The 121896-nt window shown below is 43.1% G+C and overlaps 1 protein-coding gene across 2 annotated transcripts; it reads left to right on the top strand.

Annotated features, from left to right (window-relative positions):
* The first annotated feature begins 288 nt into the window (after positions 1–288).
* Positions 289–57349, top strand: LOC142501883 (solute carrier family 2, facilitated glucose transporter member 9-like). Of its 2 annotated transcripts, XM_075612437.1 has the most exons (13): positions 312–474; positions 10200–10284; positions 11526–11624; positions 12605–12765; positions 14240–14364; positions 14761–14906; positions 15479–15611; positions 20673–20860; positions 41319–41429; positions 49108–49209; positions 50196–50271; positions 55200–55327; positions 56814–57349. In XM_075612437.1, the coding sequence occupies exons 3-13, from the start codon at positions 11580–11582 to the stop codon at positions 57060–57062; spliced, it is 1464 nt and encodes a 487-aa protein (XP_075468552.1). In that variant the 5' UTR covers positions 312–474; positions 10200–10284; positions 11526–11579; the 3' UTR covers positions 57063–57349. The 2 variants fall into 2 exon arrangements, with proteins under 2 accessions (XP_075468551.1, XP_075468552.1); XM_075612436.1 differs by lacking the exon at positions 10200–10284 and having other exon boundaries at positions 289–474.
* The last annotated feature ends 64547 nt before the right edge of the window (positions 57350–121896 follow it).

Raw genomic sequence — 121896 nt, 5'->3', positions numbered from 1 at the left:
TTTTCCCAGGCAAGTCGTCGGATACTGGTGGCTGCATCTGTATATGAAAATTGTGTACTGCATGAAGACATTGCCTGTACAAAGCTACGCCTGTATTTTATTTATGTGCACAAATATTTCTCGGATGGAATATTTTAGCTGGGTTAAACATGTAAGAACCCCTGTATTAAGTATCTAAGCTTTGGGTAGAACTCTAGTCTGGCAAATTAATGTTTCCCGTTTCCTTTAACAAAAAGTCAAATCATGTGACTCAAGTCATTCAAAGCTTTTCAATCAGATAAAGATTGATTACCGCAGAGTTGAATGCCTTTTCCTCCATAGACTGTGTTACCAGTCAGCTGCAAGCTTTAACTAGTCTTTGCAAAGCATAAAGAAAAGTATTTTCTTCATCCGGATTCTCTCTCTAATTGGTAGAGCCAGCTTTGTAAAATGGATAAGAGCAAGAATCCCTTTGTTGCCAAGCAAATCACAGGGGTAAGTGTCTTAAAGTAGCAATACTACATTCCCCCCTTTTCTTCTATGTGTAAAGCAAGTGACAATGTATGATTATACATTCTTACGTAAGCGGGCAATCGTTTGGTGCTCCTGTAAAACTTCTTATGGTGTTTCTAACATAGTGGCTGCTTTAATCAGTGTAACTCTGTAGCAACAATGTATTCTTATATTGCTAAGGTAACATTATCTATTGTTACAGTTTGCAGCTCAAACTGCTGGGAATATGGGCAAAAAGTTATTGCAAACCTGAAAGTGTTGCAAAGATCTTGCACTGCTGGGGAGGTGGGCTAAAACCCGCTTTAGACATCAAAGATGCATTAAAACTCATTACAAATGGCATTAAGAGTTGAATAATCATTTTTTACTGCAGTATTATCTAATACTACAGAACTGATTTCTTTTTTTTTAAAAACCCCATAAGATTTCACATGTTTTTTGCTGCTTTTAAATGTAAAAAAAATCACTGTTGAATTGTTGTAAGGTGCATTTTAGCTATGTACTGTTTTTTTTAAAAGGTTTTTTTCTTGTGCAGTTCCCATACAGTATTGTAGTGCCGGTTTTCAAGAGAGTTTCAGAAGTATCTTGCTATGTTAATTAACCCTTTACCTGGCAGAAGGGCCAGTCTGTCAGTGAACGGTTAATGCACTGTTGCTGTCTAATGCTTGTAGGTGGATATGACCACATTTGATGTGTTGAAGAGACTCTCTATAAAGCGCAGTCATATTTGGGCTCAAATTAAACCAGTGACCAGTGATGTGGTTAAAACAAAGTGAGCATCACCTTTTCTTTAAAGTGTTTTATTGGCCATGTGTGTATATTGGAACCCAGAGTATTAGGGTGGGCGTCGCTGCCCTCCAGTCTACTATATTTCTCCCCTATTCCATTGCCTGCCTTTGCATTGTTGATTATTAGACGTGCTGGGTGTGAATACATTTGACCATCTTATCGTTGAGGTGGAGCACAAGACTGACAACCCCTCGCAGATGTGAGAACAATTATTTCCAAATACCAGACATCCTTCACTTTATCAGAAGTGGTCAATTACAATCCTCAAGGTCCATCAACAGGTCAGGTTTTAAGGATAGCCGTGCTTCAGCACAGGTGGCTCTGTCAATGCTTGAGCCACCAGTGCTGCAGCAGGGATATCCTTAAAACCTAACCTGTGGGTGGCCCTTAAGGACTGAATTTGGCCTCTCCTGCCTTATATCAAGATGGTAATGCTATATATAACATTAGTTGTATTTGTTTTTTTCTACTGTACGGCTCCTTTAAAAGCTCATGCTAAACTACTGTGCAGTATTTCCTTATTAGTCCAATAGTAGGTGCCACGGCCCAAAAATAACACGTTTTTAAAGGGTTCTTGGCAATTGTCAAACATCTGAGATCAGATTTTTGTTCAACTATTCGTTTAATGCAGGGGTCTCAAACTCCGTCCTCAAGGGCAAACAAAAGGCAAGCTTTTATGGATATCCCTGCTTCAGCACAGGTGGCTCAGTTGAAGTCTGAACCACTAATTGAGCCGCCTGTGCTGAAGCAGGGCTATCCATAAAACCTGGTCTGTTGGTGGCCCTTGAGGGCTGAGTTTGAGACCTCTGGTTTAATGTAAAAATAAACTTGAAAACCAAGATCTGCTTATATTTTTGAACCTCGAGGACTATAATTAAACATTAGCCTACACCCTGCTTTAGAAATCACTGAGTTTTGTTAATACGTTTCAATGTGTGAGCGTATGGAGCTGTGGGACAATTAACATTGGCTAAACATTATCATTTTTGAGTCTCCCTCAGTCTCCTATGCAATATAGTTAGAAGACATGTCATGTACAGTTGATGCATGTGAAGCTATTGACTTTTTTTAACAAAAAGTATAGGATTTAGGCAGCACTCCAGATATCAGTCTATATAAGAAGTGGTAAAGATTGTGCAAAGGGAACAACGGAGGGATCCTAGACACTCCCAAATAACAAATAGAACACCCAACTGGGTTCCCAGCCCACAGCAGTAAAAAGGGATATGGACAAAAGGGATACGCCAAATATGTCTGTATTAATAAATAGAATCACCACAGGTTACACCGTAGTGTAGACAAAAAGGTGTAACAATGAGAATGGACGCAGAGTGAAAATGAAACACAATTCAGGAACGAGTGTACAGTATATACAAATGGCGAACAATTAAAAAAGTGAGAGGAAAGATGGGGAAATGGGGAAAAAAAAGCACAAGGGCAATAAGTGTGATGCTAAATAAGGGGGGCAACGTTTCGGGGTGTAAACCCCTTATTCTGGCCCATTCCCACAGACCAGGAGGATCAATGGTACTTCCCTTCAATATTCCACACAATAGTCCCTATGCAGAATAAAAATATATAATACACAATGTCTAGAGCAGTGTTTTTTTTCTTACCAGGGTTCCTAGGAAGCCGTGGGTTCCCCGGGCATCCCAGAAGTGTTCCCTGCAATTTTCTAGTCAATTGAACATTGTATCAAATACAGAAGAATTTAAAATGCATCTAATCAGATTTGATCATTTAGAGCAGGGGTGGGGAACGACAGGCCCGAGGGCCGTATAAGGCCCGAGGGCCGTATAAGGCCCGAGGGCCGTATAAGGCCCTCGAAATCATGTGGTCTGGCCCTGCTAAGGCAACTGCTTTAACCGGGGTTGCGCTAATTTTAAAAAAAATGGCCACCGCGCACCCGATTTGGAGGAGGTGGTGTGAGGCGCCAGCAGCCCTACACGATCCCCAGCAGCCACCGTACTTACCTCGCACTCCCCCCGCAGCAGTCCCTGCAGCATTCCCCACACTTCCCCAATGCTTCTCCAGCCGTTCCCCCGCACTTACCCCAGCATCCACCCTACACGATCCCCCCAGCAGCAGCAGCAATTAACAGAGGTAGGGGGGTGGGGTTCTGTGTGCCTGCATGCCTGCTGTGTGCGTGCCGTGTGCCTGCCTGTCTGTGTCTGTATGGCCTGCGAACAATGTTTTATAAATGGCCCTTGGCAGAAAAAAGGTTCCCCACCCCTGATTTAGAGGCTGGGGGGTTCCTCAGAATTTCCCTTGGGGTTTCTTAACAACAAAAAAGGTTGGCAGCCACTAGTCGAGTGTGATGTCGAGTTAATGTGTTGGAACAAAGACCAAATCTGAATAAATGCAAACAAAGATAAAGTCACTCTGACCTACACTGAAACAAAGCATGCTAACAACATCCTGTACCATAAAGGCTTAGGCAGAGAAAGCAGTCACAATATCCTATCTGTAAGACTCAACTCCCATAAGGGGTGACAGAGTGTACTGTATGTCTGACAGAATAAGTCAACAGAACCCAGTATAACGCAAGCCCTCCTGTATTTATGCATGGATACAGCAGTCATTGGGCGAATTACACATGGATCTGTCAGGGCACAGGAGTGTTGGCGTTAAATACACATGGACTCAGCAGGATCCACCGGTGTTCTTGTAAATTATGTAAGGATCGTGATGTGATTGGGTGTATTTTGCCTGCATTGAACAAGATCGGAGCATGTTTATGGGAATTATTCCTGGATCTGGCTGGATCCAGCAGTGTTTGTATGACTTTGGCATGGATCCAGCAAGGTCTGCTTTGATTATGTAAATTAAGCATGGATCCAGCTTGCATTTGTCATTGTGTGAATTTTACATGAATTGTGTGGATCCTGCTGTGATAATGTGAAGGACACATTTATTTATAAAATGTTTTACCATTGAGAGTTACCTCTCGTTTTCAAGTATGCCATGGCCACAGAGTAATGATGACAAATACATGGTTACAAATACATAGTTAGATTAAGTTAACAGGGTTATACATTATATACAAGACCTTGCATGCACAGTTAAAGATAATGTTATAGGCGTATGTAACAGTTACAGACCAGATACAAATGTGAGACAGCTTTAGTTTTGAAAGAACTTGGACTGGTGGCTGTGAGAGTCTCCGGTAGATTGTTCCAGTTGTGGGATGCACGGTAACAGGAGGAGCATCCGGATCCTTTTTCCGGGCAGTGTGTGTGAATGATGCATAGATCTGGTTTTGGTGACATTTTGAATTCTGAAATAAGCATGGAACCAGCACGTTCTGGTTATTGTTATCTGAATTACACATGTATTTAGAAGGCCCTGTATAGATTGTGTATGGATCTGGCAGTGTTTGGGTGAATTGTCCATAGATTTGGCAAGGTTTGTGTATATTATGTATGATTTAGGATCTGTGCGAATCACAAATGAACCTGGTATGATCTGGCAGTGTTTCTTTCAACTACATGGCTGCCAACAGTGGGAGAGAGCCAGGATCGACGTTCTGGGAATGGTAGATGAAGGGGCCCATTTAGGGCGGCTCCAATCAATTGTTATAAGGTTGGACCGGAAACCCAGTTTGGCCAATGTTAAAATACCCCACATCCCTTCAACAAATTGTCCACTGTCACACCACTTAACAACTTGGGCTGTCACCTCTCTAATCTCCCCTTGTCCTCCCCAATGCTCAACAATTTGTGTAAATTACATGGATTGGGTAGGATTTGTACAAAATGCACATGGATGCTGACAAGGTAGGACCCACAGCCAAGGAAAGAAAATGGAAGGAGATCAAAGCATTCATTTAAAAAAATAAATGTTGCTTTTGTTTTTACCATTGTAAAGTCTTGACTTTTGAACCTCTAAGTCAAGGCTACAAATGTTCCAAACACCACTGAAGAACCTTTGCATATTGAAAATAAGATAAACATACCCCATCTTGATGCACTAACAGAGGACCAACTATCCCAGGTCTCTGCTGCACGAACATATTCTATCACTGCACAGGGCATATCAATGCCCTCTCTAGACTGACTGGTAACATCAAAAATCCATTGCACACCTGATTACTATAATGCCTAATTAAGAAGCATACCTGCTTACTTGCAACATAAATATATTCCCACTAAAGGCCCCCAAGTCCCCAAAAGGAATGCTCTGCAGCTCCCCCGAGACCACAAGAAGAAACCACTCCAAATGTCAGATTTCCCACCAGTCCCTCTCCTGCCAAACTTTCTAGATTCAGCATACCACTCCCACCCTCTCTCTCTCCCCCCCCCCCCTAAAGTAAATAGCTCTATCTCGCTGTTATCACCGGCGATTGCCTCCACAAGGTCTACAAGTTATATTTCTTCAGAAAAACCTGTAAAACTCCTAAATCATCCCTCATGGCTTTGGGCAACTTTACAAAAGGTCTGGCCCATGGGCATTACTGTAGTTACAAAAAACTAGTGAACCAGGAAATATTTGACAATCCTTCAGTATTGCCTTGTTTAGCCCCATATCTCTCCACAATGTCCTGCAGCTTCTTGTGAGGAAGATGATACAGCATCTCAACAGCATCCATCTCAATCCCAAGAAAATTGAGAACCCTCCATGGTCTTCCAGACTGATTGCAAGCAAGAGGAACCCCAAACGCAGACTCTGTATTCTGAAACACCAACATCAGCCTCCAACGCACTTCGAATGCTGCCAATCCCATTAAAAAAAAATATCATCCAAATAATAGATTACTCCCAGATGCTGATAACGTTTAAAGCCCAGTCCAAAAAGGTAAATATGAACAAGATATGGAACATTCTATGGGTAGACACAAGTCCACAAATATATCCCCGTCCAGGTCAGACTATGCCAATCCCATCACTCGGAGATTGCCCTTCAGGATAAAAAAGGTGATGGATCATTCTGAATTAATCCTGATCCTTTTTACGTAAAGACCCCCCACATGAGGGATATCTACAGATTCTCAAATGGGAGAAAGTTAAATGGGTACGCCATCCTCCCCAAGGGCACCGCCATATACTACCATATCTATCTATGGTTACCAGACATTAAACCACCATTGGGTTCAAACGTATCCAAAAGCCCTTTGTAAAAACCATCTAAAGTAATATCGGTAGCGTGTGAGCCAAGCTTGCATCTTTTCTGGGCAAACCAGGATCTTTGCCATTTTCCAAAGCCGTTCCCATTGCTCCCTTTTCAATTGTGCCTCTTCCCTTCCTGAAACACCTGAGTGCCAAAAGAGCACCTCCCCCCATGAAGGATCTGCCTGCGGAGTACTTGCACCCACATCTGCTCGGAGTGTTGTTGGAATCCCAACAGATGTGGTGTAAAAAGGCTTCCTCTCCCTATGCTCACCTTTCGACTGTTCTTCTCTCAACCCCTTGCTATTGCCTCTTTATATTCTAGCAATAAGGATATAATCCACAAATTCTCCAACCTATATATCTTTCTTTACAGCTGACAAAAGATGCATAGTGGGCTCACTACACAAATATAGTTATTTTTCCAAACACATTTCGTCTGACACCATACCCATCACTTGCTCTTGATGCAGAACTAGGCAGGCGACTGAGGATTTCTTGGAGAACTTGACACTGATGTCCAAAGTTGCCCAACAGTTTGTTGGGGTTGTACTGGAACAAACCTGGATCATCTAATGCCCCAAAACATACCAACATATCCTGAATCACTGGTAATACATTCTATTTTTGGGCTCTGTCCCTCTTGCGTGACTTTGACCACATGACCCGGATGAAGTGTGCCGGGCAATAGCTGCACAGCAGCAGACCCACCAGCAGTTCCTTGGCCACCGATCTCTCTCCTGTGGCCCTTGCTGCTCCAGTCTCCACCACCTCCCCTTCTGCAACCTCTCTCAAGCTCCCTTGCTGGCAGGACACTCCACGGGATTACTCTGCTCCTACGTCTCTATTTTGGCTGCCATATTTAGCAATGCCACCAATTTTATTTCTATAGTTGCAGAGAGAGAATTTGCTAAACATTCGCTCACATGGAAAATGAAAATGTCTGCTGCTATTCGCACACATTGCTACAAAAGCTGCCAGGGGAACCACAAATGCTATTGAAATAATAAACAGGTGAAAACTCTACAAAAACAACGTTGTTTAAAAAAAATAATAATAAATAATGAAATGCAAGAAATATATCTACACAATGTAAACTTTTGAGTCGTGTTTTTTGGAAACTGCTGCTTAAAGTTGATAAAAATACAATGTGTTAACATTAGTCAATGGTGTTTAATTCACTGGTGGATCTTTCTGTCCTTAATTATTACGACGTGTTGCATCTGGACCAACAGTGTTCTGTGTATTAGAACAATTTAGACTTTTCAGAATAAAACTCCACTCTGGAGAGGACCGGTATGCAACTGTAGCACTTTCTTTGAAGTGGGAAATCCTAGTCCCCATTCTAAGGCTAAGCTCGTACACTCCGCTTGCTTGCGAGACTGCGAGCTCTTACCTTGCCGCTCGGTTGAAGCAGTAGTGATCCCTGCTCATAGTGCTGGGGGCATGGTGGACGCGTCACGAAGCTGGTTCACCCTCATTGGCTGAACCGGCTCACGTGACGTTGACGTCACGCGGCAGCCGTCTGAAAAGACAAAATAATTTGAAAACGCTGCCGTCTTTGCCTCTTCGCCTGCAGGCGCGCATGCAGCTTGATAACACATATGCCAATCAGCGAGAGATTGCTTGTCGTGCACACGCGTGTGCATGCAGCACCTCTTTCACTATAAGCTCGGCCTAACAATGTCCAATTGATCTCCCTGAGCCTCAGGCCCCATACCGCAAAATTTACAACAACTTAATTATGAGTGTGACTCGCTGTGCTGCAGTAATCGCAGTATTTCTGTATAGGGTTCTATCCCTGCATTGACACATAAGAAAATAGAATATTGTTTCACAGTCTTCCTGTAATTTTCTTTTCCAGAGAAATGTTCCATGGCAGTGGGTACCAAAGGGTTAAGTCTCACCTTTGGTGCCCACTGCCATGGGTATGCTCAGAAAATATTATTAATAGTAATAGCCAGGACTCAAGAAAGCCCAGGCAATGCATCAAATAACGTTAATCGGTATTCTCCCACATTTACTATTTTATCCCAGCGAGATTAGCATATTAATGGTTACAAGTCTATGTACTAACCTTCCATAGCTGTATTGTACAGGGCATTTCTTGTGTTGCCCCTTCATTGTTAAATAAATACTATGATCAATGTTCATTTAAATGAGGATTCTGTTTCACGTTCTCAAAAAGTCACAAGCTTCCCACAATTTGATCCAGACGAGACATTTCTTCACAAGGAGAATTTCACAAAAGCCTGTTAACATCTACCAAGAACTCTCGTTGGTCCAATAATAAACCTACAAAGACTAGTTCAGCTACTGAAACTTGAGGCAGCAGCGTGCTTCATAAAAGAGTAGCTGTCAGAGATATGGGGGGCACGCTGTATTTCTTGGATGGGGAGGATCAACACGGTGAAAATGAACATACTGCCCAGGTTTCTGTACCTTATTCAGAACATCCTAATAAGGTTTGCAAAACACTATGTATCCATGACACAAGGGCTGATTAATACATTCATATGGCAGGGGAAGCGTCTATGACTAAAAACTGCCCTTTAATATAAAAGTAAACAGGAAGGGGTGGGAGGTGGGGAATACCAGACCTGTACAACTACTATATGGCTAACCAGTTAACCTGCATCTTGGATTGGTCTGCAAATGTGGGGTCAAAGGCTTGGGTACAAATAGAGAAAGAAATAGGCCTAGAGAGACAGATTAAAAGGTGCTGGGTGGGCAAGGTGTACAGACGAGGGATTTGGAAAATCGCTCTCTGGGAGAGGCTTTTACAGGTCCGGGATAAAGTAGGAGTTACACGGGTTCTAATCACTTTTCTGTCCCCCTTAACACCCATCAGTGAGAGTCCTGAATTTCCCCCTTGCTATGACCCCCATGGTCATTTGAAGGCTGGAATAAGGCCAAAATCACCTGATTGGGTGACATCCTCTTGGTGGACAAAATATTGGCTTTGGGCACTTTGTGGATAGGCTCGATGGGCACAAGAAAGAAATCTGGCGATACAGACAATTATGCCATTATATCCAAAAACAGAGCCTCAATATTAAGACCACTCACAGTTTGAATCAATCTATCGTTGCCTGGGGGCTGCTGGGAACAACCTGTCAGCAATATACAGATTCTTCGGGAATGGCAGTATATAAGCTATTATATAGATGGTACTACACCCCAGACAAACAAAGTAATGTTTCCTAACACAACAGATAGGTGCTGGAGAGGTTGCGGGGACCGGGGGGAAATACTTCACATTTGGACTTGCCCCCACATTAAGCAATCATGGAAATGGGTTCTAGGAAAAATTAAGGAGATCAAGGGGATTAGAGTTCCAGAAGACCCATGGTTATTACTCCTACAGTAAATAGGGATATAATCCCCAAGTACAAACTGAAGAAGTCCCTGGTTTTACACATGATAAATGCGGCTGGAGTCGTGACTCTCCCTTTCTGGAAACAAACAACCCCACTGTAGAGGTATGAACAGCACAGGGCTGGGAACATCCACATTTTAGAGGCTCACACACCTGAGGATGGAGTCATTAGGCAAATATGAGAGAACTTGGGCATCATGGACCCAGGGAACAGGATACATTGACAAACTATATATCCTATCTGCATAATCAGCATAATCAGGTTACAGAGACCACGCAAAAATCCTCAGTGACAAGCAAACAGGGAAAACATTCTGGTGTAAAGTACCAAGTTACTAGGTGCTGAAAGATCTCATTTATTTACTTTTTGTATGGTGTATGCTATGTGTTCATTTGCTTATATATTATGTATAAATGTACGTCGTCCGCTACAGGCAATTAGAAGAAATGTAGAAATCGGCGCGATTTGGCTCCCTGAAGGGCAAGAATAATGAAGAACACGTAGCCTGGCTTTCCTGGGTAATATCAAATATCTAGAATTAAGTAGAGTACATTAGGTTATATCGGCTTGAAATGCAAATATGTCATTGTGAATATATTTACTGTTTGTATTATTATCAATGGAAATGAAGAAATAATGAATGTACAAAAAATAAGTACTGTAGTTGTCGCTGACCCTCCTGAGAAATGGATCGATGTCTTGTCCACATTCCCTACTTTCGGAACTCCTGTACGTTCACATTTTTCTTCTGCTTTGGTGGCATCTCAGGTTTTGGGAATGTTAATGCATACTTGAATGTTGTGAGTTGTATTTCAAGCTAATGTATTGCTGTTCTTTTTGTACAAATGAATAATTACTGAAAATTTGACCATTTAGGATGGCCTCATAAATGCTTCTCAAGGAGAACACGTTTTTTGTTTGTTTGTGAAAGCCCTACAAAGTATCTGGTTACCAAAGAAGTTTTAATTGGGATAGTTAGAACTGTACTTTTTGCTTTCTGACACTGATTATTTATGTAACTCTCCAGTGGAAAAAAAAAAAAGGATTACTGTAAACATGTGACATGGTTTAAAACACTGGAGAGTATTCTTCTGCTGAAAATACACAATGTGTTTGCTTGCGTTTTATGGACATGGAGGGAAATTAACCCTGTATGTATACAATTCAGAAATCAATACGAATATACTGTACTCCATAACTGGGCAAATTCATAAGTGTAGTTTAGTACTAATTACAGTCCCTGGAGAGGATTCGCCTTAGCTGTGAGGTACAGTATATTTTAAATTGAAATTGCCCGGTAGTTATGCCATTACCCCCAAGGGCAGCAGTGTTGGGGAAATCAAGAGGTATGAATGTTAGTGGGCAAGGGATGTAGAGCTAAAAACCAAAAAAGGCTAATCTTTCCCACACAGAAGGAAAACGCCGCTGGACATATTGTAAACTGCAAATCGCAGATACCCAGCAGACATCTAGAGCAGAGTGGCCAACTCCAGTCCTCAAGGGCAACCAACAGGTCAGGTTAAGGATATCCCTGCTTCAGCACAGGTGGCTCCTGTGCTGAAGCAGGGATATCCTGAAAGCCAGTCCTTTGGGCCCTTGAGGACTGGAGTTGTCAAAGCCTACTCTAGAATTAGCTTGTTATAGCAATTTATAGAGTTCGCGTGAACACCGCTTTACCCCTTAAATCTTTTATTTCTATTCAGAACTAATATATAATTTTAACATTTTAATTTGTTTTATATTTTTTGTGTTTTTTAAGCACCTGACATTTCCTCTGGTGGCTGTTTCCCTGCTTTCTTCTTTTGGGTCTTCTATGCTTTACGGCTACAACTTAGCAGTGGTCAACTCCCCATCAGAGGTAAGAAACTAAATCGCTGAATTATTTTCACTTCCTGCTGAAATTAGAACATATGCTTAAGGCAGGGCTCTCAACTCCAGTCCTCAAGACCGTCCCCAACAGTTCGGGTTTTTAGGATAACCCTTCTTCAGCATAGGGGGCTCAATCAGTCCCTGCATCAGCACAGGGGGCTCAATCCGGAACGGGACATTTGGCCACGGCAAAATTGCCACGGGCACCCAGCCGCAACGCAAGTCACCGCCGGGAATGCTGTCCGCAGGGCTCCTCACCGCCGAACATCTCGCCGCCAATCGGATCTCCCTGCCAACCGCCGACATCTTTAAATGTCCAGGTCTGCTCGGATCTCCCTGCCGGCCGCCGCCACCATCTTTAAAGGTATTCAGCCAGCCGCCGCTCCGACCCCATTTGTGAGCGTGTGTGCACGTGCGTGCAGCAGGACACTCGGCGTTGCCGCCAGCACCAGGACACCTTTTTTTTTTTTTCCTACGAGAAATCTTCTACTGGGCCACTGATTGAGCCAGCTGTGCTGAAGCAGGGAAATCCTGAAAACCTGACAGTGGCCATTGTGGACTGAAGTTGAGAACCCCTGGGCCTATGGTGTGGGTGTATAACAAGAGAAGTGCAGTTGCCGTTTAAAGTGAACAGGTCAATATTCCATGTTCTTAGCACTGCAAAAGTTCAAATCATAAAGGAGGCATTTTCATTGTTGCTATTGTGGGTATTAAAGATACATCTTGGATTTCTCTAAACAGACCATGTACTCAATGTCTGCACATTTATTCATTAACGTGTAATTAAGGACACCATTAGAAAGTGCAGCTGTTGAGTCAATGAATTAAAGTTCAACTCAAAGTTTTTTACTTTACTAAAAGGCTTATGTTAAAATGACATCCCAGGTAGGGCTAATTTATAACTATTACATTTCATCTGTCACTTTACGATTTTAAAATCTACACTACTTGCCTCTTTCATTTCCCCAGCACATCAAAGCATTTTACAATGCCACCTGGTACCAAAGATATGGGCAGCCACTTGCTCAAAGTTCATTGACCATCATGTATTCTTTGACGGTGTCTGTCTTTGCCCTTGGTGGAATGTTGGGATCTTTGCTAGTTGGAATTCTGGTCTCGAGATTTGGAAGGTGAGAGCCCGCACCAGATGCTTTGTTTTCTCGTGCGAGACATGCATTCATGGGGACTTTTTCCTACACCTTTTCAAACATCTTCTCAGTCTAAATATGCAGCCAAAGTAGGAACCTACTGTCTGTTTTTTTTTTTTTTTTGCTGATAATGTACTTGTTGAATGGGATAAGTATGCCATTTTTAAGAAGTTATTTAAGTGCTGAAATACAGTACATTGCCATTCCTGTTAATGTCTATTCTCTATGGCTGGCAACATGTACAGTTAGTTATGCTGTATATGGTTAGATGCCGTTTTTTAATATAATGCAATCTCCAGTATAAAAACAAGAGGGCCATAGTTTAAGTAACACAACCCATCTTAGAATTGAATCTTATACATGACTGCAGAGTAAATCAGATACCTGATATTTCTGCAATCTTCGTTTTCAGAATATTTAACTATAGTAGTTTTTCATCTGTGTCACTTTTCTATGTATTCTTTGTACAGTAAGTGCTGGGGCACATAGATCTAGTCAATAGATATCACTGGGCTAAAGAGTGAGAGAGAAGTGTGTGTGTGTGTGTGTGTGTGTGTGTGTGTGTATGTGTATATATATATATATATATATATATATATATATATATATATATATATATATTCACATTCCCAATGTATATGTATGTTTGCAACCTATTGTGACTAGCAGAGCAGAATACAGTTTACTTTAAACCTCATCCAAGACTGCCTGCTATCACACATCCCAGATTAACCACTTTCTCACTCTATTAACCCAGGCCTCTGATTTACATAATGTGTTTCCCTTAATGGCAAGAGGTTACAATTGGAGACAATAATGGTTTATACCGTTTTATCAGCCTGGGCCTTATGTTTGTCTTATACATTTGTTTACTTGTGATCCAAATGGGTTTTATATACAGCATGAAGCATTTTAGAAGTGTGCCAGTATTTACGTGATGTCTAAAGCAAAAAAAAAAACTGTTTATTGCTACTTGTATTGAAAGGCAAATCAAATATCGAATTTTAATTTTATTTGATAACATCTGCTAAGATAAAGTGTACGATACCTAAATCAGGAACAACCATTTTTTTTTTAATGCTACTGCTCACTGAGTTAGGGGATTAATGTAACACAAATTGAATACAAAGCCAGTTGAAGAATAACTTGTGCTCCTTCTATCATGGGGCCCAGGTAGGCTAAATCAGTTGTTGTGTTTGTGATGTTGACAAGGTGTGGTAAATCTGTTGGTGTCCAGGACCAAAATCTTTAAAACAGGATGTCCTGTGGGAAGTGCTAAAGCAATGGAGTTATTTTGGATGATAAGCCAGGGGTGGTGAACGCCAGTCCTCAAAGGCCGAGCCTTTCAGCCACCTGTGCTGAAGCTGGGATATCCCAAAAATCTGGCCTGTTGGGAGGGCTTGAGGACTGGAGTTGAGCAACCTCTGTATTAAGCCATCCGGATTGTGTCTTACAGGAAAGGTACAGTTATAAAAAGCACACCTTTGGTCTTCTTTGCCGGTATTTTGATGGGATTCAGTCGTGTCCTTGACTCTCCAGAGATGGTCATCATTGGAAGGTTCATTACTGGAATTCACTCCGGTAAGAGTTCCCAACCCCCATGAAACCACTGTAATAAGGCAGCAGAATCAGTCATTTGTTAGCCCATTGTGCTGTGCTCCAGGAGGCAGAAGTAAGAACGATTCATAACAAACGTAACTGCATTTCAGCAGCCGAGATTTTGTAACATATTAGAGATGGCTGCCTCTTGGTAACTGTAAATGGTGTAATACATGAATTCTGAGTTCTGCATCTACATCATGATACATTTGATAATGTACATTTTGAACAATATTGGCTTTTTTGTGTGTTGGGTTTGCAAAATTTTTCCTAAGTTACTGAATTCTGGCACATCGCTCCCTCTAGTATATTACCTACTCTTTGTTTACTTAATGCACTTTGATTGTGGTAACCTATGTTTTAATGCTTTGTTCGTAGGCATTTCCCTCAGTGTGGTTCCCATGTATTTGGGAGAAATTTCCCCAAAGAATTTACGTGGCTTTTTAGGTCTTGTGCCAAGTCTCTTCATCTGCCTCGGGGTGTTTTCTGCACAAGTTTTGGGTCTTCCTCAGCTGTTGGGTCAGGTAAGTGGCTTGTCGAACCACAGACGAAAAAGATTTGTTTTAGAATTTTTTTTTATATTGGCTCTTCCATGAAAGAGTATTTTTTTTGTGTGTCCCAACTAGTAATAATGACTTTAGTCTACTATTCATTCCAACCTTTCCTTTTCTTGTCCTCGTCCCCCTCCCCCCCATAATTTTACTTATTCATTAACTCATTGCCCCAAGATAGGTATCAAAGCTTCACTTATGCCGTGCATGCAGTTTTACTTACAGTCTTGCCATTGCATGCTTATAGTGTAGGGATGGCCAGCTCCAGTCCTCAAGGGCCACTAACAGATAAGATTTTAAAGATATCCCTGCATCAGCACAGGTGGCTCAGTCCTTGACTAAGCCACTGATTAAGCCACCTGTGCTGAAGCAGTGATATCCTTAAAACCTGACCTGTTTATGGACCTTGAAGATTGGAGTTTGCCACCCCTGTTGTAGTGTGAGCAAAATAGTTTATACAGTACCTCTTTGTAAATCTGGGTATACGAGTAAATAAGTAATTATTGCCAGGCCTAATTTCATAGAAAGTAACCTTTTCCAAACAGGATGAACATTGGCCCCTCTTTCTTGCCTTGGTTGTAGTACCCACCTTTGTGCAGCTCCTGCTCCTGCCATGGTTTCCAGAAAGCCCTCGTTACCTTCTCATTGATAAGAACAATGTACATGCCACAATCGATGGTAAGATAATGGAAAACAATTTGACATTTTGTTCCACATTAATGAGAGCATCACTGAGGCGGCTTTCTCAGCTCTCTGTTTCTCATGCACTCAAGGACACCGCAGACATACTTTGCCAAATGGAAAGCTTCCTTAACAGTAATGGAAATTCTGAGCGATTTTTAATGCCAGTCTAGTGCAGGGGTGGCAACTCTCAGTTCTCAAGGGCCACCAACAGGTCAGGTTTTAAGGATATTCCTGCTTCAGCACAGGTGGCTCAGTCATTGATTGACAGTTCCAAAGAGCGGGAAAATAGTTTCAGGCGAGGAGAATCCTGCCTGTGCAGCCAACACAACATAGACAAATTCTTCAAAATGCCGGTCTTCTCTAGGACAGAGGTACAGAGTAGAGCGTTCACCTGATGAAAGGTCCATATGGGATCTAAAACGTTGTTCCTCCTCTGTTCTTGGCTGTCACTATAAATGAAGAATTGCATTATGAACTTGTGAGTAGGGCTCTACTTTGTATCTGTCCTAGAGGAAACCAGCATTTTGAAGAATTTGTTTGTCAGTCATTGATTGAGCCACATGAGCTGAAGCAAGGATATCCTAAAGCCTGACCTGTTGGTGGACCTTGAGGACTGGAGTTGCACACCCCTGGTCTAGTGCAATGATAACCAGGGCAGCCAACAGGGGTGTACAGAGGGTACTGTCATCCCGGGCCCCGTGAGTCAGGGCCCCCTGAGCGGCCATTCCCGTTAAATTTAAAAAAAAAGTAATTTTTTTTCGAAATGGCGGCGATTCTCGCTTAAATATTAATAAGACTTAACAACTTATCAAATACAGAGAATCTTGTTCATTCCTCTCAACGCACTCATCTTGTGAAAGGTCTTCCCCTTCTATCTACTGTTCCCCCTTCCCATATTTTTGTTTCTAGGCATAATGCCACTTCCTCTTCCCCAAGATCACACTCCTTAGCATCTCGTTAGAATCCTCAATGATGGCAATGGGAAATGAACTAGTTGATCGTAAAGGCTCGCTCGCATTAAAGTCTGAACTTTTGCTATCTTGTGCGTTGACAGGGTTGGTGTTTTTTGCAGCCTTGCTGTAGCTCGCTCCAATAGCCTAGAAGCACTTCGAAAGATGAATGGGTGGTTTCCCTAGCAGTCTTGTCTTTCACTTTGATTGCCTCCCTCAGGGAAGGAAAGATACCTGTGATCGTCTTTACTCTCACTCTTCTTTCTGTCTGCTTGTTGGATTGCCCAGCACACACAAAGCAATGATCATTTGATATTGAGACAACACTGTGGCCCATTATAATGACTCATAATCAACAGACTGAGAGGAGGAAGGAAAACAGAATGGGGAGGGGTTATAGCCTCTTATCTTTTCTGTGATTATAAGGGCAAGTTCTGTTTTTCCAAATGCAATTAAAATTATTTCACAATGCATAGTTTAACACAGGGATTCTCAACTCTAAGCCTCCAGTAGGGGGAAGACGGCTTCACAGTGTATTGGGTAAAGGGCCAGTATGTTTTATAACTTTTTAGATTAATTACAGCTGACCTGTATTTAATAGTAATGTAACCCCTCTTTATTCCCTTGTAGCTGTGTGTACATATACTAGGACTGGGGCCTGAGTTCATCTCCCTGTTACAAATATATGAAATGGTCCGGGATATATCTATATCTATATATCCTCCCTGCGGGTAGTGAGTGGGAGCATCCAACCTACTAAGGGACAGTACTTGGGGAAAACAACACAGCAAAACTTCTCTCATCAATAACAGTGCTTTATATACAGCGTATTGAGAGCTGTGGTCCCCACTCTCAGATGGTCACACATCTATAGAGAATGGTTAAAATACAGTACATCAAAAGTGTTGCAGCTCAAATGTCCCAGAGAGCCCTAGTCTGTTCCTGTGGCCTCTGTACTAATGGGATTCAGCTGGTGCCGGCACAATGTTGTAGCTCATGTAACACAAAGAACTAGCAGGGGTTGTAGGCCTGGTGTTTCTCTGAATACAGCAGTCGCTTGGTCTTTAGTCAGACAGCCCTTGAGGGCTGAAGTTGATGCATAGTGTGTCGTTAGATGGATAAGATAAAGGATAACGGTGAGTTGTGGGAGCAATCTTCCAGGTGGTCTCTTGTCTTGCTACTCACAACTTTAAACCCTACTGGCATGGATCCTCTCTCTCTGATATAATACTGCTTCCAGTTCTTGTTCGCCATATCCCTGAACTGTCTAGTCCGGTTGAGCCTTGGAACACGGCAACCACACTGCCTTTCTTCTCCGGTCCCTCAGAAACCCATCCACTCTGCTCTCTCTCCTCGTGGGTCTGACTCACAACGCCACCCCTCCCTGATTGCCTAATTCCACAGAGCAGCTTTCATGATGTCACAGGTCCGCTGTGTCTAGATCTTTACAACTTTCCTATGTTCATAGCCTTGGCAATGGACTCTGTCTGTTACGGTACTCGGCACTGTACTGCTATCTGTTGGGCAGTTAGGTGCTTTGCATCTATCTTGGATATATGGAGATATATATTAGTTATTAGCATTTTAAGTATGAACACAGAGTGCACTAGGGTGAGTTTTCAGGTATTTATAAGCAATAAAAGAGCAGATTGATAACTGTACAATTTAAAAGAAGTACTTGGACAAAGCATAATCCACCGAAAATCACAAACAGATGGCAGTTTTCACTCCGGGGACCACGTCTTCAACATGAAGAAATTGGTATTTTTGGAACCAGATGCGGAAACAGAATGTCCTCCAACAATACCAACGTCTCCGGAAATAAACAGCATCTCAATAATGAGCCCAATGCGTTTCACGCATGTATTTCCCGCTGATGAAGCATGAGAACGCGGAGTGAATGCTACCATCTGTTTTGGATTTCCAGTGGATCATGCTTTGTCCAAGTACTGCTTTTAAATTGTAAGTTTGGCAAACAACTCTTTTATTACTTATAAATACCTGAAAACTTACCATAGTACACTCTGTCTTCATGTTGTTCGTTCTGGTCGGAAACTGTTGCTGACGGGGGACCCATTCCTGCTCCTCTCTCCTCTTCACTTTTGTCAAGGCAAGCTGCAAGAGGTCTCTTTATCTTCTATAGAATCCAACCGAGTATTTTGCACACTGGACTGTGTTTAATTATATGTGTAGCCGTGCCTGGTTTGGCTACCAGTCTGCCCTCCCTGACATGTAAGCCCTGGAAGAGCAGGCAGTGTCAGGACAATTATGGATTTTCCCCACAGAGGCAGCTTCTTGGAGTGACAGGGGAGGAGGTGGGACTAGGTCTGTGGTCTGCCCAATCCTGGGTTCAGACCTAGTACCTTCTCCCTACTGTACTTAGGGAGTTGCACCACCCACATTTAGCAGTTGTATATACCGTTGAGAGAGACAGGTAACATGCAGGGTAGCTGTGCACTGGCATACTCTGGTCCTCTGTAGGTTCAGGGACCATCCGAACGTTGGTGATCTACAGTGAATTGCATTGGGCAGAGGCCCACTTGTTACTATGTGAGCAGAACAATAAACCCGTTCCAGTCGAATATACCTCCGGCCTAGAGTGTGATTTTTCTGGGTGGGAGAAGTAACGGTTTCTACCATAGGAGATCGCCTTCATACATCTGGAGCCTGTGGCAGATGGAGGCGTTGTGTACCCAGAGATAAGCAACTATAATGTGCCTGTAACAGGGGACTTATCCCTGTTGAGTAATGTGCCTTTAATCTAGCAGTGTCGTGGTTAACTTCTGGTAGTTAATTACTAAACACCACCTGCCTGATTGAGATGGCTTACAAAAGCCTGTCTGTTCAAACAGGAAGTGAGAACTCTTTAGCTGACACCTGAGCTGAACTTGGAGACACACTTGTTTTGAGCTCTGCCAAAGTTAGCAGAGCTGCTTTCAAGACACAAGGCCCAAATAAGACTTCTAAACCTGGATGTTGATTTTCTGTGCACGCTCAGTGCGGTTCCAGGAGAGCAGAGAAGCTTACTCTACAGCTGATAAACAGATAAGACTTTCATTATTAAGAGACTGCTTATACTGTATCTGCTTATTTTCATGCTATGTTTGGGGCTGGGGAGAAATGCTTGACTAGGGAGATGTGAATTGGTTGCATAGTGTTTTCACTAGAATTACTCAAAAGTGAATGGAAGCTTTGTGTTTGGATAATTTTCCTGATGAAAAGGAACCGGCACAATAAAGCCTATTATAATTTCACGTTATAAAGCCTCCTAATTGCGTACCTCTGTGAACGTCCGTCCACAGTGCCCCAGAAACCAGTTTTGTACTCCCCAACAACATCGGCGGAGGCTCAGATCTACTGTGAGCCAGCCATGTAATGGCGACATCTCCCAGAGGGTGGGGGAAACAGCGTTGCATATGCATGAACACACAGCGGCTCACATCGCAGTGCATGAACACAAAGTGGCTTTCACACAAATACACGGACAAAATTGTTACTCATAAATACATGCTGAAACGCAATCACTTGCTTTCTTTTGCTCCATCTGAAGGGATGTTTATATAAGATACTAATTGGCTCGAGGCAACTTGACTTTATAACATTGCTCCTCGTAACATCTTTTTTTCATTGCTGGGATCAGCAGCGCATTAGAGAATTTTTAAACCTGGGCCCAGCAACATTTTAAAACAGTTGATCATGTCACCGCAGGATTGGACGAACAAATGACATTTAATCAACTTGAAGAGCCTATACTGCTTGTTGAGAACCCAGATGCTCCCTTTTTAATCTTAATTTGTACCTTCCTTTTGAAGAATTACATTCCCTAAAATGTTGTATCCATAAGTTATCTTACTAATACTTCTACAATGTCCGGAGTTTGGGACAGAATAATTTTGATGTGTTGACCAATTTTTCTTTTAGTGATTACTCTCTATTACTGTCTGTGGCTATGATAGATGTAGCTAATTTGTATGCATGTTTCAGTTGACTTAAATGCTGCATGCTGGGTAACCCCTTGTGTATAGGTGTAGTCCCATTTAAAACATATGTGAACCAAATGCTAAGATAAAGACATCCATAACTGCTTCTCTTTTCTTTCTCATAGCTCTTAGGTGTTTCCTGGGAGACTACGATGTCCAAGATGTCATTGAGGAGATGCAAGAGGAACAGCAATCTCTTTCTAGTGCGGAGACCGTTTCTGTGTGCCAGCTCTTGTTAGACCGCTCCCTGTTCTGGCAAATATTATCTGTTGTGGTGATCAATATGGGTATGCAGCTCTCTGGAATTGATGCAGTAAGTGATAAAAGGAAGGTTGGTTTTATGCCACAGTGTTCATGGTAGAGGTGACCTTGGGCCATATGTATTTGCTTCTGATCTTTATCATTTATGTGGCAAGAAAGTAATAGTTAACATTACATTGTAATTGTTGTGTGGTTCAGAAACTTAGAATCTTGCTTGTTTTAGGCCATTAGCTTCTGTGGTAATGAAAGGGTATTCTATTTAAACACATAGCCTTGGATAAGGAAACTACTTTTTATTTGAACTTTTCAGTTTGTGTGTATTATGGGAGGTGGCGGGGTAAAATAAATGGACTTTGTGCAAATATTAAGAAGTTCCCAAAGTGCCTATTGATGCACTATTCATGGAAGAAGGTATATGTTCTATGTGTAGCCAGGTTCCACCTCTGCACCCCAAATACCTCAGTTGGAGCTACCCGATGATCAAGGAGGCTACGGCTGCAGGTGCGCTTGTGCCGATAGTGTTGCGGGGGAGCTGCGAGCTGTAGACAGAGCTCCTGGCCATACAGGAAGGCAGGCAGAAGCCATGTTGGTTCTCGCGCATGCGCGGGACAACGGTTGCGCAGGCGCATTGCAGGAAGAATTGTGGTGGCCATTGCTTAGCTCTGCAGAGGATGGAAGGGGAACTACAACCCCCAGCAGCCTCAGGGGTTGATAGTCAGGCGTCGCGAAGCAGCCAATAGGGTGTCAGGGTCGCCTAGACCTCCTGTCTAGCCATAGCTTCTTTGTCCACTGGGTGTGCTGCTGCCTTCTGTTGGCTCTGGGTTCCTCTGTCTGTCTGTCTTCTTGTTGCTTCTCTCTCTGTCTTATAGTTCGGTTTCCAGTCTGTTTCCTTTGCCTTTGCTTCTAGTCAGACTCCTATGCACATGCCTCTGTCTTTGATTCCTGATCTGTTCCTGTACCTGTATTTGAGTCTGTTCACAGTAAAGGCCCTTGCTAGTAATCTGGCTTGTCCCTGTTTGTTCCTTGCTCCCCCGTCCTGGCAGTGATGTCATTACGTCAAGGGGGCGGGACCAACGCTCGTGATCGGAGCGTGTCCTGACCCAGAGTAACACTCTCTTACAGAGAGCTACATGTGAGCATTAGCTCGATATTGATTTGAATAGGCAGAAACCGCGGAGACCTGTGACACACCAGGCATCAGCAGAAGTGTGTATGTTTGATACAGTTTGGTCACGGTTTCTGCCATTTTTATGCTACCAGTACCTCGTGTTGTTTTTTATTTTTTCAAGTGTTAGTAGACACTACTTGTGATCTACATTTTTTCTATTCACGGGTCTGCAGCAAATCTTTTTTCTGCCATTAATATATACTACCCCCCCCCCCAGGAGACTGACGTGGGGGGAGTCTATAGCGAGTGTGTGTGACCTTACATTACTATGGCGTCTTGATACAAGAAGCACCACTCAGGGACTTAAGCAGCGATCTGCCCATCCCTACATTAACCTACTGTGGTATATACTCACTTGGTTCATGTAACTAAGTAGACAGGGGCTCTATCTGTTATTTATACACTATATACGCAGATACCTGTGGCTGTTTATAACATCTAACTTTACCCTGCACATATGATCAAGGGTAGAGCCAACACTTAACACACGAGTCTGGTGCCTTTTATTTTCGCTGCGCTTTTTTGGCCTACTAGCACATATCACCCTGGTACTTAGTGTTCGATATATTTTAATTGAGTTAAGACTCCAATAAATGATATTTTAATTCAGTCAATATACACATTGCATCCCACACTACCTCCTTCACTGTTTTTGTGCACTGTTGAGTGCTCTCCGCTGGGGTTCTTTTTCTCTACAAGTATTAGTTCAATATCCACCCCTGATTGTAGCACCACAGATTTATCTTCCAGCAGTTGCGAGTGTATATTCCTTCCCTTCCCCTTCCCCAGCCTTCCCCTGAGTTCGTGTCCCCGGTCTCAGTCCCTGCTCCCCGTTCTCAGTCCCTGCTCCCGGACCTGCCCTGCCTGTCCTGTTCCAGTCTCCTCGTTGCCGACCTCTGCTTGTTACCTGACTTCGCTACCTGCCGCCTGCCTCGGACCCCTGCTTGTTACCTCACTTCGCTACCTGCCGCCTGCCTCGGACCCCTGCTTGTTACCTGACTTCGCTACCTGCCGCGTTCCTCGGACCCCTGCTTGTGACCCCTACTTCGCTTTCTGCTGTTCCGGCCACCGAGATCCTACCCGCCACAGGAGTCTCCTGCGACAGAAAGCAAAGGCCGCTTCTGGACCTCGCTGGAACAGATTTTCTTCTGCCTGCACCCTTTCCTGCCTGCTGCAGCAGACCACATCCGCATGGTTGAAGATAAGTACTTTCGTCTCTTTTTTGGAAATCCCAGTTGGGAAGGTTTTTTTTTGCTGCTAAGTGTTCTGCAAGAATTATTGCGTTCATAACGAAAAAAACATTTTTGCTGAGACTAGAACTGTTGCTGCAGAGACTAGTGCACCTTTCTTTGAGATTTTTCTTTTGTGCAGTGCCTGGGTTAACCCTTGCAGTACCTGTTGCCACCTTTTAGACTCTGACTTTTCATTCCCTGGACAAGGCTTGTCTCTGCATCCCTGGTTGGACCACTGCTGTTCACAGGGTTCCCATTTCAAAAGACAAGAGTGCTTCCATTATTTTGTTACTGCATACTGTGATTTTTTCCTGCAATCTGTAGTTATTCCTATGATTGGTTCTAAGGTTTCAGGTTTACCTGCAAGTTCCCCTAAAGTTTGTTTCTCTGCAACATATGATATCCCTACGCCTGATATCAAAGGTTTCAGATTTAACTACAGGGTTCTCTGTCTGATATCCCTATGCCTGATATCTAAAGTTTCAGATTTAACTGCAAGTTTCTGTCTGATATTCCTATGTCTGATGTCAAAAGTTTCAGATCTAACTGCAAGTTTTCTCTGTATTAGTTTCCTGCTGTCTATGATATTTCTATGCCTGATATCTAAAGTTTCAGATTTAACTGCATGTTTCTCTGTATGATATCCCTACGCCTGATTTCTAAAGTTTCAGATTTAACTACAGGTTCTCTCTGTCTGTATGATATCCCTACGCCTGTGTCTAATATTTCTGTTGTTCATTCTAATGCGTCTGCTTTAAAAACACATTTCCTCTCTACTGGTTTCTTGGGAAGTGTGGTTTCCGCATGTCTGAAATTATGGCTCCCACTCAAACACTCTTGAGCAGTAAATGTGAACACTGTACCACTGATTCTTCAGAACTTCTCAAAGCAAGGAAGAAGAAGAAAAATAAGGGAGGTATTGCTGTGGAAGTTGAAACTAAGGATGAACCTTTAACCCCAGATTCTGCATTTGATGAAAGAGATATGCTGCAGCTTAAGGCAACTCACAGACGTATCCCAAGAATAGTGGAAGAAAAGAAAGATGCCCTAACTCAGACGCTTCAAGCTGCACAGAAAGCGATTGATTGTCTTTATGGACGTTTAGATAAGGAGCAAGAAGCCAAGGCTGCACTTCAGAGCTGTCTATCCTCAGCAATTGCTAAGTGTGTTCTCCAGGAAAAAGAAAAGCACCAGTTGGAGAGTGACCTGGATGTCATGTCAGGTGAGCTGGAGAAGGCATATGCTGATGCTGCTGAGAATCGGCGCCTCACTTCTAAAAGTAACGAATTCCTGGAAATCTCTATGAAGGAAATTGACAGGCTTAATATAGAGCTTAAAGTCTCCCAGGAGGAGATTTGCTACTTCAAAAAAGAGATGGAAGTCGTTCGGGAGGAGAGATGCTACTTGAAAACAGAGATACGTTCTATGAGAGACGCCTCCGAAGAGTTAAATAGTAGGTTTGAAACTATAAACCAAATGAGTAAGAACTTCTCTGTCCAAGCCAGTGAAGGAGATAAAAGACTCCATGAATCAGAAGAGGAGAAGAGACTATTGATAGAAGAAAAGTCAAGGATGCAATTAGCGCTGGAAAAAGCAGAGGGTGACTGGGAAAAAGAAAAATATCAGTTGGAGAATGACAGGGTGATCTTGTCAAGTAAGCTGGAGAAGGCCTACGCTGATTCTGCCCAGTACCAGACTTTCATGGCTCAAGTTGACACAGCACTGGAGCATCTCAGAAAGAGGTTCACAGACTTACTACAGAGCTGGAAGCCACTAAGGAGAAGAGTTGCCACTTCAACACAGAACTATGTTCATTGAGAGAAATCTTCGAAGGGTTAAATATCAGTTTTGAAACTGTAACCCAAGAGTGCAAGAATCTCTATGTCCAAGTCAGTGAAGGAGATAAGAAACTCCATGAATTAGGAGAGGAGAAGAAACAGTTGGCCCAGGAAAAGTTAGACGTGCAGACAGCACTGCAGAATGCAGAGAGGGTGCTGCAAGAAGAACGTGTCTCCCTGGAGCGGCGCACACAAGCAGAAAATATGCTGCAGAGTCAGCTGTGAGAACTGCGTACACATCTGCAGGACACCAAGGAGAAATGGGTGAATGCTGAAGAAAAGCAGTGAGTTCTGCAGGAAGAAAGTTTCCAGACTGCCTACAAAATAGAGATGCTGCAAGATTATTTGAGTATCCAGTGTGTCCCCAAAGAACAGCATGAGGAGCTGAAGACCACACTGAGCATAACCAGAGCCTCGCTGGAGGAAGAGCTAAAGCTAGCAGCTGAACACACATCTCAGCAACTCACAGCGCTGCAGGCGCAGATCGCTGAGCTCAAGACACAGCTTTCCAAAAAGGAGAGAGAGAAGGTGTCCGTCTGTCAAGTGGCTGGCCTGACACAGCGCTATGTGGTCAAAATGGCTGATGCCTGCAAATTATTGGACCACACAGCCCGTGATAAGGTCCGGCTGCAGTTGGAGCTGTACAATGCCCAGGAGGAGTACCGGCAGCTGCAGATCAGAAATGAAGAAGATGCAACATATCTAAGCTTTACTCTGAGTCAGCTGGGAGATATGGAGTCGCAACTCAACTCCAAAAAAGCTGAACTGACAACTGCTTTGAGTGGGAAAAGAAGTGCAGAAGGACAGCTTCAAGAGCTGAAAACTCGAATAGCTGGTTTTTCATTGGGTGATGCCACGAACCGGCAGTCGCAAGAGGAGACCATGGAGAGCGAACTCTGTGTCCCCAATGACTCATGTGGAAAGGCTGCAGCCGTCCTTGATGCCCACATTCCTGATGTCTCTGCCCCTGCTTTTGGGTTGAACGCACCCATTCGCAGGTTCCTTGCAGCAACCAATGCACCTGTGGAGTACCCTCTGCCCGCTGAAAAACCACCAGAGGTGGGTCACCTTGAGTCCACTTTTCATCAAGGCCTCCGGGAAGAGCCTGGAGGATCTTCCGGAGAACGCTCTCGAGAGGGGGGAGTAATGTCAGGGTCGCCTAGACCTCCTGCCTAGCCATAGCTTCTTTGTCCACTGGGTGTGCTGCTGCCTTCTGTTGGCTCTGGGTTCCTCTGTCTGTCTGTCTTCTTGTTGCTCCTCTCTCTGTCTTATAGTTCGGTTTCCTGTCTGTTTCCTTTGCCTTTGCTTCTAGTCAGACTCCTATGCACATGCCTCTGTCTTTGATTCCTGATCTGTTCCTGTACCTGTACCTGTATTTGAGTCTGTTCACAGTAAAGGCCCTTGCTAGTAATCTGGCTTGTCCCTGTTTGTTCCTTGCTCACCGGTCTCAGTCCCTGCTCCCCGGTCTCAGTCCCTGCTCCCCGTTCTCAGTCCCTGCTCCCGGACCTGTCCTGCTCCGCCTGTCCTGTTCCAGTCTCCTCGTTGCCGACCTCTGCTTGTTACCTGACTTCGCTACCTGCCGCCTGCCTCGGACCCCTGCTTGTTACCTGACTTCGCTACCTGCCACCTTCCTCGGACCCCTGCTTGTGACCCCTACTTCGCTTCCTGCTGTTCCGGCCACCGAGATCCTACCCGCCACAGGAGTTTCCCGTGACATAGGGCTACAGTATTCTCCCTGACAGAGAGAGATACAATTAGTGCTCTTGGACCACGGTAGTCAGTCACAGCTGGACAAGGAGAGGGTAGGGTTAGAGTGCAGGGAGTCTGCACTAAGCCAGATAACCCCCTTAGGCCAGGACAGGTAATGGTCCCAGTCCTCAGACACCTACTATGGTGGCTCCAATGAGCCCTCCTCTGGACCCCAGAAGTCCTTGCTTTATACCTCACAGAGACATTACAGAGAATGTAGTACTCCCGATGAGAGAGACTGAGCCTCAAGAGTACGATCACTACTCCCTAGAGAGAGTTGAAGAAGGGCTTCGCCGAAGCCAACGTGTTCGGTACCCTCCAAACCGGGTAACCTCTGATTCATTTGGGGCACCCCATTATGAACCTCAGCAGTGGTCTCGCAATAAAATCAAGTCTGTCATTGTGATTTTCATGGAAATGTATAACCTGATGTAGAGCTATGTCATGTGATAAGTTGTACATATTACAATGTATTTTTATTATATAATCTGTGTCGTTACGTGGACAATGTTCCCAAGCGGGATGTTGGGGTTTCCACAAGGGGGAGGAGGTAGCCAGGTTCCCCCTGGACTCCACATACCTACGTTGGAGCTGACGGCTGATCAGGGAGGCTACGGCTGCAGGTGCGCTGGTGTCGATAGTGTTGCGGGGGAGCTGCAAGCTGTAGACGGAGCTGTAGATGGAGCTCCAGGGCATACAGGGAGGCAGACGGCAGCCGCCATGTTGGTTCTCGTGCATGCGCGGGACAATGGTTGCGCATTTGCATTGCAGGAAGAGTTGCGGTGGCCATTGCTTGGCTACGCAGAAAATAGAAGGGGGGACTACAACCCCCAGCAGCCCCAGGGGTTGTTAATCAGGCAGCATAAAGCAGCCAATAGGGCTACAGTATTCTCCCTGAGATATATACAATTAGCGAGCTTGGACCACGTTAGTCAGTTGGAGCTAGGACAAGGAGAGGGTTGGTGTGTGTGCAGGGAGTCTGTGACCCCTGCACTAGGCCAAAGACCTCCCATTAGGCCCCAGCTAGGCCCCGACTCCCCTAAATTTGTTGTTGCTGCAGGGACAGGCCCGTTAGATAGGGACACTGACCCTGTAGTGCCAAGTGTGAGGGACACAGCCAGGATGCGGCGGCAAACTGGCAATTCGGTGGTCTGGGACCAAATCACCCCACAGATAAGAGATTCTCTTCATGGTGGGACCCTCCGTCTGGACACCACCCCATGTGGAGGCGACTCATCGCTGACGGCGTGGAAACGGACGGCTTCCCCTCGTCTTCAGTCGGCACTACCGGGTGCTGCAGTACCCGAAAGGTATCACACCTTCACTTACAAGTGCACCACTTTTAACACAGGTTGTTGGCAGTGTTGACACACACATTGGGTGGGTTGACTCTTGTGGATACCAGGGTGGTTGGGTGCCCTGGGGCACCTCAGTACTTTGGAGTATATCCCATCAGGGGGTGGACACGTGTTGGAGGGCACTGTGGGGTTTCAGCTGTGCGTGTGGGTGTTAATTGCTATATTGTTGTTCCCTTTTTCATATGCATGCAGTAAACTGTTATCTATATCAGAGTGTGTATTACTGCTGAACCCCGTTATAGCGCGATCCGCTACAAAGCATATCCGCTTATAAGGCGGTCTAAACGTGGCTCCCGGTTTTAAAAACATTTTTTTTTAAACATTCAATGCTTTATTGCTAACGGACACACGGACGGACACACGGACGGACACATGGATGGACACATGGACACTGACTGATACGCACACACGCGGACACGCACACATGGACACACACACACGGACACGCACACACGGACATACACACACACACACACACTGACACACACACACACACACACACACAAACACTGACACACACACACACACTGACACACACACTGACACACACATACTGACACACACACTGACACACACACACTGACACACACACACACACACACTGACACACACACACACACACACACACACACACACACACACACTGACACACACACACACACACACTGACACACACACACACACACACTGACACACACACACTGACACACACACACACACACTGACACACACACTGACTGACACACACACACTGACACACACACACACTGACACACACACACTGACTGACACACACACACTGACACACACACTGACTGACACACACACACTGACACACACACACACACTGACACACACACTGACTGACACACACACACTGACACACACACACACACTGACACACACACACTGACACACACACACACACACGGACACGGACACAGACAGACACACAGATGGACAAACACAGATGGACATGGACACACACGGCCACGGCCACACAGACACACACGGACATGGACACACAAGAACAAGAAAGGACACGGACAAACACGGACGGACACACGTTCATGGACGGACACACACGGATGGACACGGACACACATGGACACACATTCATGGACGGACTCACACGGACGGACACGGACACACACACGGACACCTTCATGGACATGGATGGACACACACACGGACACGGGGACACACACGGACACGGGGACACACACGGACACGGGGACACACACGGACACGGGGACACACACGGACACGGGGACACACACGAACACGGGGACACACACGAACATGGAGGGACACACGGACACACACGGACACGGGGACACACACGGACACGGGGACACACACGGACACGGGGACACACACGGACACGGGGACACAGACACAGGGACACGGGGACACACACGGACATAGACACACACACACACAGACACAGACACACACACGGACACACACAGTAGATCCCAAGCGATGTTGTCTCATTGTCTTGGACCCCATTGAAGGTATCTCCGCCATGTAAATGTCCCGGTCACGTGATAGGACATTTCAATGCATAGGAGATACCGGCACCCATAATGGGGCCTGTATTTCGGGAAGCAGGGGATCCCCGGACCTGAAACCAATGCGGTTCAGCTCAGAGACCCCTGCTACAATACACAGTAATAACATTTAAATGTAAAAATATTTTTATTTTCTTTGAGATCTTTCGCAGAGAGGTGGATCTCTCTCTGCAGAAGATAGAAATCGCCGGGTGAGCCCTTATCGGAAGGCAGGTCCTATTGCCGCCGGCAACTCGCAATGTTTGGAAATGTTGCTTTCACTGTTATTCTGACCTTTCTGCATACCGTGATAGCAACACGGCAAAAAAATAGCGATTTTAGATCATTTCTTTCAGACTTTACTTCATGAGCCCTTAAGTGAGGTTATTGTGAGTGTGTGTGTCATGTGACCGTCCTCTGCGCTCGAAAGTCTACAGCAGGGAGAGGAGAGACAGAGAGGAGAGAAATGCAGATGCTGGTAAGTCCTCGTGCAGTGAAATGTACTCGATCCCGGGTATAACGCGGTCTCATTCTGTGGACCCCAATTACCACTTTATAACGATGGATCAGGTACACCCCAGGTTCCCAGTAGCAGAGGTTCAGGCCCCGTGTGAGCCACAGGTAATGCACCACACACAGTAGCCACCATATCTCCCATAGGGTGGGGGAAAGTGCATTACATTGGAGGCGCTGCTGGGATCTCAGACCTGGGGTACCCGAAGCAGCAGCTAAATTAAGCAGAGCCAAAAACCATGTTTGTGCCCTCAAAACAGGTGGTCCCTGACTGGGCCTTGGGGCTTCACAAGAGCCCTCACCATGTGGTCGCTCTGGAGACATTCCCATCAATATGCCCCCATGCGAGATCTGTAAGCATCTCAACCATCTCCCCGGCTTAGCCCAGGCTCAAAGGCTGCAATGCAAGTATGACCCTATGCACCAGTGGAGTATAGTACTCACGGCCGTGGGCCATGAAGTATGTGAAAGTGTTCCCTGGCAATATATCCACCTGAAGCCCCGCCCAAGGGTTGTCCAGTGGTATAATTTGACTTACCTCCTCTACCAGTGACGTGTACCCCAGGGCCCTCAGCTAGTGCACCTTATCAAGCGGAGTTCTCCCACATCTCATACACCCCATGGAAAAGTACCACTCCAGTCACGTTCCTCAATCCTCCCAGAGTTTCCCACTTCTCAGGTAGCCCTCAGTCCAGGTCCCGCAGCAGAGGTGCAGCACAGATTGGAGACTTCACAGCCATCACCTACCCCTGGAAGGTATGAGAGTAGTCCTGTGCAAGTGCAGACTGTGCACCGGAAGCATGGATTTCGAGGATGTCATACAGTGGTTAGCCGACAAATTTGCGCAGTCTACACAAAGCAACCACTATCGTAAGCTGAAGGTTTTCTCTGGGGTCCGACCTACGCCCCTCGGAAAATAAGCATTTGAGGAATGGCACGACTTGGCAGTGCAGGTAGTGCTAGAATGGACATGCACAGACACTGTAAAGAAACAGCGACTTGTGGAGTCCTGCGGCCCCCTGCCACCAACATGGTACGGTTCTATTGCGAGTGTTACCCGGAGGTGGACGCTCAAACCATACTTCTGGCTCTGGCCAAAAGCCTATGGTGTCCCAGATGACGCCATCTCTCTGATGGCCTGGTTCCATGCCCTTACCCAGACAGAAGGGGAGGAAGTGTCGGAATTCCTTCGACGACTGCAGATGGCCCTGTGGACCCTGGTGGACAATCGAAGGCTGATTAGGTGGCAGAAGCTCCAATCTTGCTTTATCAAAAACATCATGAAAGTCAGTGTACTCCTCGGGAAAAGTTACCTTCTCTTCTCTTCTTTAGGAGCAGCAACCCTGAATATACTTTTGACGGGAACTGTGCAATTCTTAGAACATGAAGCGCTGCACCGAACAGGTTCCTTGTCAGTCCAATCAATAGATGGGTTGTGAAGTTGGAGCCATGGGAGACCAAGAATCACGTCGACCGATTGAGTATGGATGGCATCCAGCTGGATCTCTTCCATGTGATCTTCACCTGTACATAAACGAAAGAGATTGGTCTGTAAAGAGATAAATGCAGGTTGCATTGGTCGACCATCAATTGTTTCCAACTTTCTTGCGACGAGGGGAATGTTATTCCTCGCAGCGAAGCCCTGGTCAATGAAATTGTCTCCTGACCCAGAATCCACAAAGGCTAAAGCGGTTGTGTGGAAGTTCTCGCCGGTCAGCGTAATAGGTATAAGGATCCTGGTTGGCAATGGACTCTCTTTGAAAGGGGAGGTAGAAAGTGTTCCTAATGTGATTCCCCTGGACCTAATTTGGGAGTTGGCGTTTCCCGACTTGTGGGGGCAATAGAGTACCTGATGTCCAGGATTGCCACAGTAGAGGCAGAGACCGGCGTTGCGTCTGTGCTGTTTCTCACTGGACGACAACTTTTTGGCCCCAAGTTGCATGGGCTCAGGAATATCTGGCGGAAGAGGATCGGTTGTACCAGCATGGAAAGAAGGGCATCTCGGAGTGAGTTGCCGAAGACTGACTGGTTCTTTCGGACCTCCTCTCCTGTACTCGTTGATCAATGTGGATAAATATGGCGATGAGTTCTTCAAGATTAGTAGGGCATTCATGTGTGGCGTGCTCGTCTTTTAAAATCTCATAGAGACCTATTCCATCTGGTCTGCAATGATAGTGCGGAACTCCAGAGCGTATCTAGCCACAGAGCGATTTTCCTGGGAAATGTGGAAAAGGGAAGAAGCGGCAGTTACCTTGCGACCTTGCTAATGTTCAGGCAAGAAGCACGGTTTCCTGTAGATATACATCTGAGGGTATCTACCGACGGGTTACCCAACAGGATGCACTTCAGATACGTGCAGCGGCTTCAAGAAAGCCTGCAACAAGCCTACCAGCTAGCAGAGAAAGCTTCCGCTCATCTGAATGCCAATAACAAAATGCGCTACGACCATAAGGTCTGCCATCGGGGAAATTAGTCCTGGGGACACCGTACTCCCCCGTAACTTCAGAATCACCTGCAAACACAATTTGGCCAACCGTTGGCGCGACGGGGTATTCGAGGTCGAATCCCAGATGCTGGGCCTCTTGGTCTACCACATAAAAGACGCATATGGCAGGGTAAAGGTTTGGAACCGCAATCATCTTCTGCCTATCCCACAAGTGGGGGATGATGAGACAGAGGCTACACCATTCTACTGAATGTTGGTGGAGAACTCTGAAAACCAGCACACCAACCACCGCACACTCAAATGGCAAACATCATAAAGTTACAACTTGCAAACAACTACTCAAATTTCTTCTCATACTATTACTCTCTTTAGCAGGTGATATTAAACCTAATCCAGGCCCTCCCATTTCAACTCTGTCCCATACCTCAGAGAATATCCCCTTCAAATTTCAAAAAGGGCTATCGGTCGCCCATATAAATATCCGGAGCCTGCTGCCCAAACTGGATGAACTAAGAGCATGGTGCCTTATGCATAAACCCAAAGCCATCGTTCTTACAGAAACACAGCTAACCCCTAAAACCCCTGATGCACATATTGCCATTCAGGGATACTCCATTTCTAGGAGAGATAGGTCAAAGAGAGGAGGAGGGGTGTTATTTTTTTTATTGCAGACACCTTACAATTTACACTGCTAAGTTGCCCCACAAGCCCACCCTCTTTTGAAATCTTTGTTGGCAAAATCTGCCTCCCCTTTTCTAAGCCTATCTTGGTTGCTGGCATCTACCGCCCCCTGAAAGCCCCTCTACAGTCCCTCACTGATATCACCCAGTTTCGTGGCTCCATTTCCTCTCTATATGAGAAGAGTGAGATGCTAGTTCTTGGAGATTTCAACTTCAAATGGCTTGACCCTAAAAACCACAAAATCCAGATACAAATCAAATCGCTTAACCTATCGCAACTCATTTCCCAACCCACACGGACAAACTTGAAATCGCACAACCATTCCTTGCTAGACTGGATTCTCTCCTCAAATCCCAGCAGAATCCAATCCTCTGGCATCCTTCCTGACATTTTCAGTGATCATGCAATAGTGTACAGTACTGTGTAAGGAAAATTAAACTGCCCCATTCAAGCCCTAAAGTCCTCCTCACTAGAACATTTAGAAACTTTAACCCACAACAGTTTCTGGATGACCTTACCAACTGCCCCTGGCACAGAATCGATTGAATTCCCGACCCTGACTCTGCGCTCGACTATTTCCAGTCCAAGTTCTTAAAACTCTGTGATACCCATGCTCCACTATGCAGAATAAGGGTACGGGGTGCCCACCTTCCAGGGGTTACACCTGAGGAAGTGACGTCAGTCACGAAACGCGTAGGGTCAAAGGTCACGGTGCCTTGGAGTTACACTGGTTGTGAGAAGTGCCAGTCAAGTGAAGCAGGAAGCAGCATCATTGAAGCTGCAGTGCTGGCAAGCAGGAGAGTGTGGAGTTCCCTTACTCGGTGTCCATCTTGGAGAGTGTTTTGAAGCTAGAAGGAAAGATACTACACAGGGAGCCCCTGAGGACCCCCACTGCTGCAGGCATCTGCCCCACTTGGTTACACATGCTTGTTATTCCAGTCCTGCTGTAAGTAGGGTTTGGGGTTTTAACCCCTTCATGACCCGCTGCAACAGGCTCCGTTTGTTTTATTAAATAGTTATTTTTCTTTCAGCTTGATTGTTTTATGTTTGTCTTCTGTTAAGTGTTTTATGTTGTTTGTCCCATTTTAACATTATGTATTACACTATTATTTTTCTTTGTTTCTGTCCCTATGTCACGGACCCCCGGATTGGAGATTTTACAGTGATTGGAGCATTTGGATTATCTTCCCTTCCATCTGTTTGGACTCTATTAGGGACGTTGTATTCTTTTTGGGCGCTGGTCTGTATATGTTCTACACCTGACCTTATAACACTCTACCAGTTCAGGGATGCCTTGTGGAAAAGCTACAAAATAACTGGCACTACCAAGGATCTCAATCAATACAGATGCCTGCGGAACATGTGCACAAGGCAAACAAGATGCACAAAAGCACAATATTACTCTGACAATCTTCACCAGAATACATCAAACCCAGCTAACTTCTGGAAGGTTATCAACAATATATTCCAGCCTTCTAACCATCAACAGCCAAGTAATATCACTAAGGGGGATATTACTCTGACAAACCGCACTGACATTGCAAATGCATTCAATGAGTTCTTTGTGGGGTGTGCTACTAACTTATTAGTGAAACGCAACCCAAACCACAAACCTGAATCTCATCCTGGGAGTACCCATATAGCCCCAACCCCACCCAACACTGCCAACAATTTTCAATTTGGCCCAGTATCCGAAGAGGAGATTACACAAGCGCTCCTCAAATTAAAACTAAGCAGCCAATGTGGACCTGACTGACTACAATCTAGGTTCCTAAGAGTTGGTGCCCCAGCAATTGCCAAACCAATTGCTTCCGTAGTCAACTCTATCCTGTCTGTAGGCCATATCCCTAAGACCTGGAAAACTGCCAGAGTTGTCCCAATCTTCAAAAGGGGGGACAAAAACACTGTCTCAAACTACAGGCCAATCTCCCTTCTCCCAATCCTATCCAAAATCATGGAAAAATGTGTCCACTCCCATTTAAGCGATTACTATACCAAGACCAATTTCCCTAGCCAATTCCAATCTGGCTTTCACCCCAAACACTCTACCATAACAACCCTGCTAAAAGTTTGCAATGAAATCCAGTGTGGAATGGAACGGGGTCAACTCACTGGTGCAATATTCCTAGATTTTGCAAAGGCTTTTGATACTGTTGATCATGCTATCCTGCTTAACAAACTCCAGAGCTCTGGAATAGGGCAACATGCTTTAAACTGGTTTCAGTCCTACCTATCAGGTAGATCCCAACATGTGTCTATCTCAGGCTCTAACTCCAACCCCTTTGATATCACCTGTGGCGTCCCGCAAGCCTCTGTTCTGGGGCCCCTACTCTTCTCGGTGTTCATCAATGATCTTCCCACAGCTTGCAAGGAAGCTTCAATACACATGTATGCAGATGACACAATCCTATATGCGCACAGCCATAGATGACCTTGAACACATACTTCAGTCTGACTTTTTGAGACTCGAAAACTGGATTTCACAAAACAAACTGTTTTTAAACACTGACAAGACTGTAACAATGGTATTTGGGACCAAGACTAAATTTTTAAAGCTTCCAGTGACTGAGCTCCAGATCAGAACCAATGCTAACACCACCCTAACTCCTGTAACTAGTTTTAAATACCTGGGCATATGGTTTGACTCCCACTTAACATTCAGAATGCATATTGCCAAAACCTATGCCAAAGTAGGTGTACTTTACAGGAACAAATCCTCTCTAAGCCTGCTGGTCAGAAAGCGTATCGCACAGCAGATGCTAATGCCAATTAGCGACTATGGAGACATAGTATACAGTATGGCTCAGCACCCCAAACCCACTTTAGCAAACTTGACACCCTCTACAATTCAATTTGTCGTTTCATTCTCCAATGCAACTACAACACACATCACTGCGAAATGCTCAAAGTACTAGATTGGTCATCACTTGAGTCTAGGCGCAAAGTTCACCTTTCCTGTCTTGCCTTCAAATACTTTATGGGCAAGCTAACCATCTATCTGAACAAGCTCCTCACCCCTATCACATGCAGCACTTATCATCTGAGATCTGACTCCAAAAGACTGTTCATGGTCCCAAGGCTCAGCAAAGTATCAGGCCGCTCCTCCTTCTCTTACCGTGCACCCCAAAACTGGAACAACCTACCGGAGACTCTCACATCCTCCACCAGTTTAAGTTCTTTCAAAACTAAGGCTGTCTCACATTTTAATCTGGTCTGTAACTGTTACATATGCCTATAATATATATCTCCTCTAGCTGTGCATGCAATGTATTGTATATAATGTATACCCTGTTCATTGATGTAACTGTATTTGTAACCATGTATTATTTGTCATTAACTATGTCCAGGACAAACTTGACAACGAGAGGTAACTCTCAATGTATTACTTCCTGGTAAAACATTTTATAAATAAATAAATAAACCATTGGCCGGTGAGCCAGAACGTCCCAAAGAGACAGTAACTGAGACAACGAGGATCCTTTGGAAGGACCCTCTAGTTACATAGACCAAAGTCAAGGGGCACCTCCCGAAGGAGCTACAGGTAATGGGCCCAGTCCTCAGACACCTACTATGGTGGCTCCAATGAGCCCTCCTCTGGACCCCAGAAGTCCTTGCTTTATACCTCACAGAGACATTACAGAGTATGTAGTACTCCCAATGAGAGAGACTGAGCCTCAAGAGTACGGTCATTACTCCCCAGAGAGAGTTGAAGAAGGGCTTTGCCGAAGCCAACGTGTTAGGTACCCTCCCAACCGGGTAACCTCTGATTCATTTGGTGCACCCCATTATGAACCTCAGCAGTGGTCTCGCAATAAAATCAAGTCTGTCATTGTGATGTTCATAGAAATGTATAACCTGATGTAGAGCTATGTCATGTGATAAGTTGTACATATTACAATGCATTTTTATAATATAATCTGTGTCGTTACGTGGACAATGTTCCCAAGCGGGACGTTGGGGTTTCCACCAGGAGGAGGAGGTAGCCAGGTTCCCCCTGGACTCCACATACCTGCGTTGGAGCTGACGGCTGATCAGGGAGGCTACGGCTGCAGGTGCGCTGGTGTCGATAGTGTTGCGGGGGAGCTGCAAGCTGTAGACGGAGCTCCAGGGCATACAGGGAGGCAGACGGCAGCCGCCATGTTGGTTCTCGCACATGCGCAGGACAATGGTTGCGCATGCGCATTGCAGGAAGAGTTGCGGTGGCCATTGCTTGGCGCAGCAGAAAGGGGAACTACAACCCCCAGCAGCCCCAAGGGTTGTTAGTCAGGCAGCGTAAAGCAGCCAATAGGGCTACAGTATTCTCCCGTAGATATATACAATTAGCGAGCTTGGACCACGTTAGTCAGTTGGTGCTAGGACAAAGAGAGGGTTGGTGTGTGTGCAGGGAGTCTGTGATCCCTGCACTAGGCCAAAGACCCCCCCCCCTTAGGCCCCAGCTAGTCCCCGACTCCCCTAAACTTGTGGTTGCTTCAGGGACAGGCCAATTAGATAGGGACACTGACCCTGTAGTGCCAAGTGTGAGGACAAAGCCAAGATGCGGCGGCAAACTGGCAATTCGGTGGTCTGGAACCAGATAACCCACAGATAAAAGACTCTCTTCATGGTGGGACCCTCCATCTGGACACCACCCCACGTGGAGGCGGACTCATCGCTGACAGCATGGAACTGGGCGGCATCCCCTCATCTTCAGTTGGCACTACCAGGTGCTGGAGTACCCAGCAGGTATCACATCTTCACCTACAAGTGTACCAACTTTAACACAGGTTGTGGGCAGCGCTGTCGCACACATTGGGTGGGTTGACTCTTGTGGACACCAGGATGGTTGGGTGCCATGGGACACCTCAGTACTTTGGGGTATATCCCATAAGGGGGTGGACACGGTGTTGGAGGGCACTGTGGGGTTTCAGCCGTGCGTGTCCTATTTGGTGTGGGTGTTTATTGCTATATTGTTATACCCTTTTTCATATGCATGCAGTAAACTGTTGTCTATATCAGTGTGTGCATTATTACATTGGGCCCTGTGACGGGGTTATTCAACATAGTAGGATTCCGCGCAGGTGGAGGCGCTGTCCACCCCAGGTTCCCAGCAACGGAGGTTCAGGCCTCCTGTGAGCCACAGGTAACACACCACACACACAGTAGCCGCCATATCTCCCATAGGGTGGGGGAAAATGCGCTACATATGTAAGAAATGGGTCTTTCCATGTCCTTCATGGCATCTTTGTAGAGTTGATACAGTACAAACTGCAAAATGTGTTATAATCCTTAATCTGTAAAATATTGCGTTAAGAAAAAGGTAAGACTGGTATTTTTTTTAATAAAGGTGTTTTCATTCTTCATCAAATAGAATTTTAAAGCACAATACTTTCTTAGCTTCCATCTCGTTATTTACAATGTCTATTGTAAATCTGCTACACACAAAATGTCTGTCCTCCTGTCTCGGCTTCAATTCCTGTTCCTTTTGCTATTGTTGCTATTCTGATTTCTCTCACTTGTCAGAACGACATCCTGAAGGAAACTTGAAAGAATGGAGTGGAAATATAGAAAGTGCAGCTCATTGCATAATTTGTAATAACCAACAATGCATAATTATGCAGAGGTTTTAAACTGGAATGTAGTCTTATGGAGAAGGTATAACAACGATCAAACAAAAAAATGGAACCGGGCGCTGCTAACTATGAAATGACTGAAGTGAATTAATGGTGAAGAATAACCAATAGCAGTGAACCCAAAAACCAAATAAGTATATACTGTATATACAAATATAGTGAATAAATAACCTACACCAAACCAAAACGTGATCAGTGAAATATTATATGTGAAATAGAAATGAATACAGCAGATCTACACCCTTTAAAGGACTGTCCAGGTCCAATGTAGTCTTGCGTTGTCTTCCAGGTAAGGGGAGCGCTGTGGTTCTCGAAGTTATATGTGAAAAATAATATAATTGTGCAGATGGTATATAATAAGTGGAATCCAAAGTAATCTTTGTGTTAGTGCAACTCACAAATTGGTTCAGATATATTGCTTCGTCAGGATGATTCCTGACGAAGCAACAGCGAAACGCGTAGAATCAGCTGTTGGAGGATACTGAGAAATGGGGAAACAGGGAGGTGCTGCAGGGAGGTGCTGGCACGGAGGCCGGATTACTAGGCAGCTTCTTCCGCCCTGACTATAGCCGTCACAGGACGTGACGTAGGCGGATGTGACGCATACGGAAGCTTTCCAGTGACTGAACACACCGGCGTCCTACACGAGTCACCAGCAGTTCTCTCCAACGAATTGTCTTTAATGACAAAATGTGAGTGCATTACTTATATGCTATTTATGTGCAATATATACCCTTATTATACTACACTATTGTGCGCTCTCTCCTTTCTTTCTCTATGTCCCTTGGGAGGTACACTGAGTACTTTACGATTCCATCACACATCAAGCTTACAAGATCATCAAGTATAAGGCTTCCATCACCAGAGGGCATCCAATAAAGGGCTCCCATCAGAGAGAGATGGATCTCTGATACATCTGTTATATCTGAACCAATTTGACACTAACAAAAACATTACTTTGGATTTCACTTATTATATACCATCTGCACAATTATATTATTTTTCCTATTTTTCACATATAACTTCGAGAACCACAGCGCTCCCCTTACCTGGAAGACAACGCATAACAACTATCAGGCTGTATTTTAATTTTGACCTTGAGAAAGGTACCTTTAAAGCAGGTGCCTCTAATTCACATACGCGATTTAGCCGGCTATAGGCGACGCTTCGCCATGGCAATGGGGCATCAAATGACGCCGTGGGGGTCATGTGACGTGACATCACATGACCCTGCGGCGTAATTTGACGCTGACACACAGGTACTGTAAGGGGGTAAGTGAAAACTGGGATAGAGCAGGCAGGGGGGCGCAGCACCAGAGTTTTGCGCAACACTGCCTTAACTGTTCCCCCTAAAAAATGTGTTCCCCCTCCCCTCCACACACCTATGTGGGAAGCATGGGGTCTCTGGAGCTGAACCCCATTAATTTCAGCCCTGGGGACACCCTACTTCCTTAAATACTTCCCTCCAAAGTGGGTGCATGTAGTATCTCCACCTGTCCCAGTCTCATGGGCCAATAGGAAGCCACAAGGGATGATGTTACGGCTTCCTATTGGCCCACGTGATTAGGGAACTTCAAAGCTCCCTGCTTCAATCCTAAAATGCTAAAAATAAAAAGGAAAGCACCATTGCTGCTTTACAGGACCTTGGCACCAGCAGCTTTGCAAGTGAGTATCAATATCTAGCCATCTTTGCATGTATAACAAGCAAGAGCAAAATATGTAATGGTTTAAAGCGGCAATCAAAGCTGACAATGATATTTTTTAATATAGCAGGTAGCTAACTAGAACAAACGCGGAGCACTACCTTGATATACAAAACAATAAAGTATAAGCTCCGAAGCGGTCTAAGTAGATGGCCCAGAGGACAAATGTATGTGACAAAAATCAACTATGTAAGAAATTATAGGATGTTCCATGTACATGTAAATACAATATGCTACAATGAAATGTATGATATGTATCTGCAAACACCGTAATAAAAAGATATTATAGCAGGTAGCTGCTCTTCTTGCAGCTCACATAATGGCCGCTGTTTAAAGATCTCGCACCCTGCAGGCCTATAGGAAGCCGACTTTCCGACTTCCTATTAGCCCCTGTGACGAGAGAGTTTTAAACGTTTGTGCCCAGCTTGTTTAGCCGGAGTGGCTTCCGACCTCTACATCGGAGGTAAGTATCTCCGGAAGTAGGTGGTCCCTGGAGCTGAAATTAACGGGGTTCAGCTCCAGAGACCCACTGCTTCAGTGATATATTCAATATATATATATATATATATATATATATATATATATATAAACAAATGCACAAAAAAATTGCTGAACTGAATAAGTTCACATTTTCAAACATTACTATCATTGCTCTTTCAGATCTGGTTCTACACTAATTCCATATTTGAGAATGCTGGAGTTCCGCTGGTCGAGATTCCATACACAACCGTGGGGACTGGTGCAATTGAAATATTTGCAGTTTTGATTGGGGTAGGTTTTAATTCGATCTAATTTGAATTCCAACTGTTATCCCAGATACTATTATGGAGTAGGGTACAGTCACATCTTTTTCATGAATCTATTCGTGCCGAAATTAACTAGGTTCCGATAAGACGTACAGTATCTGAGTTAACTACTGTACCATTGACTTGTGTGGCAATTAATACAGTGAAAGGAATGCAACTACACTATTCCAGATTTTTTTTCTGAAGTTGAAGGTTGGCATGTAGGGCTTGGTGGATTTTTTTTCCCCCCCGACAATGAATCCGCCGCAAATTTGCCTGTTCCTTTCTACCGTGAATTTCCACAGATTAGTCTCAAAAAGGCAAATCCAACATTTGTTTTTCATTCCTATTACTGAAAATCTAAAATCTGAGTCCGAATCCGACAAACTGAACCCAATACGATGTTGGATTCCATATAAACACGTTGCGTGGACCGGATTTACGTCAAATCCAAGCACCGTGGGCGAATTTGAAAGAATCCGCGAGGGTGTAAAATTGCTGAAATCCAAATTTGGATTTTAATATGCAGATCGAATTTTGTCTGAAAAGCCAGAGATAATCCGGGAAGGGGACTTGGACCTGTCCGCGTATCTCTAGTGAGATGCTCAAATTTAATGTGAAAAAAAGATTTGGGTGTGTTGGATCCATGGGACCGCTTCCCAGCAAAGGTGATGGAAGTTAATTATAGTAAAGGAGTTCAAAGCTGCTTGGGACTTTTAAAATGTTTTCCCTCCAGGGCCAAAAGGCGCATGAGAAGGTACCGAAGAGGAAATGAAACACAAAAATAGTGCAATAACGTTTAATAAATGTGTGTGTGTGTGTGTGTGTGTGTGTGTGTGTGTGTGTGTGTGTGTGTGTGTGTGTGTGTGTGTGTGTGTGTATATGATGAGATCTGGCTCTTCAGAAACTTCTACTCAGTGTTGTTAAGTAAATTATCGCATATCCAAACTGTGGCTACTTTCTTTCTTTGTACATGTAGTTCATTTAGTGTGGATTATCTCAAAAAATAAGACTGTAGCACACCATCGTGTAGATTATATCACAAGTACTTTATAAAATGTAAGAGCTGTAGAGTTTGCACTCACATTTGGTACATTCTTTTCCTCATTTAAAAAACATCAGAGCAGTAACTCCCGCGCTGCAGACAAGCTGCGGTCTCACTGCCTCCATTCGTAATGGCGCATCTTCTCTTGCTCGGTCTCGCGTGCTGGTCGTGTCCCAACTCCCAGTTCCGTCCTTCTAAGGGATAAAACACGTCCTGCTCCAGGGGTCTGGACTCAAAATGTTCTGCTGCGCATCAGCTTGGTCAGGAGTCAGAACTCCTAACGAAGCTAATGCACATCGAAACGCATTGAATCTAGACCTCCGGAGCAGGACGTGTTTTATCCCTCAGGAGGGATGAAACCTTCACTCCCACACACAAAAAAATTAAATTGTGTGAAAATACAGCATTTTATTCCTAATTGGAGGTAGAGGAAGCACACAGGAGGCTTAGGTTGAGTTAAAAAAAACTTCTATTGGATTAGTACATCAGAGCAGGCATACATACAGTAACATTTCAGGTGTATGGTCTGAATAAAGGACAGGGTTGTCCAGAAACGTTACTGTATGCTTGCTCTGATGCACTAATCCAATATAAATTTTTTTGAACTCAACCTAAGCCTCTTGTGTGCTTCCTCTACCTCCAATATCTATTTATACTTACGTGGATCCAGCCTTGAGACGCCAGGGTCAACAGTGGGTGAGCACCAAGGAGAAAAACATTGTTAACATTTTTTTACGAGCAATAGTGTGCCACTCTTACATACTTCCTTTTACACAGCATTTTATTCCTAATCTTCTATATAAAGTAAGAGGACCTTGCCATCACCACTTATATGTAGAGTTCAGACAAACTTGTACACCAGCCACCTGCTCAGTGGGCTAATCCAAACTCCGTGAGTGGACACCACACCACTATGCCCTTCTGTTCACCACTGAGTATTCGTTCTGCCTCTAACTCCATGAGCATGAGAAGACAGCACCCAAATCTGCCACCAACCATGAGCTGTAGCACGGCCTCTCCCACTTTAAGAGGACACTACAATGTCCTACAACTCCACACTGGGTATTAGCGCCCCCTCACTGCATGAGAGGACAGTACCAAACTCTGTCACCAAGCACAGGCTCTAGCTTTGCTTCTCCCACCATGAGAGAGCTCAGCCATGCCCTGCTACTCACCATTTGGCTGTAGCACTACCTTTCCCTCCATGAGAGATTACACCACCACCGAAGAAATTGAATGCCTTCGAACGACCCATATCAGCAGGCAACCACACCCCAAAATAATTGTTTTAATGCACTTTATTACTCCTATAACTTCGCAAGAAGTTTGTCTCCTATTGTATCAAGTTCAAAACTTAATAAAGGCCATCAGATGAGTGGAAGTGCTTGTTTTCTAGCTGTACAATCACATATTGAAACGCGGCAATAAATTGTAAGATGTAAAAAACACCTCGTCCTACAGCAAGCTTCCAACTCCACCAAAAAGACGGGTATCCTTAATGGAACAGATTACTAGTTTATAACAAGTTGTGGAGACATCCGTTTGGGGAATAACCAATGCACTTGCATCCAGGTGACTGCACTTTTTGGGTATATGAATAGAATGTATGTTGGTTGCCTCAGAAGCCTGGAGTAGCCATGGGTCACAAGGAGAGGTTTGAAAATCATTGCTCTAGCCCACTGTTTGGATGATAAAACTGTCTCACTAACCAAACCTACAGTATTTGCAAACTTGGAATATAACAATTAGGTCCAACTAAACCCACCCTCCAAGGTAGGAGAACAAAGTTCAGTAATAGTGCTCTAAGAACCTAGGATGTTGCACATGTATTAATGCATTGGTTTCTTGATTGAAGAATGATAATAGGCTGGGTAAAGGTGTATGAATGAGTAGTGAGGTATATATGGGTGAGCGTATATGTCTGTGACCTGAATAAATGTCCTGGTGAGTGTGGGTAATGGAGATATATGAGCCCCACCCCCTCACTGCCAATGTGGACTTGGTCTGACAAACAGCTAATAACACCGATAAAGATACCTCAAAGTACCAATAAAGTACCAACTCACGTGACCATGCCCATAATGCCTTCCAAGATGCGTGCTTCTGCAGGTTGAGTAAAGGTAAGGTAGCCACGAATGCAGGGATGCAGCACACAGCAAAGGAACAGGATTCCACGGAACAGCAGCGGTATGATAAAAAAGATTCTTTATTGTAACATCATGGTGCAGACAGGAATCCTGTTCCTTTGCTGTGCGCTGCATCCCTGCATTCGTGGCTACCTTACCTAAACCCACCCTCCTCCTTGACTTTTTGATTCACTTTACAAACATTTGAAACAAATACTGTACCATGATCTTAAAATATACTGGCCGCTTTTGTGCCTTTGAGAGAACTAGTATTTGTTTTGCCATTAGTTTTAAGTAAATGTTACATAAGGTTTAATCCCACACATGGAAGTAACCAATTATTCCCTGAAGACCGACCAGGACCACAGCAGAAAGCGGATTAAACTAGATATCAGGAAGTACAGAAATGTATTCTAAAACCACAATCCTCACCTTACAAATCGGTTCTACCGCAGTATGCCTCCACAACTGCAAATATTAGGACATGTCAGCTCAAAAACCATATAAATAATTTACCACCATTCGCTTCCACTAAACCCTCTGGCAATTCTGTTGGCACCATTGTTACTACCCTGTACACTTCCTATTTACAATACATAATGTCAAGCTTCTGCATCATCCTTAACATGTACCAAAATTACATGCAACGCCGTACAAACCCTAACTGCACACAGCCCAATGCACCACCCCTGCTCGCAAACCCCATAATTTCTATTAAATCAATTTATAGAAACCACTAGGAATCCCATATTCTCTAAAATATACCAAAATCTAAAGGTTGAAATGAAAGATACTGTACAGGTAGCAAATGTCCCTACATCTTGAGAGCATGCTACTACTACTGTATGTTGTTTATTGCAGTGCACAGAAAATATTAACACATATCTGATGTCTGCAGTGTTTTACAAAGTAAGGAACTGTTAATACTTCAATGTTCCACTACCGACCACTAGTCCTAGTTTCTCCAACAGTCTCTCTCTCTCTCCCCCCATACCTCCTCTCTCTTCCCCCCTCCTCTCCCTCTCGTCCTCCCTCCTCTCCCTCTCTTCCCCCCCTTCGCTCCCTCTCGTCCCTCCTCCTTTCTCCCTCTTTCCCTGCTCCCTCCTCCGCCCCTCTCTTTCTTTGCTCAAAACCCATATTTCAAGGTCTGGAGGGAGCTGATGCCACCTTTATGTATGACCAAAGGAACAACGCGATGTTAGGTGAAACACCTCTTGTGCATATCATTAGCACTAACGGCCAGGAACTAATAATAGTATGTTATTTAAGGAGTAGCACTGGGTCAACATTGGTACATTTTCTTTAGTTGGGAGACATTAGGTTAATCATAACGTTATGTTGGGTTAATATTGGCTTAAATAGTCTAACAGCGCTTAATGCATCTGGGTCTAAGATGGGAACTACTGCTCAATGTGCAAATTCCGGCCCAGTCACAGTGCTGACCTACACATTTGCATTGTATTCCTAGACTTCTACGTCTTTTCATGAAGAGCAGTGGACTTACCAAAAGATTCCACACCACCCTACCACTATACTATAACAATCATTACAGCTTCCCAGGCCTGTGCACCTCTTCCCTCTAGAGCTTCCCGGTACAAATGCCTTTTGGCATATATACAAGCTCCTATTTTGCATATGCTATACAACTGAGTGTTTTATATTTGATTGTTGAAACTGTTTGTGGCAATCTGCTACTAAAATTCCTTAAGCAATATTTCCTGTTACAGTTTCTGCAATGGGTAATGTAGCAATTCCTACATTCTACTTATTAGCATCATAAGTTACTGTCTGGGCCATATGATTTATTTGAGTCAGGTTGACAAATATGCTTTAAATGCATATATATTGTATACATATGCAGACTTTATGGTGGCGCCATCGGTGATACTGCACCTGGCCCTCCGCTCTTCCCCAGCCGGCATGTCCTCCTGTTACCATCGCAATGACAACGCAACATGGCATGACACGAGGACGGGTATGAGGCCACGGGCATCATGTGACGTGTCGTCAAGGCGACACATTGTAGCAGGGGGAAATGTCGGGTCCGGAGGAGGGAAGAGGCTCCCGCCATGCTCACTTTGCACCAGGTTCTGCCAAATGCCAAGCCAGCCCTGTGACCTCCCCAACACCTTCTGACTTTCAGTGAGGGAAATGCAATGGTCCCATTACGATACATGGATGGCAGCTGGGCAGACTGCAGCATGCTTTGAAATCACTTTCACATTGACATTGTCAGTGCTACTAGGGGGAAGAAACTGTTTTGCCCAGTTAAACTTACATTTTGTGTGTGTGTGTTTATATATATATATATATATATATATATATATATATATATATATATATATTTATTTATATATATATATGAAAAATACCTTGCTCCTAACTCCTACTGTGGTACGCGTGCTGCCAGGGAGATGGATGCTTTTTTTACCCACCATAACCTTAATAGTGGTGGTGATTACCTACTCTTATCTCATTTGAGCAAATGTCAGCAAGCCAACCTCACACTGATGATACCCATCAAGGTTGAAACATGTCTGTGAGTGGGTTAACTGACTTTGTATCTCCCAAGTCCTTGCTTAAAAGCTATGTTTAAAGCAGCATGCATTGGCTAAGGGTTGCTCATGTAATGTGAGTATGAGATAAAAAGTGGCACTGTGTGCTCATTTGCATGTAATTTCCCAGAATCCCTTGCTGCAGTGGAAGTGCTGTTTGTTGGGTGATAATGGTGAAAGACAGGGTTGCAGACCTGTCTAAGACATGCAAATGATTATACAGGAATATTTACAGTTGCTTTATGCTTTACTGTGGAGGGTTTTAGTCACTTTTTTTACCCACCATAACCTTAATAGTGGTGTGCGTAAATAACAAAATAACACATTGAGTTAGTAAGTACTGGCCTTACATGTGCTCCTGTGACTGAACAAAATTAATGATATAATAACCAGAAATGTCATACAGTCTAATATAGGTAGATCTCAATTGATATAAGTCTGTGTTTTTGACTGTGAGCATATACAGTGTGTATGGAAATATATATGGTGTAGATATCTAGATATGAGAGTGCTGTGTTATCACTGGCTTGGATGCTGGAAAATTACAATTTTTTCCACCCCACTCCAACAGCCTTCTCCCAAGAGTTCTCCACTTCTCCCCCGAACTTTGCACTTCTCCCCCGAGCTCTCCACTTCTCCCCCGTGCTCTCCACTTCTCCCCGTGCTCTCCACTTCTCCCCCGTGCTCTCCACCCCCCCCCCCCCCCAGTGCTCTCCACTTCTCAGCCACATCTGACCTATAATTTATTTCCCTTTAAATATTAAACCTTATTGGCTTGGCTACAGGTCATTCAGACCCGCAGCCATGCTGCCCTTTACTCTAATGGCTCCAGGGCTTCCTTAAAGCCTACAACAATGATACATAATAGGAACCCGTATTTATTACAGAGAAAGTTAGTGGCTTCCTTATAAACACAAAGAAAAATCGCAACCTAGCAAGCTGATTATTTTCATGTCTCTTCCTTGTCCCCTTTGCTCCCTTCCCCGACCCCCTCCCCCCTCCCCCCTACTTCAACACCATTTATAGTCTCTTTATCTGAGAGTTACCTCAGTGGAGGGCCGATTTATAGCCATGAGTAGCTTCCATATTTTTAACCCAGGGCTGGCCTGAGCTACATCGCACTAAATTAGATTTTTGACAATTAGAGAGACTAATGTGAGCCATCGTATCCCAGGAGCACAATTTCCCCGCACGGCCTTCCTTTAATAAACAACGCACCGCAGAAGTGAAATCCGCAGCTCCCTCTCATTACACTTATTTACCCCTTCCTATCTTTCTCAATTCCCCCTCTTTACTCGGCCATACACTGACCCACTAAATGGTCCTCCGCTCTTGCCATCTCCTATCGAGCCGTAATAAAATAGCTTGAAGAGGTGGAGAAGGAATGGTTTTTACAGTAAGCGTCTCACATTCACTCAGACAAACTCATAGCTCTGTCAGTCTGATTGGTCCTGAGTGGAGACAGGAATGGCACCCGATGGACACCGTGAGATTGGTTATAAAATTACAAGCATTTGTTCTGCTGTCAATATTTTCTGCTGGTTTTGCTCAAAGCTTTTTTTTTTTCCCTCTCTCTCTCTCTCTCTCTCATTTTCTAGAGGGGAGGAAAAAGTTGGAGCTAATCTTGCTCTTATTCTTTGTTGTTGCTTGTTGTTTTTGTCCTTCAATTGACTTGTTTAGACCAGAAGTACAGAAATTGAGGCTAGAGCTTTGGTTTTGAAAGTTTATACGCTGAACTATAGTGAACAATTTAAGTGTGCCAAAGGTATAAATACTGTAGTATCATCATTTGAAGAGGTGTCGGCTTGTAATGTGAAACCATATGTAATATATATATGTTGATGATATGTTACCAAACAAGATGTGATAATATTAATGTCACAGATCCATATATATGACTAATCAAGAGATCATCACATAATATGCTTCTCTTTACAGTGCTTTACAGTTGAAAAACTGGGTAGACGCCCTCTTATTATTGGTGGATTTAGTTTCATGGGCTTCTGCTGCGCTGGAATAACCTTGGCACTAGTGTTCCAGGTAAGGAGAGGCCTCGGAATGTAGAACTACATTGTAGTTTTACATTCAGTGTTGGACCCAGATTACAATGTAGAGGATATATAAATAATATGCCTAATTAACAGTTAACCCAAGCATCCCTTATTCACTAACCCCTGTTAAGATTAACATGATGGAATAACGTTATGGTAAATACCTAAACTGCATTATGTATGACTTACTACAAAGTCAATAACCACAGTACAATAGTAGATCATTTAAACAATATACTTTTATCTACTTTGTAATATATTAACCACTTAGTAGCTAGAGTGGCCCCCTAGCCATTGACATCCAGTGACTAGCTTACCACCACGGGCCTACACAGGTGTCAAGATACACCTCCAACTACACTAACAAGCCTCCTGGCCTACAGATAAGGATCGTATGGCATTGCTTGATAATGCCTTACTAACTGCTGTAGCAGGTAAGGGATCATCTTTGACCACCCGCTCCCCAGGGGGCCTACCCACCTACCACAGAGTGCACCTAGCCCCCAACCCAACAAGCCCAACCTCCATCTATAAGAATAGCCAATGCTATATATAGTATGACCCCTTTGTAGTCCTTGGTGTCAAGCCAGACATGGGCTGCCCATAGATAGCTGGCCACTTTGAATACTAAGGACCCGGTGGATTACAAAATGTAAAAAAGTTCATTAAATTAACAGAGTAGGGATAAGAGTAACATAACGTCATTTTAAAATAACATAGCATTATGCTAAAATAACTTGACATTACCCTAATGACAATAAGCCAACTAGCGACCGCTGTTTTTGAATATCATTAGGATAGGGAGTGCAGCGTTGGCTTCAGGACAATAGCGGCTGTTTCCATTTTCGTTTACACCATATTATTTCCCCTGATTTAGCAGAGCTTCGGGATTTAACCTGTCAGTGAGGAAGAGTAGAAAGGTTTTATCAGGCTGTACAATGAAAAGTAATGGCTCATTCTCTTAATGCTATACAGGCAAGGATATCATGGATGCGCTATGTTAGTGTTGCCTGTGTCATCGGCATCATTGCTGGTTTCTGCATAGGACCAGGTAGGTGGTGATCTTTGTATTGTTTTTGACCCCTTCATTTCAAATGTAGGGGTAAAGTATCACTCCTGAACATAATGTGGTGCACAGAAATCTGCATTGGATACCAAAGTTGAGCCACTTACAGTATATCAGATTGAAGACTTGTTTATATAAGTATTTCACACCATTACCACTGCACAAACTGCATGGAATACGGAGAGAGGCTCGGACAAGATAATATAAGACCATTTAGCCTCTTTCGCTCCAACATTAGAATTTTCAGTGATACCAAGAATGTCTACACCACGGGTAGCCAATTCCAGTCCTCAAGGGCCACAACCAGGTCAGGTTTTTAGGATATCCCTGATTCAGCATAGGTGGCTCAGTCGAAAACTGAAGCCACTGATTAAGCCATCTGTGCTGAAGCTGGGATATCCTAAAAACCTGACCTGGTGGTGGTCCTTGTGGACTGGAATTGGCTATCCCTGGTCTACACACACTCTGGCTTTTCAACAGAAAAACAACACAAGTGCACACTGGGATAGGTTGTAATGCGTTCTCATGTATTTGTGGATCAGGGAACCATCCAAGTACATAGCACACCAATTCTATAGCGTAAAATCCGATAACATGAATTAGATGTTTGCATGCAGGTGTCCTAGTGCACTTAGATTAAATAAGCCCCACAAAAAAAGGTTTAAAATCAGACGATGAGCAGACAATGGATACGGCTCTGTTTTGATCTTCTTGGTATTGCTGAGTCTAGAAAACACATGAAGACGCTCTACATGATCTTTCGTATAGATTTTTTTTTTGCAAACAGATACACTGCCCCTTCCACACTGGTGTAACTGCAAGGGGTTAATGCTTTAATGTAAGCTTTTCCGACTCTATCTAAAAGTGATGGATGAGGACTGGAGAGGTTTATCCCATTGATGAATTAGCAGAGCCTCCAACAAATCTATAATTCATTTTCAGATGAGAATTTATTCAGTGTAATTACATCTTTAATTAGGATTTTTATGGCTCATTGTTCATAAACAATGATGAATATGACTTTTAAAGCAACAAGGATTAAGGGGAAAAAAATCTGCATGAGTTGTGAACACCATTTCATATTTTGTGTTCTGCATGAATTTTTCGGTATTAAGAGTCCTGTATCTGGCGTGATGTGGAAATAATGAACTCCCACCTAAACTTCCTCTGAAACCCATTAAATTCATTGTATCAAAAAAGGGGAATAGCTACAGCATGTAAGAAATAAAACATATTATTGAAATGAATTGAGTCTTTTTAACCCATTACTACCAGTCCACTTTGGCGTGGCGGAGGGGGGGGGGGGGGGTAAAATATTGTATACTCTAAATCGGGAACAGTTTGAACAAGTAAATACTGTTTTAACTGTCTTTTCAAGGTCATGTCCCTGTTGGTCACCTAAATTTAACTCCTTCAACATGTCACTATCATCGACTCATTTTCGTTCTGCAATTAACAGAAGGATGATAAAGGATGACATTTACAAACCTTGTGCTTCAAGTATTTCTGCTACGCTGAAATACCTCCTGTTCTTGCTGCTTATAAGGACGTGCCGTTTCCACACCAGTGTGGGGTAAATGGCAAATAAAATGGAGTGCTTCTAGTGTATGTTTTTTTTTTTTGCCAATCTTGACATAACACTGACTTTATCAGCCCTGTTCCACATAGCGGTATATAATGGAGCACGGTCATGTGACACCTTCTCTCCTATCTGAATTGTTTCATAAGTTAATACCGTCGCTGGCAGGAACCAGCAGCACTTTGCAAAGTAGAGTCATTACACCCATTTAGCACAAGTTTGTGGAACTGGCCAGTGTTTCATTTTTTGATGCTCTTGAAAATGTTGCAACATTATTTAACATGAGCGAATGTTCAGCAGGAGTGTCGTTCTCAAACAAAATATATTCCAATTTTGGATAAATGTAGCTGCAGAGGGGACGAAATTGAGAAAGATACTCCATACTGTGTAACCTTTGAGTTCCATCTGTACAGTGCACAAAGAAAACTGGAACAAAGTTATGTATAGGTGGTATATTACAACTTCACGGTTACCTCTCTATAACCCAAATATGTGTTGTCGCCCCCTTAAGCTGGAAACAATGTGGCCAAATTGAGGATTATATACATATATGATGGTCCTGTTAATGGATCTTCCAATTTTGGGACAACATTTTTATTCTGCTTTTTGAGGTAATTAGGATTTCTCCGGATGCCCTCTTAGGCCTACCAGTGTTAATTCTGACGTGGCGAGAAAAACGGCAAATTACATAAATACTAATAGCAGCTATATGTTCCTTGGCATCCAAGTGGTGAACTCCAGAGGTTCCACCCCCATGAATCTGGAGTACAATAAATTGGCCTCGATAGAACACTGATAACGACACTGTAACAAATGTATATTTACTTGGGACCCTTGGCTGAATTGGGATCCCATATAATTGGTTGGTGTTTGGCTGTTTCTTGATATGTTGAAAGTTCTTTGGAAGCTCACCCTGATCTGTTTCCTAAACCCTTGAGAGATATTGATGTATCCCTTTATTAATACAAAACATGTCAGAATTGTCTGTGACTGATATTCCCCCTTCCCATTTTTATTTCTCTATGCATTCTAAAAATGTTTTTCTAAAAAGTCAATTCATTAAAAAAAAAAAGGTCTTTAAGAATGTTATGTATGCAAAATATGCAGCTAATCTGCGCAAAAAAGGCACCAATAAACATCTAAATATTTCATGTGTCACTTCGAGTGTCAGACATTTCTGCCAACATTTGTGATTGTCACAAATTTTGCAAAATTGATCACCAAAAGTGCGAAATATGTAATCTACACAGAAGTGTAATCTTCATTTAAAAAAAAAGAAATTGAACTGAATGTAGATATCAGATATTGTCATTTACCAATATCAACAAACAAAAGCATGTTTATGATAAAACTTTGACGCCCAGCTTTTCTCTTTTAAAAACACTTGCCTATTTCACCCAAAATATTACATTTGTAAAAAGTAAAGTTAGTTCTGCAACTAATTCCAAACTCCCCTCAAAATGTGCATGTGGTCCCAAAGCATTACCTCCGGGCAACCCAACCTAGAGCCTTACCTGAAATTAAATGATGTATTAAAAAGAAAGTGAAGGTGAAATTGTGGAGACCATTTCAAATAAATTCACATACAACATGGATCCCCGGACAAGAGCATCTGCTACAATTGCATAATTAGATTGTCTCCAGCAGAAATAAATACAGTTACCATCATATCAAAATAGACTTCATTGTACATGTATAATAATAATAATAATATGATACCAAAATAGTGATGGAAGTTGAAAGCGTCAAAACGTGAAATATATGTTTTTTTTTAAATTATTTTTTTTTTTTAAATCAGTTCTGCAGTATTGGATAATAGTGACTTTTTACATTTTTTTAAATTAAATTCTTAATGCCATTTTTAATGAGTTTTAATATAAGGAGCATCCTTTGATTTCTATAGCAGGTTTAGAACACCACTCCAGAACACTCCTGTTTGCGATACTTTGCTGCCAATGTCCCCAGCACTTTGAGCTGTAAACTGTAACAATAGTCTGTTCCCTTCATAATATAAGGATACATTGTAGACAGTGAGTTACACTGACTGAAGGAATGCTTGAAACTGAAAGGCAGCCATTATGTTAGGCACACAATCAGGGTTTTGACAGATATACATAACGGGAGCACCAAACGATTGCCAGCTTAGGTAAGAGTGTGGAATTATACATTTTCACATGCTTTACATATAAGAAAAGAAAAAAGAGGGGGGGGGGGCGTATTGCTGCTTGAAAGGTTCCTATACATTTTTGGTGAAAAGCTTTATACATATTGGTTTTCTTTAGCTCTCTTGTAGATATTTAAGTGGTTGCTGTAATAATCTTATCTGCTTTTCCCATCTGTGAAAGTTGTTAGATGTTGGGTGTCTGCCCTCTCCTGGCCAAGAGTAGTGTTGAGAAAAGCCACGCAGAATGGAAGCTCACAGAAAGAGAGAGAGAGATTCTGAACCTGGAACATTATTTACAGTGCAATGTGCTGTATTGTTATCCTGTACATTGTCACATTAGGATAGGAATGATATTGTGTGCACCGTTTTTAATCTATATGTTTAACGCAGCATTGCAACTCTAGAGCATGAAAGTTAAACGATCCACTTTTTCCATTGCGTATCAAAACAGAAAAGGATTTTCACTGTTCATCTCACCGGTTGTGACACACCAAATTATTCCCCAGAATTATAAATGAACTAATAAGTGTGTATTACTAGTGCATCATTCTGGTTCACATCAGTCATTCTAAGCCCAATGAACTCATATTATATGAAATAGACACACTGATCCATGCTAACTTTGAATTTCAGTCACATGGGGTAGGAGGTGGGAGTGCAGATATAGTGTGATAATAAACTAGATTATCCATGATGGGCTTGTGTGTTAGTTAGATTGGCAACAAGGTATAATTACTTCATGTCTCAGACAGTAGATAATTGATTGAAAGTAAATAGCATTTTCTTGCAAACATTAACTTGACAGTCTCCTGGGAGTTTTCAAAATCGACGAAAAACTATATATTGATTTGTTTTAATTAGTAAATTAACATCACAGAGACATCCCACTGTTACAGGCTGGAGAATTCCAACGCCTCTGATCTGCTAAACCTGTTAACTTCTGGGCTCTAAAAGACCTGACTGCATTTCTTTTATTATTTATAATTGTATTATGTTTATATTAAAAAAAATGTTTCCCAATGATTTTTCCCCACCTCGTGCACATGCTATCAATACTCAAGTCTTTATCTTTATACATCTGTAATATGCATAACCAGCAATCGTTTTTGTTGTTGTCGCATGTATTAGTTAGATTGTTATATTAATCGGTCTCTATTTGTGATTTTAAAGCGGGAGTTCCGTTTATAATGACTGGCGAGCTCTTTAAACAATCGCAGCGTCCTGCAGCCTTCATTGTGGGTGGAACACTGAACTGGCTATCTAACTTCACTGTGGGATTCGTCTTCCCATTCCTTCAGGTAACGTACACTACATACATACGTACACTACATACATACGTACTCTAAATACATACGTACACTACATACATAAGTACACTACATACATATGTACACTACATACATACGTACACTACATACATACGTGCACTACATACATAAGTACACTACATACATACGTACACTACATACATACGTGCACTACATACATAAGTACACTACATACATACGTACACTACATACATACATACGTACACTACATACATACATACGTACACTACATACATACGTGCACTACATACATAAGTACACTACATACATACGTACACTACATACATACATACGTACACTACATACATACGTACACTACATACATACGTGCACTACATACATAAGTACACTACAGTATATTGTGCACAAGGTCTGAATATGATTCATAACTCAGGATAAGGCCTTTTATTAAATACTGAAACAAATTAAAAGGGGTGTATCTATATTTATACTGTAAACCACCTTAAAAACCTTTGGTGGCTTCTAGTTTATCATTGTGAAAATGACCTGATGACCATTTGCAACTGAAGTGAGTTTGCTGGTCTTGATTGCACAAGCGTGTAGGTTCAATTCCTGATTGGGCTACATATACTGCATGTGATCTTGTGCTAATCCCTTTATTATCCTGTGCCTTCCCTTGGCAAAATAACTATACTTAATTAGATGTGCTTCTGAAAGTACAATTAGAAAAAAAACCTATATATATATAGGTCAAATGAAGAAATTATTATTATGGACTTCAGGTAATTCTCTGCTTGTCTGTGCACTAAAGAGTAGCCGTTTTTTTTCCACTTTTTTTTTTTTTTACATTGGATTGAAGCAGGGGGTCTCTGGAGCTGAGCCCCATTAATTTCAGCTCTGGGGACCCCAGCTTCCATAGATACTTGCCTCCATAAGGGGTGCCAGTAGCCGCTCCGGCTCGCTAGCTGGGTACGTATAATGGCGATCTTTCAAAGCTCCCACGCCCTGTGGGCCAATTGGAAGCCATAACATCATTCGGTGTGGCTTCCTATTGGCCCACGTGACGTGGGAGCTTCAAACTTTGTCGAGATACTGGCACGCCCTGAGGTAAGTATCAGAAGAAGCAGGTGGACACCAGAGCTGAAATGAATGGGGTTCATCTCTGGAGACACCCTGCTTCAAACTTATGTAAAAAGAAAGAAAGAAAAAGAAAGTCTGCTTGGCTTGCTCCTGTAAGGGATTTTGTAAATACAAACCTGACGGATATTGACCCAAACTACATTCACATGGTGTGTCTCGCCTCCTCTGTACTCTTGGAATGGCGTTCCGGGGCCTTTGATAGGCTGCAGTCATCTGAACCCTACAACAGAATGAATTTAACTACTGTAGTTTGCCAGAAAATAAATAAATAATGCGACATGGTTTTACTAAATAAATAAATATGAAAACTTCCACTTTCATTTGTCCATTAAAAATAAATTCCTTTGCCTTGCAGATGTCGGCTGGAGCTTTCTGTTACATGGTGTTCTGTGGGGTCTCTCTATTCGTAGCTGTATATGTTTACTTCGTCATTCCAGAAACCAAGAACAAGACATTTATGGAGATCAGCCAGATGTTTGCCTCTAAGACGGCCCTCTCTACCCCAGCAATTATTGTCGGTGTCGATGATGTGAAACTGAGAAAGTTGAATGGATATGGCGCATTGGAGAGCAGTTCATTGGAGTTCTCTGGACATGCATCTTGAAAAAGACTGTCAAAGACTCTCTAAACAAGAGGGTGCTACCTTCTCTGTGAAACTCGTGTTCAATTTGAACAGATTACTGCATTTTGCGTGCGTGCCACAGACCAGCGTCTGGCTCATCTGGATAAACGAAATAAAACTACCAATATTCTCATTTTTACCCACAAACGATTAAAGGCCAACATTAGAATGGCACACCTATTGGAAAGCACTTAACTATATTTATAAAACAAGTTTGTTACAATATTCGATATATTTTCTCTTCTGAATAAACAATACTTTTGTCTTCATCTTGGCAAAACCTTAATTTCTTGCATTTTTTTTGTGTCACTTTTCATTTATAAATATATAATGTTGAGTTTTTTTTAAAGTTATGGTCTTTTGTTTCACAAAACCTTTTCTGCAAAATGTGCACAAGCACATTAATTGCAATATAGAGTTCAATTTATTCAGGCTCAATATGTCTGCTATGACGCATTTTGCCTTCGGCCCAATTTCAATACGCTGGGAGGCCACCTTCATTTAATAGAGAATGTTTTAGTCCCAATTATTTGCATGGAGTTGTTACTTTCTCAGGCACTGGGAATCAGCATAATGGCATTTTGGATAAGGGCCAGAGGTGTTTGCAGACTTATGTATCGCTTTTTGGTGAACCAGTTCAGAGGCCTAAAAAATGGACACCGGTACAAAAACTGTCCGGTATTATAACAGCTATTGGTCCCGGAAAAGAGTAGATTGGAAGGTTTTGGTCACTTAAATAAAAAAATAAATATATATATATATATATATATATATATATATATATATATATATATATATATATATATATATATATATATATTTCAACGTACCTAAACAATGTTAAAGAAATAGAAATGGGGTACGGACATTGGGGGGGGAAAAGGGACGGGGGGGAGGGTATATTGGTCATTTTCAATGAATTGAGACCCTTATGAGTGTAATGTATTATGGAAGTGACGAGTGATTTCATAGCTCCTATAAAAGTACAATAATGGTGCTCCATCAAAACAAACAACAAATCTTCAACTAACGTGCAAGTACCTGGTTACCTTCCAAGAAAAAGGTTTAGCTTTTCCTAATCTTATACAGTAGCCTAGCCTTTTCTGCGCCATGTAATAGTGTGACATTAGTTTGGGTCAGTTTGCGATAAAAGGGATCCAAGTGAAGAAGTGACCAGTATTGTCTGACTGTAATTTGATTTATAATGACATCTTGTTATATTAAAAAGTGATCACTATCTAAAAAACAACAACACTTCCCCAGGACCAATATGCCTAATTCAATGAATAGGAGGGGGATTGATTAGGGTTCATGTTTTAATCCATTGTCTTGCACCTATGCAAATAGGCAACCCCCAGTTACTGTATTAAAAGAAAATATGAATTGCTTCTGGTTTTCAGGACAAATGATTCCACTAAATCTTGCTTACTGAACGTTCAGTTTATTTGTTAACAATGCAACTCTCAAGTGAGCAAAGAGAATGTCATCAAGGTGAGATGAATTAGGCGGCACTTCTGATGCAGTAAAGATAGGTGATTAATGGGACAACATAGGTTTCATTGAGTTGACTGCCATCCGTGAATTGATTAAATGCAGCATGTTATGCAGTTTGTATAATGATGAATGGGTGCAGCTACTTTTCTCAGCCTCTGGGCTGAACTTTAGAAGAGTTTACCATGGATAACTGAAACCGTGTTTAGAATTCATGCTCCTAAACGGCGCCCGGGGTGAAAAAAGTATCCATGTAAGAGACATAGCGGGGACAGAGATAATTTGTAGATGGTAATTCTGTATTCGAATGTAATGTCTCTAAATTAGCATTACCTCAATGTTTGATAGATATCTCACGTGGTACTTTAGCTATCGCTATTAAGCCACCTGAACACATCCAATGGCAGCGTTGCCTAATTCTGGGAAGCAGGTGAGCAGGCTGCGACTCATATGACCTCCGTGATTAACAACCGGAGACCTGTTCTGATTGCCGGCTATTTGTAACCTGGCAAGCAAGGATGTGATCCCTCAGTGGACCATGCAGAAATGATTTGTGTCCATATTTAGTTTTAGACCTCAGCAGTGGAGGATTTCCCATTAGGCATGGGGGCTAAGGCTGCGTCCCCGCTGGCGCTGAGCGTGCTGTGCGTGCGGCGCTTGCCGCTTTGACTTATTTGAATCTTAGTACTCATGTCCCCGTTCATGTGGCGCGCTCGTGCGCACTTGACAAGTGCCGATCACGCATGCGTGGCCATAAACGGGATGTCTCACAGCGGCACATTGCCATGGCAAAGGGACGGAGCTGAAATAGGAGGGTGGCACCAGGTAAGTGCCTAATAGGGGATTTTTTTCAAATCCGACACTGGATCTCAGACACCAAGTACTGCAGTCAAGCTGCCAGTGTTGGTGTGATCTGCCCTCATGTTACCTACATAATCGCTATAGCTGCAGTAACGCCGCTTTAAAATCAGGTGGCTCCTACTGTACCAATTGTTTCCAAGCTTTGCACCCTTATGATATAGCTTGTCCAATCCTTAAAATGATATAATCACCTAAAATATTATATTTATAGGAGACAAATGCCGTAGTTTATCGCTTTGACAATTTGTTCAACTTTATTTACGGATAAAAACTGTACCTATCATTTAAGGATAAAAGCTGTACCTATCTTTTAAGGATAAAAGCTGTACCTATCTTTTATGCCACATGGGGTTTCATTTTAGAGCATGTCTGATACTGTATCCACAAGTAGAAGTTAATAATCCTCCATAGCCTAAGCTTGTTTTGAACATCACAATTACACACATCCCATTCAATGGGAAGTGGATAAGAATCCTGATTTTGTAATGCAATGAAAATGTGACCAAGATGTTCCCCTGAATAGATGAATGAGACTTATCAAGGAACACTGCAGCATTCCTGACAGTGGAAAGGTTCCCTTTATATTACACTGTAAAGTTAGTTTATAAGCAGGAAATATTTTTTTTAACCTGCTCTTTAGACATTTGCGATTGTGGATTACATATGTACAATGGAGAGTAAATAACTAAAAAGTGTGTTGTAAATAGACTCCGAGTTTATTCTTTATTAATGAGGCACTGAGTACCCTGCTGTTTTAGAGCAGAGAGAGTTCCATAATATCTGAATCTAAATTACACTTGTGGTGCTTTGGAAAAGCACATGGAGCAGGAGAAAGAAAAGCAGGGCTTGTGCGATTTGCTGTACTGTATGTAAAGTTATGAAGCACATCTCTCTACCCTGTTTAAAGCTCTTTAGAGTTGTATGAAGCCGGAAAAAGAAATGAAAGTATAATGGTTATTTCCCACTGAAATGATCTAAAGGGTTTATCATTTAGCAATTATTTCCCTTTGGGTGTATGTGTATATATACATTTATATGTATATATATCTCTCGTGTGCTTGTGCAGTTTAGGTTACATACTGTACCTAGTATAATATTATTTCCAACAGATGGTGGATCAGGTACTCTTGCTGTGGAAATATTTCTGACCACACCACAAGAGACATTTGCAGCTAAATATGTTATCCACGGGCATTATCTATCCACATACAACTTAAGCCGCTCTAATCTCTGAGACATTGATTGCATCTGCTATACTGGTAAAAATAACTCTATATAAATCAAACTGTATCCTGGGTGAAAAACTGGAAAGACACCTACAGCATTGATTATCTTGGTGTATAGTCCATTTATAATTTTTTAAAGAAGGAGTGAATGCAATATTGATGTGGTCCATGTATGTATCTGTGATATACTTATTAATTTGCCCTAAAATGCATTGCTGTTAAAATCTGCTTTATTTAATGCACTACTCCTGTATTCTATTACCTGCTTTTAAAAATGGAAAACACTACTTGACAAAATAGGCGTGTTGCCCTCTACTAGCTTCTAAGTGGGAGGAGTTGTACGGGTTCATTATACTGTATGAGAGGAATTGTGCCCCATGCCTTTCCAGTCCCATGGTTTGCCATTGGATATGCAGGCCCACTACTGACACTGCAATTCCCACCAGGGGAGCAGTGATAAAGAATCGGTGACCCCAAATCTCAATGACCACTCCCTTTGTACTTGCTGTAGACATATTAGATTGCAAGATCGAAACCAATCCATTCATTGTAGCTATATTAAACGGTAACGCAAACGTCACGCCAAATTTATATTAAGAATGACCCTCATTTGATTTAACAGCTCATGCAAAGGATTTGGATTGGAAAATGGTTAAAGACCAGTATTTTATTCTATTTTTTACCAATACCGTGAGGCCATTTCAGATCATCAAAAAGTGGCTGGCAGTTTCCTGGGACTTCAGTAAGCTTGGCACGACATACGTCATTTCATACCACACATTAGGCTATTTAGCCTCAGAGCTGGCTGTTGAATTGTTCTTATAATACCCAAATATCACTGCTTTGGTTCACACGAGATAAACACTTGTCAATTGCTGGAGGGAGTAGTGTCAGCAGTTGCCCTTAAATCTGTGATGAAAGGGTATTTACATAAAAGAATTGCCTTTGATGTATCCCCAAGGTTGTGTACCAGCAGACGGCATTCGAAAATTTATAGCTACAGCAAGCTGCCTCTCGGAATTCACTCATGTAGTGGATGTCCTATTATATGGACAGTTGAGCTTAATAGTCATTGTGTACTTAAGCACAGCAAAACAACAGTGTGGAAAAAAAACAAAACCTTTACTCCACTTTGAAGGCCTTTCCCTCGCTTGCCAGTCTATTTGTACAGTAAATTAAAAATATGAATCACATCTTTGCTGCCTCCCAAAACACTCATGTTGTCAAGCTTGGTGTTGTCTTCATTTGTATTACCTTAATTTAATGTTAATTATGTTCTTCATTTACAAAGAACAAGCAATAGACTTCACATCTGGGAATTTCCCTTCCCTGTTTATCTCTGTGCCTTTCTTTCTCTGCACTATTTTTACTTGGTACGGTTTTTTTTTTTTTTTATTGGCTTCTATGTCATTGGCTTCACAGAAAGACGCGCGTTTGGTGACGTTTGCCAAATTATTTATTCTATTTGTTTGCTATGTAAACCAGGTTACACATATTGTCACGTTAAAACTAATGTCATTTTTTTACAGAAAAGGAAATATACTATGTATGCTATTCACAAATCTATATTGTATATTTATTCATGCAGTCTGATAGCAGCTGTAGAATAATATGCAAAGGCATTCTGCACAAAGTTGGTTGGTTAGAAAGTTGTGCTTCGGCACCTTAATTTGGATATTCTTCATGGAAATACAACTAATAAAGTACTGTATCTGGTTTTACATTAAACATTTCCCATACAGTACTTCGCACCAGACCCAAAATAAGTTACGGGGAGTAACAAAGTGACAACGCTCCACCATACTGTGTACAGCAAATAAAAAAATACCCACTTGTGTGCACATCTGCACGTCTCGGACAGGTCTGCAACCCTGTCTTTCACTATGATAACGCAGCATACAAAGGTGGCACACGGTGTGCTCATTTGCATGTCATTTCCCAGAATCCCTGGATGACAGTGTATGCTAAGAGATAATGGGGAAAGACAGGATTGCAGAGCTGTCTGAGACATGCACATGTGCACACAAGTGGGATTTTTGTATTTGCTGTACACTTATTTAGTAAGAGAAGCAATTACATAACTTTCTTGATCTGTACATATTTGTAGTTGCTTATTGATAAGACAAGGTACCAATAGCCAACCTAACTGTCTCTCCTATATCTGTGGAGACGAGCAAAATTAACAAAGTCAAGCATCCAATTGTCCTGTTGAAGGGCTGAGTGTCTTTTTGTCTTTTTTAATGACCTCGGTCTCGTTTCCCCTCTATCCTTACCAAATATCCATTTCAACAACCCTACAGTATCTGATCACTCCTCCTAAGACTTCCCAATGGCTTAGATGGGAGTGGAACAAAAAGTTTAATACCAAGAGTTTAAACTGCTCTTCATCATCAGTTTAGTGGCCAAGTTGCCTTGACACACTGTGTATCCCGCACTGGTATATACAGTACATCTCTATAGTGCACAAGATTCACAAAAACAAAATCAAATTATTTGCATTCTACACAAAAAAAAACTCTAATACATGACTCCCACAGACAATGACATTTTTGATATTGCAAATAAGTCCATTGAATACTTTTTTGGAAAGAGAATAAGGTTCCGTACAGCATATATAGAGATATAAAACTGCGCGTTACTCATTCTAACAGTTCACAGAGTAAATGTAAATATTCCATACTCAAGAGCAGGGGCGCTCTCCAGTCCTCAAGCCCCTCCACCCTCAACTGGTCAGGTTTTCAGGATATCCCAGCTTCCTGGGGGGGGGGGGTGAGGAGGAGGGACTGGAGTTGAGCATCCCTGCTTTAGATAGCAAATAAAAATTCCACTTATTCCACTTGTGAGCACATTTGCACATCTCAGACAGGTCCGCAACCCTTGCCTTTTCCCAATATCTCTTACCATACAATGCTTCCACTGTAGCCAGGGATTCTGGGTAAGGCCGTGCCCTTTTCTTTTTTGTCCAGATACGAATATAGAGATGCGTACTTTGAAACACTTGTAAAATATTAGTGGTACTAGAAGTTTTTCTTTTTTATGGTAGTATAGAACAAAATAAGGTTTGTAACCGCTGCTCTAAAGCAAAATCTCCCTGCATTACGGCCAGTCTGTAGAAATGGTGAATACACAGTACAGGCAGTCCTCGGTTATCCGACACAATGCGTTACTCAAAATGGCGTTGTAAAGCGAAACGTTGTAAAGCGAAACACGTTTTCCCATAGGAACACTGTTTAAATGAAAGGTTCCGTTCCTGGAGGCATTTTTAACACTAAAATACACCAAATATTTTATGCCGGCAATAAGATATGCAGCACACACATAAATTATATAATGTATATACTGTATTATATATATAATATAACATAATAAATAATATATTATATAGTATAATATTATATCGTATAATATTATATATATATATACGATCTTACGACGCTTTGCAACGTTGTTTATGTGAATGTGTATATATATACACACATACACAACGTTGCAAAGTGTCTTAAGAGCGTTGGATAAGCAATTTTGGCGTTGTAAAAATGAATATAGGAATGCATTGCACAGCGTTGAATAAGCCATTCGTTGTAAAGTGAAGCGTTGTAAAACGAGGACTGCCTGTAAGGTCTAAATTTCAGAAGCTGCGATATAAACTAGATAAATATTGCACCTGTTAAAAAACCCTTTGTAAACTTATATACAGTATATTGCTTTATTCACTAACATTCCTATCTTCATAAAATCCAAGCAACATTAAAACAAATTATGATAAATGATTGCATTATTTATTGCGATATTTAACACTTGAGTTAACAATGGAGTTAAACTTTCACAGGAGTGGTATGTACCGTAATAGGATTTCTTTGAAAACTTTATGGCAGAAAATTATTTAACAGTGTAACACCTGTTCCCCCACCCTAAGTGAGATCATCTGGCTACCTGGTGTTGCTGGTGTGGTGCGAACCTGTTTGGCTGGAACAGGAGGCTCTGAGTGCTCCGCGGTGGTGTGGGGAGAGATCAGGACAAGTTTTCAGGGTGGTTCAACTCTGGTGAATAGCACCTCCAGCCAGCAAGGATCCTAGGATACCAGGATGGTCCATGCTGGCACTTCTTAGTGGCCCAGTCATTTAGCCACACAGATAGATGGTTCAATTGATATTTATAGTCATACAGCCAGAAGACACAGACTTCCCTTTTGTATAAGGCCCTGCAGGCCCCATCCAGCTCCTTATGCCTGATGGGACTCCGGATAGCATACTCACTCCCACTCCTCAGGGGGAGGGGAGACAGACTGACTTCTGGGAGATTGCCAGTATATACCATGGGGATGGGCTTGTAACCCTGCCCCATAACAGGGCAGGTTGGATACTGACAGATGTCACATTAACTGCATGTGACCTATCCAGTATCCTCCCCAGGATGACACTCTCAGGTTGTTGCTAGACTAGACCCTGGATACAGTAACATGCATCCAGGCTGCAATAGCAAGCTAGGCCTTCATGAGAGAATTAATCCCTCACATTGCCTGTACCTACCAGAACTAACACTGTGGAGGCCCATCAGAAGAATATCGGCCAGAGGCTATTCTATAGTAGAATTGGTGGATCGGTCAGCGCACGGGTTTTTCGCTCACAGGATGAAAAGAGAAAATGAGGGACACGTGATTAGTGTCAAGCCATACAAAACATTTAACCAGTAATATAATGTGGTTGTTTAATAAAAAATGAATAAAAAATGTTTGGATAAAAAATCTTTTAAAACACTTTGTTAAAAGACTGAATTGGGGCTTGGATGCAGATGTCTAAGTAAAAATACTTCAATGGAAAAAGGTTTCTGTGGTTGGTGGTGGTGTGAGGGATGGGGAATAGAAAATATAAAGATAAAAATGTATATAGGGACTGTGGGGGCGGGTGATTGGCGCGCTTGTGTGCAGCCTGCTGCCAAACAGGGAAAGTAATGCTGCTTATGCAGTAAAAAACAGCCTGCTGTCTGGCAAAAGTGGTGATGCTTGTTTGGCAGTAATCGTTATATTTGAGTGTTTGCCAGAAGCAGTGGTTTCCTCCTCCTTCTGCTGGAGGTGGTATGCGGTGCTGGTAAATGAAGTAAGACGGAGTTTTCTGGTGTAGGGGTGACTACCTACTCCTCCTTATGGAGGTGGTATGTAAGTGGCTTCTCTCCCGGGTGCCCGATTCAAAGAAAAAAGGGCAGAAACCGGTGAGTGAGTTAAGGTGAGTTTATTTAAGTCATATACAGCAGAAAGAATAAAAACACTTACGATACAGCTTGGGCAATAGCCCAGCTACAGCCAGATCGTCCGATGGCGCTCCTCCGACCGGTGTATCCCCCGTGACCGCGTCCGATGGCGGGAACCGGAAGGGGAGGGCTTACCGGATGTCAACAGGCTGGCTGGGTCCTTCAGGTAATGGGCTCCGGCAGGGAACTACGCGTTTCGCAATGATGCTTCGTCAGGAGGAACCCATTACCTGAAGGACCCAAACGCCGTCTTACTTCATTTACCAGCACCGCATACCACCTCCAGCAGAAGGAGGAGGAAACCACTGCTTCTGGCAAACACTTAAGTATAACGATTACTGCCAAACAAGCATCACCACTTTTGCCAGACAGCAGGCTGTTTTTTACTGCATAAGCAGCATTACTTTCCCTGTTTGGCAGCAGGCTGCACACAAGCGCGCCAATCACCCGCCCCCACAGTCCCTATATACATTTTTATCTTTATATTTTCTATTCCCCATCCCTCACACCACCACCAACCACAGAAACCTTTTTCCATTGAAGTATTTTTACTTAGACATCTGCATCCAAGCCCCAATTCAGTCTTTTAACAAAGTGTTTTAAAAGATTTTTTATCCAAACATTTTTTATTCATTTTTTATTAAACAACCACATTATATTACTGGTTAAATGTTTTGTATGGCTTGACACTAATCACGTGTCCCTCATTTTCTCTTTTCATCCTGTGAGCGAAAAACCCGTGCGCTGACTGATCCACCAATTCTACTGTCATTACAAGAAGATTCCGGGCTCTATCTTCTCTACAGATCCCGCTGCAGAAAACAACAAGGGCAAGTACAGTATACACTACCCCTTATTTGGTTATACATTACAACATAGGCCACACCACAAGCCTAATAAATAAGGGAGCGCCCCAGCCTCTATTCCTTTCAGAGGCTATTCTATAACAGCAAAAAACACAATATCAACTCGCATCCAAATTCACAAAAACTCAACATTTTCTCATTATTATTATTAAACCTTTTTGTATTATTTCTTAAGCTGCATAAAAGCCTCCACATCTTTGCCTGTTTCTAATATAATTATTTAATTTGGGGTTTTAGTTACATAGGATAAACTTGCCCACTATCCCACGTTAACTCCAGATAAGACGAGTCCTAACGTCTCATTTTATTATTTTTAAAGAGAAAAGTGTGATTGAAAAAAAGGGATAAGCCCACAAAGTCTGTTACCTCCTGCTGTCAGCCTCAACCATTTGGCCTTATAGTTTTTCTCAGAAAGGTCCTTTTTTCCCCCCCATAGAATACGTGTGTACAGGCGGTCCTCGCTATCCATGTACAACACACAGATTTTCCGTTGCGTCACAATGCATTCTGCGGAACGGATTATATGCTACTTGACACCGCTCATTAACATGGGATTCGCTTTACGATGCTTTCACTATCCGACGGGAACGCTTTCCGTCATATAACCGAGGACAGTATATACTGTATATATGGCCGTTTCATAGATGACATCATTATTATTTGGGACGGTGATAGGTGATAGTTGGGTTCCATTAGAAAATATTCTTTCATCATTTAATATAAATCATATGGGATTTAAATTCACTTACACAATTCATCCAAAAAACAGTGACTTTTCTTGATCTAGAATGATCAATTAATGATGAAAATAAAAGTATCCGTACAAAAACATTTCAAGGCAGTATCTGCCAACAGATATCTTCAATATACAGTAGTAGTAATCACTACAAGAAGTGGCTAGACAATGTGCCCAAAAGCCAGTTCTTTAGAATTAGACACAACTCTTCAATAGATTCAGATTTCTTAGATCAAGGCCACTCACTGACAGAGAAATTCCTCGAAAAAGGCTATGATCGTGAGATTATTCAAAAGGCTTTTGAAGATGCCAGGCAAATGGATCATGTCGATTTATTGGAAACATCTAAAGTTAAGTCTAGTTTGGTCCTGGTCGCAAAAACAATAAACAAGCAAGGAGGGGATAAAACTACTCAGAAGGCTCCAAAGTTTATCACTCAATATAACCAATCGGCTCATCAGATTAGGAGTGTGCTGAATCGGCACTGGCGCATCATGCGTAGTGATCCAATTATTGGTCATCATTTGCCCTCTCAAGCTCCTATTGTCTTTAAAAAGGCAAGGAGCATTAAAACAATGTTAGCCCCAAGCAAGCTTAAAGCAAATAATGTGGTCAGTGTAACAGCTAATATAAATTATAATAATAATAATAATTATTATTATTATTAAATAAATTAGATTAAAGGTGTGGAAGAAGTCGGTGCATGACCTGTAAACACCTAGGGAAAACTAATATATTTACATCATTTTCAAATGGAACAACACATGAAGTGAATGACAAAATTAATTGTCTAACCACTCGTGGTGTATTTAGTTTCGTGCCAATGCGGCCTACAATATGTTGGGCGAACATCTAGGGCATTGAGCACACGGTTTCTTGCATACCGGAGAAACGTAATACATGGGTTCCATTTCCATAGCTTCTCTCGACATTTCACATTGGCACATGGTAAAGATCCGTGCACACTTTCTATAATGGGGATTGAACTTGCATGCACAGTTACGATACTATATATTATGGGCGTATGTAACAGTTACAGACCAGATTAAAATGTGAGACAGCTTTGGTTTTGAAAGAACTTAAACTGGTGGTGGATGTGAGAGTCTCCGGTAGGTTGTTCCAGTTTTGGGGTGTATATATATATACTGTATATACATACATTAGTGTCATCTTTCCTTCTATCCCTTGGTGAGGTGCATATTGTGGTCGGCATGGTCTGTGTACCATGTAGCTTTATAGGTTTTGCCATTTGCTGTAGAACCACTGCTGAGATGAGGCTTTGATGCTAGGAGACCACTTACTAGATCTCAGACAACTTGGCATCCTTGGTTGGGGAATCATTAACCCCTTCTGGTCTGGATTCCCACTTTCCAAATGCCTGTGTGTGGGCCAGCCCTCTGATGACAGGGCAGATATGATGGGTCCAAAAAACTCATAGTGAATAGTGGTGTAGAAAACGTTTAAAGAGCACTGCCTGTAAGTGTTCTAGCAGATTCACCAAGGAAACAATTGACTTGTTGTAAACCTCTCCTTGGACGATCCTGAACTCTTCCCGGGTGGGAATCCCTTGCGGTCGATAAGACATGGGCGCTTTCCCAACGGGTGGAGTCTGGATAGACTCGTGTACCAGTGACCTACTTTTTGTGGGTTTTGGAAGTCTGACATTACGTCACAAGAAGCAACAGAGGACATTGTAAAAAAAAATAAGAGATCAGCAGAAGAGTATCAGCTCTATTCAAATGAATGTTCTCCGGAGCAACAAAGACTACTTAGCATATTGAATCTAAGTACATTTAGGAAATAAACAGGCCGCTGCCAGCCTTTATGTGGCCCAGGACAGAGTGCTGTCGTGGACCCCCGGATTGTTGGGGGCGAGGGGGTGTTGGAGAGGAATACTCTTGTTTATTAGCAATAATCAATCAATTGCAAATCTGAATGCCAACACAGCCAGTTCACTAGGGGTTTGTAGAGTCAGTCCAATGCAATATGTTTGAAAGCTTAACACTAAGAATAAATATAAATCGGTTCTTTCTCGGTTCAGAACTTCATTACTGCACTAAAAGTGCAGGATGCTAAAACTGTTACAAATAATTGTATGAAAGCAATCAAATTTATACACTACTCATTACTTCGTGATTTGCATCACATGAATCATGCATAGGCCAAACCCCCTAATCAATAGTAATATTTAAAGTGGTCTATTAAAGTTCGGTCCTGGAACAGTTCTGCAAACTGTATTTTTCCTGTTCCAAAACAATTGGGCAGTTATTGTACTATGGACATGGAAGGCATTTTTGCATCCCGAGGTGAAAAACTGCATTATCCCGCCCCTTTTTTTTTGTATGCGGCTAAATTGTTTTCAATAGTATATGCTCCCGCTCTGTGTGTGTCCCGCTACAATGCATCAGTGGAACCCTCCTGTCAGTGGCCCTGGAAATAAACAGTTGCTAGCAGAAAGTGTTTTTCTATCCGGTGCATATGCCATCTTTCCACAAACCACAGATATAAGCAATAATTATGCACAATCAGCTATGTATTGTTTAACACGTGCATGTTGGAAGAAAATGTGAGTGCTTTAAGTGGCATACTTAGCACATAATATGAATGTCACTATTGTGTACAAAATTCTTCTAAGGTTTCGAGGTACAAATTGCAAAAATGCTTTAAACACTTAACTAATGGACCAGTGTAAGCAATGATGTTAATTTAACAAGTATTCATTAATGAAAGAAATCAACTGGAAAATGAAAACTAGTGCTTGGCTATGTTACACGATCTCCAAATAATGCAAAAATACAACAGCTGTTTGTACAAGGAAATTTCCTAAGTAAACTAAAAGGAAATACATGAAATATTCAACTCATCACTTTGCAATAGCTGGTATTTGAGATTATGATATTGGTTTACCAGGATGTATTAACACCAAGCTGTTTATATCTTCTTCATCCTGTAGCCCTGGGGTCTCAAACTCAGTCCTCAAGGGCCACCAACAGGCCATGTTTTATGGATGTCCCTGCTTCAGCACAGGTGACTCAATCTGATTGAGCCACCTGTGCTGAAGCAGGGATATCCATAAAAGCTGGCCTGTTGGTGGCCCTTGAGGACTGCATTTGAGACCCATGATATAGACCAATGGAAGCAAACTGTGGTTGCATGAGACCTACTAAAAGCAAATGTGTGTCCCCTTCAATCTGTTAGGAAATGCTCAGGGTTCATGTACCCCCAGATTCAGCAAGCTCTGTTACAGGTTAGCGCACCCAAACTGGTGTTAACTCCTATTGACTTGCCTGGAAGTTTGGCACCCATTTAGGTGCATTTAGCTATAATGCAGCTGGATGAGAAACTTGCTCATGTGTCCCTTGAAATGGGAGGAGTGCACCTGTTCTCATCGCTCTCATCTCTGGGATAGACACCCAAAAATAACAGAGGCTGTTGAGCGATGTTGGATTAAAATGGGTGCCCGCTTTATTGACATATTGTACAACCAATAATTTCACATCACATGAGAGGGACAAGCTTGTCGCCAAAGTTCGACTCAAAAATTGGGTGCAAATTTTCAGGAATTCATAAAAAAAAAAAAAAAGAGACAGAGATGGTACATATTGGATATAAGATAAGTAATTTAAATATACTTTGCATATCCAAATTAGCATATTTCACAGGTGAGCTCCTTTTTGTGCATGTGTCTCTCCGCGTGTTGTATAAAGGTGTGTTTAGGGAGGTATATAAACAACTTGGAACTCTAGCAAAGAAGAGGCTCACTCTCCTCTCCATACATCACAAGGTCTCTGTTTTATTCCCAATTCAACATATGGTCCAGATATTACACCTGGCAAGAGTCACCATAGGGTACTCTTGCTCAATCTATCACGTCTACATGACCTCCAGCTCCAATTTTTATACTCGTGTTACCAGTTTTCCCTGCATTGCAACCTCCCCGATCCAAATCTACCCAGCAAGACCACCCCAATAAAACATCATTTTAAAAATGCTTCATAAAAAGCATATACAAATAGGTCTGCAGTGAAATGTGATAGTTTTGCAGACTAGCTCAGTGTTCATGTCCAGTTTGGTGAAAATTAGATTGGTCACAATAGAATTTCTGTGACCATACAAGGGTCCATGTCAGATATTACAGAGGCCAGAGATATATTTTATTCCAACTAATGTCCGTCCATCAATTGGGAAAATGGAAGAACATGAGAACCCTGAATATGAATTATTAGCACTACGTTCGGTGGGATTAAGGCTACGGCCCGGTCCTCCCTGGTGCACGCACGCCTGGCGGCATGGCGGTGCGTGCAGAGACTACAGCCGCGATCGGCGGTCTGTAGGGGAGATCTAGGTAGAGCGTGGGGGCGGGGCCTTGATGGGGGGCATGGCCACGACAGGGCTTATCTGCCCTGCCGTTAGCTGCGCGCCGACCACGTGACCGCATCGCGGCGCGGGAAGACAACATTCTTGTCTTCCCTGCCAGCGTATGTGTCACAGCCACTGGGGCCTGCCCCATAAAGGGCTGCGGTGTGTGGCGCGCACGCCGCCGTGACCACCGGGGACGCGGCCTAAGGGTGGAGTTTAGGCTTCCAAAAGCCAAGTGGGGAAAACCCATTAATCTCAAACATGGTCATATTATAGTATGAGATCCAGAAACAAGGAGTTTATGGCAACTAATGAACTGCACAGCTGAGGCAAAACTGCGTCAGAAAGCATGACAAAATTAAATAGTTTCCTCTGGATTCCTTCTTGTATAAATATGGTGGCGGGGGGGGGGTTGTCAGGTTTGGCCCCAGTTTTTCAGATGAAAGACTTTTAATAAATGACCAACAGTATAAGCAATGGCATGTTAAAGCAACCCATTAAGTGCCACGGTCCCTCTGGCAAGTCACAATCATGTGATCGCAACATCGCCGCGGGGGCCAAAATGGCAGAGGAGGGTCCTTCTCCTCTGTTCAGATTACAATCCAGAGCAATCTCCCCTGGGAAAAAAGCAAAATGGGCCAGATGTTCACTGATCATCACAAGGGCACTGTTAAGAAGCAGAGCTCGTTGTAAAACCTTTCTACTTGTAACATAAGAACATGGAGGCGGCTCAGGTGGAGACTTTATGAATAAAAAATCCCTTCTCTTAGTGACGGGGACATGGGCGTCCGCAGACATTTTTTCAGGGGGGGGGGCATAATTTTAACGGTCAGTGCCCGGCGTAAAAGTGGTGGTGAGTGCACTGTGGTGAGCGAGCCTGACCAGCATAAGGGGGGTTCTCCCTCCCGAGAAAATTTTGAAAAAAGTGTGCAAATGGTGCATTTTCAAGCAAATTTGAGAAAGCTTGGTTAATATAGCAATTGTGAAAGTGTATTTATGACATCAAAAAAGAGCAGCTACTCAGATTTGCAGGATCTGGTGGGTGCCTGGAGAACTTGCCATGTCACTCTGGCGCTTAAGTGCAGAAATTCCAGCCGTACTACTACTTTTTAAGGCTGCTTCTCTGCGCAGGATCCTCCGACATGATGTGTGCCAGGTGGGGCACAAGAAAAAGAAATGGGGATCATTAAATACTCTGCTCATCACCGGGCTGCCGGTATTGAATAAACTGTGGGTTGTAGATGAGCTGCAGGGAGTGGAAAAATCCCTTTAAAGTTCTCCTGCTGGGAGATCCAGGCTTTCCTTGCATAATGGAATATGGAAAGTAGGCTAAGCGCTCAAATGCAGGTGCAATGAATAAAATAAGCCAAACCACTAAACCAGGGTACTAATGAGAATAATATAGTACTTAATGTGCAATAGTATGGGTACTATCCTCCTGAAGACAGGTGGTAGATGGTACAAGCCCACTCACCCTCAGTCTCATCGGCAGGTTCCCCTGAAAATCAGCAATACTCACATCCTGGGCGTAGGTAGGCAGGCTGTGCAGCTACAGATATGCAATAACAGGAAAAGGGAGACCAAAAAGCGCACCAGCAAAAACGGAGCAGGAAGGACCCAAAACGAAAAAAATGATTAAAAGGGAACTTTAATGTGACAAAAGACCCATCCAACGCGTTTCGAACGTCACAGCGTTCAACTTCATGGGGAGGTTTATTGCATTCATTGGGTCTATGATACTCTATGGCTTGCCCTTAACCAATATGGCCACACTGCCTGTGGGACTTCTTTTGCCCTTAGAACGACACTGGGTCGCTCTGCGCATGCGCGATGACGCGCGTAGCGTCATGACGTCATCAGGTTCCGTTTTTTTGGCGCGAAACGGCCCACAGGTAAGAGGGTATTTAATGGATGTTAGTATATTGTGTTTTATCCTTGAAAAAGAACGCTGTGACGTTCGAAACGCGTTGGATGGGTCTTTTGTCACATTAAAGTGCCCTTTTAATCATTTTTTTCGTTTTGGGTCCTTCCTGCTCCGTTTTTGCTGGTGCGCTTTTTGGTCTCCCTTTTCCTTTCCTTGCATAATGCATAGTTATATTGGTAAGATGAGATTTGTGAACTTAAAATAACTCACCTACAATGCACTATTTATTGAATATAGCCCTGTATGCAGTAATAGAAACTTGAAAAAGGAAAAGTGTATGTGTGTGGGTATATTTACTTCTAATAAAAAAAAGACCCTTCAGTACTGCAAAACCAACTCTTTTTCAAAAAAGCAAGGAAAACAGAATGTTTTCTTTATATAACCCTCACCCAATAAGGTTTCCCCTTGGTGGCATGCTTCATCATTGGGTCCATACCGGTACGGCTGCGGAACGGGGCGTGCTGCGACCTACGAGCTATGTGGGGGCACTTATTAGTATGACTGTAGACACACACACACACAATATATATATACTGTAGTGCCAGATTTCACTTGCCACAGCACTAGATTGCACCCACAGCAGCAGATTGCACCAAAAACACTTGCCACACAGCACCAGTTATAACCCCCCAGCACTTGCCTTAGCATTGGATGGTATCCACATCATTCACAGATATAATCCCACATCTTCCGCTCCCCCGTTTTTCTGAGTGCTTGCTTGCTTTCCCTCGTTTTTCACTGTCTGCTTCTCCTTGTTTTTTCAACAACACACAAGACACAGTGCAAGGTTTTTTCTATCATGTGCTCCCTCTCTCCCCATCTTTCTTTTTCCATCCATAGTAGCATCATGCTCCTTTGTCTCTCTTTTGCTGTATCTATTTTACTTTAACTCTCTCTCGCTGCTCTCTCACTCTCACCCTGCCCCGTCTTGTGTTTTCCATAATATTTCTCCATTCTCTCAGAATCTCTCACACTCTATTCAGCTCAGCTTAATAAATAGCCACCATGATGCATGTGGTGGCACTGGCACCCAGCGAAACGTCGTGCTTTCTTTGTACCCTAATTTTCAAATTGTTGCCAATTCCAAATGCTAACTCCTGCCCCCTGAGGCAGCAAAACTACTGTGGTCTGTGGATTATTGGATTCAGATTTCAGAACTAATTGCAGTCTAATCTGCAGAGTGCCGGGGCCGCCGGGGCCTATTGCGCAGAGAGAGTGCTGCAGCCTGCGTCTTCGCTCTTCAGCAGACTCTCTGAACTGTGAGCCTGCGCAAATTGATGACGAGTCAGAGGAGGCGCGAGCATGATGGGCGGGAGGCCGCGTGATGAGTGTGGAGGTCAGAGTCGGACCATGATTGGTCCGACTCAGGGACTGGTCAGCAAGGGATGGCGGCGGCTCTCTCATTGGTAGCGCTCAGGTACCAATGATGAGTGGACTTGTTGGCACCGGCGCCGCCGCAGCTCAATGGCGGGCCCGGCCGCGGCACAGATTGGTCCCGATTTGGGAGTGAGACGGCTCTCCCGGAGTCTGTTTTTGGCGTTTATAGCGCCATTAACATACTTTACGGCGCCCAGGGCCAACAGAAATCATGGGGCCCAGGACAAATGAAAGGAGCAGGGCCCCCACACCCCCCCCCACAACCCATAGCGCACCTACCATGGAAAAAAAAATTTTTAGCCGGCAACTTTTACTTAACTGTTTCTTCTAATTGTAATACGGGAAAAAAAAACATTACAATGCAATCTGTTTATTACACCCCCACAATACATATAAAAAACACCCCCACCCCACCAATACATATATAGGTCCAACCCCACACATCAATAAGATAATGAATAACATTTGGCAAACCCTTCACTACAAGAAGATAACAGCTTACCTTAACGACTGGGGTCGGGGCAGGAGGCTGGCGCAGGGGGAGCTAGGATGGCGGGCGCATGCTCATCAGGGCACTTCCCCTCCGTCAAACGTTGGACACCACTCATCTCACCCCTGCATGTCGGACACCCTGCGCAAGCGCGCTGAGACCTCTGCGCATTCGCATGGGCAGTGCTCAACTGTGTGTGTGTGTGTGTGTGTGTGTGTGTGTGTGTGTGTGTGTGTGTGTGTGTGTGTGTGTGTGTGTGTATGTTTTGGATGAGCACACTAACCTAGAAAAAAAACCCAGATGTGAATGACTAATTTCCTGAACCCCTTAACCAGTGTCTGGATGCCCCCAATGCACATTTTTCAAAGGCAGCAATCCCACCTGGGATCTTACCTGATCCGCAGTCCCTCAATGTCCAGGTACCCTCATGATATATACTGGAGGGGAGGTGTTCCCTACCTGTCTTCTGGGTTAGGGGGGATTCCGCTGCCTCCCGTGTGAAGCTTGAGAGTCAGATCTGGAAGAAAGCAGTATAGGTTATTTCTGTGTAGGTATAGGACAAATACTAAATACTTAGGTCTTGGGGGACATGGGGAGGTCGTGGGAGAACCAGGGGAGGCCGTGGGGGGACCAGGGGAGGCCATGGGGGAACCTATGGAGGCCGTGGGGGGACCCCTGGAGGCCGTGGGGGACCAGGGGAGGTCTTGGGGGGACAAGGGGATGCCGTGGGGGGACCAGGGGAGCCTGTGGGGGTACCAGGGGAGGCCGTGGGGGTACCAGGGGAGACCAGGGGAGGTCCAGGGGAGGCCGCGGGAGGAAAAGGGGAGGCCGTGAGGGGACCATGGGAGGCCGTGGGGGGACCAGGGGAGGCCGTGGGGGGACCAGGGGAGGTCGTGGGAGAACCAGGGGAGGCCATGGGGGGGACCAGGGGAGGCCATGGGGGGACCTATGGAGGCCGTGGGGGGACCACTCGAGGCCGTGGGGGGACCAGGGGAGGCCATGGGGGAACTACAGGAGGCCGTGGGGGGGCCAGAGGAGACCAGTGAGAGGGCCAGAGGAGACCAGGGGAGAGGCATGGGACATTGCTTACCTGCTCTATGCTGAACAGAAGAAATGGCGCTTCACAGCTCAGAGCCTGGCTGCGAGACAAAAAAATCCTGGCAAAGCGCCAGCCAATCAGGTTGGGGGGGGGGGGTGGAGTCTGGCAGGGGAATTGTAGGGATCGTCAGCGGGTTGCCAGGGGCGACTGGAAGGCCGGATGTGTCAGCACTGCGCACGGGAGGGTTTTTTTTTTTTTTGAGACTGTATTTTTTTTTTTTGACGGCACGGCCAGGACTGCGAGTGATCCGGGGGGGGGGGGGAAGCGCCCCCCCTTGCCCTCTCCTGCGGACGCCCATGGACGGGGAGTAGATTTTAAAAAATATGGTACTCGGTACCTTTGTAGATCATCAAACTCAAACGCTGGTCGCTCAAGATGTTGAAGAGACGGCAGCTCTGCAGAATCATTAAATAAGCCACAAGGTCCAGTTTAGGTCAGAACTTGACATGAAATCATCTTCAATATGCTGCATTTTCTCCTTGTATTCTCTAAAAAGAAAGCCAGGGGTTATATTTAAATGGTGAGCTGAGGATGCCTGTGTTAGACATGCTAAGTAAGACAGTGCTGATGGCAGTACATATTTCAGAGTGAATTGCTGTCCTTGAGGGGAAAAAATGCCTTAATACGGTCAGGCATAGTCGGCCTTTCCAGCTCAATCAGCTGCAGTAAACTCTCCCTTTAACCTTCTTATTGGGATTAGCTACACTGGTGATGTTTCTTCTGCAGATTTCACAGAAAGCAAATGATTGTGCCTGCTCTGTGTGAGACGCTGTCATCTGCCTCTGACAACCTATGGATGTCCTGGGGAGACACCTGTGCCTGATTCAGTCTATCACAGATCCTGGCAAGCAGACTTGGCTCCATTTCTGATTGATAAGTAAACTCAGATGGTGCCCACAGAGCCCTATTATTTAGTATTTGTCATGAACAGCGAGCTTTTCTCTAGTCCTACTAAAGCAATTGCTAATTCCACTTCAAGGGTAAAATTCCTCTAAAACTAATTTATTTATTTTAAAGAAAATACAGTAGATTTAAATATTCTAATATTACTCATCAGGATACTTTTATTTTTTCCCTCTTTGGAAATATACATTTAGTTATTGGGGTACAAAAAAAAACCCAACACATTTTCCATGAGAGAAAATAGCAGAAATATATATTATCTCTAGAGACTTCAAACATACAAGTTGAAACCTTGAGACAGCTACAGCAGAAAGACGGCAATCCCTGCGGACAGCATCAAATATTTGCTACACAAGGGGAACGCAACACAATGTAGGAGTATCCAGATTGCGATGCTGCTCAAGGACAATGGATTTGTATTAACCTATTCAGTGCTGGCACAGAATGTAAAGTATTGCAGTCCGAAAATCGATGGCTTTGTCTGGGATTTGGAAACCTGCATGACGAGTGCACATGTGATCTCTGGCACTAAGAGTGAAGGATGGGACTAGCGCTGGTACAATTGCCAAAGAGCAGCTTTCATGTCATGTAACCTTGTGATCCCACTGGCCCTGGGGCTGCGTCTATCTCTTATTGCGGTGCCAAATAATTATAGTAGGTCATTAGCCCCAGAATACACTAAAAAGCAAGTTCTTGGTACATTATCGCACCCATTATTGGACCAATATAAGGTTTGTTCCTTGCAGTATTTCCGAGGTATTAATACCATAAAGTGAAATAAAATAACAGCCGCTGTGTTGTTGATTTTGCTTTATATCAGCCTAGTATGGGGGTGTCCAACTTGGATCCTGAAGGGCCACCAAAAGGTCAGGTTTTTAGGATATCTGCTTGGGCACAGGTGGCTCATCCCTGAGCCACTGATTGAGCCACCTGTGCTGAAGCACGCACTTGGACTGAGACACCTGTGCTGAAGCAGGGATATCCTGAAAACCTGACTTGTTGGTGGCCCTTGAGGACTGAAGTTGGCCACCCGTGGCCTAGTACAAACCTTCTCAAGATGGTGTTTGCGGGAGCGGATGAGGAAAACCTCAGTATCAGTTCGGAGAGATAATGAGAGGTACACTAAATAATAATAATAATAATAGTAACAAATGCAGAAGGCAAAAGGTCTAGTGAATTCCATAATAAAGTGGCTAAGCTAATGGTAACGGTCCCACATGGTGCTCATTTGCATGTCACTACCCAGAATCCTTATCTGCAGCTTGCTTAACCTTTACGATGCTGAAAGTCCAGCAAAACGTTGTGCTACCCCCTCCTCCCTTCCCTAATTGCATGAATGTAAGTATGGGGGGCTCCATTTCTGTTGCAATGACCTCTTATGTGCTTGTTTGTTGTCTGACCATTTTATATCTCCCCTTGTATTATGATGACAGTTTGCCGGTATATATCAAATATAATAATTTATTTTTAATGATTAAAAAAATATATATCATCATCAACATCTTCAGCTCTTGTCGATCCACTGCAGGATGAAGGCCTTCCTGATGATCTTCCAGGTATTGCGGTTACAAAGCCTTTCTTCTGCACGTTGCTCTTAACACCTCCTGAACGCTCTAGATCTCAGGAACAATCCAGTCTCCGGAGAATGAGGGTCATTGCTTTTTGGTGTGTTTCATATTTGGGGGTTGAGGCCTTACTTGCCATATCAGCCTCATTTGCATGTTGGCAAGTACCATCCCCACTTTAGCCAGGTCCAGTATATTGTTAAAACTTGCATACATGTTGTAGGTTTAAACCTTCCAGCACAAGTGCCACCACCCATTGCCACTGAGTGTATCGTGTGGGTGTGTGTACTATATTACATATACTATATACTACAGCATATATTTAATCCCTTAGTGTGTATATTTGTGGGGTTAAATATATAGGGGTCGTAGGGGATATATATATATATTACCATCCTTGCGTCCGGTAAAGAAAGACTGCACTCAAATCCAGTATACCACGAAAATCTGTATTAGGCATAAGTACAAAAATAGGCCGAAGACTGCACTCAAATCCAGTATAGTACGAAAATCTGTATTAGGCATAAGTACAAAAATAGGCCGCCCAATTCGACGTTTTTCAAGGAGGGTGCAGGGGATGAGGGGGGGTGGTGCGCAGGGGATCAAGGGGAATGGGTAGAGGGTGATGGATGATTAGGGAGTGCTGGGGAATGATGAGGCGTGTGCAGGGGAAAGATGAGTGACGTGTATTGTGACGGAGAAGATGTGGAGGGACTTGCAGGGGATTATGGGGATGTCCAGTAGGGAGTAAAAAGAAGGTCGGGGGCTGGGAGGCCGCAGTTTATTGGTATGGAGAGGAAGCTTGTCTGTATGGGGCAGAGCTTGTAAGTACGGGAGGGGAGTGGGGATAAGAGGTAAGGGAGTAAAATGTGGGGAGGGCATTTCCTTCAAGCCTGACGTGAAAAACAGGTTCTGGGTAGTTTTCACCTCCGGTGTGGGCACTAGTGGCAGAACCACAGTTTAGATCATTTCAAACCACTGGAGATCGGGGAGGGGACTCACAATCAGTGAGAGAGCCGTGTGGGGTTCTGAACGCTGTGCGCCACATAACCCGCCCGTCTCTAAAACTAACTCATGGGTTTTTTTTTTTATCTCTGTGGCACTTTAAAGGTTTTTGTTCTCTTTTTTAACCCCCCCTGTCACATACGGCACACCTGTGAGCATGTGGCCTGCATATGTGACATGGGTTAATACACAGCTAGCAAGCTGTCCCACTATTCACATTCCCTAAGTCCCTCAAATGGACAATATCTTCCCTAAATCCGTCCCAATATACCACCTGTCAGGAACAGCACACAAGTGAGCACGTGACTTAGATTTCAACCAGGGTTAATACACATGACTACTCTAGTCAATTAATCTTTCCACCCCTGCAAAGTACTTTCAATGAGTTAATATTAACCCCTTACTCAATTGCAATCATATCTATACACTACTGCCACCCGAGAAATTATGCACATAAAAGATGTAAAATTAATATCTGCCAGGGTCTCTGGTCCCTGCTTATAATAGAGATTATTCACAAGCGGTGTCTTCCTGATCACGCTCGTGTCCGTGTGCGGGTGCCCGTAGGGCGATCAACTGACGGCTTAGTCAAAGGGAGATCCACACGTCACGGGAGCTACGGTGGCCTGCAAGTTCCCATCCAACGCATTTTGCAACTGCTTCGTCCGGGATATGTCTATCTGATTAACCTCTTAAACTCCAAGTGGGAATGAGTTTATAGATCACAAACTACATTAATCTGTAAGTGCATGAATTCAACTCAAATTGTGTAAATAGGCTAATAACCTTTATTAATACATTGTTGTTTTCTTCTGTTTTTACCCAATTTATGCTCAACAACTATACTTGAGTCAACGTGCCGGAGGACATCTTTTTTTCAGGAAACTTGTAAAAACTGTGTTCATTCACCCCAATGTCGCCTGTAGTAGAGCTGGTAAATGGCAGACAAGGCGTCTGGGCAATGACATGCAAATAAGTACACTGAGCTACGCCTGTGCTGAGGAAGTGCATAATCGGAAAAAAAACATTCAAAGAGAGTAACCTGAACGCACCAGTTTAACCTTGGTACAAATTCTGTATTGTGAAGCTGGTAGTGGGTGAGTGAGGTTATGGGAGAGCTCTCCATAGGACAAGGTACAGCAAAGACAAGCTGCATATGGACTTTCAAAGGTCCTTAAAGCCTGAACTGCAGAATGAATGCAGCATTCTCATTTATGTCTGATACGTTACTTAGTCCCAAATTATAGTTTTATGAGGGATTTTTAGAATTAGGTTTTTAGAAAAATTTATAAACTATTCATATACTGTTGGAGAATGGAAGATGTTACACGCCTGAGTGCAAATCCAACTTACAGTTGCTAAGTTAACAAATGGAACATGTGTAAAGTGTTAAATGTGGGTTGATACCTTTTCAGTAGAAGTAGTTTGAAACCATTATTTAAAGGTTCACTGTTTCCATGGTCACCAGATGCTATGGAGTTAGCCATGAGCCCAAGGTAATGGGTGGTAATGATCAGTGGTGTCTCCACCCCCTTCTGGCTGGGCATTGGCTAGTGTCATTGTGCAGGGGCTTGTGTCACAGAGGGAGGAGGTGCCCCTGGGGTTTATTACTTGCTGCCTAGTTTTTCTGAAGCCAGGGTCACGTATGATGTGTGAATGGCCCCCGATAGCATTAACTCAGTTCCCTTTTAAATCACTCCAAGCCCTGTAATATTTCCTCCACTTTATTGGGAAAAGCAGCAGAACACAGATACTTGTGGATGGTGTGTAGTGGGGATTATTAGTTAGAAACCGGTAAAAAGAGATGGCCTTACCATGGGAGATGAACAGAGAAGGGGTTCTGTACTCACTGTCTCCAGGGTGGAAAAGGAAGTGAGGGGCAGTGTGGGTAAGGGGAATAGCCTTGGGACAGACTATCTAGGCCACACAGGAGGGGGGGCAGACTAGCCCATTCTGGTGAGTATCACAGGGGCTGCAGTAGCAGCTCACTGCTTTCATGCCCAGAGGCAAGAAATACAACATTGTTGCAAGGTACACAGGCACAGTATGTGTGTGCAAACTCCATGCAGCTGAGAATAAGATCTGACAGGCAGAAGCTGCAAAGGAGAGAGGGGGGTGAGTCAGAAATGTAGTTCTTGTTCCATGACACTAGTGGGCTGTACCTCCTCTCCCTTGGCACAGCTGCAGAAGTTTTTTTGCTCGCCCTTCCTGTGTTGGGTTAGCACCAATAATGTATATGCTGTTGGTGCACTGCTCATGGGTTTACAGGTCTTGTCAGTATGTTGCTTGTGGGTTATAACTGTGGTGTATTTCTTTGTATTCGCAATGTATGCTTTTTTTAATCCAAAAAAAAACCAAGAGAAAAAAAAAAAGTGAAAAAAAAAATAACAAACTGAGAAATAACAAGTGAAGTATGTTATTTCTGGGTTTATTGTCGTCATTCGTTTACCACAGCTGGCGGGGGTTTCGTAGCGTGCCAGACTAGGGCAGATGGTGGGTTGTTTTGGGTTGTTTTGGACGGATGGCGTGATGACCAGTTGGTATATATTACCATGGTGGCTTAGCTAGTTATCTGGTCAGCAGGGGGGAGGGGGGTCACGGGTCACGTGTATGCGTGGGCTCAAGACACAGCCACGGCAGTCTGGCACGGCTTGATATACGGCTTACAGTTTAATAAAAGCTGTGGCTGTTATACCCCATATACAGTGTGGCGTATTATGTGTCTGTTATTGGGGGACGAGGGGGGAGGAAATGGGGCATCTATGGGTCATCTACAATCTTTACCTAATTTATTTGTGCTAAAACTGTTCGTAGGACTTTGTGTCTACAGGTAAAGTGTCAATCTTAGTTTTCCTAACCTCTTCCCTTAGTTTAGTTGTTAGAACATAGAAGGTGCTGTAATGTTGATGCCATTGTTATCCAAACAGCTGAATGTCAAAGGACAATACTTATCTGATATGATAATGAATCTAACAGTATCCAAAAGAAATAAGAACTTATTCATTTTTCACAGGATACAAAACAGATGTCAACCGTACACTGTAGGGATGGGGGTTATAATCGTTCTAATTACATTGATAAATTGTTTAACAAATAAGTAGATCAAATCTATTTTTGTGCCCGGTTGGGTCTGCCTCTTTAAATAACCTGTCCTTTCTCAGGGATGGTTAGGTAAACATGCATTAGTTAAATAAATATACTAATTGGTCCCAGTGGTATATTTCATTTATTCCTTCCACCTTCCCTAACTACCTACAACAAAGGCTCAACACCATTATTCCCGCTGTCTTTGAAAGCATAAATCAAGCCTACCCTACCTCTTTCTCTGTCACAAGACCCAGCAATGCGGAAGTTGTTTCCATATACCCGGCTCAGATAGGCTTTATTTGTACCGTGTATCGCATATAGTTTTATGTGTATAGTTGGAAGCAGAAAAGAAAAAATCTCAAGAAATACAAAATAAACAGGATAGTAATTCTTATCAGTCATCTCCAGATAATTCGCCTGTAACGATCGGCACAATTTATTTCCTTAATTAAAAGTGGACAGATTTTCTTTGGGGTATTTCATAACTTATTCTTGGCGTTCTCTCTCTGAAACAGACTGGTGGCTTGGGTCTTGGGTGACGAATCCTTTGCATTCTTTAGGTTTAAGTGTCCATTAGAGCTCCCAAAATAGAAAGGAAATAGTAGTTTTGCTGCCGTTAGTATTTTCATTTAAAAAGGTGCATGGATTCAGATTGAAAATATTTTTTTAGGACTGTTTCTAGATGGGCAAGACTGAAAGGCAGGCGTGTTAACTCCTTTTATGTGAGCCTTTGTCATGTGGTATTACTCATTGGTTTTATGCATTAGCCATCTCATAAACATCAATGGAGTTTCACTGTTAAAAATGTGTGGTTTTACATTTTAAATAAGTTATGGTGGGTGACCAAAACCCTTCACCGTAGAGCATACAAATAAAAATGTCACTTGTGAGCACACATGTCTTAGGGCTGTAATATAGTGCGTGCGCGTGTGTGCTACCGCGTGCGCCAATGATAATTGCAGGGTATGAGCCTGCAGTGCTATACTTCAGTCGCGCGCGCGGCCGTGAGCGTTGGCGCAGCAGATCTGTGAAAATACAAGAAATTTGTATTTTCACGCTGCGAGACAATCACATCGCGGCCTGACGCTGTGAAGCATCAGAGCCACGCCCCCTAGCCGCGTGCCACATCTTTCGCTATATCAACTAAACGCGCACGTCACGTGCACGCGCAATGCTGGGCGCGCCCGCACGTGCACTATATAACAAGTTTTAAGCAGGTCTCCAACCATGCTTTTCACCATTAACTCTTAGCATACAATGCTTTCACTGCAGCTAGTGATTCTGGGAAATGACAAGCAAGTGAGCATGTATGGGCTAATAGGAAATACAGCTGGGGTACTCAACTCCAGCCCCCCCCCCCCCTCCAACAGGTCAGTTTTTCAGGATATCCCTGCTTCAGCACAGGAGACTCAATCAGTCCCTGCTTCAGCACAGGTGGCTCAATCAGAGGCTCAATCTTCGACTGACCACTGATTGAGCCACCTGTGCTGAAGCAGGGATATCCTCAAAACCTGATGTGGTGGGTGTCACGGTGACTTTATGACAGGCTGTAATTTACACCAAAAATATATATACTATATATAACTGGGTTGAATTGGGACGAGACTTAGATATGATAAAATATAATTTATTCCTTGATAAAGGTGAACACAACAGATATACAAATAACAGGCAAAATATGGACACTTACTTAAAATGGAATGATGAAACAGTCCCATCTGGACTGGCAGTTCATACAGCAATCTTCATAATCATCAAGACACCAAAGACATGAAAGACCTCTGGCATGAAGACATTGAATAGCATTTCTCTCAGCAATCAAGATGGTATAGAAGAACACAGGATAAAGGGCTGACCACAGATTATATACCTTTTGTAACCCTATCCTTAACATTAAGTACAGGTGATTGGTTTTCAATTACCTCTAGCCACTCACTAACATGGGAACACATTTTGATACATGCCCCCAGCTAGTTGGCACATGCTCAGTTGGACTCTGGGGTCTCATTTCTGCAGCCCCCACATTTGCATCAGGAATGCCAGCCAGTCTACTAAACGGAATTCCTGGCAGGATACCCTTTGTTGTAAGGTGTGAAATGGGACACTTATAGCCTGCTCTGGTTTGAGTCATCTCCGCCGTCCTGTAAACAGTGTAGGTGATAAACTCTTTTGAACAACACTTAAATTCTAGACATTGGGTCGCCTCTCTGGCCATATGCTACCCTGGTATGGAAAGGAATTTCCTCTGGGTTTTATCCCTGCTTTGGGACACAGTATTAGAGATAAAACACAAACATATTAAAATATCCGGTTCCGTTGGGTCCAGCGGGTCCAAGCTTCCCAGTTCTCAATGCCGGAACTGGGACACCCTATGGTCCAATTTGCGACTTGCTACGACCTTCGGAACCGGAGTTACACAAATACACCTTAAACCATTTCCTATTTTAATACAAAAAACTCCGCTGTAAATTAAATCACGGTTTTTCACTAAATCCCCATTGAAAACAACGGGCTCTGCTGCCATAGACTTTCAATGGCAAACCGCCGTCGTTGGCGGCTATGGGAATCCGCCGCCATAGACGTTTAACGGGGCGACGCCGCCGTTGAAGTCAATGGGGGTTTTCCGCCATAGCCGGTCAACGGAGATTGGCCGCCATTGGAGTCTATGGGAAAAGTCCCGAACTTTCAAGGGGGTCCATACTCCGTTGGGTTGGTCCAAGAGGGTCAAGGATGGTTCTGCAGCGATGCCGGAGCAGTGACTACAGGTACCCCAAACCCTGATCCTCTGGACCCTCCAGAACCGGAGCTATGGATTCCTAAATTTCAGCTTTTTACACTTAGCCGTTTTCTTGAGCTGTTTCTGCCGCCGCCATTGGAACCTATAGCGTGGCCCGCTCTTCTCGGTTCGACCCTTATCGGGGGTCCAGGATTCGGGGACCCGGTTGTGGTCGAGTGGGGGGAGGTCTAGGAACTAGGGGCAAAAAGAATTTTATTTCTAGGGGCTCTAGAACTGTTTATTCCCACGCCACTTGTCGTTGAACTTGACTGCTAAGTGATCAAAGCTCTCTTATAGAAAAAGTATCCGCTTTGCGGTTTTGCGGTTTTGCGGTTTGGACGGCAACTAACTCGTTCCTGGAAAGCTCCTTCGAGGAATCTCCATTGAAGTCAATGGGCCCATTGACTTACAATGGGAAACCGCCGCTCCTCCTCTCGGACGCCATCTGCTGGTCTTCACAGGAAACAGGACCAAAACAGCAAGATTCGCCATTGAAACGCATGGAGCTCCAATGGTGGCCGATGGGACCCTGCAAAATGGTGCCTGAAAAGGCGGGAAAATTACACAAAGGTCTATAATCATTAAAGAACAATTAACCCTTGTACTCCCGGATGGATCCTAGTGTGTGTGTATGTGATGCAGACACTGGCCCAGAAACAATACATTTATACACATTTGGATATTGAAGCATGTCAAAACACATTACTGGACCTCAGTCCAGTTAACCCCTTGCTTCCCAGGTGAGGGTAGAGGGTGGCCAATTGGGGTGTAACCCCTTTAATCCCGGGCCAAATCCTCCCCATCGTCACAGTGGGTGAGGGAGGGGGGCTTGAGGACTGGAGTTGAGCTCCCCTGGTATATAGTAAAAGAGTTGACACTGACTAGTGTTGTTAGAGTGTTTTTAAATGGCTTCTTCTTAATTGGTATCTCTTTTTGCATTTTATTTTTACTACTCGTAAAATGGGCTATATTAATATTTCCATTATAAAAAAAAAAGTCTCCAATATAAGTGTAGCCAGGTACCCCCTTTGTCCCTCTTACCTTGCTGTGGCTGGTTGTGTGGGTGCTCCGGGGCAGGGGCGGCGTGTGGGTGACTGCAGGCGAGCGACTGAGACAACGGAGCTCTGCGGGGTACCCAATCAGCCAGGGCCGCCATTGCTGGAGCGCTCGTATGCGCAGTGCGGGTGTTGCACATGCACAGGAGTGATAGTTGCGGCGGACATTGCCAGGCTTGGCAAAGGGGAACTACAATCCCCAGCAGCCTCAGGGGCTGCTAGTCAGGTGGGGGAGCACAGCCAATAGGGCTGCGATATCCCCGGGAAGACAGGCTTGATACATTTGGTGCGCAGGCTGCCATGCCAGTCGGGATCCGGAGGCAAAAGAGAGAGGTAGTGTCCAGGGAGCAGTGCTTCCCTAGACTAGGCATAGCTTTGCCCCATAGGCCCCAGATAGACCACGACCTCCCTCAGCTTGTGGCAGCTGCAGAGAAGGCCCATAGTTAGGGACACCCATTAGCCATCTATAGTGAGGGTACAGCACGCCGGTGACGGACGCTACGCGGTGCGCAAGGCCTGTGGTCTGGGACCAGACCACTGACAATCTGATAGACTCTTTAATGTGGGACACTTCAGCGGGAGTCTACCCCACGCAGAGGCAGACTCCTTCGCTGACGACATGTGGGATCAGACTGGTCTTATAATCAGTTGGCGGTACCCGGGTGCTGGAGCGCCTGGCAGGTATCACGCCCTACAAGTGCAGCAACTATCACACATTCTGTGGGTAACGCTGCTACACACTTTGGGGTGGGTTTGGCTCCTGTGGACACCAGGTGGTTAGGTGCCATGGGCACCTCAGTACTTTGGGGGAACCACACCAGGGTGTATAAGGTGGTGGTTGGACTGTGGGGCACTGTGTGGGAACGGCCGTGTGAGGCCTGTATATTATGTGTTATTAGTTGTGATACCAGTAAAGATAATCTATTATATCACTGTGTGTATATCATTTCTCTACTGTGTGTTCCTGGGCAGGGGTTATCCAATCGCGCTTGGATCCCTCTCAGGTGGAGGCGTTCACATCAAACATATCAGGTACACCCCAGGCTCCCTGCAGCGGAGGATCAGGCCTCCTGTGAGCCAATGAGGTAACGCGCCACATGTGGTCGCCCTAGACACGTGGGAAAGGGGGCTACATAAGAAAAAAAATGGAATGAGAAAATAATAATTAGGTCGAGCTGAAAAGTACAGTTTTTTTTTGTGCAAATCGTCAAAGCTTTGGAAATGAAATAAATAATTTGTCACAGGTCACATGATCCCACATTTACTCAAAATGTCAAACATTTTGAGAACCAACTTTAAGAGCATTAGCACCCCTTTATTCTTAAAATAAACAATAGGATTTCTAACTAGAATGAATTGCTTCCAAAAGCTCATTAACCCATTGAAAACCATAGCGGATAACCCCTGGATTCCACATGACAGGAAACATACTACTGTACTTTGCTTTCTGGTTGATCTTCATTACAATCTTTTGTTTTAATCAACGTGTTTAAGCTTTTTCTATTTTAGAAGCAGATTATGACATCACAGAGACATGTACAGATGCAATAAATCATCAGCTGTCTTAACTAAACTAGCTTTCTACTCCATTAAAAAGCCCCTGCAGCATATCACTAATCAGATCACTCGACCCACCTGTTGTCTCCTATGCAGTCGCTTCTTTGTGCAGATGAATCGTTCCACTCTGCGAGGCAGCGAGATTCGACTTCATTAAAATGTAAAATGAAATGATTATCAAACACCTGTTTGGGTAAAAGGTATGGCTGTTTAGGCTTTATCAATCTGCAGTCATGTCAGTGAAAGGTGGCATTCCTCACAGCATCTATTAATAACTGTGCTGCCAGAGAGACATGCAGTGCATTGCTTGTCAGCGGAGGGGTTCATATGTACTAAGTGCAGTAATAGTTGAGCTTCCCTTACACTTTTTCAAGCAGCACTCACAATCTATAGTTTGGGTTTTATTTTAGCCTTCCAAGTGCTGCAGGGATCAGCAAATTACTGTTCCACCACAGCACTCAAAGGTTTAAAATGTTATTCCCCAAATAAAACAAACCAAATCAGATAAAGAGATGCCAAGATGTAATAAATATAACACAAGGCAGCTTCTCAATCAATGCATACAGTAGATACAGATGCAGAGATGTGCTATAATAATTATTAGACACACGCGTTCCAGTCTGAAATGCCAACATCTCCTCACCCCCGAAACAAAGGGGAGGAGCCTTCTTACCTGCCAAAGGTCCCGCAGAAGGAGGGCCTGGGAGTAGGTGCAGGTCATTAAATGTACGGTTGACGGCCAGGGGGCGGGGGCCTCTTGACTGACCGGACCTTGACAATAGTCCCGGTTATCCCCCCGCCCCCCTGTTGACGGCCCTGATTATCGCATTCATTCTTGCGTCAAGTCACTGGGATTTAACTCTGGAATGGGTCGTGTAATAACCTGCTGCATGTACCCCTCAGTTCCACACTTGTCCTTGCTTAAGGAAATAGCCCCAGTTTTGGTTTGAAGTTAAAACACCTATCCATACCTTAAACCAGGGGTGCTCAACTCCAGTCCTCAAGACCCCCCAACAGGTCATGTTTTCAGCATATCCCTTCTTCAGCACAGGTGGCTCAAACAGTTTCTCCATCTACAGCCACCTATGCTGAAGCAGGGATATCATTAAAACCTGTCCTGTTGGGGGGGGGGGGGGGGAGGTCTTGAGGACTGAAGTTGAGCACCCCTACCTTCAACCATCAAGGACACTTGCTTTGTTTGCAATTAAAATGAAAACCCTACTTCACATCGCATCCAAGCAATGTCATCATATCAATTTAAGAGTGCCAATGAAATATTGAGCTCATCGAGGACTGTGTGGTCTATTGGACTAAGAAGGGAATATACATAGTGCTTCAAATGTTTATTATTGTATCTCAGTGGTACGAAACCTTTTTTACAAGTTGGCCGGGACACCTTGGGCCAAGGGGTTGTTGGTTGTGGAGCTTGGAGGAGGTAGGGGGCTTGACTCCCGTGTCAGATGGCCTGGTCCCTTCCTCTGCCAGACTGGAGACGGCGCCCTGGGATCCCCGCCCCTGGTGGTGGCCCTAATTATGAAAACCTGCCAGAAAAGATTTCTTCCGCAATCCCCTATATTTTTTATTAAAGGAGCTTAGCCTTTAAAAAAAATGTTGATGTCCCCCCTAGGTGGGAAGCAGAGGGTCTCCGGAGCTGGACCGCATTAATATCAGCTCCGGGGACCATCTGCTTACATATGAAGGTGATGTCAGTATCTCACTTCTGTTTAAAGTTCCCGCGACATGCGGGCCAATAGTAAGCCACAAGGGAAGACGTAGCTACTTCCTCTTGGTGACACGTGGGACCTTTAAACAGACATTTTCTGTGCCTGGCCAGAGCTTCTACTGCAAGGCCCTTCTGATGTAAGTATCTCGGGAAGCAGAGGTCCCAGGAGATGAAATCAACGTGGTTTAGCTTTGGAGACCCCCTGCTTCAAGTCTATTTAAAAAAAATAAAAAATAAAAAAAAGGTAAAACTACGTTAATAACCACTTCACTGTAGGAATGTAAAAATAAGAATATGTTTATTAAAATGTTAACCCTCTACCACTCTTACTCTTATTTATACACATCCCTTACCATGATGCGTGCTTGAAAACATCCTGTATTATAACTGGTATCCTTAAAGAAACAACATTTTTAAAGTATTCTCTTTTTTCCGCATACCATGATGCCTATTGACCAAGCAAACCCATCCATGCCAATAAAGAATGCTCAATTCCCCCCTTAATAATAAAGACCTTTGTCCTTACTGGAACAACTACAAATCCCTTTCTTTTCAGATCCCAGTCGTGCTTGAGCGAGTGGGGGGTAACACATGCTTAGTAAGGCCTCACACCACACCTCAGTGTGTGCAGGTATAGCCAACAATCATCATGACACATTCCAAAGGCACTTCCCACAATGCTTTGCGTCCACCGCTGCAAGGTATTGTGGGGCACGACTTTGGGAGCTCCCGCTCACTTAACTCTTGTCTAATTTATCTGCAATACTGATGTGGACTGTTTTCCCGCCCTGCATCACATCACTATAATTCCACCATCTTTCATGGGTCATTGCACACAGATGATGATGATAAAAATAAGAGAATTAGTTTAATTTAAACACAGATAATGAATCCTGCCATAGACACAGAGGCAATTTATGGACCTCTTCACTACTCTGTTATAATACATCCCCAAACCTCACAATATTGACTCCTTATCTGGCAGAGAGGCTCTGTAATGCCTTTCTGGTCGCAAGAGTTCACAAATGAAAAATAATACATTTTAAACAGGTCATGTTGTATCGAAACAGATTATGAATCCACTTTTAAAATAAACAATGGCATCTTATTGACTCTTTACTGCCAGCCTACAATCTATTACATGTCGCTGGAGGCTAAAACGTAAAGGCACTTTGGAAGCTCCCGGGGTGATTGACAGGTATACCACCCCACTGCCGTCAGGTTTGGGGGAGTGTGCAGTTCCCTCACAGCACAGGGACTCACTATACCACCTGGGATTGGTCAAACCCCATTAAAAAAAAAAAACAGATTTATGCAGTTTCATCCATTACGTATATTTTTGGGGGAACCCCTTGGGGACACCATGGGTTCAGAACAATCTGTATAGACTCTCTGTGTTACCACATAGCAATCTAAAGGTTAACTACTACAGTACCGGGTGTAACTATAGCCTGGGAAAAGCCTGGGGGCCCTCGCTATTGGGGCGCCCGCGCTCCCTCCCCCCCCCCCGTAGAGACAGGTGTGGGATGGATGGTATGCGGCGATGGGCCCGCTGAGTTAAAGGATAAGCTGGTACAAGAATCGGCACTTGAGGCAAAGCAGAGCCGCCAACAGGTGGGTCTGCCGGGGTTGGCGTCCCAGGCCCGATGACTCAGGGGGACCGGCCAGCCGCGGCCACCGCCTGGGCCGTGTCATGAAAAAGAAAGAAATAAAGTGTCTGGAAAAAAATGGCCGCTTCGCATGCAGTAGGGGCCAGGTGGCGGGCCTTGACCCGCGCACTCCCCGAGTCCCCAGCCATGCTTTTCAGCCTCACCATACCCAGGCACCCCCACCGTCCCCAGGCACCTACCGGCATCCCCTCGGCTCCCCCAGCCAGGCCCTACCGCCCGGCATCCTTCCCCACCCCTCAGTCCCTACTAGTATCTTTTCCCCTCCTCTCCCCCCCTCCCCCCACCACCAGCATCCACCATCCTCCACGGATATGTATTATAAACAAAATTCCTTTTTTCTTATATCACCACTTATGGGCCACACAAGTGGTGATATAAGTGTAGCCAGGGTCCCTCCGGTCCCCGACTCCCGGTTCATTTTCCCCTTACGTGTGTGCTGCTGCGGGGGCATGCGCGTCGCCAGAGGCTCCCGGTGGCAGCTGCGGCAGGACGCCGCCATGTTTAATGTGTCCACGCACGCGCAACGGTTCGCGCATGCGTAGAAGCGATGCAGCGGCCATTACAGTGTTTGGGAAATGGCAAAAGAGGCTTTCCATAGCGCAGGGGTTTTCCAAGGTTGCAAAAAAACAAACAAAGCGCTCAACACTCATCGTGAAAAATGTAATAAACTATGTTTATATATAAGGTGTTTCAAGGTTATGCGTACATCAAGGTAGATTAATCAAGCATAGAGCCACAGAGTGGCAGTTACCAGCGTCTGCAACCAGGAACCACCAGAGCTTCACTCTCCTTTCCACCTACAGGTAGGTGAAATGCCATATAATTGATGACTCTGCCACAGTCTCAATGTCCTGTAAATAGCGTCAATACGCTTAGTGGATCCTGGGGAGTGGTTGTCCTTTGCTCGCAAGTAGTACACAGGTTCCTCTGCAGACCTCACTGTGTTTCCCAATCAGTCAGGCAGCGTGACGGCGTGGTCCCGCGGGCCCTTCTGTGACGTCAGAGTAACCGCGTCTGCCAGTAATGATTCAGACCTCACTTGGCAACCACAGAGGCAGGCAACAGCGCGGCACATGCGCAGAAGAGGAAATTAACTTGGTGTTCAGCAAACCGTTTGACAACAATAAAATACACCTTGGAATATGAATAATAAAAATATATAGGTTGAATGGTATCTCTCCTACGCAGCGTTTCGTAGCTCAACAGGCCACTTCTTCAGGGAATAAAAACCTGAACATCGACATCCTGTGAGGGGCTGCTTCCACTCTGCTGGGATCCCTCACAGGTGGAGGCGCTGCACCATATAGTAGTAAGTGGTAAGAGTAATTCACCCCAGGCTCCCAGCGGCGGAGGCTTAGGCTCCTGAGAGCCAACAGGTAAAGGGCAGCACAGTAGCTATTTACAGTCACCCCGCCTGATGTCACATAGGGGTGGTGTAAACAGGGCTACATAAGAAATAAGGAATTTTGTTTATAATACATATTTGTAACCCAATATATATTTTTGGGGGTACTTTATCCCATATATATATAATTGTCAATGTGTATGTCATTACACGGTTGTTGTAATTGTCATTTTACTTAGTATCCTATCCTGTGTGCCTATATTATTATTTCATTCTCTATTCCCTTCCCCTTCCTTTCTCCCCCCTTCTCCTCCCTTCCCCTCCCTTCTTACATTGTACATATAGTTTGGTATATGTGTAATTTGTCAATTAATATGTTTTTATTAATTTGTGTGTATGTAAATTGTATCCCACCCTTTTGTTTTTAGGGCCAATTATGGTCATTCTGCTAGGCTCATTGGGGTAAGCTAATTGGACAGCTTGTGTGTATTTTCTGCGGTATGGTCCCGATTGGCCAAGTACTTAGTTTGCCAAGGTACTTAATAGGTATCATGGGACCACAAAGCCATCCCCCTGAAGAAGTGCCCAGTCGACATGAAACGCTTTGAGCGGTGAGGTCATAGCAGCGACGGGAGACACGTGACACGTGATGATGGAACCCGGAAGCTGTTAACGGAGCAACTCCATGAGGACGCCAACTAACTAACTAAGACTGGTAGCTATTTTTTCATCTTGGCTGCTGGACTTTACTTGCTTTAAAACCATCTTAGGCATTGTTTAGTGGTGGGTTTTTATATCCTATCTGGAGAAGGGGCTCTGACCTGTAGATCCATTATGATCTTTTTCTTTTATGTGGAAGTTATATATATGTTTTTATGGTTTAATATATATATATATATATATATATATATATATATATATATATATTATTTTGTGATTAAATTAAATCTTTGTATTTTCTGATTATATATGTATGTGTTTTTGTTGTCATATTCATTGTTATCTCTTGCGTTAAAGGATTGATCACCAAGCTGACCGCTCAAGTCATTCCCTCCATGCCCCTCCAAGAAGATATATATGAAGAACAGACAGAAACCCCTCTAATGCAACAATACTCTCCTGATGTGATCCAACGAGAAATCAATGCCTGCCAGGAGAGGGAAAAGCACTTGCGAATGGATATGGGCGAGACTCCAAGGGATTGAGGTACCGGACCAAGGGATGGATACCGTGCTTTCCAAGAAAAAAGTTAGACATTTCTCACTGGAGATTTCTATAACCTATAAGAGAGGGGACTGTTGATCTAATACTGTTGAAATTAACATATTGTTGAAATGGATGACATATTGATGAAATCGACTGGGGGCGGGGTCTCAGGAGATGAAATTATTAGCAGTATGCAGAATCCATTTTGTCTGTATTGTCATGTCTCTGTCTTGTGTCTCATGCTGTGTTCCTGAAATCATTTCTGTGAGAAAGAATGGGATTGTTGCAAGTCTTGCTGCAGTTTCGTTCACAGTAGACACTCAAGGCCAGACGGCCTATGGCTCAATTCCTAGAAATATAGTGAGAAACGTATTCTGCAGTTATACAGACTTAGAGATAAAACTGGATCCTAACATACCTTGTTCATTGTATTAAGATGTTTTAACCCAGCTCTTACTTATTTAGTGACCTTAATAATGATTGGTTTAGAAAAGGGAGCAGTGATTTATTTTCTGCCTAGCAACACATGTTAGACATTGAAAATGATATGTGTATATAAAGCCTGCTTGGGATCTCCCTTAGCAGAGTCTATGATTTAACTTTTGTTTATCATAATTTTATATGTTGTAAGGCAATATACTACTATTATCTAAGAACCCATGTTTGCTCTTATCTATGTGAGTTTGCAAACAATGACAGCCCTTTTAGGGCTATACATACATACATGCACACACATACATACATGCACACACATACATACATACACATATACATACATACATGCATATATACATACAAACATACACACACACACACACACACAAACACACACACACACCCACACACACACACATACAGTGGCAAGCAACGCATTTTTTGGCAAATGCTTACTTTTATTTCTATTAAATGTATTTTGGTTGTTTGTTTTTAAATATTTATGCTATTTATTTTGTGTTTTGATTTTGAATTATGGGATTTTTTGTTGTGTTTTTCAATTGTTTATTTCTGTAATTTTTTGGCGTTTGCATTTTAATTGTGGTTTATTTTTGGTCTTTTGCTTTATAATAATGTTGTTTATTTGGAGTTTTCGTTTATCTATTGATGTGGTTTTTTTGTGTTTTAATGTTTAATTCTGGTGTTTATTTGGTATTTGCTTTATTGATTGTTGGTCATTTTGTTGTGTTTACTTGTTTATTGTTGTTTATTTGGTGATTGTTTGTATTCAATTGGATATTTGTTGGTGGTTGGAAGCTGGGTTGGCACCCGCGCGGGCCCACCATGGCACTTCCCCTCCGTCCTATGTTGGGAGCTGAGGAGTGGGCCCACAGGCACAGGCTGGACACTCTGCTTTCCCTGTGCATGCACTCCAAGACCTCGACTCTGCACATGTGCATGGGGGGGAATGGGGTCGCGCCATTTTTTTTAATAAAACGGACATGGCAGCGGAGGTGTCCCGGGCGGCCCGGCCCCCTGACTCACGGACCCAGGACACCAGCACCGGCTGTGTCCCCCCCTGTTGGCAGCCCTGGCTATAGTGGCAAAGTATGTCCATATTATATGGGCATGCTTTAACACTGTGCCAATAAATGGCTAGCGGGGTTGAGGGTTGGGTTAGTGTCCCTGGGTAGGGTGGTTAGGCCTCCCAGGTGGGTATCGGGCGAGGGTGGGTTAACCCCTTAATCACCATAGCGGTTAGTAACTGCTATAGTAATGAAGGTGTTAGGGGCTATTAAGATTGTATTTTTTATTGTATTGTTGCTGGCAACGAAGGACAAGGGCGGTGTTGAGGACAAGGACAGCCTTCATCCTGGCAGGTTGGCAGGAGCAAGTGCAAGTTTTTTTTACTTTATCCTGTTGGTTGATGTTTGATTTTAAATGGGCAAATGCACTATTATCCATATCTGGATAATAGTAATTTTGCCCATTACTGTACTGTATGTATTGGGGGGGTGTCTTTATTGCAATGTATTGCTATTTAAATTTTTTCGGCACAGGATTGGTACTGCAGGCCAGCGGGGACAACCCGAGGACCCCCGGACTCCTGTGGAGCTCCCGGACATGTGCGGGGATCACCTGGAGGCCCCAGGATCCCACGAAGATGACCTGAGAAGCCCCGGACCACCGTGGAGCCTTTGGACATCTGTGGGGACCACCTAGAGACCCCCGCTGGCCTCACGATTGATACCAGTGCTGAAAAAAAAATACATGATTTTATGCATGTCTCAATATTTTTTGCGCCAGCCCTTAGCTGGTGAAAAAATATGGTGAGCTTTTATACTCCGATAAACTTATCAAAGCTTTGTGAATAACTGTTACTGGCAAAAAAAAGGCGCTTTTGCCATTTTTTGAACTATCGAACGACTTTTTTGTCTTTGACTATTTAGGGGCGTAAAAAAAGCCATTATAGAGCACAACTGCACTGTTATCACTGCTTTCTGAATAGCAGATCAGGCAGTATCACGCTATAAAGGCATTTATTGCCCATTAAACCACTTATCACTGCTTTGTGAATCGGCCCCAGTGAGTCTTATCTGTAGTGTCTTTGCAAATATGATATTATCTTAACATTTATTTAGCATGTTCCTATTCTGTTCCAGTACAAATGCTTTCATATATTCCCTTTGCGTTGTCATTAACGCTTGTATTACATCATTGTTATTGGGGTTGGCTATTTCTTATCGTTTTCCTGAAAAATTATCTGACCACTTATTAGGTGTTTAAGCCCCTTTAGGGGAGGCACTACTAAACATTTTTGTATGTATCTAATAGTTCCCAAAGTACTGTGTAGCTCCCCACTTGCTTGGTTACTGGTTGATATAAGGGGTTAATTAATATAAATGGGCTAACTGTGTGGGTTCACCAGATTTCACCCCAACCTCTAGCTACCTTGTAATCTGTGATGTCATCTTATGGGTATAAACAGCTAAACCCTTGTTCCAGAAGCAGATTCTTTAGAATTCTGACCGAGGGCCTCATGTAAGTCCTATAAATAGGTTGTGTACAGTGTCGGATTTAAAAAAAATGCTGACCATAGGCACTTACCTGGTGCTGCCCTAATCCTCCAGCAGCGTGCTGTCCCATTGCCATGGCAACATGATGCTGTGTGATGTCACGTTGCCAGCTGTGCATGCTCAATCGGTGCTTACCAGCATCCCTTTTCTGAAATATCCAATAGGGTTTATATTAACCAATCCCATGTCTTTTGAAACTGAATGATGTATGAATTAGACAAACAATGAGTAATTAAGAATCAGGGAATGAGCAAAAGTAAGTGAAACCCTAATTTTATCAGCTAAATTAAAGGGGATAATTAGAATCAGGTGTTTAAATAATTAGGTAAATCTTCAGGGGTGCGTTTGGGAGGCCCCACCCTATATAAAAATCAGAAACTTTGTGAGTTTGGTTTTCACCATACAGATGTGTGGAAGCATACTTTTTCACACGTGGATATTGAATGTTGAAACATTTGTGGATAAATAAATGTTGAAACAGTATGAATTTTTTTTGTGTCAAATCTTTGATCAGGTTATCTTTATCTATTATTTGGGCTTAGATTAAGATCTAATAAGATTATAGGTTTGAAATATGTGAAATATATGAAAATCCCAAGGGGTTCACAAACTTTTTCTCACCACTATATATGTAAACTTATGTTATGTTCCACAATAATCCAAAACTGGAACCAAAACGGATTATAAGGAAAACCCGGAAAAATGTAAGCGGCAAAACCAAAACACCGGCCATAGGAACATTTCTACGAATAATTGTGCAAAGGTTCCCACCTTTCCCTTTAGCTAGTGCCTAACTCTTTAGGGGCTTTGTATCAAAATGCCCACCTCACAGAATGGGAATATGAGCTATACTGTATTAGAATCCATAGTAATCAAGTTATTATTTACATTTTATACCGATTGTTTAGCTAGATTTATGCCAGATCAAACCTGACAGATATTATTGATATGCAGTAGGAAAAGAGGAAAATTATGGTAAGAGATACTTAACTCAATAATCTCATGATATGTGTCAAATAACTCCTCCCGTATTTCTTCCACTTGATCTATATAACTAGTTCCCAAAAAATTCATGATGGAAGAAGGAATAGTTAGATTCAACCAGAGTTTCTGTAAAATTATGCCAATCACAGTTTAATGAATAATAACCTCCTAATGTACTGCTGCGGCCGAGTTTATTTGAGCATTTGCCCGGTCTCGGCCGCAGCAGTAATCAGGCGCGCGCCGGGATGTGCCTGGCGCACTCCGAAGCCGCGGAGGAGCGCCCTCCGATCGGGGCTTTCTCCCTCCACTCGCCCGGTCCGCCGGGTCCCCCGGAACCCCCTGCCTCCGTCCCCCACATCGCGGGACACCAGGGCTCCCTCGGGGAGTCCTGGACGCGCGTGCAGGGGGCGCAGGCACCCGATGATGTGTGACCGCGCGTCAATGACGCGCGTCACGCCGAGGGAGTGCGGCTAGCATGCCGGGGCATCCCCAGGCTTGCGGAGCTAGCCGCACTCAAATAAAATGTGCAGCCTCTGTATGTATGTATGTGTTTTTTTATATAGCACCATTAATATACATAGCGCTTCACAGCATTAATACACGTGACAATCATATAATAACAAATAATACAAATAACACATAAGGGGAAGAAGTGCTTCAGACATAAAAGTAACATTTAGGAAAAGGAGTCCCTGCTCATAGTGACTTTGGAAGAGTAATGAAATTGTGTGGCCACTCAAAGGTAAATCTAGCTTTCTCTGGCATGAATTGCCCTGTTTCAGTCACTACATATTTTTGAGTTTGCCAGCGATTTCGCCAACATTGCATCATCTACATTGCAACTTCGCTTAATATGCTAATTTGTGAAATTCTCTAAATTCGCCAGATTTATTTAATGCTGTGTAAGAACTGCCACATACCCAAACAAACTTACATAACCTTTTGCACCATGTGCTATGCTTGTGCCTGCACTGTCAATTATGGGGTTACAGGCTGGCATCTTCAGTTACCACAAACATCGAAAAGCAGCACTGTATCTCCAAGAGATAGGGTTTTCAGATGGAGAATGGGCATGTCTGATGAGCACACTAGAGGGCCTCATCCAGAGACAGGTACTGAGAGGTGCAGAAAAACAACTGCAAAATTCCAGAAAGCTCTGGAGTAGAGGAGGTGGGTTTTGGACCAGACAGTGGGGTCAGGGCCGCCGCAAGGGGGAAGAGTCGAACCTGGAGGCTGCGGGGGGAGGTTGGGAACTAGCTCTCCGCAGCTACTGCGGGACTTCCTCCCCTAGCTGGATCTCCCTCAAACACTAGGCAGTGGCGGAAGTTGGGCCTGCATGGAAATCGAGTCCAACTTCTGCATGTGCTCGCTACCGGAGGGCTTCCAGCCCCAAGGTAAATGTTTGTGTTGGGTTTTGGGTGTATGTATTGTGTGGGGAGATATGTATTGTGGTGGGAGGGTATGTATTCTTTGGGTATGGTGGGGGGGTATGGAGAGAGAGAGAGAAAGAGAGAGAGAGAGAGTTCATTTTTGAAATGTGCAAAATCCTGGGTCAGCTCTGGTCTTTCCTCCCAAATGGGAGATGCCCACACCAGGGCGTCACCGTTTAGCAGGGCAATAACATATGCCACCTTGGATCTCTCAGAGGAGAAATGAGAAGGGGTTAACTCAAAATGAATATCACGCTGATTGAGGAAGCCTCTACACCCATGGGGATCAGCCGCATAGCGATTGGGGGTAGGGTGGCATGGCTCAAGAGGAAGAGTCTCCCCTGGAGTAGGGGGCGAGAAAGTAGCATGCCTAATAATTCTGGAGTGAGACTGTTGTGCAGAAAAAGTAGCAAAACTTAGGGTCAAGGAAGCAATTTGGGTCTCCAGATGGTGAAAGCGTTCACCAATGGCAGACAGGGCTGAGCCCACCTCAGAGGGGTCTATGTTCGTTGAACTGAGCATACTGAACAAAGCAGGACCCCGGTACTGAGGTGGGAAAGTATAGAACTGCACACCCACAGCAGCGGGGGCACGCCTGGGAAGTGAATTGTCAATGTCGCCGGTCTGGGTTGTAGAGAGTGGGTTAGTCCAGATACTTGCCGAGGTCGTGGGGCGGAGCCAGCAGCATAGTAGATGTCTGTTGTGCCGTGGTCAGGGGTTGAGCCGGTGGGGTGTCCAATAGCCTTGGTCAGGGATGGAGAAGTGCAGGTAGTCAGAGGCAAGCCGGGGGCGTTATCCAGAGAGGGTCCAATAGTCAAGCCAGGTCGGTATACATGTGATCAACTGGAAACAAGAATGGTAAGGCACAAGGCAAGGCAAAGCAGGAACGCAGGAACACAGGAGCACAAGGCTACAAGGGTTAATACTCAGCAATGAATGACTGAGCATGCAGGGTTTGTAGCAAGGCTGGAGCAATCAGTGCGAGAGGCAGAGCGGAGGTGCGGCCCCTGCGGGAGCAGGGATTGGACAGAGGATGCAGGAGACATGTGAGCATTGTTAGTGCTATCAGGAGCCTTGACACGCAGCTGGGGAGCGGTGCACAATCGTCGCGTCAGCGCTCCACGCATGAGTGACGCGTGATGCGAGTGGGAGGCGGGACCAAGCTCCGTGGAGTTGACAGAAAGCTTCCGTGTGCGTGCGCATTCTGTAAGCGGCGCAGAGGTGACAGGAGCATTCGGTAAGGAGGGAATACGTCGCAGGGGACATGTTCCCCGATTCCTTACTGTAAGATGGTGAGAATGAGCAAGATGGGGGGAAAGTGAGGGGAGGGGAATAGAGGTGGATGAGAGAGCGAGGAGGTGTATAAGAAAAAGAAGGGGCCTTGCAATGGATTCTGTATTCTGTATAACCAATACACTGTATGCCTTCCTTGTGAACAAGACTTCTTGTATCCCTTCCTTGATGATGAAGACTCCCCATTTTCTTCATGCTGAGACTATAGAGTCCACACACCATGTTCATCTCACTGGCGATTTTTCACTGGAAGCTTGTGAAATTGCAAAATCTAGCTTTCAAACCTCTCAGGGTCCTTCATCGGGTATTGCAAACAAATGAAGGACCCTGACAGGTTTGAAAGTTTGTAACATACAGTATCAGCTACTTGTTGGCCAATAAAAGGTATCATACCTCCTACTCCCTCTCTTGTTACTGCATGGAAGAAAGGACCAACACGGCTCCCTACCCTTCTTAGAAATAATGACTGTGTTGACATTAAATCACAGTCTTTGAAGCAGAGGATGAGGTTAAATCATAGTATCGTCTCCTCTCGTGACTTTGGACAAATCACATTACCTCCCCGAGGGAACCCCTTAAAAATTAAACTGACACTTTTGTCTGCCAAAAATCAGCAGCACTATATGAAAATAAAAGTTATTATATATCACTCTACACCATTTTCCTGCAATCAAGCAACAATAGCATGCAACTGCAACAAGGGTGCATAGTTTCATAGCAAACCAGGGGCTATATTAAATAGCCACGCTGGCAGTTTTATAGGTGTTACTGCTCGGACTATGGAAGTGAATAGCTGTAGTGCAACCACATTTAGTGTATCTGACCCACATACACAAGTAGTTAACTTACTGTAATGTTTAGCTGACCTGTGGTACATTTACTCTATGGTTATTTACACAGGCATCACTTCTCATAACATAAGCAGTGCTCAATCTTGCAGTGGACCCGCCCCCGTGATGGCTGAGAACAGGTGGGAGAGATTCACCTTATGAAGCAATGTGATAGGTCACATGTAAGGTTGACCAATGACCCACAATAATTTATTTGGTCATGCTTAATCTTCAAACTGAATTCATGATAGTGGCCACATCTCTCATGACACAGAAGGTATTACCAAGGACTACTAGTTTGAAACCGTTTGCTCATTTACATATACCCTGCCTGGATGGCCTGCACCCTACCTTCTTTCCTCGTTGTGCTTCTCACACTTCTCCCCTTTGCTCATTGGATTTGAAAACATTATACTGCATTAGGAAAAGAAGCTAATACTGCCTATGTTGTCAGAGCTACACACCTTTCCCACATAGCTACCACACAGAATCCTTCACAAACATACACAATTATGGATCTGGTGCACACTAACATTTTAATTAATGACAAGACATCCTTTTTTTTTTTTTTTCATAAGTGCTTTAATGTGTGTTCATTGCAGCACTTGGTCCCCACAGCCATGGAAATATTATGTTGACGGATGTGCTCTGTCGCCAGTGTTCCCTCGACGGGGCCAGCTGTCAGCTCAAGATGATGACATTAACACGGAGAGAAAGTGATGACAAATGCCCGTTATCAGCGAACGAGGCCGGTGACAAATCGAATGGAGGCTCTCGAGCAGCCCCATTACGCTGTAATAAAAAAAGATGGATGGCTCTCTCTGGCGGGGCCCTGCGTTAATGCGATTTTGGCTGGTCTCTCTGGGTTCCAATTAAGGAAGAAAACAGAGAGAGAACAGGAGCCTCAGAAAGGGAAAAAAAAAATCCAGCCACGCAAGCTGCACTAATTGAGTCTGAACAGCCAAAGGCAATTCCTCACCTATAAGCTGCAGTCAAGTCACTCTGCTAGCCACCATATTCCCATTCCATCCAACTCTCAGATGTGGCTGCGTGAACAAGCGTTCGCCTAAGCGTTCGCCTGTGTGTGTGTGTGTGTGTGTGTGTGTGTGTGTGTGTGTGTGTGTGTGTGTGTGTGTGTGTGTGTGTGTGTGTGTGTGTGTGTGTGTGTGTGTGTGTGTGTGTGTATATATATATATATACACACACACATATACATATATATATATATATGTATTGTGACAGAAACCAGGGGATGGTAATAAATTCCGTATATAGGGCTCCCAGGATACTAGACAGTTTCTATCCTGTTTGGCCTGGGAGTGCAGCCTTATAATACATACACTCCATCCCACAGTTTGGCAAGCGCTGGAACTGAGGGATGAGAGATCCAGACCAGAGTTTGTCTGCTGCCTGATTTCTGTCACCTGTCATGCTAATTAGGAATCAGGTAGGAAAGACTGATTTCCTGTTTGCTCTGGTGCTCTGGTCTCCCCACAAGAGCCAGGAGGCTGGAAGGCTGCTGAACTACAGAGGGGAGAAGCCTCTTCCCCAAACAGGTTCAATCTTTCTGTTCATTTGTGTAAGACTGCAAAAGTACCATGTTTTGATGTTGGAAGTGGAAAAGCCACTTCCAACCCTGAGTCAGGGATATCTAAGTTAAGTTATCGCTCAGGTGAGCAGCTTTTGTTTTGATCTGTTTTCTGTTGTATGCACTGTGGCAGTCTCAGTGCCTGGGACTGAATAAACCAGGCATAGCCTGTTTAAAGGAACAGTACGTGACGCCTCATCATTTAACCTACCCTAAAAGACCGTGTTCTAAACAGTCCCGGACAAACGACGGAGCCCCGGAGTAAGCCGTTTGTCACATATGGTGGAGAATGCGGGCAGAGCACTAGGGGGTCTGCGGGTTGAAGAACTTTGAAAAAAAAAAAAAAAAAAAAAAAGTTTTTTTTCATCCTCTGCAAACAAGATGGAAGACGTGGTGGGTGCGCTGGTACGCAATGTCGCTGCCCAGAAAGACGCGAATGAAACCCAGCAACAGCTGTTAATAGCCCAGCAAGAAACTAATGCAAACCAGCAGCAGACGAATGCAGCCCATCAACAGCTGCTAATAGCCCAGCAAGAGATTAATGCCAACCAGCAACAGGCGAATGCCAACCAGCAACAGGCGAATGCAAACCAGCAACAGACGAATGAAGCCCTGCAAAACGCGAATGCAAACCAGCAAGAGACAAACCGCTTGCTGAGAGAGGAGCAACAGCGGTTCGCTCAGGGCTTACAGCAGGAACTCGAGATCCTGAGGGGGACTATCAGTAACCTTCCACTGGCAGCGGCAGCCCCAGTTCCGAAAATGACCAGGGCAAGCCACTACCTTCAGAAGATGGGACCCTCGGATGATGTGGAAGCCTATCTTCTCACGTTTGAACGCACGGCACAGAGAGAGGGATGGCCAGAAGCTGAGTGGGCTGGTCTAATCGCACCCTTCCTAAGCGGCGTACCCCAGAAGGCTTACTTTGATCTAGAGCCAGCCGAAGCTAACGTCTATGCAAAATTGAAGTTCGAGATCCTCGCCCGCCTCGGCGTAACCACGGCTGTTCGCGCCCAAAGGTTTCACGCATGGTCCTTCACGATGGATAAAGCCACCCGAAGCCAGATGTATGACCTCATCCACCTCGCCCGGAAGTGGCTACAACCCGAGATCAACTCAGCCAGCCACATCGTGGAACGGTTGGTCATGGACCAGTTCTTGAGGAAACTTCCCTCTGCCTTACGCCGTTGGGTCAGTCGGAGTGACCCCCACAATGCGGATGAGCTTGTGGCCCTCGTAGAAAGGTACAATGCAGCAGAAGAGCACCCGCAACCCACAGTCGTGGAGCAACCCCACTACCCGAGGTTCCAGGACTCTTCCAGAGACGGTAAAAGGGTACCGGGGTTAAGGGGCGCTGAAGAGCGGCGACCACCTTCACGCAGCACCAGCAACAGTGGTTCGCACACTAAGGGCAATAGCCAACATGGGGAGCCGAGAAAAGGCTCTAAGTGGGACACAGACTATGTACCTAAATGTGTAAATTGTCATGAGAGGGGCCACACAGCAAAAATCTGCCCACTAAATGATGAGCCCATGCAATGCAACAGCGTGGAACCTTATTCGCTGTTGTCCCAATGTATGGGCCCTAGCCCAGAGGACCCCTTGAATAACCATCTGTGGGCATTTGTAAAGGTTAATGGTAAGAGGGTTCGGGCACTTCTTGACTCTGGGAGCATGGTCACACTAGTGTCCGAATACCTCTTGCCCATTAAGAAGAAACAGGGAAACAGTTCACAAAGAGTGGCAATTTGTTGTATACATGGGGATAATCATGAATATTCCACTGTTGATGTTTTTTTTGAAACAGAGTTTGGTTCTTTAGATTTCAAGGTGGGTATTGTACCCAAACTGGCACATGATGTGTTAATAGGGACCGACTTTCCCCATTTTCTAAAAATGTGGTCCCCCGCTCAGAATAGCGCCCAGAGTTCAATAGCGGACCATAACGAAGTATTAGAAGAAACAAATCCTTTCCCTTTTTCAGAAATGGAGGTTGACGAGGGCCCAAATAAGAAGGGGGAAAAGGAGGAGTGCTGTAAAATTCCCTTCCCCATCACTACTTTGGTAGGGAATACCCCAAATCAAGATGTTGAGCAGACACTTACCACCCCAGAACCGGATAAGACTCTCGCTGACCTAGAGGTCAGTCCTGGGAGTTTTAAGAAGGCCCAGTGGGAGGACCCCACATTAGCGGTAGCAAGGGGAAATATACGGGACCAGAATAGTACTCCTGGCCAACCAGATAGGTCACTTGCTTACCCCTACTTCGAGGTAGAGAACGACCTAGTATATCGGGTTGATAAAAGGAAATCAGTTACAACTAAACAATTGTTGGTACCACGGACATTCCGTAACGTAGTATTACACCTCGCACATAGTCATCCATTGGGGGGACACCTAGGGGTGGAAAAGACAAAAGAAAAGGTTCTCCGAAGCTTCTATTGGCCTGGGGTTCTGGCAGAAATTACGAATTATTGTTCCTCATGCCCAGAATGTCAGATCACCGCCCCGTTCAAGGCGTACCGCAGCCCATTGGTACCCCTTCCCATAATAGAGGTACCATTTGACCGGATTGCTATGGATCTAGTAGGACCCCTAATAAAGTCTGCTAGGGGACATCAGCATATATTGGTAATATTAGATTATGCCACCCGATATCCGGAGGCAGTTCCCCTACGTAGCACCTCAGCTAAAAACATAGCAAAAGAGTTAGTAGTTCTGTTTTCCCGGGTCGGGATTCCTAAAGAGATTCTATCTGACCAGGGAACACCATTTATGTCCCAAGTAACGAAAGAGCTATGTAAACTCCTAAAAATCAAGCATCTCAGAACCTCAGTCTATCATCCACAAACAGATGGTTTAGTGGAAAGGTTCAATAAAACCTTAAAGAGCATGTTACGGCGGGCGGTTGATAAAGATGGGAAAAACTGGGATTGTTTGTTACCGTACCTGTTATTTGCCATTAGGGAAGTTCCCCAATCATCCACAGGCTTCTCCCCGTTTGAACTATTGTATGGCCGACACCCAAGGGGCTTACTGGATATAGCCAAAGAGACTTGGGAACACGAGGTTACCCCTTACAGAAGTGTAATAGAGCATGTTGCCCAGATGCAGGACCGCATTGCTGCAGTCCTACCCATAGTGAGGGAACACATGGAGAAAGCTCAAGAAGCACAGAGGAATACATATAATAAGGGTGCTAGGGTCAGAATTTTTTCTCCAGGTGATAGGGTACTAGTTCTGGTTCCCACCGTGGAGAGTAAATTCCTTGCTAAATGGCATGGGCCATATGAGGTCTTGGAAAGAGTGGGAGAAGTAAATTATAAGGTAAGACAGCCAGGTAGGAGGAAACCTGAGCAAATTTACCATATAAACCTACTCAAGCCCTGGAAAGATAGAGAAGTCTTGTTAACCCTAGTACCCCCAGGTCCGTCAGAGAATCAAGAAACTGACCCAGAGGTTAGCATAGCTGAAACACTGTCTGTTCATCAGAAACGAGAGGTTCAGAATTTAGTGAAAAGAAACAAAGAAATCTTCTCTATACGGCCAGGTAGAACTAGCGTAATTGAACATGACCTAGTCTCTGAACCGGGGGTCCGAGTTAACCTTAAACCGTACCGAATCCCAGAGGCCAAAAGAAAGGCTATAAGTTTAGAGGTTAAAAAAATGCTAAAACTAGGTGTAATTGAGGAATCCCAAAGTGGGTGGAACAGCCCTATAGTCTTAGTCCCAAAGCCAGATGGTACAACAAGGTTTTGTAATGACTACCGGAAACTAAACGCGGTGTCAAAATTTGATACTTATCCTATGCCCAGGGTAGATGAACTTGTAGAGAGACTGGGCAAAGCCCGATATCTCACAACCCTAGACCTAACAAAAGGGTACTGGCAGGTTCCCCTCACAGAAAGGGCAAAAGAAAAGACAGCCTTCTCAACCCCAGACGGCCTCTTTCAGTATAAGGTGTTGCCTTTTGGCTTACATGGAGCTCCCGCCACATTCCAAAGAATGATGGATAAAATTTTAAAACCACATGCTCGGTATGCTGCCGCCTACCTGGATGATGTGGTAATCCATAGTGAAGATTGGCAATCCCACCTTCCAAAGGTCCAAGCTGTGCTTGACGCAGTCCGGTCTGCTGGACTAACTGCTAACCCCGCTAAATGCACTATTGGTCTGGAGGAGGCCAAGTATCTGGGATATTCTATTGGCAGAGGTTTACTCAAACCCCAAACACTCAAAGTGGAGGCGATACAAAATTGGCCAAGGCCAGTTACAAAAAAACAAGTAAGGACCTTTTTGGGCTTAATTGGGTACTATAGAAGGTTTATTCCCAATTTTGCAACTAAGGCAACCCCACTAACTGACCTCACAAAAGCAAGAGGACCGCTAATGGTAAAGTGGTCCCCCGAAACCGAACAGGCCTTTAGAAGCCTGAAAGAAGCTCTCTGTGCCCAACCAGTGTTGGTCACACCTGACTTCTCCAAAGAGTTCGTAGTCCAAACCGACGCATCTGAGGTAGGGCTGGGGGCGGTACTCTCCCAGGAGTCTCAAGGTGAGGAGCACCCCATCCTTTATTTAAGTAGGAAACTAAATCCCCAGGAGAAAAATTACTCCATAGTAGAGAAAGAGTGTCTCGCAATAAAGTGGGCTGTAGAGACGCTCAAATACTACCTGTTGGGGAGAAAATTCCGGTTGGTCACAGATCATGCACCCCTTACCTGGATGTGTCAAAACAGGGAAAAGAATGCTAGAGTGACCAGGTGGTTCCTAAGCCTACAACCCTTTAAATTTTCTGTGGAACACAGGTCAGGGCACAAACATGGCAATGCTGACGGGTTGTCAAGGATGCACTCCCTAATATCCATGGTCGCTCATCCCTCGAGGTCTGAGCTGGGGGGGAGGATATGTGACAGAAACCAGGGGATGGTAATAAATTCCGTATATAGGGCTCCCAGGATACTAGACAGTTTCTATCCTGTTTGGCCTGGGAGTGCAGCCTTATAATACATACACTCCATCCCACAGTTTGGCAAGCGCTGGAACTGAGGGATGAGAGATCCAGACCAGAGTTTGTCTGCTGCCTGATTTCTGTCACCTGTCATGCTAATTAGGAATCAGGTAGGAAAGACTGATTTCCTGTTTGCTCTGGTGCTCTGGTCTCCCCACAAGAGCCAGGAGGCTGGAAGGCTGCTGAACTACAGAGGGGAGAAGCCTCTTCCCCAAACAGGTTCAATCTTTCTGTTCATTTGTGTAAGACTGCAAAAGTACCATGTTTTGATGTTGGAAGTGGAAAAGCCACTTCCAACCCTGAGTCAGGGATATCTAAGTTAAGTTATCGCTCAGGTGAGCAGCTTTTGTTTTGATCTGTTTTCTGTTGTATGCACTGTGGCAGTCTCAGTGCCTGGGACTGAATAAACCAGGCATAGCCTGTTTAAAGGAACAGTACGTGACGCCTCATCATTTAACCTACCCTAAAAGACCGTGTTCTAAACAGTCCCGGACAAACGACGGAGCCCCGGAGTAAGCCGTTTGTCACAGTATATATAATATGGTGCCCTATAAAAAAATATACATACAGTGGTGTTTTATATATATATATATATATATATATATATATATATATATATATATATATATATATATATATATATATGTGTATATAGAGTAATATATAGGTATAATAAGGGTGGGCACTTTCACTGGGATTTTGTTTCTAAATTTTTTGGTGTGTTTTGTCTATGCTGAAAATGATAGAAACAAACTAAAAATAAAACGACTTGTTCGATAAACATTTTTTCAAAATCCAAATGTTTGTGAATACGTTTGGGAGTTAACCGTTTAGGAATCCAAACATTTGCCCTATTTATTTGGGTTTTGGCTGATATTTTGCTCCAAAAATTAGTTGTGACGTTGAATTTGGACTGAATAAAATGCAAATTGTGAACAGGACTGTGCGTGCGTGCGTGTGCGCGTGTAAAAGGCTCCTGCGGTGAGCCGAAACGTTAATTGTTTTGTGACAAATTATTTTCATTTTTCTTAAGTTCTGGTGTGCCTGCTCTCTATCTTTTCCTGTATTTCAGTACTGTGTGATTTGCACCCAGGCAGGATGCCATTTTCATATATAAACGCTATTTATATATATATATATATATATATATATATATATATATATATATATATATACAGCTTAACCCCGTTATAGCGCGGTCCTCGGGGGCCACCCGCGACCACCGCGTTATAAAGGGGTCGCGGAAAAAAATGGCCGCCAGAGGTACTGTGTCCGCCGGAGGGGGAAAGCTGAGAACTCTCCCAGTGTTCCCAGACCCGGTGGGGCAGTGGCAACAGCACACAGCACTTACCCAGCATCTGGCAGCTCTTCTCTCTGTCTCTGCTTCCTGCTTCTGCTTCCGTCTTGTGAGAGCAAGCTCCCTTAAAGAGACAGTGTGTCTCTGTGTGTGTGTGTATTTGACTGTGTGTGTGTCAGTGTGTCAGTGTGTGTGTGTGCTGTGTGTGTGCAGTGTGCTGTGAGTGTGTGCAGTGTTCTGTGAGTGTATGCAGTGTGCTGTGAGTGTGTGCTGAGTGTGTGCAGTGTGCTGTGAGTGTGTGCAGTGTGCTGCGAGTGTATGCAGTGTGCTGTGAATGTATGCAGTGTGCTATGAGTGTGTGCAGTGTGCTATGAGTGTGTGCAGTGTGCTGCGAGTGTATGCAGTGTGCTGTGAATGTATGCAGTGCGCTGTGTGTGTGTGCTATGAGTGTATGCAGTGTGCTGTGCAGTGTGCTGTGTGTGTGTGCAGTGTGCTGTGAGTGTGTGCAGTGTGCTGTGAATGTATGCAGTGTGCTGTGAGTGTGTGCAGTGTGCTGTGAGTGTGTGTAGTGGGCTGCGAGTGTATGCAGTGTGCTGTGAATGTATGCAGTGTGCAGTGAGTGTGAGCAGTGTGTGTTCAAAATAATTTTTTAATTCGGGGTCCACGCTCAAACCGCGTTATAGCGGATCATGCTATAACGGGGTTGAGCTGTATATATATATATATATATATATATATATATACACACACACACACACACACACACATATATATTATATATCTGTGGTGTTTTCCTTTGTTTTACGTTCTGGCACCTTTTTCTCAAGAAAAAAAATATATATATATACAGGCATACCCCGGTTTAAGGACACTCACTTTAAATACACTCGCGAGTAAGTACATAGCACCCAATAGGCAAACGGCAGCTCGCGCATGCGCCTGTCATCACATCCTGAGCAGCAATACCGCTCCCTACCTGTACCGAAGCTGTGCGCAAGCGGGGAGACTGTAGAGCCTGTTACACATGCGTTATTTACATCAGTTATACACGTATATGATGATTGCAGTACAGTACATGCATCTATAAGTGGGAAAAGGTACTGCTTCAATTTAAGTACATTTTCGCTTTACATACATGCTCCAGTCCCATTGCGTACGTTAATGCGGGGTATGTCTGTATGTGATATATATATAAATATATTATTTATTGTTTTTTTCTTGAGAAAAAGGTACCAGAACGTAAAACAAAGGAAAACACCACAGATGAGGGGGTACTGAATTGACCCCGAAACATTGGATCTTTTATGACCTTAAACTTTTTCGCCTTTTTTGAACTGACGTGCTGTGTCCTTTTCTTCCTCGCTTGGTGGAGCATATTGTTTGTATACGTGTCTATATGACGCGTGCACTTGCCGCCATTTGCCTTGTTTTTTGTTATTTAGGTGTGCTATCTCTTCTCCAATTTTGATATATATATATATATATATATATATATATATATATATATATATATTCATATACACACACACACACACATATATACAGTACACACATACACACATGTAATATATATATATATATATACATATATACAGTGTTCGACAAACCTATACATTTGCTCGCCCCGGGCGAGTGGATTTAACCCCCGGGCGAGTAAATATTGGCCCAAGCAGCACACGTTTGGTACTAGGTGGCGAGTAGATTTTTTTGTGTGGCGAGTAGATTTTTTGGTGATTTGTCAACCACTGTGTATATATATATATATATATATATCTATATACATATATATATATATATACATATATATATATATAAATACATATATATATATATATATATATATATATACACACACACACACACACACACACACACACACACACACACACACACACACACACACACACACACACACACACACACACTATGATTGTCAATGTCATTCACAGTGAAGGATATTAAACTGAAAAATGGGGCTGCCCTGTTGCCTTCTGATAGAAGCGAATGCTGCTTTTCTATTGACAGGAGGATTAGACAGGTGCATCCCTTTGCTTATAATGGATGTTATTATAGGTAGAAAGATGATATGTAATTCTGAAGCAAGCTGAAGGGGGGCATCCAATTTATCATGTGAATGAGAGACATAGGTCACCTTTGGAATAAGACATTAAAAAAGTGAACCAGGAGATTCTCACAAACAGACTGTGCAGTGTTCATCATGCCAGCATGTATATAATAGTGAATATTAACCAGATAATTGCTGGGTCAAGTATTTGATTTTGTAGAGTTGCACATGACAATCTGTGGGAAACAGAGACTGTGGCTGGGATCACATTTTATGAAGAATAAATTGCTCTGGGAGTTCAAGCCCCAATGTGACATTCTTTGTTGTCTAGTGAAATTCATGAAGAGTCTTTGTAGTATGGCCCCTTGTAAGATTATTGCTTGTGATTCTAAGATGCCCCCTTTGGCTACATCAGTTATCTGAACAAGCTTTTGGGATGTCAAGGCAACATGTTTTTATTGATTGCAGAATTCAGCATATTGTGCTTTTTGGTTATCTAAATGACAACATGATTTCCTGCTGAGACATATGTATCAACCGCTCTTTGGTATTCTTGATGAGTTCTTATTTTTGTAAATTTGTAAGGTGCCAACATATAATACAGTGCATATTATCAATGTGCCAACATATAATACAGTGCATATTACTAAGGTGCCAACATATAATACAGTGCATATTACTAAGGTGCCAACATATAATACAGTGCATATTATCAATGTGCCAACATATAATACAGTGCATATTACTAAGGTCCAACATATAATACAGTGCATATTATCAATGTGCTAACATATAATACAGTGCATATTACTAAGGTGCCAACATATAATACAGTGCATATTACTCAGGTCCAACATATAATACAGTGCATATTATCAATGTGCCAACATATAATACAGTGCATATTATCAATGTGCCAACATATAATACAGTGCATATTATCAATGTGCCAACATATAATACAGTGCATATTATCAATGTGCCAACATATAATACAGTGCATATTATCAATGTGCCAACATATAATACAATGCATATTACTAAGGTGCCAACATATAATACAGTGCATATTATCAATGTGCCAACATATAATACAGTGCATATTATCAATGTGCCAACATATAATACAGTGCATATTATTAAGGTGCCAACATATAATACAGTGCATATTATCAATGTGCCAACATATAATACAGTGCATATTACTAAGGTGCCAACATATAATACAGTGCATATTACTAAGGTGCCAACATATAATACAGTGCATATTATCAATGTGCCAACATATAATACAGTGCATATTATCAATGTGCCAACATATAATACAGTGCATATTACTAAGGTCCAACATATAATACAGTGCATATTACTAAGGTGCCAAAATATAATACAGTGCATATTACTAAGGTGCCAACATATAATACAGTGCATATTACTAAGGTGCCAACATATAATACAGTGCATATTACTAAGGTCCAACATATAATACAGTGCATATTACTAAGGTGCCAACATATAATACAGTGCATATTACTAAGGTGCCAACATATAATACAGTGCATATTACTAAGGTGCCAACATATAATACAGTGCATATTACTAAGGTGCCAACATATAATACAGTGCATATTACTAAGGTGCCAACATATAATACAGTGCATATTACTAAGGTGCCAACATATAATACAGTGCATATTACTAAGGTGCCAACATATAATACAGTGCATATTACTAAGGTGCCAACATATAATACAGTGCATATTATCAATGTGCCAACATATAATACAGTGCATATTATCAATGTGCCAACATATAATACAGTGCATATTACTAAGGTGCCAACATATAATACAGTGCATATTATCAATGTGCCAACATATAATACAGTGCATATTACTAAGGTGCCAACATATAATACAGTGCATATTATCAATGTGCCAACATATAATACAGTGCATATTATCAATGTGCCAACATATAATACAGTGCATATTATCAATGTGCCAACATATAATACAGTACATATTATCAATGTGCCAACATATAATACAGTGCATATTATCAATGTGCCAACATATAATACAGTGCATATTATCAATGTGCCAACATATAATACAGTGCATATTATCAATGTGCCAACATATAATACAGTGCATATTATCAATGTGCCAACATATAATACAGTGCATATTATCAATGTGCCAACATATAATACAGTGCATATTATCAATGTGCCAACATATAATACAGTGCATATTATCAATGTGCCAACATATAATACAGTGCATATTATCAATGTGCCAACATATAATACAGTGCATATTATCAATGTGCCAACATATAATACAGTGCATATTATCAATGTGCCAACATATAATACAGTGCATATTATCAATGTGCCAACATATAATACAGTGCATATTATCAATGTGCCAACATATAATACAATGCATATTACTAAGGTGCCAACATATAATACAGTGCATATTATCAATGTGCCAACATATAATACAGTGCATATTATCAATGTGCCAACATATAATACAGTGCATATTACTAAGGTGCCAACATATAATACAGTGCATATTATCAATGTGCCAACATATAATACAGTGCATATTATCAATGTGCCAACATATAATACAGTGCATATTACTAAGGTGCCAACATATAATACAGTGCATATTATCAATGTGCCAACATATAATACAGTGCATATTACTAAGGTGCCAACATATAATACAGTGCATATTATCAATGTGCCAACATATAATACAGTGCATATTATCAATGTGCCAACATATAATACAGTGCATATTATCAATGTGCCAACATATAATACAGTACATATTATCAATGTGCCAACATATAATACAGTGCATATTATCAATGTGCCAACATATAATACAGTGCATATTATCAATGTGCCAACATATAATACAGTGCATATTATCAATGTGCCAACATATAATACAGTGCATATTATCAATGTGCCAACATATAATACAGTGCATATTATCAATGTGCCAACATATAATACAGTGCATATTATCAATGTGCCAACATATAATACAGTGCATATTATCAATGTGCCAACATATAATACAGTGCATATTATCAATGTGCCAACATATAATACAGTGCATATTATCAATGTGCCAACATATAATACAGTGCATATTATCAATGTGCCAACATATAATACAGTGCATATTATCAATGTGCCAACATATAATACAGTGCATATTATCAATGTGCCAACATATAATACAGTGCATATTACTAAGGTGCCAACATATAATACAGTGCATATTACTAAGGTACCAACATATAATACAGTGCATATTATCAATGTGCCAACATATAATACAGTGCATATTACTAAGGTGCCAACATATAATACAGTGCATATTATCAATGTGCCAACATATAATACAGTGCATATTATCAATGTGCCAACATATAATACAGTGCATATTATCAATGTGCCAACATATAATACAATGCATATTATCAATGTGCCAACATATAATACAGTGCATATTATCAATGTGCCAACATATAATACAGTGCATATTATCAATGTGCCAACATATAATACAGTGCATATTATCAATGTGCCAACATATAATACAGTGCATATTATCAATGTGCCAACATATAATACAGTGCATATTATCAATGTGCCAACATATAATACAGTGCATATTATCAATGTGCCAACATATAATACAGTGCATATTATCAATGTGCCAACATATAATACAGTGCATATTATCAATGTGCCAACATATAATACAGTGCATATTATCAATGTGCCAACATATAATACAGTGCATATTACTAAGGTGCCAACATATAATACAGTGCATATTACTAAGGTACCAACATATAATACAGTGCATATTATCAATGTGCCAACATATAATACAGTGCATATTACTAAGGTCCAACATATAATACAGTGCATATTATCAATGTGCCAACATATAATACAGTGCATATTATCAATGTGCCAACATATAATACAGTGCATATTATCAATGTGCCAACATATAATACAATGCATATTATCAATGTGCCAACATATAATACAGTGCATATTATCAATGTGCCAACATATAATACAGTGCATATTATCAATGTGCCAACATATAATACAGTGCATATTATCAATGTGCCAACATATAATACAGTGCATATTATCAATGTGCCAACATATAATACAGTGCATATTACTAAGGTACCAACATATAATACAGTGCATATTATCAATGTGCCAACATATAATACAGTGCATATTATCAATGTGCCAACATATAATACAGTGCATATTATCAATGTGCCAACATATAATACAGTGCATATTATCAATGTGCCAACATATAATACAGTGCATATTATCAATGTGCCAACATATAATACAGTGCATATTATCAATGTGCCAACATATAATACAGTGCATATTATCAATGTGCCAACATATAATACAGTGCATATTATCAATGTGCCAACATATAATACAGTGCATATTATCAATGTGCCAACATATAATACAGTGCATATTATCAATGTGCCAACATATAATACAGTGCATATTATCAATGTGCCAACATATAATACAGTGCATATTATCAATGTGCCAACATATAATACAGTGCATATTATCAATGTGCCAACATATAATACAGTGCATATTATCAATGTGCCAACATATAATACAGTGCATATTATCAATGTGCCAACATATAATACAGTGCATATTATCAATGTGCCAACATATAATACAGTGCATATTATCAATGTGCCAACATATAATACAGTGCATATTATCAATGTGCCAACATATAATACAGTGCATATTATCAATGTGCCAACATATAATACAGTGCATATTATCAATGTGCCAACATATAATACAGTGCATATTATCAATGTGCCAACATATAATACAGTGCATATTATCAATGTGCCAACATATAATACAGTGCATATTATCAATGTGCCAACATATAATACAGTGCATATTATCAATGTGCCAACATATAATACAGTGCATATTATCAATGTGCCAACATATAATACAGTGCATATTATCAATGTGCCAACATATAATACAGTGCATATTATCAATGTGCCAACATATAATACAGTGCATATTATCAATGTGCCAACATATAATACAGTGCATATTACTAAGGTACCAACATATAATACAGTGCATATTATCAATGTGCCAACATATAATACAGTGCATATTATCAATGTGCCAACATATAATACAGTGCATATTATCAATGTGCCAACATATAATACAGTGCATATTATCAATGTGCCAACATATAATACAGTGCATATTATCAATGTGCCAACATATAATACAGTGCATATTATCAATGTGCCAACATATAATACAGTGCATATTATCAATGTGCCAACATATAATACAGTGCATATTATCAATGTGCCAACATATAATACAGTGCATATTATCAATGTGCCAACATATAATACAGTGCATATTATCAATGTGCCAACATATAATACAGTGCATATTATCAATGTGCCAACATATAATACAGTGCATATTATCAATGTGCCAACATATAATACAGTGCATATTATCAATGTGCCAACATATAATACAGTGCATATTATCAATGTGCCAACATATAATACAGTGCATATTATCAATGTGCCAACATATAATACAGTGCATATTATCAATGTGCCAACATATAATACAGTGCATATTATCAATGTGCCAACATATAATACAGTGCATATTATCAATGTGCCAACATATAATACAGTGCATATTATCAATGTGCCAACATATAATACAGTGCATATTATCAATGTGCCAACATATAATACAGTGCATATTATCAATGTGCCAACATATAATACAATGCATATTACTAAGGTGCCAACATATAATACAGTGCATATTACTAAGGTGCCAACATATAATGCAGTGCATATTACTAAGGTGCCAACATATAATACAGTGCATATTATCAATGTGCCAACATATAATACAGTGCATATTACTAAGGTGCCAACATATAATACAGTGCATATTACTAAGGTGCCAACATATAATACAGTGCATATTACTAAGGTGCCAACATATAATACAGTGCATATTACTAAGGTGCCAACATATAATACAGTGCATATTACTAAGGTGCCAACATATAATACAGTGCATATTACTAAGGTGCCAACATATAATACAGTGCATATTACTAAGGTGCCAACATATAATACAGTGCATATTACTAAGGTGCCAACATATAATACAGTGCATATTACTAAGGTGCCAACATATAATACAGTGCATATTACTAAGGTGCCAACATATAATACAGTGCATATTACTAAGGTGCCAACATATAATACAGTGCATATTATCAATGTGCCAACATATAATACAGTGCATATTACTAAGGTGCCAACATATAATACAGTGCATATTACTAAGGTGCCAACATATAATACAGTGCATATTACTAAGGTGCCAACATATAATACAGTGCATATTACTAAGGTGCCAACATATAATACAGTGCATATTACTAAGGTGCCAACATATAATACAGTGCATATTACTAAGGTGCCAACATATAATACAGTGCATATTACTAAGGTGCCAACATATAATACAGTGCATATTACTAAGGTGCCAACATATAATACAGTGCATATTACTAAGGTGCCAACATATAATACAGTGCATATTACTAAGGTGCCAACATATAATACAGTGCATATTACTAAGGTGCCAACATATAATACAGTGCATATTACTAAGGTGCCAACATATAATACAGTGCATATTACTAAGGTGCCAACATATAATACAGTGCATATTACTAAGGTGCCAACATATAATACAGTGCATATTACTAAGGTGCCAGCATATAATACAGTGCATATTACTAAGGTGCCGACATATAATACAGTGCATATTACTAAGGTGCCGACATATAATACAGTGCATATTACTAAGGTGCCGACATATAATACAGTGCATATTACTAAGGTGCCGACATATAATACAGTGCATATTACTAAGGTACAGACATATAATACAGTGCATATTACTAAGGTGCCAACATATAATACAGTGCATATTACTAAGGTGCCAACATATAATACAGTGCATATTACTAAGGTGCCAACATATAATACAGTGCATATTACTAAGGTGCCAACATATAATACAGTGCATATTACTAAGGTGCCAACATATAATACAGAGCATATTACTAAGGTGCCAACATATAATACAGTGCATATTACTAAGGTGCCAACATATAATACAGAGCATATTACTAAGGTGCCAACATATAATACAGAGCATATTATCAAGGTGCCTACATATTATTGTGACGATGCTCGTCTCCAAACAGGAAGTGGACCCGCAGGGCTAAGGTAGGGATGCAAATAAACTGACCAGGGCCCTGGGACAGAGTTCTGTAAGAGTATCCGTAGTCGGTATGGAAGCAGGGGTCAGGGCTGGTGGCAGAGTTGCAGAATCCAAGCAACAGGCAAAAGGTCAGGGCATGCAGAAGGCAGCGAGGTCGGGGTCACGGTCCGGGGTCAGCAACAGGGAGGAAATTCAATTAACAGGGGAGCCACAGGGATAGGCACGCCACAGCAATAGGCACGCCACAGCAATAGGCACGCCACAGCAATAGGCACGCCACAGCAATAGGCAAGCCACACGGAAGGCTCAGGAACGGGGAAGGCACAGGAAAAGGCAAGCCACAGCAACAGGCAAACCACACGGAAGGCTCAGAAACTAGAGCCCAGGGTGGCCAGGAACACAGCTAAGTGCATACAATGCTTGGGCGGGACTGGAAGTCACTGGCTGCTATTTAAGCCCTGGAACAGGTGCAGCCAATTTAACAGGCTGCCAGTGATCAAAATGTCCACATTACCAGGTACGGGTGGGTTCCAGCCAAACCCTGGACTGGAACCCTTACAATTATACAGTGCATATTATCAAGGTGCTAACATATAATAAAGTGCATATTATCAAGGTGCTATAATATAATACAGTGTATATTATCAAGGTGCCAATTTATTATACAATTTGCATTATCAATGTGCCAACATATTATACAGTGCATGTTATCAAGGTGCCAACATACTATACAGTGTATGAAGGTGCCAACACAGTGCATATTATCAAGGTGCTACAGTATTACACAATTCATTTTACTCAGGTACCAACATATTATACAGTGTATATTATCAATGTGCCAACATATTACACAGTGCATATTATCAAGGTGCCAACATATAATAAAGTGTATATTATCAAGGTGCCAATATATTATGCAATGTTCATTATCAAGGTGCCAACATATTACAAAGTGCATATTATCAAGGTACCAACATATTATACAATACATATTATCAACATGCCAACATATTACACGGTGCATATTAGCAAGTTGCCAACATATTATACAGCATATTTTATTATCAAGGTGCTAACATATGTGTATTCAGAGTCTTACCTATGAAAGCATATACGGGAAAAATATTGATTCCATAGAGACTGGAGGTCAGCGGAAGAAACATGCAGAAGACACCAAAATAAGGAGTCACAAATCCAGGCAGAAAAATTAGGTTCACTACGCTGGATAAAGCAACAAACCCTGCAGTCCCTGGGGTGAGTCCTTCAGAAGGGGACCCACACGAAGTACGGAGTCTGGGAGTAAAGTCTGCCCCACCAAGTTTGCGGGGGAAAAAAACGTTTAAATGTCTGCAGTAGGAGTAAAAATTCACTAAAAGAACTTTGGAAAAGATTAACTGGTGGTTTCCTGAAGCACCGCGAAACCCAACAGCAAAATGTCTGTATGTATTTTCTGTGGTGAGCTTCACCCGGACGAGTCGTGTCCCTACGACCGTGAATTTGAATGGCGGCGGCAAGAGCAGGACCAGTAGATTGAGGAATATTATCGCCAGCTACTGCAACCACTAACAAAGCATGCTATGCGTAGTGAAAGTGCAGAAGTTTCAAGCAATGAGGGGGAGTGCAGGACTACTGCACCAGAGTCTGACAAGGTAAAGCGAAAGAAAATGAAATGAGGTTCTCAGCTTACCATGGAAGTTGCAGACACATTCGCAGATGATCATGCGATGTCAGAAGGGGGCTGAGATGTTCTGCAGCCTAGAACGACTAGCGGATTTGTCCCGGGAATGGTGACATTTCCAGAGGGACCAAGGCAGAAAACCTGTAACCTAAGAGGGAACTATCTGCCAGTGAGAATCACTCAACAAACAGGGGGAACAGAGCCGGAACAAATAAGTGACAATTCCTTGACACACCCTGATAATGCACTACAACCTGCTAGTGATACAGTGATATCCTCCATCAACGATTGAATAAAGAGCAAAAAGCGAAGTGCATAGGAGAGGTTAATGTGGTTAGAAATGGTCTTAAAAATATAAGAATTGTCTTTATGGCTTGTTGAGCCACTGACCAGGCCTGTGTTTTATAGGACTGAAAGTATCTAGGGATAAGGATGTATGGTTTTGTAAGTGCGGGAGGGATTGACATACTGTATGGCTGTCCTGACATTAGAATAAACATAACATTTTTAACTGTACCTTTAAAGGCATTCTTCAGATGATCTATGAAATATCACGGGGGTGTGGTCAAGATGATAGCTAAAAAGTTTGGGTAAAGTTATTAAATTTGAAATCCTGGGTCTGACAGCAA

The sequence above is a fragment of the Ascaphus truei genome, chromosome 8, assembly GCF_040206685.1.
Source record: "Ascaphus truei isolate aAscTru1 chromosome 8, aAscTru1.hap1, whole genome shotgun sequence".
Classification (NCBI taxonomy): domain Eukaryota; kingdom Metazoa; phylum Chordata; class Amphibia; order Anura; family Ascaphidae; genus Ascaphus; species Ascaphus truei.
This window is presented reverse-complemented; position numbering and strand designations above follow the sequence as displayed.

Coding starts and splice junctions, on each gene's coding strand:
- LOC142501883 (XM_075612436.1), top strand. CDS start 430: ATGGATAAGAGCAAGAATCCCTTTGTTGCCAAGCAAATCACAGGG. Junction 20,861..41,318: donor AGCTCTCTGGAATTGATGCA/GTAAGTGATAAA, acceptor TTGCTCTTTCAG/ATCTGGTTCTACACTAATTC. Junction 50,272..55,199: donor TGGTTTCTGCATAGGACCAG/GTAGGTGGTGAT, acceptor GTGATTTTAAAG/CGGGAGTTCCGTTTATAATG.